The sequence below is a fragment of the Sturnira hondurensis genome, unplaced genomic scaffold (genome assembly GCF_014824575.4).
Source record: "Sturnira hondurensis isolate 20B ecotype Veracruz unplaced genomic scaffold, ASM1482457v3 Scaffold0021555, whole genome shotgun sequence".
Taxonomy (NCBI): Eukaryota; Metazoa; Chordata; class Mammalia; order Chiroptera; family Phyllostomidae; genus Sturnira; species Sturnira hondurensis.
In genome coordinates, this window is record NW_028094186.1 from 5,679,000 (window position 1) to 5,796,287 (window position 117,288).

At 52.1% G+C, this 117,288-nt stretch overlaps 2 protein-coding genes and 1 long non-coding RNA gene across 8 annotated transcripts; 2 read left to right on the forward strand and 1 right to left on the reverse strand.

The window, feature by feature from the left end:
* Positions 1-1,592: 1,592 nt before the first annotated feature.
* LOC118977725 (uncharacterized) lies at positions 1,593-39,065 on the reverse strand. The gene is made up of 3 exons (XR_005064594.1): positions 38,853-39,065; positions 7,198-7,444; positions 1,593-5,016 (listed from the first exon to the last, which is right to left on the reverse strand). It is a non-coding gene; the product is annotated as an uncharacterized LOC118977725 (long non-coding RNA).
* Positions 22,355-24,488, forward strand: RNF186 (ring finger protein 186). The gene has a single exon (XM_037032728.1). The coding sequence runs from the start codon at positions 22,903-22,905 to the stop codon at positions 23,605-23,607; it is 705 nt and encodes a 234-aa protein (XP_036888623.1). The 5' UTR covers positions 22,355-22,902; the 3' UTR covers positions 23,608-24,488.
* Positions 38,699-115,427, forward strand: TMCO4 (transmembrane and coiled-coil domains 4). Of its 6 annotated transcripts, XM_037032721.1 has the most exons (17): positions 38,737-38,754; positions 44,255-44,327; positions 48,336-48,428; positions 50,407-50,523; positions 53,711-53,888; positions 60,794-60,968; positions 61,738-61,765; positions 69,297-69,429; positions 76,517-76,614; positions 76,865-77,008; positions 77,846-77,965; positions 80,041-80,205; positions 81,038-81,174; positions 82,475-82,559; positions 103,983-104,100; positions 111,935-112,052; positions 114,283-115,427. In XM_037032721.1, exons 5-17 carry the CDS (start codon positions 53,719-53,721, stop codon positions 114,688-114,690), a joined length of 1,899 nt encoding a protein of 632 aa, XP_036888616.1. In that variant the 5' UTR covers positions 38,737-38,754; positions 44,255-44,327; positions 48,336-48,428; positions 50,407-50,523; positions 53,711-53,718; the 3' UTR covers positions 114,691-115,427. The 6 variants fall into 6 exon arrangements, with proteins under 6 accessions (XP_036888618.1, XP_036888616.1, XP_036888621.1 ...); XM_037032723.1 differs by lacking the exon at positions 44,255-44,327 and having other exon boundaries at positions 38,699-38,754; XM_037032726.1 differs by lacking the exon at positions 50,407-50,523.
* The last annotated feature ends 1,861 nt before the right edge of the window (positions 115,428-117,288 follow it).

Here is a 117,288-nt window from a genome sequence, read left to right on the forward strand (position 1 = left end):
GACATTGGGAGCTATGTCTCATCCATCACTGTTAGCTAGCGAGACACAGTGCCAAGCACATGAAATTTGCAACTGGACTCCCGAGGTTCAACTCTGGTCTCTGTCACTGACTATCAAAAATCCGTGCTTCCTCTCACACAGTGTGAAGTTGTTGCTTAAAGACAATGCCCAACCACGGATTCCATTGGCCAGTCCCTCTTACACCCAGGTGTGGCCAAGGACAGATTTTAGGCCACTGAGATGGGAACAGAAGTGACGTGTAGCCCTTCCGAGGCTGGGTCACTGAGTCTCCGTATAGAGAAAAACCACCCCTTTACCAGGAATGCCCCCATTGGACTGTTCAGTAAGGGGAGGGGCAAACTTTGATCATGTTCAACTTCTGAAATTTTTAGGGTATATTTGTTATAACATCTAGCCTTATTGCATGAACTAATAGAAACTTAGTGTGAAAATTGAATGTATCAGACATTGCCTACTCAAAGTGCTGCTGGCTGTACATGACTGAGTACAGAGATTTGAATCCTACAAAATCAGCCTCACATGATTTTAACCCCATTCCCCTTCTTGCCTCTCCAGAAGGAGATGTTTTTGACTACACTAGTTATTTATTTCTTGGAAGGTTAGTGACCACAGGATGAGGACAATCAGTTCCCCTAGGACCTTGCAGACTTGTGTTACCAAATTTTGTTTAACTGCCTGGGGATATAAGAGGAGAGAATCTTGCTCAACTCAGCAATCTCCCTCCTCCTTGGGCTCAGAGTTTGCCGTGGAGCTTGAAGATCAAGACTTTGCAAAACATCTTTTCTCTTTCTCCCTCTTCCTCCAGGACAGTTCTTCTATAAGGAAAACCCCTGCAAGGCTTTTAGTTCTCAGGCTTCCAAGAGGGAAGGAGAGAACTGCATGCCTCGTGCTTTCATCTTCTTTAAAAACAAGACAATGAGTACAAAACTCCCGCACAGCAAACGGCCCAGAGCAGGAACTAGACCAGGGGGCCTGGCCGGCTTCTGCTCATCAGCTCCTGTTAGCTCACTGGCCACTCCAACACGATTGATAGCTTGTCTCCATTCTGGTTTTCCACCTGGGACTGGAATTAACCCTCAATTAGACATTCTAAGGTGCCCACCTTCGGTAGCTCGCAGCTTCCTGACCCCCTGTCCTTTTTTCTGGAGATTTTTCTGTGGACGCGTCTTAGAGTTCACTGCTGTTAATTCTTTCGTTCGCTCTATCTAATCTGATGTATTACATTCTCCATTTTATCTCTTATATTTTTCAGTTCTAGCGTTTCTGTCTGGCGTTTTTTTCGAATCTGCTGTGTCATTTTTAGCCCTTCCTGTTTTCTGACGCAATTTTTCAGCTTACTTTGTATCTCCTGAAACACAGTGAGTGCAATTGTTTCGTTGTGCGGTCTCTGGTCAGCCTAACCACAGTGGTTCCCAGGGGCCGGTTTCTGCTGTCTCATACTCACGGCACCTCGTCCTTCCTTCGGTGTGCGGCTTATCTTTCATCACTTATTGGATACTGTATTTTTAAACCTATTTGTTACAATCACTCGAGGCCTAAGAAGATGTCAGGTTCTTCCAAAGAGGATTTTCATTAGTGTCAATCAGACACCTGCAGGGACTATCTTTCTGGGACGATTTACTCGAATTAAACAGATCGACGTTAGAAGGCCACCCTGATGATTCGAAGACTGGCCACAGTCTGCGCCACAGCCAGTTCACTTCCACTAGACCCTCTTCCCTAGGGCAGAACCCTTCTGAGTCTCAGCTAAATATGGAAACAGTTTACCAAGATCTCTACCCTTGATGGAATTCAAACTCCTGCTTCAGGTCCCCCATCTCTGAGAGGCTGGCAAAAGTTTAGTTCAACCTTTCAGCTGCCCATTTGATGTCAACAAATGCTCCTGAGCACATGGATCTGGGCACAGGTACCTTTGCTTGGACCCCTGGTTCTCCAAGATTCAGTTTCCCACTCTGTCCACCTATAGCTGCCTGAGTCAGACAGAACCGAGTCTTCGGTTCCGGAAGTCGGGAAGAGTTGCTTTGAAAACAAATCTTCGTACCTGTAAATTGCAGCTGTCCTTAACACTTCTGTCAGAGAATATTTGCCAAGAAAGACCAGAGAGTTTGCAAGCTAATCATTGCTCCTACCAACCTCATAAATTGGGAGATAGGAGCCGGGCAGTAAAAGGGGAAAATGCTTTATTGTCTCCATTTTCACAGGCAGTTTCCAAGTCAAAGCAGGTGAGTCACAGCAGAGATCAGACTCCAGCACCCAGTCTGTTCCATTCCTCTGAATGCCGTCCTCCGGTGGGGGACTTGGCCCCACAAGGACAGCCCCTTCTCATCTGAGAAATATGCAAAGCAGACTCTGGGCCACCAGGGAGAGGACAGTGGGAGAGAGGTGCGTGCCAGGTCCGGGAGTCTCCCTAAGGTTTGAATGATTTCATATCTTGAATGTTCAGGTCATGAACAGCCATCCAAGTTACTATTGATTGAACATTCACCACTGTGCTAAAGCGTGATCGTGCATTATTTTGTATGATCCTTGCACAGCCCTCTGACGACAATTCTATCATTTGTCTCACTTTCTGAGGCCTGGGGAGGCTGAGACACTCACTTGCCACGGCCACCCAGCCAGGAAGCAACAGGCCTACGGTTTGACACTCAAGTCAGTGATCTTTTGCTGCCTTTCCTTCCCTGCCCGCGGATGTGTTTCTAGATATAGAGAGACAGGGAGGGAAGCGAGGGCTTCCTTCCCTGGGGCCCAGACTCACCCAAAGTTGGCTGAGGAAGCTGAACCCCAGAACAAAGGGCAGCAGGAAGAGGAGAGGGTTTCCCCCACAATAGCAGGGTGGGTGCTGAATGACGTGCCTGTTGACATGGCAACCAAGACACACCTGGAAACACCTGCTCTACCACCTAGATGGTTATGAATGGGGCAGATGTCATGTTCTTTCAGTTATTTTCTTCTCACTTCTCCAGCGTTGTACAAAGGTCAAGCCCCACCAATGGGGCTCCCAACATCTTTCTTCATCTTGCCTTACAATGAAGCTTAAAGAATGTTTCATCACTGAGGCCCACCCCCGGGAGGGTCTCTGCCAGGACAAGAAAGTGTGGCCAGTGGCATGAGGCTGAGTAGCTTTGCAAGGGTACCCCTGACCCCAAAGAGATCTCCCATACTGATATGTCCCTCTGGCTGAAATCCCACCAACAGAGCTGTCCTTCTGGGGAAAAAAGAAGTGAACCGTCTTTCAAAATACAAATATTCCCAGGAAGGGTCCCGGATTTTTATCAGTGTTAATTTTTTTCTCACATGCCAATGTCACTTCCCAGACTTTGGTGACTCTACCATTTGTCTGCTAGGTGTCTGACCCCAATAAACATAGTGTCTGTCTACCATCTGATGAGTGATCAAAATGCATAAACCAATAAGCCGCAGCCCAACATTGGAGCAGAAGCTCCAAGACAGCCAAGCTTCTTCCACTCTCTCTAGCCCACTTTAACAGCGTGGAACATATGACGTAGTTGCATGAACCTGTTCTTTGGGGGCAGGCGTTAGACATGTAAGTTTTATAAAGTCACACACGGAGCATTATGACTAAAGGCTCTTTTTCGCCTGAATAGTGTTTAAAATCACCTTCCCAAAGGCCCCACCTCCAAAAACCTTCACATTAGGGATTAGGCCCCAACCCATGCGTTCCAGAGGGATGCAAACATTTAGTCCACGGCCCCACCCAGACGGGATGTGGGTTCTGTGAAATACTCAGAAGCGTGGAAAGGGCATTTGGCAGGTGTCACACCAGGTTTACCGAAGAGCTACCGAAGCTGAAGCTTCAGGGTATCTCGTTTGTCAGTCCCTCCGGGTGCTCTGTACCTAGTTTTACATACTTAGTTCTATGTTCTTTTCCTTCACACCCTGCCACCGCCAAACAGCAAAAACTTCTGATTCCACAAAACCTGGGTCTGCCCCTGCTGGGCACCTAGCCGTGCCTGCCACACGTGCCAAAGTCCGCATACTGCTTATGGCTCTGGATTTTTCTGGATGTAGTGGGTGACGTGAGTGCTCAGGTTGCCCAGACCAAGTACACCTTCCCAATTAATTCCCTCCAAATCCGTATTTATGCTTTTTTGACCAGGACAAGGGCTTAAGAAAGGAGCATTCTTTTAAGCAAGCAATAATGATTAAAACTGCTATCTTTGAGGGCCAACTACATGCTGGGCACTGTACTAGGAGCTTTCACCTATGTTGTCTTTATTTATTTGTTACTACCACTCTGCAGCCCAGAGGGGTTAAGTGACTTGTCCAAGGTCACAGAATCTGTAAGTGGCCAGATTGGGATGTGAACCTAATATCAAAACCTTTCCATGCACTATGGCTAAAAGTTCCCCCAAGGGCTTTGGACTCATGCAAGATTGTGAGACTTAGCAAATAAAAATGCCGGTAAGCAATGAACAGTTGTTCGGTAGAAGTGCTCATTGTTGTTTATCTGAAGTTCAAGCTCAACTGGCTGACCCGAACTTGGCCTGGCAACCCTACCTTAATAGACAATTACTCTGAAGAGTGTGTAAGTTATGTACACCACCATTCTTAAAAGTTCAACAAGGTCAAGTGTGTAAGGTGTCCAGCACTCGGAGAGGTTTGGCCCCTGGGTGTTGAGCACGAGGACTGTGGTCTTGCCCAGGTGACCTAGGACAAGTTGGCTTCTCTCCCTGCGCTCACTTTCCCCTTCTGGAGGATGAGGCGTTGCTCTGCTCATCGTTCAGGACCCCGAAACCGCAGTGTCCAGGGGTGGCCTGTCGACCCCACCATCTTTACACACGAAGAAAAGGACTTTTCCTGCCAGGAACAACACATCCCTCAGTCTTCCCATTGGCCGTTTGCAAAGACCAGGATCATTTTGGTGGCTATCAGGGCCCATGTGTGGAAGAGCTGGAATATCCTCAGCAGAAAGTAGCTACAGCCGGGCTTCCGAACCCCTGCTCCGCTGAGTCCCAGTCCTGGCAGGAGTTCTGTCTAAAAGGGGAAGAAGGGGTCCCATGAACCAAGAAATGTGGGAAACTCTGTGGTATATATCCCCCGCATCCTCCCTTGGCAATGCAAACACACGTGTTTGTATAAGAACTTCTGCAGAGTCAAATCCTGTTTAACATTACTTAGCACCCCATTTCCCAAGCTTGTCTGCCAATGGAATCTCTTGTTTGCAAAATACCCCATCCTACAGTTGTTCCATGGGACTCGCTTTGGGACCCGGAGCTGTGAGAGCCGGGGCTGTCATTGTAGTGTCTGCCATCACAGTCAAAACCGAGTTCCTGCTCCTGGGGCGGCTTTCCATCGGGGCAGGTACGAATGTTCAATTGGAATTCAGAGAAATGCAGTGTAGACTTCCTCGGAACACGTATCTTAGTTTCTATCTGGAAATGGACGGAGGACCGGGCACTGTGTCAGCCCACCATGTGGGGTTCAACACCAAACAGAGACTCAGACTCGGAGAAGGAAGAGCGCGTCCATGTTCTACCACTTCTTAGCGGGGTGGCCTTGGGCACGCTCCTCCCTGTTTCTGAACCTTAGATGCCACTCCCATGAAGAGTGAATGAAGCACCCTATGAGACTGCTTTGCACCATGCCTGACACCTAGGAGGCGCTTGTGACGTGTCTGTTAGATCTGAACCGGTTGTTGAAGCCAAGAAACAGAAACGCCCCCACATTGACAAGACTATAATTGATGGGGATTCGGAGAAATGCCCAGGCGTGCAGTATTGGTAGGGGACAGAAATAGGCCATGGGGCAGTCTTGTATGCACAGGTCAAAGCAGATCAAAGGAATAAGAATTAGAGAAGAAAAATGTTAGCAAATTGTAAGGCCTGTGGAACCAGAGACTGGAAGTGCTGATAGCCAATCTCAAGGTTGAATGAAACAGTGTGGGGCCAACCTAGGCCTCCCAGGACACAGGAAAGAGTCGGGAAGGACTCATTTATGAATCAGGTTCCTCTCTGGGTTTCGGCAAATTAGGCAATACCTATCTATTCACCATCAAAGTGTACCGTGAAGATAAAATGAAATTTTATATGTGATAGGGCTTTATTGGAATCTGGTAAAGTAGTTAATGAGATACACCTATATAGATAAAAACTGAAGGTAAAAGAAGTATAAAAATTCTTTGGATCAAAGTCGGCGTTTATTGAACGCGTGTGCATTAACTCCCTAACAATCTGGTGTAAGAAAATGTTTATTCTTTAAACCTAATACTTCCTGACTCCAAGAAAATTCCATCTTGGTCACATTTTCTGAAGTCCCTCTCTCTCTAGGATAGTGCCACAGTCCTTGGGTCTTGCACTATCTAGAACACTCCAGGAGAGACCCACCAATCACCGGCCCACACAGGACTCGCTAGGTCCACCATCCCGGCCTCCTGGAAGGTTGGGTTGGTGGACCTAGCTCCTGCAAGCTACGTGTGAGCACAGGAGGTCCTTGCCTGGTCCTTGCCCAGGCCAGGCGTATCTGGGCCTGGGGCCAGAACTAGCTCTGCTCAGCCATAGGTATTTCCGTCAGAGGGCCTGCCTGCTCCGCTTCTCTGGAATTCATAGAACTTCTCTGTCCCACCCTTCTTGTTCTCTGGGGAAGCTCTCTCAAATTCCCCTTCTCTCCAACCCGTGATGGTTGCCTCTCCCAACCCTTGGCGCCCCAACCTCTCTCAGACAATCCCACTGTGGTCACCCAGAGGAGCTCAAGGCCTGGGGCTGGGGGGACTCTGCTGTAAGGGGACCTGGAAACTTCTGTTTCTGACTACCTCTTTGGGATGGAGGAGGAGAAACTATCCACCATGTTGATCATGGAAATACAGATTTATCTCAATAAATGATCACATACGCACAAGTAGTATGTTCTTCACACTCCTTTAAAAAAAAAGTCTAATTTAAGGTGAACGGCTTGGCTTGAGTTCCATTTTATGTTTAATAAGAGATCCATTGGTTTTGCCAGCCAACGTACCCTGCTAACCATGTGCTCTGACCTCAGTTCCAACACCAACTGGAGTAAGGTCTCCCGAGTTGCTGGCTCAGTTGTTTTAAGAGGCAGATACATTTCTTGATGATAAATGGGCAATGCTGACTCTGTAGGGTGAAGACAGTCCCCACAGAAGGTGAACAAAGAAAGGAAAATATTCCCAGCCCACCCTTCACCCCTGTATGACCTTACCCCCACACTCCTACGTTTGAAAAATATTCTGTCTCTCCTTCCTCCTCTCTCCAGGTCATAGCTGTTTATTTTAGAGTGCGAGGTCATTGCCAAGGAACAGCCAAACGACCCTGGGTATCTCTCCTGTGACATAGGAACAAGGTGGCGCAAGGCTACAAACCAGGACTTCGCGGTAAGATGGAAATAAATCTTCTTGAGGCTTCTGTACAGAGGAAGGAGGCTCAACTGCTGGGGAGATTGCTTCATGCTATTTTTATAAAAGAGAGAAGGAAAGTCAAGGTCAACGGAGAAAAGAGGGAGAAGGCAGGTAGAGCTCTTTTCCAGAGAAAACACTAATGCTCCAGGATTGCCAGGGGTGGCCACAAACGTGCCGTCCAGGGTGATTCAGAGCAAAACACAAACACACAGCAAGAGGCCTGAGGGAGAACGTCAAAGTGACAACAGGGGCGCCCTTGTGGAGGGGACAGAGTTGGGGCAGAGGAGGGGACAGAGTTGGGGCAGAGGAGGGGGCTCATGGTGAAAGAAGTTTAATCACACGTACCGGTATTGCATTCAACTTGAGGATAGATACCTACTCATGCCACATTTGTGTAACTGAAATTAATGTTTTAAAGTTTAATTTCATAGGGAAAATACTTGAGATACGAAGTCCCAAGTTCTGGATTTGAGACTTGCCTTTTTTACCTGGAGATCTTCCTTCATCACTTACAGAGCAATTATGCCCAAGGGTAGCTCAGGCGACACAGGGGCAGAGATGAATAAAAAGAAGCCACTGGTCCTAAAATTTAAGATGATAACTTGTGTGAGTCTCAATTTACTTGTCTCTACAATGGGTATGATCATTTCTACTTCACAGGGTCGCGAAGAACATTAAGTGAACGTTATACTTCTGTTGACTAGAAAGCACTATACAAATGCTCTTCACATATTTATTGCAAGACTTGTTCCCAGGAGAGTTTGAAACACTAACTTGTTGCTAAACCTTTTCTTTTTTTAATTTAATAATTTTTTCAAAGAATCAGAAAAAGCTGGAAAGATGATACAGAGAATGGTGTGCGAGTAACTATTTAGGGATCGGCTCTCCAGAGCCAAAAAGGCCTGAGTGGTACCATTTGCAAATTTCCATGGTGTAAATAAACAATCCCACCCAGCCGTTTCCATCCACCAATGTGGTGCTACTGAACGCGAGTTGGAGAGGTGGACGCAGCGTGCGCTCCAGCACACCACGGACACGGAGCTTTTCCTGAGTTGTTTGAGAATGAGCTGCCAGTAGGAAGTACCATCCCCCAACACTATAGCACGTGTTTCCCGCAAACACAGGCACCCTCCCCCGCAACAGCCAGCCACATTAAAACTATTTTTAAAAAATCAGGCAATCAACACCAACTAATCCAGAGACCCTACTCGAGTTTCCCCGATTGTCCCGACCATGTCCTTGATGTCAAAAAGATCCAGTTCAGAATCACCTGTTGCATTTAGCTGTCAAGCCACCTTAGGCTCCCGAAATCCGAAACAGCGGTTCCCTGGCTTACGTGACCTAGACATCATTGGAGAGTACAGGCTGGTCACTGTGTAGGATGTCCCTTGGTGCGGGTTCGCCTGTTTCCTCGTGACTCTGCTTAGGTTTTGCTTCGTTGGCAGTAATGCGAAAGAAACAGGGCTGAGTTCTCACGGTGTCCCACCACGCGCAGCTTTGTTTAGATCTCTCCCTTTCGGGACGATGCTCATTATTCACCTCTTCGTCCAGCGGGTGTCTGCCAGGCTTTTCTGCTAGGAGGCCGTTCTCTTTCTTTTTGTAACTAGTAAGTATTGTGTGAGGAAGTACTCTGTGTAAATATTCTGTTTATGGCATTTTTTATTTACTTCATCGTTGATTTATACCTATATGGACTCACGGTTTCCCAGCTTATTTCATGAGTTTGAATCAATTACTATCACTACTTATTTTGATACCCAAATGGCCCCGATTTGGACAGTGTTCTCTGAACACTGCCTTACTCTCTACACAATGTGGTATTCCAGACTCGCCTTGCAGCGTCTCCACTCCAACCTGGGGATCAGCCCTTCCTCCAAGGCGACCTGCTTCCTCGGACTCCTGATGGAGTCCTCAAGTGGAGAATGGTAGTTAGAAACCCAAATCTGGGTTGTTCGTTGTATTCATTGCGTGAGGATGTCACTTCTCCCAGGTATTTTCAGTGGACAAGGAAAAGGAATGCACACACACACACACACATTTAACACACTCTCTCTCTCTGTTTAAAGCCATGAACTCACACCTGGCCTCAAATTCCACTTTAAAACCTCAGAATGTATTCTAGTTTTCTCCCTTCCTATACTTGTATCTTCCTTCTCCAACAGTGAAAAATTAGGTCCTATTTTGAAATTGAGCTCTCATTCACAGACCATAAAATTCACCAGTTTAATATGCTGTCATTGATTTTTAAGATATTCACAATGCTGGGCAACCATCAGTGTGATCTAACTCCGGGGCATTTCCATCATTCTGAAATGAAACTCTCAACCAGTCACTTCCCGGACCCCTCATGCCTCTATCCCTGTCTCACCGCTGATCTACTTCCAACTCCACACTGTTCCTTATTTTGGATATTATAAATGGGATCAAACAAAATGGGACCTTTCCCATCCACCTCCTCAATTCAGCACGGTGTTTTCAAGGTTTATTGGTATTGCAGCATGCGTCATTATTTCATTTGTTTTTTTTTATTTTTATTTATTTTTAGAGAGAGGGGAAGGAAGGTAGAAAGAGAGGGAGAGAAACATAAACATGAGAAATATTGATTGGTTGCTTCTTGCACAACCCCTACTGGGGACTTGGCCCGCAGCCTTGGCATGTGCCCTCACTGGGAATCGAACCAGCAACCTTGAAGTCCATACACTACCATTCAGTCCACTGAGACACACCAACCAGGGCTCATTCATTTTTATAGCTGAATAATATGCCAGTGTATGAATGTACCACATTGTGTCTATCTGTCCATCACTTAATGGCCATCTGGCTTCTTTCACTTTTTTGGCTGTTACGAGTAATACTGCTGTCAGCATTCATTGACAAGTTTTTATGGGAACAGGTTTTCAATTCTGTTGAGTATACACTTTAGAGTGCAACTACTATCGAGTGGTTATTCTGTTTTACTTGTTGACGAGCTGCCAAAAAAAAATTCCAAAGCATCTGCATAGTTTTACCTTCTTGGCAGCGATGCCTGAGGGCTCTGAGGACACCCAGCAGGTCCCGCCTCACAGAGACGCCCTCCTCCCAGCGGGCCTCCGATTCTTTGTGCCAGGCTGTGAAGGCTGTGAGCATCTTCCTGTCCCGCTGCAGCTCACTGCAGCCCCCCAGGCCACCCATCCGGCCTGCGACCGGTGCAGACGCCTGCCTTGCTCTTCCCTACGAGTCGTTTTAGGACTCAACCATTTAGGAAGAGAAGGACGGGCCATTTTCTTTTTAAAACGAAGAATCAGAGCAGCTAAGTGACTTTGTCAAGGACACAGAACAAATGAGGGTAGGGCCAGGCCCAGGCCCAGGAAGGGACTCCAGGCAATTGTTTCTTTTCCGTTAAAATAGCTAAAAATAACGGCTACTATTTGATTGAACACTTTGAGGTCATTCGGCTCTCAGATTAACTGTAGCTTCCTGACCACCCAATTGAAATACCTAGCGCTCCGGTCACTTCTGACCCTGTCACTCTGTTCGAATTCTCCTTATTGCCGATTTGTTTGTTGACTCGAAGAGCAGAGACTGTGTCTGTATTGCTCACCGCTGTATCCTCAATACCTGTCCCATGAGCTGCGTCCTAGTTGGTGCTCAATGCACATTTGTGGGACAGATGAATAAACCGTACGTCCAACACAGACTGGTTTCTCCTATAAGAGAGGCTCAAAAGGGGGAAGTAACTTTCCTAAGGTTACATGCTAGCCAAGGCTTTATTAGTTAGATCACGTTTGTGCAGATGACGGTAAAAGAACCCTGACTCTTAACTGGGCACACGGCTGCCCAAGTGAAGACTGCATGCTCTCCCCTCCTTTGGACCTGGGAGTGACCCCATGATTAACTCTGGCCAATAAGGTAATAAGAGGCATTGATCCATGCAACTTCTGGAAAGTGTCAGTGGAGAGGAAGCCATTTCTCCTTTCTGCTAGCCGGAAGGTAGACCTGGGTAGCCATGGAGTAGTAGGGGCGAACTTGGGGATGGGGACCACTTGAGGCAGAGAAAGAGGACAGCCCCCCCCCCCCCAGCCTTGGTGGTGTGCCACACCAGCCCCAGATCACCAACCAAGACTCCTTGGGGTAGAAAAATAAATGTATGTTACGGACTCAACTGTGTTCCCTTGAAATTCATATGTTGAAGCGCTGACCCCCAGTGTGAGTGTATTTAGAGGTAGGACCTTTAGGTGGGTAATTAAGGTTAAATGAAGTCATGGCCGANGGAGCTGGGAGTGACCCCATGATTAACTCTGGCCAATAAGGTAATAAGAGGCATTGATCCACGCAACTTCTGGGAAGTGTCAGTGGAGAGGAAGCCAAGGATCTCCGCTGTCCTTTTTCTCCTTCCTGCTAGCCGGAAGGTAGACCTGAGTAGCCATGGAGTAGTAGGGGCGAACTTGGGGATGGGGACCACTTGAGGCAGAGAAAGAGGACAGCCCCCCCCCCAGCCTTGGTGGTGTGCCACACCAGCCCCAGATCACCAACCAAGACTCCTTGGGGTAGAAAAATAAATGTATGTTACGGACTCAACTGTGTTCCCTTGAAATTCATATGTTGAAGCGCTGACCCCCAGTGTGAGTGTATTTAGAGGTAGGACCTTTAGGTGGGTAATTAAGGTTAAATGAAGTCATGGCCGAGCCCCTAGTCCAATAGGACTGTGTCCCCATGAGCAGAGGAAAAGACGTCAGAGACCTCTCCCCACATGGGCACAGAGGAAATGAGACATGAAGACACAGTGAAAGCGTGGCCTCTGCGAGCCAAGAAGAGAAGCCGCACCAGAAACTACTTTCAATGGTACATCAATTTGGGCCCTCTGGCCTCCAGCACTCCGAGAAATCCCTGCTGTTCAGGGCTCCAGTGTGCGGTTTTCTGCTATGGCAGTCCTAGCAGCCTGGTACAACCTCTGCCTTGTTTTATCCCTCATAATTCAGCCTTTTGTCAGCAAGGAAAAAGGGCAGGGAGGGTAATGGTTATCCAACACCCAAAATATGACTTAACACAGAAGCACATAGAGCTACGTCACAGGGGGGCGCAGGTAACCAGGTTCTTGGTGATCGGGACACAGAATGGAACTGAATACGCAGGGTTTACAGCAGAGAACACGGGAGCCGGCCAACTCCAAGCAGGCATTGACCTCATGGGCTGGAGGAATTCTATTTTCTATTTATTTTTTATTTTTAGAGGGGAAGGGAAGGAGGGAAGGAGAGAAATATCAATGTATGGTCACCTCTTGTGCATCCCCTGCTAGGAACTGGCCTGACTGGGAATCGAACCTTGATCCTTTGGTTCACAGGCCCGCGTTCAATCCACTGAGCTACACCAGCCAGGGTGGAATTCTATTCTTGTAGGACGGATCCTTCCTGGATAGTTTCGGCAGGCTTTTACTGCGCATGGACAAGTACTTATATTACTTTAAAGCTACTGCGCATGTGGTCTCCCACGGTTTTCCTGAATTGTCCACTAGAGAAGGGGTCACACAATGTTACCAAATGGACCCTGCCTTCTCCTGGGGTTCCCCTGTACTAGGTTTGCCTTGCCCAGCGCCAGGGAATTATAGCTCTCCATGTCAGAGATTGGTGGAAAGGAAAGGAATTATTTATTCAAAAGTTATACAGACTTAAGAGTGATGACTTAATGTCTTCATTAAACTACCAAAGTCCCTTAAAACACCCACAAACACACACAGTCCTTCCTTTCTCCCCTTTGCCCAGTCCAAGGCACCATATCTCAGGAAAAGAAATAGAAGTCAGTGGCTCAGGCAGCCCCCGGTTCTTCTCAGGAATCTGTGCTTGGCTGGCAGGCCTCCCTCGGTTCCCAGTACCATCAGCTGTGTCCCTGGGATCTCCAGCTCTTATTCCAAAACCACATGGCACCTTCTCATGACCCACCAGCAAGAGTTCTTTTACCCCTTTCTTCTGGCAGCATCTCTCCAGCATTCTTCCAAACCGCTAAGAGAGAGAGCTCCACATCGCTTCTACGTCTTGCTTCCTGGCTTCCTAAGCCCATGGTTCTCCCCTGCTACAGCCATGTAGTCGTTCTCTGCCAAAGCTGAGTGGTAATTCTTGTCATGGCTACTGCGCCTGGGTTTAAATCCCAGCACCAATCTTCCTCTGCAGCCCCATTTCCGACTCCTTCACAATCGACTATACCTGCCAGCATTCCCGTATCCTTCCAGCTCTACTGGGCTGCCATAGTAAGTCCGGGCAGGCGTGGCCCTGTGGTGTGGAGCCAATCATCTCCAAGCTCTTACGCAGGCAATGTTACCAGGGGGAGTTGCCTCCCAGTTACATCCTGGGTGGAAGTCACTCCCATCTCCCTGGCTCAAAGCATGGCCACAGCTATTTAACATATCTGTGAAACCAGTTAAAGGTTATAGGTATGTTAACTGACCATGCCAGAGGTTAGCTGCAAAGCTGTTGCTATGCAAAACGACTCTCAATGGCCCTGCTCCATGTGTCCCATGCACCAGCTCAGACTTGTGAGGGTGAGGACATCCCATACTTTTAATATTTTCTGGACACCTCAAGTTCTGCACCCATCACAAATCCTTCTTTGTCAGCCCCTTGTCTGCACCGTCTTACAGCTACAGACAGTTATTCATCAGTTATGCCTCCCAGTTGCCTGGGAGGCAACTCCCCCCGGTAACATTGCCTGCGTAAGAGCTTGGAGATGATTGGCTCCACACCACAGGGCCACGCCTGCCCGGACTTACTATGGCAGCCCAGTAAACCTGGAAAAATACGGGAATGCTGGCAGGTGTAGTCGATTGTGCGAGGAGTTGGAAATGGGGCTGCAGAGGAAGATTGGTGCTAGGATTTAAGGCACAGTAGCCATGCCAAGAATCAACAAATATTTATTAAGGGCTATTAGGTGCCTAGGTTTGTCCTGGGCATTTGGGATACATGAGTGAGCCAGAAACAAAGATACCTGCCCTCTGGGAAAGCTAAAGATAGAGCAGGTTTTGTGGTGGTTGAAGGAGGGGAACCAGAGTTTAGTGGGGAGACACTGAGTGTGAGATGTCAAGAAGACATCCAAGTGGGGCAAGGAATAGACAATCAATAGTCAGCACAATAAACACAAATTATATATTATAATATGTTCAAAAGCAGAACGAGAAGAGTGAGGAGTAGAGGTGGAGGAGAGGTCTGTTGTGATAAATAGGAGAGTCGGGACAGACAGGCTCCATTGAGTAGACAACATTTCAGTGAAGACTTAAAGGGCCAGTGGATATCTGAGGGGAGAGAATTCCAGGCAGGGGAAATGGCTAGAGCAAAGGCCCTGGATTCGAGTCGCAGTGCAGTGAGCTGCAGTTTAGTGAGGAGGAAGAGAGAAGTAGAAGGTCGGAGAGATGACAAGGCCAGCTCATGGAGAGCCTTGAAGGCCACTGTAAGGGCTTTGGCTTGTTTTCAGAGGGAGCTGGGAGTCCTGAAGGGTTTTGAGTAAAGACATGACGTGAGATGACTTCCATGTTTAAAGGGTCACTGTGGCTGGTGTGTTGAGAGTATGTAGGGCAAGGGTGGGGGCAGGAGGACCTATGGAGGCTACTGCCAAGCACCCAGGGGAGGGTCAGTGACAGCTCAGACAAGGGGGCAGAGAAGCGAAGTGGTTAGATTTGGGATGCAGTTTGAAGATGGAGCTAATTAGATTCTGACTGACTGGATATGAAGTGTGAAATAAAGGAGAACCCAGGACAAACTCTCCTGAGTAACTTGGAATTCTTATCAACTGAAAAAAAATGGAGGAAAGTTGCAGGTAGATTGGGTATTGGAGGATGGGGGAAAACAGCAGCTCAGGTTTAGATGTGCAAAGTTGGAGATGTCAATGAGGCATCCAAAGAGTGGTGTAGGCGGTTGAATATTTAAATGTGCGGTTCAAAGCTAGAGATAAATTTGGGAGTTGTCGGCATCTGGGTGATGTAAACCATGAGATGGCTGAGATTCCCAAGGACGTGAGTGTGGATGCGGAAGGGAAGAGGACAAAGGCCTGAGCCCTGGGGCCCTCCAACAGGAATGGATCGGGGAGATACGGAAGATCAACAAAGACTGAGAATTGACTAACAAGATAAAAAAAAAAAGATAGTGTCTAGGAGTCAAATAAAGGAGGAAGTGATCAGCCAGGCCTAAGTTGCTTGTGTTAAGTAAGTGAATTAAAAACTAAGGATTGCCCATTGGATTTAGCAAAACAGAAGTCATTGGCAGAATGCAATTTTTTCTACAAAAGAAAAAATTCTAAACCAGTATTATAAAGTAATAATATCCATACTAAAGTATTTACAGAGAACCATAGTGATAATTGCAATTAACTCTGAAATGCATAAAAAATTAGATGGATTGATGAATGAACAGAGCAATGGACAAATGGTTAGATATGTGTTAAACCAAGTATAGTGGAATATTGACGGTAGAATCTAGGTGATGGATATACAGGTTTTCACCATAAACTTCTTCCACGTGTATATTATTTTTTTTTAAATTGGATAACAAAATGTTGGGAAGGAAGAGAAAAAGAACGAGGGACAGAGACTGCAGATGACTCTTTCAAGGGAGAGTCACCCAAGAAGACCAAACAAACAGGATGGCAGCTGGCTGGGGAAGTAGAATCAAGATAAGTTTGGTTTTTTTAAGACAAGAAAAACAATAGATGGTTTCATGCTACTGGGCATAATCCACAACAGAGCAAAAGAAGTGATGTTGTAGGAAAGAGAGGAGAGAATACCTGTGCAGTGTCCTTGACCAGACCCAAGGGGTTGGATCTGGCTCACAAGTCGGGGAGCTGGCTGTAGCTGGAAGCAGAGAAATTCACCTACGGAAACACAAGGGGAGGCAGAGAAGGCGGAGGCTGATGCTGGTGGGTGGGCAGAGGGGAGGGGGCATTAGGGACGTTCTCTTGGATGGTTCTAATGTCTGAATAAATGGGCAGCAAGGTCGACAGTTGAACGAAAGAATAGGGAGAAGGCGAGGGTTTGAGGGGAGAGCAGAGGGTCTCAACTGGCCATTCTAGAGAGGAGAGGATGAATAGTCTAAGGACAAAGCAGGTCCATGCCTGGCAGTGTGAAAGCTCCATTGGAAGATCAAGGTCAGCATGGTTGTGTGTTTTTCTCCAGCCTTGTGTAGCTTTACTGGCACAGGCAGAGAACAGGTGTAGAATTAGATTTCAGCAAGGAGTCAAGTGATTGCAATAATTGACCACGGAATTGGAGCTGGGGAAAGAGAGGGGTGAAGACATGAAGGGACGAGGGGCTGTGAAACGCTGATAGGAGCGCTGGAGGTTCCAATGTCCGGAGACTGTCAGAGTTTGGCTACTAAAGGGAGTGACCTAGAAAGACAGGGGGTGGTGGGTAGAGACTTGAATGCATGAAAGTGACATTCTGACTCATTGGTAAAAATAAAATGTGGTCAAAGGAGTGAGAGACTGAGGTTGGGTGGAGGTCAAGATCACAGGAAGAGGACTGATCAGGGAACTGAAGCCTCAGGCTTGGAAAGAACACCTACACATGTGTTGCATCATCACAAATTCTACCTGAAGTCAGGGAAAAAAATGCAACCGTGAACCAGGAGCCCAGATGACCAGGAAATGAGGAGGGATGATTCAGAGGTCAGCAGAAAACAGGTCGGTGGAACCTACAATGCGATGACATGAAGTTCAAAGTTAAGGGGTTTGGGGATGAAGGAGAGAGAGAAGTTTCTACAGCAGGGAAGATACCTGCCCCACCTCAAGGCCCAGCAATACCAGGTTGTGGGAGGAAAAACAGCCACCGCTCAAGAGAGGGCAGTAAAGGCAAGGGGGGACCAGGTTCCTGAGCGTTTGGGTAAAGGGAACTTCCAGGGGAGAAGTCAGGACCAGGGGATTTTGCTGATCACCGACCATGACATCCAGAGGAAACAGCAGAAATTTTTTGGAGTCCGGGAGGGATGCAAGGGGACAGAATAGAGCACGAGAGAGCCCTTGGAGACGAGCCCAAGACAGCAGGTGACCTGAGAGTCTGGGGTCCCCGTGGGTATTGGTGACACTGGGATAAAGGACCTCATGAGCTGAGAACTGGGACTCAAGGCACACCCGGTGGTGAGGCGGGAGCGTTGTGCGTAGGGGGGACTGGGTGGTTGGGACTCCCTTGCGGTCCCTGAGGGCACATGTTCGTGCTCACACTGTGCCAGCAGAGGAGGGGCAGAGGTGGGGTCTCACTCCGTGTGGTGTAGCAGTTGGGGTGCTGGTTCAGGGGCCAGATATCCTCGGGCGGCGTCCAGGCTACCACATACTCGACGTGTGACGGCACCTAAACTCCCTGTGACCTAGTTTTCTCATCACAGAGCAGAAAGGGTATCTATCTCCCAGGTGTGTTGGGGACACTAAGTGGGTAATCCATGACAGCATTCAACAAATGCTAACTCTTGTGCGAGGCACATGGGCAAGACATAATGAACCCTAACAACCTCTGGACTTCTCAGTCACGTGAGCGAGGACCCCCCTCCCCCGCCTTTACGTGTGAGCTATGGAAGCTTGAGTTGAGTTGCCCAGCTCTTAAAGACCCAGAGATTCCTGGTGCAGACCCTCTTTTGATCTCCATTAGTCAGATGAGGAAACCGAGAATCAGAGACGTTAAGTTGGCTGCTCAAGGCCGCACAGCTAAGATTGGAACACAGGTCTGTTGGGCCAGCCAGTTTACTCAAACACAGCCTTCCCACCCACGTGCCCAGGACTTCCATTTTTTCTGGTCCCATGTCCTCCTCCAGGGGGCTCTGCAAAGGCCAGGACTGGGCATTGTGAGAGAAAAGTGAGGCTGGTCTGACAGCCTCCTGATCTTGGGCTAACCGCCCGGCAGAGTAGTTTAACGGGTCACAGCCCGCGCTTGGGAGGATTAATTTTCACATGGTCCAGTGATCCAGGCCCCAGGTCTGTGCTTCCTGGGGTGTGGTGAGCAGTGGACAGTGGAGAGGTGTTCTGAGACAGGCACACGTCGTCTCCAAGCCACCAGTACCCAGGACAGCATGAGTTGGAGGACGCAGGAGTCCACGGGTTTAATCTCAGCAGAGGGATGCCAGCCTCCAGGCCCACACTCTGCACCCCCACCCCTGCCTTCTGTCCTGTATTTACAATTCTTCCTCTATCATTTTTCCTTCATTTTATGTCTTTTTTTTTGTACATCTCCTCTTTCCACAAAACTGTTTTAGAATAACTTACAGAAAAGATATACAAGAACTAGCTAGGTAAGCCACACACTAGAATAAGAAGTGTAGGCTAAGAGGATAGGGATGTACTACAGCGCCACAAAGCAAATGTGATACTTCACGGTCACTAACACTGAGCTTCCTGGTGGCCAAAGCAAAAATGGGAGAGTCAATTAGGTAGCGTCATAAGCTTCTTTCTTAGAGTATCCTTTGAAGAAAGCCAACAAAGTAAACTCAAAAGACCATCCTTGAGGACCTCTGGAAAGTAGAGTCAAGTGTGAGTCTCTAATGGTTTAGCCTGATTCGAGAGCGTTTCCCGAACTCTCAGAACCCCAGAGTCACTCTTGCTCACAGCGTTAATAACTGTTCCGAAGGAAACAAAGGGTTGCACAGGGAGATAAGTTTGAGATAAAATCAGAATTCACAAAATCAAGCTGGTTTTTTAATTTCAAAATGTCCAAGAGCTTTTAATACTCTGATGTCTACGGGACTCTCCAGTTTGATGGCACCCACCCCGTTTTTCCAGGAGGTTCTGTGGGAAGCTCACAGGGCTAGAAACCGTGTTTCAGATGCGTGGGTCGCAGTCTGACCTAGAGGTGAGCAGGACACCAGCCAGCCTCCAGGGAAAAGAGGGGGTCGGAGGCAGGTGGGCGTTTGGCTAGGACAGGACTCTCTGCAGCCATTGGAGTGTGGTGTGAGGGTGGGCCGGCCTGGATCAGAGAGAGGCCAGGCATGGGTCCAAAGGTTTGACCTTAGGGCATCACTGTGCCCTCATTCCTTTCCCCGGGAACTTGATGCAGGACCTAATCTCAGATCTAAAGCAGGTTTGTAGGGCTTGGATCTGTGGCTACCAGCCCAGGCCGAGGTGGTCCATCTCGAGAGAACTGGCTCCAGTTTCCCCACTTGCAGCTGGGTGTGAAATTCTAACTCCTCTCCAGGCTGTGCTCCTCACACTGCTTATAACCCCTGTGGTGTCTGAAGTCTCAGGATAAAGGAAACTGCATTTCCAAGGAAAAGAATTTTACTGGGAATTAATGCGTTTGTATTTGTACAGAGATTAAAAAACAAACCTGTTTTATTTGGAGATTTGGAAGGACTCTAAGTTCCTGAATTCTTACAGCAAGCACAAATATACCCCAGACCAGAATGAGCCAGCAAACTGAATAAGTCTCCAGAGACATTTTGCACTCCCCCGGGATGGACCTGCTTCAGGCTGTGCCCCAGGCCCACAGTCACTTTTCTTTAAGACGCACTGGATGCACAATCACAAAAGTGTCTTATCTCCCTGTTCCTGGAAGGGATGGATTACATCAAGGTCACTTACAAAGCAAGGTGCATAAATTACGGAGCCTCACCTAAACAGGTTTGGATGAGATGGGGAGTTAAGTCATCTCCCATAATTTCCTATAGTGTTAGGTTTCTATTTTATCCAATGTTCAAACTGAGCCTCAGTGAGATGGAAATGACTCACCTCAGGTCACCCAGCTAGCAAAGTGACAGGAGCCAGATATCCACCTACAAGGCCAGTGTAGATCCTAGTTGAGCCAAGGCACCTTTAAGACACAAAGTGGTTCCCAAGCCAAGGTGGTAGGATGGCAGCCACGTGAAGGGCCACGCTGTCAAAAGCCATCATTTCTCAGGGAATGAAACTTTCTCATAGAAACAATTACACTTACTAAATATTTTTCCATAATATTTGGACGGTCCTAATCAATGTATTTTCTTAATTGTGTTTTTCTGAAAGTTTCAAATGGTTATTCTTTAGACACAAAGCCCAAATAACAACCCTTGGTCTGAGTTCAACCTCACCCAACTACCTGCCGGATTAGTTGGCTTCCAATAAAGCCGGCTACTGGAAGAGGGGTCAACTTAGCATTGTCCACCTGAATTTCTACTTTTCAGTATAAGTGAATGCAGCTCAATAAATGGTTTCTGCTCCTCTCCCCAATCCTTCCTAGGACTTAGCAAACAAAAAGGAGCATTATGTAGTGCAAGTCAAAGCAGAGAAAAGAAGCAGAGTCTATTTTAGCATAGGGACATACAGGCATTAGTTCACCCTTAACCATGCACAGGCTGGCTGGTCAGTGTTTGGCCTGTGGCAGACAGCTAGTTAAGGCGTCTTCATTTATTGCTGTTACTGTGTCCTTTGCAAGGGACAGAAATCCAACTTCCACTGGCTTAAGAATCAAAATTGGGGTGCGTTTTCAGATTAACAGAATTTAGAAAAACAAAGGTACAGGTTTGCTGGCTTCAGGCATGGCTGAATCTAGGTGTTCAAACAATGTCATTAGGCCTTTTCTGACTGTTCTCATTGTTTTTGTATGTGTGTATGTATGCTGACCCTATTCTTGGGCAGCGTCTTTGCGTGCAGTGGTCCCGGCAGCTCCAGATTTCTCTCCTCTAGTTTGGAAATCAAGCAGAGAAATTTCTCAGTAGTTCCAACATAAGTTCCAGAATTGAATCTCATTGGCTTGGCTTAGATCACATGTTTATGTCTGAACCAATCGCTGCAGCCACAGGGTGGAATATGCTGATTACTCTGCCCTGGGTCACATCAGTGCCCCCCTCCCCACCACAGAGCTGGGAACTACACAGAATGACAGAGGGGAACATTGGTTGCCCAAAGGGAATGCACAGGCCACTATAGAAGGAAAAATGGATGCTTGGCATGGGGACAAAACAGGGGCCCACCACTCGATCTGAGGTCCGCTTCAGCCAGATCTGGGGGGAAACAGAATGGAAAGAAACAACTGAAGGTTAAACTGAAGGCTAAGGACAAGAGATGCCATGTGGGGGTGGAGTGGGAGATTAGCTTTCAGAGCCCCAGGGCCCAGCAAGAGGGTACTGCCTGCTCCTGGCGTGTGGAAGGAGCTGGATGGGAAGAGCTAGACTCTGTGGATCTCAGCGCGTGGCCTGAACGGCAAGGGACCATTCGGCATTTCCCAGACTTAGCATGGCCTGGGGGAGGCAGTTGTTTGAGGGAGTGGGTTTTGCCACCCCACCCACCTCCGATGTGTAGGGCAAGGTAACAGGAAGAAGAGACGGGGAGAGAAAGAGAGAATATTGGTTTGTTGTTCCACTCATTTATATACTCACTGGCTGATCCTTGTGTGTGCCCCACTGGGTTCAATACCTCAAGGTATCAGGACGGCGCTTTATCCACCCAGGACAGGGACTGTGTTTTCTCACCTGTCGTGCTGCTCATACCCGTCAGTCCCATGTTAGTCCTGTTAGCTTGTGTCACCTCCCTGGCAACTAATTGCCTCCACACAAACTGGTGAGATTAAACTGGACCCATGGGGCTGGCAATCTGACCTTGGACGCTGGTAGATTCCTGCTTCGTGGAAGCCCCTTGGCAGGCAGCCAGCAGGCTTGCCTGACCCCAGCCTGCTTTTTGCTTCCAAGCCCCCAGTGCCTCCTTATAGCACTGCCCCAGGATTCCAGGGGACCGCAGACAGAGCCGCCAGTGCAGGGCTCCCTCAGAGTAGGCCAAGTAAGTGGCAGCTGTCCTCATTACTTATGCGATGTGCCTAGCACGGGACTAATGGTAGCTGTTAGCACGTATGTGAAGGGCACAGCAGATACCAATGAGAAGCTCGGGAATCGGTAACTGCAAACAGGCTGTTCAGCTGGGCTTCCCCACCCCTGCTACTCAGAATACTTTCCCATCTCTTTTTCACGGGCCACCTGCTTACAAGTGTGTTCAAAGCACAAAGTTTTCCCCCACCGATCCTGACGTCCAAAAGCTTTCGTCCGAGACCGCCTGTGGTAGTGTTTCTCAAAGTGTGGTCCACAGGTCCGCCTGTGTTAGAATGCCAATGTTTGTTCACCGTGCAGGTTCTCAGATCCTCTCCAGCCTGCTGGGTTGGCCTCTGGGTCCAGGGGCTAGAGATCTTCATGTGCAAAGGCCCCAGTGGTGGGCTGGTGGTGGTGGCAGAATTGCTAAGGCCTCCCAAACTCACAAGTCACGTCCGTCGAAGGCACCGCCGAGGCCCCTGGCTCCAGAAGGAAAGTTCTGATTCGCTCTCTGGCCCCGCCCACTTTGGCCCTTCTATCAGGTAATTCAAAGTCTCCAGACCTGCTCGTTACTGATTAACTCCAGAAAAGAAATAATAATGACCGAAGGGACGACACAAGCCCAGGGACAAGCTGAGCCACCCTGGGAGAGTGGTGCCAGGCAGCTGCTGTGACCAGGCACCTACCAAGAAGGACAAGGAGGCTTCACGCGCCCCACCTCGCTAAGGTCAGACTACATCCGTGCCCCAGCAGCACCTTGTCCATGCCCGGGCCCTAACCTTCCAGATCCCGCTGGCTCCCATGCCCAGAATGGCCTGCACTGAGGTCCCGCAGCAGCCAGCCCCGCATCGGCCCCAGCCCTTCTCCACCAGAGCCACCGACACCGACACCGAGGGCCCTGCCGAGGGTCACTGCGGCTTCGAGGATCACGACCTGGAGTGCCTGGTGTGCCGGGAGCCCTACAGCTCTGCCCGACCGCCCAAGCTGCTGGGCTGCCAACACTCCTTCTGTGCTGTCTGCCTGAAGCTCCTGCTGTGTGTGCGGGACAACACCTGGTCCATCCCCTGCCCCGTGTGCCGCAGGGCCACTGCCGTCCCCGGGGGCCTCATCTGCAGCCTGCGTGACCAGGAGGCCGTGGCAGGGCAGCTAGCCTGGCCATGCCCAGAGATGCAGCTCTGTCCCCAGGAGCTGGCGAATCCTGTCGCCTTGATGGCAGGGCACCCCAGCTTGGTGGGAGAGGATGAGCAGGATGTGGAGAGTGTCAACCACATGGCAGCACGGCGCCTGGTGGCACACGTGCTCCTACTGGCCTTGCTCACCGTCCTCATCCTGCCCTTCATCTACCCCAGTGTCATGCAGTGGGTGCTCACCTTCATCATCGCCCTGGCCCTGCTGATGTCCACCCTCTTCTGCTGTCACCTCGGCAGCCAGGGCAGCTGCTGGCCCTCCCCCAGGACTCTTGTCGGCAACGAGCAGAAACACAGTGAGATCTCTTCCATTGCCTGACCAGCCACCCACGGCACCTTCTGCCTCTGCAGCCCCGTTACTCCCACAGTGGACAGGGTAAGGGGCTTCGAAGTAAGACTGGCTTCTGTAGGAGAAAAGGCCAATCAGACCTGTAAGAAAAGGCAGCATGGCTGTCCTGGGTCTTGAACTATGTGCTTGGGCGATAGACTTATGTCTGCCCCAGGTACGGCACAGCTGAACTGTTTGGGGGGTGAGAAGGCCCAAATGACTTGGATGCCGCCAGGGAGGACCCCCTGTTCATCCTATTCCGATGCTCCGGGTTGTTCTTTCTATGTCTTTATATGAAAGCATTGCAATAGTAATGTTACTGAAAAGTGAATAGAACCAGAAACTCCTCTTCATTTATTTCCAATTTATGCAGCTGGTTTTATTGTCTTGCTTGGTTTTGGATTGGGTTTTTGTGTTTGGCGGAGTTTGTTCATATTTCTGGCTGCTACACATTTTCCCTCCTGGGAAGGCAGAGCCCACGGGAAGCCCTCCTGTGGGGGTGGCTTCTCCCTCCCACCCCCCACCAATGCTGCCCATCTCGTGCCCACCCCACCTTGCCAAAAGTCCTGGCCATTCCGAGGGTCTTCCACTGAGTTGCCCGGCCCTCCTTTTCTCTAAGAATGGAGGGAGAGAGAACCTGTGTGAGGAAATGGTACTTCTGATGGCAATGGGGAAGTCCCAGGTTTAGTTGGCAGAGCTGGGGAGGGTGGAGGGGACGCAGGTGAGTCTTGGAATCTCCTCCAGCATCCCCACCAGGATTTCCCAGCTCCATGCCATCAGGAGCTGACTCAGCAGAGAATCTCAGAATTACAAGGGCTTCCCCCAGCGTGGCCCAGCTGCCCACCTGCTGCACAGTCCCACACCCCAGAACCAAGTCTTGTGGGTTGCCTTGCCTCCCCCTCTTCCTACTGCAGACTCGTTATGGTGACTGTCCCTTTGTCAGGGAGAGAGGTGAGAGCTCTGCCACTGGAGCACATGGTCGGCCCTGCGTTCTGAACAAGAGCTCACTTCTCAGAGCCTCCCTTTCCCCAAAATGAGCTGGTAGAACTGGACTGTTCCTAACACCCCTGCAGCCCAGAGCTGAGGGCACGCTGGGACCCCAAACAATGGACATGCACACATGCACAGGTCACATGCCCTGTGACCTCACACAAAGAAAAGTCAAAATGTTAAGAATGGATGCAATGAGCTGTCCTTGACATCTGGAGGCTTCCTCTTTTTGTTACCAGGTCTCCCAGGGCTGCTCTGCAACCTCACGCTGTGGGCCGTGTTGACCGCCGGTGCTGAGAGAGAACGCGTGAGCGGACGTGGGTTTGTGTCACGTACATGGTCAGGCCAAGGCCAAGTGGGCCTGAAGAATGCCTCGTCCCCCAGGATGAGTAGATGGCAAGAACAGCTTGGCACTTCCTGAGCTGGCCTTGGGCGTGTGGCTTTGGGGTGGGAGTCAAAAGGAAAGGGAAAGAATGTTCTCTCCCCACTTACGACCAATCCCGTTTCATCTAGTTCTTGGACCCTCCACCAACAGGAAAACCTTTACCAAGATGAATGACAATCCTGTTTCTGCCTTAATAATGGTGGCTGCGCGTTTATTGAGTTTTTACTTTGTGCCAAGCCCTGCGAAATGGCCTTAAATACCAACCTATGCAGTAGAGACCATTTGCTGATCAAGAGACTGAGGATCAGAGAGGTAAATTCATCTGCCTCAGGTTGCACAGCCGGCCACTTTCAGAGCTCATTGGGGCATATTCATCCGGGGCTTTCTCTGCTCCATCAGGCTGCCTCCTTTTTGTGCAGTTGCAAACCACTAGGAAGCTGGTTGCCACCTGGGGGCTTGTGAAGGAGAACAGAGAACTAAGCTCAGGAGCCCCCAAAGCCCAGTGGTCAGATGCTCGAAGAGGCTAGAGAATTCCAGAACCTGTTGTCTGTGCTAAAGAGAAAGAAAAGACAATGATACAAACGAGGTGGTTCTTCTGCAGACTTTTACCACCCAGGCCCAGCCTCTCCTGCAGAGAGCTCTAGCGTCACATGGTCCCCAACCGGTGGGCCCCTGTCCTCCTGAGTAAAAATGTCCTGACACTGCTGTCACCACAACCCTCAAAGTGCAGCTGGTCCCAAAGACCTCCTGGCCCCTTGCAGCGTGGGAACAGAGAGCACCAGAAGCCAATACCAGCTCAGGCTGCCCAGCAGGCAAGCATAGGAAACAGGCCGTGTGAAAACGGGCATGAGTAGAAGCAACCAGAGAGGCAGGCCAAGGTGCAAAGCTCAGTTCCCACCCAGTGCGTGACCAGTTACAGAACTTCCCTGAGCCTTAATCTGCTCACGGTAAAGTTGAGGAGGACATCACACGCCTCTCGGGGTCTCCCTGACCATTCAAAGTGCTTCTGGCCGAGAAGCCTGTCTCTTAACGGGTTGCCTTTATCATCCATCATTGACCCCCTTGGGGCATGGCCGTCTTGGGGCCTGTTCAGTGTGAGAGTCAGAGGGGAGCTGGCCTTCATGATGGGGTGGACACGCCATCCAAAGCGGAGCATTGTCCAGGACAGGCCAGTCTTGTGTAGAACTTTGTGCTTGGGTTGTAAGGGGAGGTCCGAAGGATGAAGAAGAATTGTGGGGGTGGGGGGGTGGAGCAAATTTCATCCCCATCAGACCTGTCTCCCTAATCTGTGCCCTTGGAGTGAGACACGTCTGGCTCCCAGTCTAGCTTCACTACTTACACGTCACTTTACCTCTCCGAGTCTCAGGTTCCTTCCCTGTGAGACAGAGCTTCTAATCTACGCTCCAGAGGACTGATGGGGGAGTTCATGAAACAGCCCATGACTGAGCACCTAGGCTCATCAAGAGGCAAAGCAGAGCCCTGGCTGGTGTAGCTCAGTGGATTGAGTGCGGACCTGCAAACCACACGATCGCGGTTCGATTCCCAATCAGGGCACATGCCTGGGTTGCAGGCCAGTTCCCGGCAGGGGACACACCAGAGGCAACCATACATTGATATTTCTCTCCCGCTCTCCTTTCCTTCCCCTCTAAAGATAAATAAATAAAATCTTTAAAAAAATAAAAATAGAAAAAAAGAGGCAAAGCAGAAAAATTTAAAAAAAAGGAGAGGGAGCTGGGTTGAGTTTTATTTATTTATTTATTTATTTGAGTACAAAAATAGTTTATTCTTGCATTTTTATTATTATATTATAGTTCATATGAACAATTGTAAACCTTTTTTCCCACCCTGTACTTTATTTTTTTAAAAAATATATTTTATTGATTATGCCATTACAGTTGTCCTATTCCCCCCTTCATTCCCCTCCACCCTGTACACCCCCTCCCCCACCATTCCCCCCCTTTAGTTTATGTCCACATGTCACAAGTTCTTTAGATTCTCTATTTCCCATACTATTCTTGCCCTCCCTATCTATTTTCTACCTACCATCTATGCTACTTTTTCTCTGTACCTTCTCTCCTCTTCTCCTCCTCCCACTCCCCTGTTGCTAACCCTCCATGTGTTCTTCATTTCTATGGTTCCACTCCTGATCCAGCTGTCCTCTTAGTTTGCTTTTGTTTTAGGTGTGGTTAATAACTATGAGTTTGCTGTCCTTTCACTGTTCATATTTTTTTATCTTCCTTTTCTTAGATAAGTCCCTTTATCATTTCATACAATAAGGGCTTGGTGATGATGAACTCCTTGAACTTGACCTTATCTGAGAAGCACTTTATCTGCCCTTCCATTCTAAATGAAAGCCTTGCTGGATAGAGCAATATTGGCTGTAGGTCTTTGGATTTCATGACTTGGAATACTTCTTTCCAGCCCCTTCTTGCCTGTAAGGTCTCTTTTGAGAAATCCTCTGACAGTCTGATGGGAACTCCTTTGTAGGTAACTATCCCCATATCTCTTGCTGCTTCTAGGACTCTCTCCTTCATTTTAATCTTGGCTAATGTAATTATGATGTGCCTTGGTGTGTTCCTTCTTGGGTCCAACTTCTTTGGGACTCTCTGAGCTTCCTGGACTTCCTGGAAGTCCATTTCCTTTGCCAGACTGGGGAAGTTCTCCTTTATTATTTGTTCAAGTAAGTTTTATACTTGTCATCTTTCTCTTCCCCCTCTGGTACCCCTATAATTTGGATGTTGGAACGTTTAAAGATGTCCTAGAGGTTCCTAAGCCTCTCCTCATTTTTTTGAATTCTTGTTTCTTCATTCTTTTCTGTTTGGTCATTTTTCCTTCCTTCTGGTCCACTTCCTTGATTTGAGTCCCAGTTTCCTTTCCATCACTATTGGTTTCCTGTGCATTTCCCTTCATTTCAATTAGTTTAGCCTTCATTTGTTCCTCTAATTTGTGACTAAAATCAACCAGTTCTGTGAGCATCCTGATCACCAGTATTTTGAACTGTGCATCTGATAGGTTGGCTATCTCTTGGTCACTTAGAATTATTGGCTCTGAGGCTTTGAGCTGTTCTTGAGCCATAATGTTTTGGCCTGTTATGTATGAGGGGCAGAGCCTTAGGTGTTCACCAGGGCGGGGGAAACCCAGTCGCTCGGTTGTGATGCTGTATGTGGAGGCGGGGTCAGAGAGGGGCAATGATGGGCCCCTCTGCTGCTTCCCACAAGCCACTGGGGCCTGCACAGTCTGTCTCACTGCTCACTCCTTCACCTGGTTTATCTGTGTGCAAATGTGTGACCACAGTCAGCCAGCCACCTTGCACCCCCACTGCGTCTGCCTGTTGCCATCCCACGCCTGGGATCTGCCAACCACTGCATGTGCACCTGGGTTGGTCTGGCCGATTTTTCCTGCGTGACCCCACTCTGCCAGCCACTGGCTTCGCCCCTCTTACCAGTCTGGCTGAACGGTTCGTTGTTGTCAGACTTCTGTACAGTTCAATTTTCTGTGTTTTGGTTGCATTTTTGTTACTAAAACTTTGTTGTCTTTAAACTTGGTTGTGCGAGGAGGCACAGTGTTTCCACCTATGCCTCCATCTTGGCCGGAAGTCCGAGCTGGGTTGAGTTTTAGAACGCCCTGACAAGAATGATGAAAACAGACTCCCCTTATTTTATTCAATCTTATTGATAAGGAAGTTTATTAAAACCTGGCCACTAGCATTCACCTCTCCCAAGACCAGCCTCAGCATCAGCAGTGTCATCAGCAAACTATAATAAAACAGTAATGACTAACATGATTGGAACGTACTGTGCAAAGTATATTACATGTTATCACCTATGCTCTAAGATACACACTATTATTACCCCCAAATTGCAAACAGGAACGCTGAGGCACAGCGAGGTTCAGTAACTCGCTGGAGATCCCACGGTGAGGCAGTGGTGGGGTCAAGGGTAGACCACAGAAGTCCAAATCCAGAATGTGGACTTTGAGTTACTTTGCTTCGTCAGAAGGAACATCTCTGGTCCATCATAAGCGCTTGAGGTATGTGGTCTACCTGGCCAGAAGGGTGAAGAATTAAGAAGAAATATCATTCCTCCGTGTGGTTATAGCTTCCTGACTTAGTGGGTGTGTGGGACAGAGGGCTGTGGGGGCCTGTCTGCCCCATTACCTACCTCCATGTTCTTATCTTCCAGCCCCTGTTCACTGTTGAAACTTCCTTGCAGACGACTACAGGAAGTCTGTCAGCCTTCGCTAGAACAATGAATTCTTTGTCCGTGGCAAAGGAAAGCCTGTCTGGGAATGAAAAACGTTCCTACAATGTCTCAAAAACAGCACAGAGCACAGTCAAAGAGAAATCAGATACCTGCTCTTGAAACTATGTAGAGCTACTTTTATGAACTTTATATTCTTGTTGGAAGATCTTGGGATCTCTGTTCAAAAAGGGGCCATGTTTCCTGAGTCAGCAGAGAACTCTGAGGAACCCAGAACACCACAGAGCCTAGGATCCATCCGTGCATTTATTTATTCAACAAGAACTGGTTGAGCATCTGCTCTGTTTCAAGTCCTGAGTAGGGTGTTTAATTTATTCAATAAGGAATTTTGATGAGGAAAGAAAACTAATATGTGCAAAGCACCTGTTATGGGTTAAATTGTATCCCCCTGCCCAAAAGAAGACAGGTATCCCAAACCTCGGGATGCGATCTCATTTGGAAATTGGGTTTTTACAGAGACAAGTAAAAATGAAGTCATTAGGGAGGGCCCTGAAACAGTATGTCCTTGTAAAAAGGGGAAACTGATGTCCTTATAAAAAGAGGAAACTGATGTCCTTACAAAAAGGGGAAATTTGGACCCAGAGACAGACACACACAGAAGGAAGATGACATGAAGACGCACAGAGAGGATGTCACATGACAACAAAGAGACCAGATTGATGCAACAGCAGCCAAGGGAAGCCAGCAGTGGCCAGCAAGCTTCCAGAAGCTAGGGGAAAGGCATAAAATAGATGCTCCCAGAGTTCTCAGCAGAAACCAACCCTGCTGACACCTTGATCTTGGACTTCCAGCCTCCATACTGCGTGAGTCCATACATTCCTATTGTTTAATCAACAAGGTGTGTGGCACCTGGCAGGGCAGCCCTAGGAAGCCAACAGGGTAGCACCCCTGTGTCTGTGTGGGCACCATGCCCCTTAGCTGGTCTACTTCAAGTTCAGATAAAGAACTTGCTCAGAGTCTTGTAGCACATAAGTGGCCATGTTGAGCTCAAAATCGAGTCTGATGGACCCCCAAGATTAGATCTTGCTGTTCCCATTTTGTAGATGGGAAACGGAAGTTCAGAGAAACCCTGATATTCTCCCTGCAAAAAGTGCCCAACTATCAAAGATGGTGTCGGAATCTGAACCCACCATTCCTAAACTATCTTTAGTCTTTGCAACGACCATATAAGAATTACTGATTCATAACCCCCATCTTGCAGATCAAAGAATTAAAACCCTGGGCATTGAGGCACTCACTTGACCAAGGTCACAAGCGAGTGAATGAGGGACCAGAATTTGAACCAGCTCACTCCAAACCATATCTGCATATCCCACTGCCACGTGCTGCTTCCGTCCGTGGCCTATCTGCATTCAGGGGCAGGCCAGAGTGGCTTTTGGGGTGCTTGACTATCCATCGGAAGAGCTTGTTTGCTCAAAGAGAACAAAACTGTGGTAGACATGTATCTTCTTTTCTTTCTTTTGACTGCCTTATATTCAGCTGCTCCCCCGGCCCAAACCCCACCCCATTGGCCCCTCATCTCCCTTTCTAAGAAAACTGCCCTGTGGCTAATCTTGTCCAGGGCAAATTCCACCAGCACCAACTACACCAACTGGGGCACTCGGTCCTTCCTCTGCCCACCTCCTGGTTCACCGAAGGTGGTCACATGATACAGGTCACGTGACCTTGCTCAGCACTTGAGGCTAGTGATGCATCTGGGGCTGGAGGTGGAGGCCTGCAGGTCTGTTAGTGGCAGCAGTAGCAGCAGATGAGGTGGGGTCCAGAGCTCTGAGCCACTGGTAGGTTCAGTGAACACTCAGCTTTCTTCTCTGCAATTAATTAATTTTTTCCTTTATGGAGAGCCAGAATCAGTTGCTGTTACTGGCAATCAACACTCCTGAACAGGAGCTGTCCAGGCCTCCGGTTGCTGAAAAATGCCACGGTAACCCACAGCCCTTAGAAAGCCCAAGCAAGCGACCCCCAAACCAGGGAACTACCTCCACCCCCACCCACAACCCTCCCAAGAGCCAGCCTGACCTTGTGGTGAGGCTTCTCTGATGTCAGGCCCAGAAAAGAGATGCCCAGGTCATCTCTGCCCAGAGGTGGGGTCCCGTGGGAACACATGGTATTGGACCTGAGGCCAGCCATATTCCATAGGAGGCTGGACTCCATTCTATTGACGTCATGACCCCCAGAAGGAACAAGCTCCAGCTGTCCAAAGGCATCCACCCAGAGGTCCTTCCCTGGGGCCAAACTGAAAATGAACAGCCTACAGCGTAGCCGTGGATACAGCAGTTTCAACATAACGGCAGCGGCCATGGTGGCTAATGTTTACCCAGTGCAGGTTAAGTTTCCACCCTGGAGGTAAGGACTCTTAACTGCATTGTGCTAGACACTTTACATGGCACGTCACCGAGTCAACATAAAACCCCAATCAGGTGAGAGACTAAAGCTTGGAGAAAGTAAGTAACTCGCCCGAGTGGCAGAGCCAGGGTTTGAAAGCAGGCAGTCCAGTCCAGTCCAGCTCTGAGCCCCCGTCTGAATCAGGGCACCAGCACACCTCTCCTACCCCACCGCCCTCCCTTCCTCACCTACCCCACCCCCACCCCAGATCATTGGAGGTGAACTTCCCACCTAACTGGGGTTCTCTGTGAGGGCCTGCCTCCTCTTCACCCAGTCTCAGTCCAAGTAGCTTCTGATAGCAATAACACTGTATTTGTTTTCTGGGGGGAAGCGTGTGTCCCGAACCTGCAGAGCCTAAGTCCCCCCGCCACGGGGTTTGGTTCAAGGCTAAGCCAATGACAGTTCTGCCTAGGAGTCTCTCTGAAGCTGTCTGGAAGAAGTGTTTTCCCCCCTGGAGTTGCTAAGCTGAGAGACTGTCTGTCTGGACTCTCTGGTGACTATCTTGCCATCGCAAGGAGAGGATTTTTCTACTGATGAAGCCAACCCAGAGGCAAGCTGAGCCCGGTGACAGAAAGAGGTCCCTAGTTATGTCATCTGAGTACCTAGATCTTGCTATGCCTAAGAGCTGACTGTCCTCTGGACCTTTCAATAGTTACATGAGACAGTAAATTCCCTTTCTTTGCTTAAACCATTTTGACTGTGTTGTTCCACTTGCAAGCAAAAGAGTCCTGACCGGGTGGCGCGTGCTTGAGTTACTAGGCCACGTGCATGGAGTGAATGTGCATGTCAAAGGCAGGAAGCTGGACGTGAATGACGAATGAAACTGTTACTCACAGAGAAGTGGACTAGAGGGAGGCCAGGTGGCCCCCAAGAGGCAAACAGAGTGGTCTCAGGTCCTGACTTCCCAAATCGTCCCCCTCGGTGAGGCCTGTGTGCCATGCCCATTCTGTCTGTCCCTGAGACCACCTGTCATATCCTTTACCACCCCCCTTTTAAATAAATTGGCCACCCAGAGAATTCCAATACCTCGCCGCCCCTGGATCTCAGGGTAACACAGTGAAGGACACAACCAGCACGCTGAGGATAATGAAAGGTGGGAAGGATGTAGGTCTTCACTGAGATGGCTGAGCTATTAGGCCAACTCTGGAACCACATACCTCTGTATTTTACGTCCCATAAATCGTCAGAGTCATTCTGATTTCAGCCACTTCACTGGTCAGTGTTAGGGGCTCATAGCAGGGGCTGGCCGTCCCAGCAGAAACAGGCAGCCTAAGGAAAACAAGTAATGCCAAGTGCGATGTCATATCCTGGGTTGGGTTCTGGGGTGGTAAAAAAAACATTAGTAGAAAAGCCAGCAAACAAAGTCTGTATTTAGTTAATAGAAATGTGCCTTAGTGGTTTCTTAGTCCTGACAAATGCAACATCATTATGGAAGATGTTAACACTGGGGAAACAGGGTGAAAGATCTATGGTTCTTAATTAAGAATTCTTGGGGTTCCAGTTAGGATGACAGCATAAGTAAACGCACACATTAATTCTCCCACAATCACATCAAAATTACAACTGAGCTACAGACCAGCCGCCATGCAGAGCCACCTGGAATCTAGTTGAACAGAAGACTCGCAACTAAGGATATAAAGAAGACTGGGAATCAGCACTGGAGCTGATGAAGCAGCGGGTCTAAACAGCAATTTGGAAGAAAACACACAATCATAACAGCAAAAAAAATCCAAAAAAATGAGGATAATATAAGGAGCCTCCGGGACAACTCAAGCATACCAACTTTCAGATGATGGGGGTGCAGGAAGGGGAAGAGAGAGAGCAAGGAAATGAAAACCTATGTTAAACAATGATAGCAAGCTTTTCTTTTTGTTTTACTTTAAAATGTTTTATTTATTTATTTTTACAGAGGGGAAGGGAAGGAGAAAGTGGGAGAGAAACATCAATGTGTGGTTGCCTCTCATGTGTCCCCTACTGGGGATCTGGCCTGCAACCCACACATGTGCCCTGACTGGGAATTGAACATACGACCCTCTGCCTCACAGGCCCGTGTTCAATCCACTGAGCTACACCAGCCAGGGCCAATAGCAAGCTTTTCTAACCTGGTAAAGGAACTAAACATACAAGTCCAGGAAGAACAGAGAGTCCCAAAAAACATGAACCCAAAGAGGCCCACACCAAGACACACCATATTTAAAATGCCAAAAGTTAAAGATAAAGAGAGATCTTAAAAGCAGCAAGAGAAAAGTGGTTAGTTTCCTACAAGGAAACTCCTGTAAGATTGTCAGTTGGTTTCTCAACAGAAACTTTGCAGTTCAGGAGGGACTGGCAAGAAATATTCAAAGTGATGAAAAAGCAAGGACCTACAACCAAGACTATTCTACCAAGCAAAGCAATCATTTAGAATCAAAGGACAAGAAAAAGCTCCCAGACCAAAAAAAGAGAAAAAACCTAGAGGAATTCATCACCACCAAACCAGTATTACAAGAAATGTTAAAGGGTCTTCTTTAAGAAGAAGAAGAAAAAGATTAAAAATATAAATAATAAGCCCTGGCTGGTGTAGCTCAGTGGATTGAGCACGGGCCTGCGAACCACACGATCACAGTTCGATTCCCAGTCAGGGCACATGCCTGGGTTGCAGGCCAGTTCCCGGTTCCCGGCAGAGGACGCATGAGAGGCAACCATACATTGATATTTCTCTCTCTCTCTCTCTCCTTCCCTTCCCCCCTAAGATAAATAAATAAACTTTAAAAATATATATATATGAATAATAAATTGGTAATAAGTACATCTCTATCAACAACTACTTTAAATGCACATGGATAAAGTACTCCAACTAAAAGACATAAGGAGGCAGAATATATAACAAAACAACACCCCTACACATGCTGTCTTCAGGAGACTCACTTCAAATCAAAAACACACACAGACTGAAAGTAAATGGATGGGAAAAGATACTTCATGAAAATGGAAACAAACAAATGAACAAAAGCTGGGGTAGCAATACTTGTATCGGACAAAAGAGACTTTAAAACAAAGGCTATAACAAGAGACAAAGAAGGACCCAACAATTCCACTTCTGGGTATTAATCCAAAAAACCCCCAAACACCAAATTGAAAAAAACACATGCATCCTTATGTCCATCGCAGCATTATTTACCATAGCCAATATATGGAACAGTGGCTTTCAGCCTTTTTCACCTAATAGCACACAAATACTAATTACTAAACTTCTGTGGCACACCAAAAATATTTCTTGCCAATCCAACAAAAAAAAATAGGTACAATTTCAATTCATTCACACCAGCTATTACTGTGTCGGCTGTGGACATTTTTTATGTGACAATCTAAGGGAAAAGACATCAGTGCCCCTGACTCAGCAGTCAGGCATCGCATGTTTTAAAAATTCTTGCAGTGCACCAGTGTGCTGTGGCGCCCAGCTGAAAGTCACTGGTACAAAGCAACCTAACTGTGTATTGATATATGAATAGATAAAGAAAAAGTAGTACATATATATACAATGGAACATGACTCAGCCATAAAAAAGAATGAAATCTTGCCATCTGCAATAATGTGGATGGACCCAGAGGGTGTTGTGCTGAGTGAAATACATCAGACAGAGAAAACAAATGCCATATAATTCCACTTATATGTGGAATCTAAAAAACAAAATAAATGAGCAAGCAGAACAGAAACAGACTCTTAGATACAGAGAATATTTTGACAATTGCCAAATGGGAGGCAGGTTGAAGGGAGAGATGAAGTTATTAAGAAGCACAAATTGGCAGATACAGAATAGTCATGGGGACGTAAAGTACAGCATGGGGAATATAGTCACTAATATTGTCATAACTATAGTACCAGATGAGTACTAGATTAATCAAAGTGGTCACTTAGCAAGTTATATAATGTCTAATCACTGGGTTGTACAACCGAAACTAGTATAAAATTGTATGTTAAGTGTAATTGAAAAATAAAAAATTATTTAAGGTTAAAAAAAAAGAACTCTGTAAAATCTGTGTAACTTTTTGGTCAACCTAAAATCCTGACAAAAGAAAAAGTGTATTAAATAAATGAATGACAGAATAATTAAACCCAACTGAGTATTTTAGACAGCCAAAGCCTCTGAGCTGGAGACTGGCCTTCCTTCATTAAAAAGAATTATTGGCAAATTTTAGAGTGCAATGGAGTATTATTATGCAGCCTTCAAAAAGAAGGAACTCCTCCCATTGTGACAACATGGATGAACCTGGAGGACACTGTAGTAAAAGGAGTGAACCAGACGCAGAAGGACAAATGCTACACCATCTCACGCATGCGTGGCATCTAAATTGGTCAAAAATAGTCAAGCTCATAGAACTAGAGTGTAGAGTGGTGGCTTCTGGGAGCTAAGGAGGGAGGAGAGGGAGATATTGGCCAAAGGGTACAAAGTTTTAGTTATGCAAGGTGAATGAAGGCCTGGCTGGTGTAGCTCAGTGGATTGAGCTTGGGCCTGTGAACCACAGGATCGCAGTTCGATTCCCAGTCAGGGCACATGCCTGGGTTGCAGGCTAGTTCCAAGCAGGGGATGCATGAGAGGCAACCATACATTGATATTTCTCTCCTTCTCCCCTTCCCCTCTAAAGATAAATAAAAATAAATAAATAAAGTGTCAAGGTGAATGGATTCTGGGCCCTGGCCCTGGTTGGTATTGCTCAGTGGATTGAGCTAGGGCCTGTAAATCAAAGGGTCACTGGGTCACTGGTTCAATTCCTGGTCAGGGCACAGGCCTGGGCTGTGGGCCATGTCCCCAGTGGGGGACATGTGAGAGGCAAACAGACACTGATGTTTCTCTCTTTCTCTTTCCCTCTCTAAAAATAAATAAATAAATAAAACCTTGTTAAAAAGATGAATGAGTTCTGGAGATCTAATGTACATACAGCACGTGGGTACAGGTAACAATACGGTCTCAGGTAACAATACTGTCTCATATATTTGAAATTCGCTAAGATGATTGATCTTAAAGTAAATCTACACACACACACACACACACAACTGCTAACCACATGGGGGGGGTAAATTATTCAGCTTGATTGCAGTGATCTTCACGAGGTGTACGTACGTCAAAACATCAACTTGTGTGCCTTAAATAAACATAATTTTATATGCTAAAATATCACAATAAAATTGTTTTTAAAAGAAATATTTATATATACACTTTTTGTTTGCTTGTGTGTGAACCTGTAAGCCACAAAGAAAAAGAGTTTAAATATTAGTTAAGCAACGACCTTGATTATCAGTGGTTTACAAGAAACAAATAAAAAGTATACCTTAAAAAATAAGAGATTCAATAGCATCAAACTGTTCTCAACAGAATAAGGACTGAAGGGAATAACTTTCTCATGTGGGATCCAAAGTGATCTAATGCAAGTTCATGTACCAGCTAAAGGTACTTTGGATGCCAGCAGTGATATGGGTCTCTGCATTAGAACATACCAGACCAGGGGCAAGCGCAAAGCATTCTTAGGTAAGAAGCAGGTGGAGGTCGTCACCGAAGTCTCTGTGTAAGAGATAAGGTAGAGGACCACAAAATCATTGCCCAGCACACAAGAACAGCGGGGAGGAAAATATTAACCCCAGTGGCTTTGACCCCCAACCTCTGCCACATGGCATAGCCAATTCCAGTTGATGGTCCAATTAGCAAAAAGAGGTTAAGTCTGTGGGTCAAAGATGCCTTAGGGACCCAAGAGATTGCTCAGCAATGTAACAATATCCATGATAATCACCTGCAACACCCTCTACCCTGTCATTCCTCTAAGGTGTGTCCGGTACCTTCCCACCAGAGCACTGTTTATTTCTGAGCATCATTAGGAAAGAAGTGACTATAATCCATCTTCCAAGTCCTTCAGTCTCAAGTTCATCATAACCGCATCATAAAGATGCTCTATGGGAAGAGATGTAGGGCCACCTTCAGTGAAATCATCTCCAAATTCAATTCCACTCAACAACAATCCATGCCAGGCCACGCCCCACCTACATCCCAGAAAGATGGACATCTGTGGGACATAGCAAAGGAGCCATCCTCTGCTGGGAATCCATTATCTGCAACTCATACAAAAATCTTTAAAATAGTATTGACATTTAAACCTATGAGAGATCAGGATAGCAGAATCAGCCAGATCTGGGATCAAATCCTGGCTCTAATGTTGTAGCTTGGTGACCCTGGCCAAGGTATTTAACCTCTCGGAGCTGCGGTTCCTTCTTCTGTGAAATGGGCTAATAATAGTATAAACTGCACAGGATTAAATGATATAAAACATGTATGAAAAGCACACAGAGCCAGCCACAAAGATAATGCTCCCTAAACAGTATTCACGGTTAGTTCTATAATACTAGACCCATAGTAGGTGCTCAGTAAACACTTGTTCAATGACTGAGTCTGCTGGGTAGTTAGAGAAGACTCGCAGATGCCAGCCGCTGGGAACATACGCAGGAAGCGGAAGTTCTGGTGGCAGAGTGCCAGGCACAGGCACCTCAAATGGGAAGGTCCTGAGACTGAACCAAAGTTAGCGTTAGAGAAACCGAAAGAAAAATCAGGGGGCGCTAGGATATCTCAACACTCTGTAAACTTCAACAGGGTGCACGCGGCAAGGGTGTTTCTGTGGCTAGTTCTTTGATTTTTCCTAATTTACTTTGGAAGATTCCCATTCAAGTCGCTGTTCGTCCTTCCACTCCCGCCCCAGACTCCTCGGACGCATCGCGGGCACTTTCTTGCAGAGCCAACCCTGCCTGCAGGGGCTTCCCTCGCGCCCTGCCCTGCGCTGCTTCCTGCAGGGTAGATACACCCACAGCCCGGGACAGGCTCGTCACTTCCAGAGTCTGCACCCCTGCCGTGGACTGGCGGCAGGACCAGCCGGATGGGGACTCGCAGCTCGCGAGCTGGAGCCCGGAAGGCCCCGCTGTCCCTACGCGCGTCCCCGGGGCGGGCAGCCCATGGCAGGCAGCGGCACCGGCCCGAGCTAGCGCGGGCCGGCGGGGCCCGGCCCAGCCAGGCCAGGCCCGGGCGGGGGAGGAGCCGGGCGGGAGGAGCCAACTTCGTCTTCGCGCCGCTGCCGCTGCCGCTGCCGCTGCCTTAGCGTCCAGGTAAGGGGCCTGCTCCCGCCAGAGCCACTCCCCGCCCCCAACCCATGAGCCCTTTGCCCCCCACCCCATGCCCCGCTGCTCGTAGGCGCGGGGCCCACCAGGAGTGGCCGCGCGCTTCCCCAGTGCTGACGGCCGCGGAGACAAGGCGGCGTGGTTGTTGCTTGTTTTCTTTCCGAGCCGGAAGAGCCGTTAGAAATCACGTGGCGCGGTGGCTGGGGAAACTGAGGCTGGGCAGGGCACAGGGTCTATCTCCTGCTTCCCAGCTCAGAGCTGGGAGCCCTTAGAGATCACCCAGCACCTCGCTTGATAAATGAGCCCGNCGGCCGGAGCTAGCGCGGGCCGGCGGGGCCCGGCCCGGCCAGGCCAGGCCAGGGCGGGGGAGGAGCCGGGCGGGAGGAGCCAACTTCGCCTTCGCGCCGCTGCCGCTGCCGCTGCCGCTGCCTTAGCGTCCAGGTAAGGGGCCTGCTCCCGCCGGAGCCACTCCCCGCCCCCAACCCATGAGCCCTTTGCCCCCCACCCCATGCCCCGCTGCTCGTAGGCGCGGGGCCCACCAGGAGTGGCCGCGCGCTTCCCCAGTGCTGACGGCCGGCCGCGGAGACAAGGCGGTGTGGTTGTTGCTTGTTTTCTTTCCGAGCCGGAAGAGCCGTTAGAAATCACGTGGCGCGGTGGCTGGGGAAACTGAGGCTGGGCAGGGCACAGGGTCTATCTCCTGCTTCCCAGCTCAGAGCTGGGAGCCCTTAGAGATCACCCAGCACCTCGCTTGATAAATGAGCCCGCTGCTCTGGTCCCAGCTGGAAAAGGGACTTGCTCAAGGTCACACACACGGGTTCACTGGGCTTCACCTGGCCCCTCCACGCACCACACCAGCTACTGGTGAGGAAGGCCTCGGGCAGCCGTCACCCCTTCTTTCCTTGCCGCTGTGGCCTGTGAGCTCACAGCAGACACTGAAACTGAGGCGGTTTGGGAGAAACCTCTGGAGAAGAGCCCAGGCCCCCAGTGCTACAGGCTGGCCATGGCTCCTCGCCCAGCTGCTGTTGTTAGAGGGAGGAATTGCTGCTACTAAGTTTAGAGTGGGTTGTACAGCTAAGAAAACAGGTTCAGAAAGACGAAAGATTTCCTCAGGACCACACAGCAAGGAAGGAGAACAGGGTAGGGACCTGGGTACCACACCCCACAGCCTGACCCAGTGCCTGGTGCAGAGTAGGCTGTCACAGTGTCCTTCTCTGCCCTGCCCTGAGGTCACCCAGGGAGTCGGGGCACAGCCAGGCTAGAGCCAAGGTCTTGGCCTGGACACTAGTAACACAAAGTAGGAGTACACAGGCCCCTTTTGCTTTCCCTAACCCACCTAGTGTTCATGTCACTGCAGAAACAGGAAACCCCTGTAAGCTTTAGGGGCATCCATTTGTTCCTTCAACAAATACTTATTGAGCACCTACTATGTGCTGGCGTGTGCATTGTTTAGGCACTGAGGATAGAGCGGTGAACAAGCACTGCCCTCCAGGAGTACACTCCAGAGAGTGGAACAGAACCCACCCTGTTCCGTGGGGCGGCTGGGGGTAGGGAGGGCTGGGCAGGGAGGAGAGACCATTGGAATCTCCCGAACCTGGGACGTGTGTCAAGAGGACAAACAGAGACTGAACCTCACAGCCTCCAGCCCTCTGAGCCTTTGGCCCTTGCTTGTTGGATTTGCTCTGCCAGCCTGAGCTTTCACCCCACTCCCCAGGGATTTGAGGGGGGGGGGTGCTAGGTGGATAGGGAGTGGTCCAGAGGAAGTCCTAAACTAACCTCAGAGCCTGGAAACCTGCCACTGCCACTTCCTAGCTGTGTGATCTCGTCACCGTCACCGCACCTCTCTGGGCCTCTGTTTTCTTATACATTGGGGTTAGGATACTTCACAGAGTTGATGAAACTTGTGTGAAAATGCTCCACAAATGGTAAAGAACAATCCCAAGTGTAGCAGCTGTCAGAAGCCTTGTAAAAGCCGGTATGAGCTCGAGTGGGTAGCTTTGGAGCCGCTAGGAACCGAGTTGATAACCTGTTACTGCTCTCGGTAAAGAAAGGAAAGAGGCAGCGCTGGGGGACCTGAGCTCCAGGCGCTGAGACGGAGGCCCCCTGCCCGGCTCCACAAACAGAACGCTCTCCTATCGCCATCAGCATTTTAGCCTTTCCAGCCCGGGCAGCACAGGTGCAGCCCCAGACAGGTGTGGGCTCAGGTCCTGACTTTGCAGCCTCCTCAAATGTCCTCAACTGTAAACGACCTGTGTCTGAGGTTGTCATGAGGATGGAAGGAGCTGAAGCCACAGAGTCCTATGCGGTGCCTGCCACTCCAGGGGCCCTTTTGCTTTTTTTGCCTAAGGCCCAGGAGCGGTTGGAGGAGCAGAGCCGACTGACTCGGTGCCATAGCTCAGCCTGGGGCTTATCAAGGTCAGAGCCCACAGAATTTCTCATTGGCCCAAAACCCTCTCTCCCTGCCCTGGGACCACCAAGCTGCAGCGGCTGCATCAGCCACCCTGGCCTGCACACGTGGTACCTGAGGAGACTGCTGTATGTTTTAAACGGGGGCTGCCAATGAGGTGGGGGTCCCACTACCTTGGATGTACACAGCGAGCAGAACAGGGCCGGAAGGGAGTAATCCATCCCACTTTCCACCTAGCTACCCTCCAATTTGATTGTACCCCTTCTGTGTAAACCCTGCTGTGGCTTTTCATTTTCTTGGGATAAAGAACAAAAACCTTAACATGGACCACAAGGCCGCACAGTCTGGGCCCCACCCCTGCCAGGCCTACCCCTTCAGCCTACCTCAGACCAATCTGCCCACAGCCCTCTGTGCCTGAGGTACTCGGCCCCTCCCTCCCCAGGGCCTTTGCACCTGCTCTTCCAGGCCACTGCTCCTCCCTCCTCTCACTTTTCCTAGGTTTACACCTCCTCATCCTTCAGATCCGAGCTCAAACTAGACTAGTTCCCCAGGACACAAGGCATCCCGGGTATGTGGGAAGTTTAGCTCAGGTGGAATTATACACTCACCACTGGGAATAATTTCTGCCTGTGCTCTGTACACCACCTGGACGGTAAGGCCCAGGCCCTCAGGGACTGGTCCAAGTTCGCTTGGAGGGGTGCTCATTCATGAAATCTACTTGTGGGGGTAGCTTTTGAGCAAATATGGGGACCCCACTTTATATAAAACTGTATGGTCCTTCATCAAAAAAATAATGCCGAAGTCATTTCTTAGCTGTGGGGGTCTGTGTTCATTCGTTCATTCTTTCACCTGCTCTGCCAGGCCCTGTTCTAGCATACGTCCAAGAACACGATACAAAAGCCAACGCCCTCGCAGAGCTTTCCCTAGTGGGGGAGACAGACCACCAACAAGCCCGTAACCCATCATCTGGCAGGAGCAAATTCCGGAGAGTGGTCCCCAGTCTCTGGTGTGGGGGAGAGTGGTGGTGCCTGCTGTTTCAGAGCCAAAGGGGTCCCGAGGGAGCTCTGCTGGGGAGTCGGGGGGTGGGTGCACTGACATCTGAGTATCATCCATTCCCACCCTGACCTACCAGGTCAAGGGCACAGGTACAAGAGTAACCAGTTGTAAAACCGAGAGGAGGTGGGGTGGCCCAGATGAAGCCTAGGGGGGCTTCAGAGGTGGCAGGCCCCACGTTAGCTGGGCAAATGCAGGAAGGCTCATGGCCATCCCTGAGCCCCTGTAGTGAAGTGGGAAAGAGCCTGGGCTTGAAGTCACATGGTCTTGTTGTCAACAGCATGGATAAGGGCTGGCATAACAACAGGAGTCTTCAGCTATCCATGATGGTGGGCAGAGATGCCCATGGTTCCAACTCTGTAAATGGTCCTGTCACATGGGCTGGGCCCCAAACTGTTCCAGCTGCAGAGGGTGGTGGCAGCTGTGGGCAAAGGGCATGTGCCACCTGAACTGTGTATGTCAGGCGCCTCCACCCCTTGGTCTGACCAGGGATCAGGACCCAGTCCAAAGCTGAACTGGGTTCTCGGGTGCGTCTGAGGGGAGCCAGGCTGATGCCAGGAGAGGGTGCTGGGTTCCCGAGGAGAGTAAAGACCCTGCTGGTCCCGGCCACTGGGGCTCTGCCCTCGGGGCCCCACCTGTGCACAGAGCTGGTCCAGCAGCACCCGGGACTCAGGAGGTCACTGGGGGGTGGCAGCCCCCAGCTCCCAGGGGTCTCCTGAGGGTCTTGTTCCTGCCCAGGCACTATAAGGATGCCAAGGCCTGCACCTGATCCAGAAGGGCCCCGACTCTCAGGGACACAACATGGACACAGTGAGGAGAGTGGGGGGAGCACTGACCCGTGGGTGGCGAGACTGCAATGACCAACCATGGGCTGGACAGGGATTGTTCTCTGGTAGGACCTCGGTTGGATGCTCTGCGATGACGACTCTTGTCCAGCCAGTCACATGACCCGTCACCAGAGAGAATGCTGGTTGTGTTATTTTTGTCAGGGGCAGGGGTAGGGGGCAGACAGTCATTCTGCACACATCTGTCCTCAGCCTGCAAGCGCCCACGGTAGGTGCTCAGCCAGGATTTGCCGACTCACAGCATAGACAGCACGTGGGGGTTCTTCTCGGGGGGAGGGGGGGTGAGAAACTCCAGAGGCAGCGCCAGGGAGAAAATCGAATATGGTCACCGTGGTCCTTGAAAACCCTTTAAATCACCCTTAGAACTCCACACCTGGGCCCTTAGGCCATCACACACAAGGATAAATTTCTTTTGTTTTTCATACATGGCGGCCAGTGGTGGCCTTTACAAATCAACACAAAACAAAACAAAAAACAAACAAACGAAAAACTTGAGCAGCCAGTGAAGGCCAAGGTCAACTTTGATGTGCCTGTGTGTGTGTGTGTGTGTGTGTGTGGTGTTCTCTTTCTCTTCCTCTTTTCCAGTTACCTAGTCACTGACGCACTCGGTCAAAATCACAGGAACAGGAAGTAGAGTGGCGGTCACCAGGGCTGAGGGAGGGGGACGGGGAGTTCCACTTTGGGTATGGTGTTCCCGACTGCAAGTTGGAAAGGTCCGAAGACCAGCTGCCCAACAGTGCGAATGCGCCTTGCACTACTGAACTGCACACACTTAAACAGTGGAGACAGTGAACTGTATGTTCTGTGTATTCTGTCAATTAAAAATTTTAAATTGAACGTCCTAACAGCAGACACCTGGGAAATGGTAGTCATGTGCCGCCACTTGAATCATCGTCACCTCATTTTCTCCCTGCAGTCCCATGACATGGGACTACTGTCTCCACTAGGCAGACGGGGACGGAGACAGAGAGGCCCTGAGAAAGGAAGGGCAAGGTCCCCGGACAAGTGCTGGGCCATTCGAACCTGTGCCTGGGTGTTGGCGCCGAGGCTCACACTGCTTTTCTCTGCACTGGGGTGGATCCTGCAGTGGCCAGAAAGAGTTCAAACACAATTTGAAAACCGCCCAGTCTGGTGGATCTCACTAGCTCCCACCCGTCCGCAGACTAACATCTCGTTTTTCCGCCAGCCCCAAGCATGCGCGGGACAGACCCACCCTGCCTTTTCACCAAGACCTGAGGCTGGAGCGCAGACCCCAAGAGGTAAGGGAGCTGGCCATGTGGTTACCCCGGTGGGGGGGGACTCCCAGCAGAGGGAACAGCCAGGCAGAGGCCTTGAGGTGCAGCATGCCTGGAGGGACCCAGGGTGGTGGGGCTGGATGGAATGGGTGAAGGAGGAGGAGGGCAGGTGGCACCCGGCGAGCTGCCATTGTAAGGACTGTGACTGGTGAGGAGGGAGCCCTTGGGGGTTTGGAGCAGAGGAGGGACATGATCTGACTTCAGTGTAGAATGGAGCGGCCTGGGGCTGCAGGGTGGCTAGGGAGGGGCAAGGGCGGAACAGAAGTCGGAGACCCGTGATAAGGCCCCTGCCAGAGCGATGATGGCAGCTGGAACTAGGGTGTGAGTTGGGGAGGCAGGCACAACAGTAAATGCCGTAAATGCGAGCAAAACATTACAGAGCCTGCGTGTCCGCCCTGACGGCGCCCTGTCACCCGCACCCACCTGGCCCCTCCTCCAAGCTGCTGAGGGCGGGTTGGAGTGGGAACTTTCTATGCCAACCTTCCTGATACCTTCCAGTTTATCGTGGGAGTGTCCCAAACTCCCCGGGTCCTTCTCTGTTGGATCTGTTGCCATGGAGACCTACGGAGATGCTGCATTTACCACAGGCTTCCAACTTAACCTCCAGATAGAGATAGGGAATGAATGGGTTGCTCTCCCAAATCGCCAGAGAGGGGAAGGGGGCAATAAATTGGGCCTGCTGGAATCCTCCCTTCCGGGACTTCTCGAGATTGTGTGTGTGTGTGTGTGTGTGTGTGTGTGTGTGTGTGTGAACTTTGATCTACAGTCTTCAGAGTTTCTGGCCTGAAAACAGTGCTGAGCTCTATTATTATAAAGGATTCCTTCAGCCAGATGCTTTTCATTCTTGGCTCAAGCACAGTTGGACGGTTAGTTCTTAGCCTTCCTACAACACTATAGCCATCTGTCTAGTAGTAGCTCTCATTTTACTGGACTGCGGGCTTATTTAAACGTGCACCTGGGACTAGTTAACCAGAAAAGAGGAAAGGGGAGAGAAAGAGAACAAACACCACACTTGTACACACAGGCGCATCAGATTTGACCTTGGCCTTCACTAGCTGCTCCAAGCTTTTTGTTTGTTTTGTTTTTTGTTTTGTTTTGTGCTGATTTGTAAAGGCCACCACTGGCTGCCATGTATGAAAAACAAAAGAAATTTATCCTTGCATGTGATGGCCTAAGGGCCCAGGTGTGGAGTTCTAAGGGTGATTTAAAGGGTTTTCAAGGACCACGGTGACCATATTCGATTTTCTCCCTGGCGCTGCCTTTGGAGTTTCTCACCCCCCCTCCCCCCGAGAAGAACCCCCACGTGCTGTCTATGCTGTGGGTGGGCAAATCCTGGCTGAGCACCTACTGTGGGCGCTTGCAGGCTGAGGACAGATGTGTGCAGAATGACTGTCTGCCCCCCACCCCTGCCCCTGACAAAAATAACACAGCCAGCGTTCTCTCTGGTGACGGGTTATGTGGCTGGCTGGACAAGAGTCGTCATCGCAGAGCATCCAACCGAGGTCCTACCAAAGAACAATCCCTGTCCAGCCCATAGTTGGTCATTGCAGTCTCGCCACCCACGGGTCAGTGCTCCCCCCACTCTCCTCACTGTGTCCATATTGTGTCCCTGAGAGTCGGGGCCCTTCTGGATCAGGTGCAGGCCTTGGCGTCCTTACAGTGCCTGGGCAGGAACAAGACCCTCAGGAGACCCCTGGGAGCTGGGGGCTGCCACCCCCCAGTGACCTCCTGAGTCCCGGGTGCTGCTGGACCAGCTCTGTGCACAGGTGGGGCCCCGAGGGCAGAGCCTCAGTGGCCGGGACCAGCAGGGTCTTTACTCTCCTCGGGAACCCAGCACCCTCTCCTGGCATCAGCCTGGCTCCCCTCAGACGCACCCGAGAACCCAGTTCAGCTTTGGACTGGGTCCTGATCCCTGGTCAGACCAAGGGGTGGAGGCGCCTGACATACACAGTTCAGGTGGCACATGCCCTTTGCCCACAGCTGCCACCGCCCTCTGCAGCTGGAACAGTTTGGGGCCTAGCCCATGTGACAGGACCATTTACAGAGTTGGAACCATGGGCACCTCCATCCCACCATCACAGATAGCTGAAGACTCCTGTCTGTCACGCCAGCCCTTATCCATGCTGTTGACAACAAGACCTATTGGTCAAAGAAATGGGACTTTCTGTGACCTCCTCCCTGTGAGGCTTGGCTGGTCTGCACAGAGCCAGGACTTCCTGAGATAAAACACTCCCCCTATAGGGTTCTAAAACAGAATTGTTGTTTCTAATTAAAATTATTTTTATATTATAAGAGCACCAAAAATCTTATGACAGAAAATATTTAAAAACATAGAAAATTAGAAAGAACAAAAACCAGGTACACACCCTGGCTGGTGTGGCTCAGTGGACTGAGCCCTGGCCTGTGAACCAAAGGGTCACAGGTTCGATTCCCAGTCAGGGCATATGCCTGGGTTGCAGGCCAGGTCCCCAGTACGGGGCACACGAGAGGCAACCACCCATTGATGTTTCTCTCCCTCTCTCTCCCTCCCTCTGTCTAAAAATAAAGAAAATCTTTTTAAAAAATGGGGAAAACGCCAACCAGTTACTTCTAGTCCTGCGGCCCCACCACTGAGAGACATCGATCATTAACATTTTAATGTGCCTCCTTGTGATCATCTGGAACATTTTTCAAAAACATAACTGGAATCATATTGTGTATCCAGTGGCGTGCTATGAGCCAACTCTCTGGAAAATAAAATCTCTCATTTGTAGCACTTGCCCATTTCTGTGGTGTAAATACCCTGGCTGTGGCCCATTCCAGGCCACCAGCAACCCTGGAATACGGACTTGGAAAGAAAGGCATAGAGCTCCTTCTCACCAGCCAGCACAAGCCTGGAGCAGCACATTATATGATCATTTAAAATCGCGCCTATTTTTTTCTAATCTTAACATCAAGACACACTCATGATTAAAAAACCATAAAACAGAAATGTGAAAGAAAAAAGTTAAAATCACCCTATCATCTTCCCTTCCCCCTGCCTTTAAAGACAGCCACTGCCACCAACCTGAGGCAAGTCCCAACAGTCCCCTTGCTATGAGCAGGGACATAAACAAAATCACTTGCTCCCAAGTTCAAAAGCAGTACACAGCGATGGCAGAACACTTGGGGAATGCAGAAAAGTTTCTGGCCTCTCATCTTTCAGAAAGAATTGTGGGGGCTATTCTTCGGCCATTTTGCTTCTGTGCAGTTTTTTAATGTGGTTGGACTCAGAGCTGGACTCTGTCGGGTTGGAGGCGTGGTACGGGCACGTTCTCACGCCCTGTGGAAGGCGGACAGCCAGGGGAAGGGTGTAAATGATCAGTGATAATTAAAAACCCTACAGAGGCTTAAAGAGGCAGAAAATAATATTCTAGGTCCTTGGCTTGGAAAAAGACCATGAGGATGAAGTTCAGGTTACTTGAAGCTTGGGGGGGTCCTGGGGTTGGGGCTCTGGGACACCCTGGGTGATTCCAGACACTTGGCCCTTGTTCTGTCTCTGTTCTTCATTCACTGCCCAAATGGGAGGGTAAGAACAGGAGCAAAATAACCAGGAGAGTCTAGCTTTTGCTTAAGCCTCCACACTAGTTCATTGATTTATTCATTCGAGGAACATTTCTGAGCGCTCAGTCTGTGGCAGGCAAGGGGTGCACACCGGGGTGGAGGAGATCGGGTCCCTGCCCTCCTCGGCCAGGCTGACCAAGGAGCAGGCGCAGCAACCACAGCTCAGGGTTCGAGGAGTTACAACAGGCAGTTCAGGTAGAGTCCAGGGCTGTGCTCAGTGACGGGTGTGCTCAGCTGCCTGCCGCCCCGCTGAGAAAGGATCCCAGGTTCAGGGACCTGTGGGGCGAGGTTTCCAGAGCCTGGGCATCCAGATCCCTGCCTCCCACGGGCCTCCTCCAGATCCCACACCCTGTGGACCCACGAGCTGGTTTTTCTGGTTTGCTCCTCCAGGGCAATTTGCATATTTCCCCAGGAACCATCCAGATGCTGGCAGGCTGTTTTCAGACCCAGACCAGAGTTCCGCAGTTGTTTCCGGAAATCTGGGTAAGTATTATTTAAGGTTTCTTTTCCTTCAGAACCCTCACCACTATCTAAGATGGTCTTATTTTATCTATTTTTTTAAGATTTTATTTATTTATCCTTAGATGGGAAGGGAAGGAGAGAAGGAGAGAAATATCAATGAATGGTTGCCTCTCTGAGTCCCCTGCTGGGAACTGGCCTGCAACCCAGGCATGTGCCCTGACTGGGAATCGAACTGTGATCGTGTGGTTCACAGGCCCGTGCTCAATCCACTGAGCTACACCAGCCAGGGCTAAGATGGTCTTATTTTAGATATTACAAGTTTACATATTGTCTGTCTGTCCCACCAGAACTTAGCTCCAAGATGGGGGGTTGTTGTCTGTCTTAGTCACCATGTGTCCCCAGCAGAGATGTCGGACAGTGCCTGGCACATAGTAGGTGCCAATACGGGTTTATTAAATTAACTAACTGCTGAGTTTGGGGAGGAGGTGAATTTGTGTTTTTAGTTTGCTCAGACCTTAAGGAAAGGTCCTTCAAATCCCATAGAGACATCACAGTGTTTTTTCTTTTTCTTTTTTCTTTTTTAGTTTTTATTTTTAAATAATTATAGACTACAGGCAGTTGTAAAAATAGTAGTATGGAGAGGTCCCACATGACCTCATAACTCCTTGCACAGCTGTGGCCTTGCAGCTAAGTCTCAGTCCTTAGCGGGGAGAACGCGGTCTGCGGTGCGTGGCGCCTGGCGGCAGCATCCCCTCCCACCTCGTCTCTTCCCTCCCACTGTCCAAAGCCTGGCTGCACTGGGCATCTGTCTGGTTCTTAAAAAGCATCTTCTCTTACCCTGGTTGGTGTGACTGGGTTGGTTGGAGCATCGTCCCATAGACCCAAAGGTCTCAGGTTCAATTCCTGGTCAGGGTACATACCTAGGTTGCAGGTTCGATCCCTTGTCAGGGTGTGTAGAAGGCAACAAAGGATGTTCTCGCACAGGTAGATGTCTTGAGTGCTCTCTCTAACAGGAATGAAAAAAACGTCCTTGGTGAGGATAAAAAAGAATTGAAAACCATTCTCTCTGTTCCACCTCAGAGTCTTGACATGTACCGTCCCCTCCGCCCAGAGCCTGTTCTCCCCCCCGACCCCACCCCTGACTGACGTCAACTTCTCCAGGAAGCCAGGCCCCGTCGTGCTACCCCTCTGTCTGTGTTTCCTCCATCACAGCGTTCATTCTACTGGCTTGTCGTCATCTGTTTACTCGTCTGCCTCTGCCACAGTCCTGCTTCTTCTACTGGAACGCCCTCCCATCCATCCGCAGTGCTGTCCCCTTTATTTCCTGCAGGCCTCTGCTGGGACGGCACCTTTACCTTTCACTGCATGCCTTGGTGACTTCCCACCTGCCCATCACTTCATACCCCCCTCACCCTGCCTAGCTGTTCTTCCCTGGTGATCATATGGTAAACCATATGGTNGTTTCCTCCATCACAGCATTCATTCTACTGGCTTGTCTTCGTCTGTTTACTCGTCTGCCTCTGCCACAGTCCTGCTTCTTCTACTGGAACGCCCTCCCATCCATCCGCAGTGCTGTCCCCTTTATTTCCTGCAGGCCTCTGCTGGGACGGCACCTTTACCTTTCACTGCATGCCTTGGTGACTTCCCACCTGCCCATCACTTCATACCCCCCTCACCCTGCCTAGCTGTTCTTCCCTGGTGATCATATGGTAAACCATATGGTAAACCATATGTTTACTGTGTATTGGGTGGACTGCTGAGGGCATAGACCCGACAAGCAGACCACCCAAGTGCAAATCTTGGGTTCCACCACTTACCGGCTATGCAATCTTGGGCAAGTTACTTAAGTCATTATCATTACGCATTGGTGTATTATTGCCTGTGTCCCACCAGAACATAAGCCCCTTGAGAGCAGGGAGTTTGTCAGTATTGTCCCCTGATCTGCCCCAAGGCCCAGAACAGGACATCACACATTGTATACCCTTCCTCATTCATTCAGCGAGTGGTTACGGAATGCCTGTAATACCCAGGGCCACCTTAGAGAGCTCCGGGTGTGGCAGTGAAGAAGCAGCCAGGGGCCTGCCTTGAGAAGCTTACGTTCTATGGGTATCTGTAGGTAAGTGAATAATGTAAAAATATATTATTGAAGATGGGACTAAGTGTTGTAAACCAGACGGGATGCTGGGGTAGAGGGGCAGAAGTACTTTAGCCTGGTGACATTCGGGCTGAGGCCAGACTGATGTCAAGGTCAGGGGATGGGTGTCCCAAGCAGGGGGGATGGCAAGTGCAAAGGCCCAGAGGGGAGGCCAGCTTGGGTGTTTGAAAAGCAGGAAGACGGCCAGTGTGGCTATAGTGTAGTGAGCAAGTCGAGTGTGGGGGCGTGAGAAGCTTAGAGGCAGGCAGGCTGATCACACAGGGTGTTGTGGCCCATCCTCAGGGGACTGGGATTCATCCTGGTGCAGTGGGAAGCCTTCCGAGGCTTTTAAGCAGGCAAGTGACAGGACTGGTGTATGTGAAACAAAGACCATGAGGGTGACTGTGGAGAGAACAGATTATAGGGCGTCAAAAATATATTTGTCAATCTGGCTGGTGTAGCTCAGTGGATTGAGCGTGGGCCTGTGAACCACACGATCACAGTTCGATTCCCAGTCAGGGCACATGCCTGGGTTGCAGGCCAGTTCCCAGCAGGGGACGCGCAAGAGGCAACCACACATTGATATTTCTCTCCCTCTCTCCTTCCCTTCCCCTCTAAAGATAAATAAATAAATCTTTAAAAAAATAATATATTTTTGAACAAATGAGTGAATTTGGCCGGAGCTGCGCTGTTTGTGCACTAGCTACTGGACGGGGCAAAGGGAGGTTTACTATTGTTTGTATGGAAGATAATAACAATAGTTAAGAAAAAATGCAAGAATAAACTGCGTAGCGCATATTCATAACTGTGCACCTACTTTTGCCCCACCTGGTATGTCCCCCTCTCCTCTGTGGTTAGAGGCAGGCTAGCTTATGCTTCTCTGATGGAGGGCTGTTTATTCTTGAACTAAAAACCACTGTGGGTCTCCCTAGAGACCAGCCCAATAAAATACCATCCTGGGCCCCTCCAGGTAATGGGCACAATTGCCACAGCCTCCAAAGGGCACGTGGAGTTGATTACGTGCAGTGGAGATTGCTAAGCCTGCTGGCATGGCTGGCTGCTGCCCCCAGCGCCATCCTCGGTTCCTGGCTTACCGCTGTCCCCTTAGTCCACCACCATGGTCCGGGATGATCCTCCGAGCCAGGGAAATCTGCGAATCTCAAACTTGGGCTCGTGGAGCAATCGCTGGAGGCCAGTCGTGCTGGGTGACTTTGGGCAAAGTCTTTTCCTCTCTGTGCCTCAATTTCTCCATCCAAAACAAGGAAGAAGGATCCCTGTGCTGGTGTAGAGGAGAGAGCACAGGGTTTAGATCCAACAATCCAGTTTGACTTTCATCACATACTTGCTGTATAACCTGGGGGAGGTTATTTGGCCTCTCTGAGCCTGAAAATCATAATGGCTCACAGCCTGTTTAACCTTACAGGGCAGTTGTGAGAGTTAAATAGATTGGAAAGTGCTTTGTAAACCAGAGGTGCCAATACAGATGTTGATTTGTTGCTTCTAATGAAACTCAGGGTTCTTCTGAAAAGCTAATGAAGTACTAGTTGTGGACAGACTTTTAAATGACCCCTTCATGGACGTTATCTTTTGAGAACAGAAACTTTATAGCAGGATGAGAATGGATCTCTGTCCCCTTGTCCCTCTGGGAAGGAAGGAAAGAATAAAGGGAAGGAGAGAGGAAGGACCTCCCTCCCTCCTTCCTTGGTCTTTCCTCTTCCTTTCTTCTCTCCCTCCTTCCTTTCATTGAAACAGAACGTACCTAGAGTGCACAAATCTTAGGTGTTCAGCCGAATGGCTTTTTAATACACTTACACCCATGTAATCACCACTTAGGTCAAGATAGAGGGCATCACCGTCACCAGGAGCTTTCCTGTGCCCCTTCTGAGCCGGTATTCCCTCCCACGGGTAACCTCCCCTCTGACCGCGACCACCTCAGGTCGGTTTGATCTGCTCTTCACATTCATATAAACATAACCCTACAGAATGTATCCTCGTGAGTGGCTGTCAGCTTACCATTGTGTCTCTGAGATTCGCTCTTGTTGCTGTTATTAGCCAGCCTTCGTTCTTTTTCATCGTTGTGTAATAGTCCACTGTTTGAATATGGCACAGCCCATCCATTCGGCCGCGAGCGTGTGGGTTGTTTGCAGTTTGGGACTGTTATGAATGAAGCTTTAATGAGCATTCATGCATGTGTCTCTTGATGGGCAGAGCCCTCATTTATCAGGAGTGGAATTACTGGAGCAGAGAGAACATATGTTTAGCCTAGTGAATAATGTCAAACCCCTTTCCAAAGGTGGTTAACGCTTTCATGAACAGTGTATGAGAGTTTCCTTTGCTCCATATTCTCACCAGCACTTGGTATTGTCGGTCTTTTTAGTTTTAACAATTCAGACAGTGAGTGGTAGTATCCCGTTGAGTTCTTTCTATCCTTACCGAAGGACATGCTTACTGATTTTAGGGAGAGGGGAAGGGAAGGAGAAAGGAGGGGAAATATCAATGCAATATTCTATTTGTCTCTTACCCTCATCAACACTTGGTGTTGTCGGTCTATTATTTTAGCCATTCTGATAGATGAGTAGCAGTGTCTCATTGGGTTGAAATTTCTATTTCTCCAATAACTAATGATGTTGAACAACTTTGCACATGTTTATTGGCCACTGGTTATCTTTTATGAAGTACTTATTTGGCCTATTCTTTTTAGGATTTTTTTTTTTTGGAAAGAGGGAGAGAGAGAAACATCTATGTGAAGGAAAAACATCAATCAGTTGCCTCCTGTTCACACCCCAGTGGGAACTTGAACCCACAACATAGGTATGTGCGCTGACCAGGAATCAAACCAGTGACCTTTCAATGTATGGGACAATGCTCCGGCCAACTGAGCTACACCAGTCTATTTTAAAAGTTGCCTCTTTTCTCCTTCTTTCTAACTTAAGGGGTTGCTTGTATACTCTGGATACAAATTCTTTCTTGAAATACATGTTGAAAATATCTCCTACTAGTGTTTGGCTTGTGTTTTTACTCTCTTAAAGGTGATGAATAGAAGTTCTTAATTCTAATGAAAGCTAGTTTATCAATCTTTTCTTTTATGCTCAAATTTTTGTGTCCCATTTAAGTGACCTCTGCCTTCCCCCGGACACATTTCTCACTCATTGGGCTTTTTTTCCTGCAGGACTGGCAATGGCCACACGAGACAGGTCAAGCCTCAGGCCGCATCCAGGGGCCAAGCCAGCCACGGAGGGGGAGCCACGTCAGCCCATGGGCCGGGAGTTGTCCGAGGCTAACCGCTTTGCCTATGCGGCCCTCTGTGGCCTATCCCTGTCCCAGCTGTTTCCAGAACCTGAGCAAAGGTGAGTGCTTTTGTCTCACAGCGGGAAGGTCACACTTCTTCAGGGAGACCATTAGGGACATCCCAAGTGGCCTGCCAGGTGTTTGGGGCACTACAAAAAGAAGGAAGTCACTGTGCTTGCCTTTAAGGAGCTCACAGCCTGCCAGGGGAATAGGACATCTCATTCAGCACCCACCAGCATTTTCTGAGCACCTACTGTGCGCCAGGCACCATTTGAAGTACATGGAAGATATCCATGAGTAAGGTGAATAAGGCAGACTGTACCCCTGCCCTCAGGGAGGACACAGTCTAATACAGAGATACTTATTCATTCATGTGAGATGCATTTGTTGAACTACTACTATATTCTGGGTGTACTACAAGACCCTGTAGGTAAAACAAAGAAGAGCAAGGTCTGGTGGGGGTGGGGTGCTACCTAAATGACTAAATATAATAGTAACAGATGGGGTATCACAGGAGCAAAAGAATGTCAAGTCTGATGAACATGTTAATATCTGCTATTGCCACTATCAAACAGGTGCATTTAAATGTCTATTTAAAGTTCTAATAGAGAGTTGTTCAGAGCTAGGGCTTTGGCCCATAAGGGCTTCGGCCCATAAGGGCTTCAAGGATTCTATGGGGAAAGAGTTTAGAGGCAGGAGGAGGCCAGTAAGGAGGCTGATGGAGTCACTGGGGAGACCAGGACAGTGACCAAGAGGTGGAGAGAGGGCACGGGTGAGACACAGCTTTCTCGGGGAGAATGGGGTTGACTTGGGAATGGGCTGGATGTTGTACGGGAAAGGGAGGAGCTAACTATCCCCAAAGGTCCAGGCAGGGAGGGCGCCTAGGAGGGGAGAGATATCATTACTGAGATGAGGAGCAGCAGGTTGGGGGACAGGAGATGACAAGAAGTGTTTACATCAGCAGGGTTTTCAAGATCCTACCCCCCAAGCCTCCCCCGTGAGTAAATTTCCCCGTGCCTTGGGTCTCCACTGGGTGTTTCTGTTCGACTGTATTGTTTTGTCTTTTATTTCTGTCTCTCCCACGGGACCCAACACTTGAGTATATTCATCTCTTTGGGGGTCACCTCCGGGAAGCATTCCCTGACCTTCCCCACTGTCAGAGCAGGGTGTTTCTCTACCTGTTTGCCCAGTGACCCATCACCGTGACCCCAGGCTGCACTGTACCTCTTCCCATACCTGCCACCCTGGCAGTTTGAGCTCCCGGAGAGCAGAAGCTGCCTCATTCACCTCTGAGTCCCAGTGCCTTACGCCCAGCTTAGCGCAGCAGAGACAGGGGGTGAGGTTCACAGCAAGAAGGGGTAGATCCGCGCTGGCTTTATTAGCACAGGAGACATTCCCTGGGCTTTGGACTCAGATCTGGGTTCAAATCCCCAGCCCCTTTCCAGGTACATGTGACCATGTGCAGGGCACTTAATTTCCCTAAGCATCAGTCTCTTCCTCTGCGGGTGGGCTGACAAGACCCACCCTTGCAGGGGGATGACAAGAATTAAATGATTGGAGAAAGGTGGTCAAAAGGTACAAGGTTTTGTACAAGATAAGTAAGCACCGGGAGGTAAGGTGCAGCGTGAGTGTAATTAACGCTGCTGTGTGATAGACACGAAAGTGGTTGAAAGAGTCCTATGCATTCTCATCCCAAGGAAAACAATTTTTGCTTTCTCCTTTTAGTGTATTTATATGAGATGCTGGATGCTAACTAAGCTTACTATGGTAATCACTTCACAATATATGTAAATTAAACCGTTATGCTGGTTGGTGTATATTAATATATGTAAGTTAAACTTACACAGTGACACATATATATATATATATATATATGTATGTATATATAAATTATATCTCAATAAAATGCAGGGAGAAGTAAATGAGATCATGTAGGTAAAGCCCACAGCACCATGCCTGGCACATAGTAGGTGCTCAGTAAATGGCACCGGTTACTTGCTAGCTCTGTGACTTGTTTTATTTGCTCCAGTTTCCTCATCTGTAAAATGGAGACGATACTGAGCTTACTCCTGCTAGCAGGGCATTTGGAGCGGCACGTCACAGTAGATTCCTTTTTTCTCACTTAACAGGAAATCAAAAGGTAGGGAGTTGCAGGCCTGATTCTGTGCCTCAAAAAACCTTTGGGTTGGTTTCTCTGCGGTTCCCTGGGCCTTTGCCTCCTAATCACATTATGGCTGCTGCAGTGCCACAAATCACATCCTCACAGGAAAAGGCCCAAGGCACAGGAGGAGGGCAGGAACTCCCCTGAAGTCTCTCTCCTCAGGGAGGAAGGCTTTCCCAGACTAGGCCAGGAAGACTTCCCCTTTTGGTCACTTGCCCAAGCCTCATCCATAAAGGGGGCTGGGGAAAAAAAATAAAGGCACTTGCCATTGTTAACCTCTATCGTGAGAGGTAGGTTCCGCTGGCCCAGGGGGAGGAGCTGGGGAATTACTGGTGCAGAGAAACAGCATCCACCAGAGAGGGTGCATGTGAGGAGGGAATGTGCTGACCGCCCTGCAGAGCCTGCCAGAGAGCTGCTGCCAAACAAATATTAGATAGTCTCATTATTAATAATGAAGTTGCACACTCTACACAGAGGTTGGGATATATCTCATTGGATGTTCTGTTCCCGAGCAAGCCAGAGTCCTATCTCCCGCAAGGGTTCGACTCTCTCCCTCTTCTGGCCAATCCCAGTGCCCTGTCTAGGAAGACTCCATCTTTCTGGAAGCTTCCCCTGACCTGGTAAACCCCTACCTGATAAGCTGATACACAGGTGGGAAAGAGCTTTGTGAACCTGGGCACTGTGCCAGCCTGTGCTGGGCACCACCTGTGCGGGGCACGGAGGGAAGTGAGTTACTGTCCTCTGTGCCCCTCTCAAGCACACATCCAAGTATTGTCCTAAGCACGCTGACCCGGAAGCATTTGCCCTGAGGCATTCCTTCTGGGAAGTTTCTGATTCCGTGTGCCAACTCTTTCCACGTGGTTGGTCTTGGTTTTCCTTGGCCCCAAACACATTTTATGCACAGCCCCAATTTTTTTTACAGCCCACATCTGCTCTTGGTTTCAGTCGTCATAAGAAAACACTCTGTGGCCCTGGCCAGTGTGGCTCAGTTGGTTGGAGCATCATCCTGTGTACCAAAAGGTTCTGGGTTCGATTCCTGGTCAGGGCGCGTACCTAGGTTGCAGTTTCGGCCCCCCGTTGGGGTGTGGGCAGGAGGCAACCGATTGATGTTTCTCTCTCTCCCCTACTCTCTCTCTAGAATCAATAAATGTATCCTCAGGCAAGGATTTAAAAAATAAAAAAGCGAAGCAAACACTCTGTCGCCACTGTTGTCCACATGGGACATAAAAGCAACCCTTTTAGGCACAGTCATACCTCAGTACTCGTCAGCTTCAGAACTTGTCAGGCCCTGTACTCGTCACGTTTTGATGAGAAAAAAAAATGTTTCAGCACTCGACGCTTGCTCAGGACTCATCCCACTTGCTAGAGCTTGTATGAATAAAGACACCATGCCACACCATGCCACAATAGAAAATGTTTCATCATTTGGTGCTCAGAGGTTTCGGCACTCATCATGAGTTCCGGAATGAATTAAGGATGAGTACCGAGGTACCACTGTATTTCTTTTTTTTTAAGAGTATTTTTTCAGTGTTTTTTAAAAGGTTTTATTTATTAATCTTTAGAGGGGAAGGGAAGGAGAGAGGGAGAGAAATATCAATGGATGGTTGCCTCTCGTGCATCCCCTGCTGGGAACTGGCCTGCAACCCAGGCATGTGCCCTGACTGGGAATCGAACCGGGATCCTCTGGTTCCACTGTACTTATTTCTTACCCATGCCATTTTCTACAATTAATTCTATTCATAAACATGGAGATAGGCGTGAGTAGAGCAGGGCCCTATGTTTTTCTTAGAGGACGGGGTATTTTAGCTTGCGGGCCATGTGGTCTCTGTCCCAGCCCCTCAGCTTTGCTGTTACAGCCTAAAGCAGCCCGAGCGCACATGTAAAGGACCGGCTGTGACTGTGTGCCAGGGAAACTTAGTCTACGAGAGCAGGCTGCAGGCCAGATGTGGCCGCCTGCGAAGTCTGCAGGCGCCAGGAGAGCAGGGAGAGCTCTGGACTCAGGGTCTCCGGCTCCAGGTGGAGCTCAGCCCTTCCCAGACCCATGAGGAGACATTTAACCTGTGCAGCCCCGGGGGCTCCACCTGCAAGGTCGGGTAAGGATGAAAGAGGGTGTTCAATGCACCTGCCTAGCCAGTGCCCGCCACGTGCTGAGTGCCCAGGAATGCAATCTCTGGGGAAGGGCGATCTCCGTGGGTAAGCATGGCCTCTGGAGTCAGACTTGCAGCCTTGAACCCCGGAGCTGCCCCTTAACCGCTCCAGGTCCAGGTGTCCTTATACCTAGAAGGGGTAAAAATTGTACACCCCTCCCTCATGGGGGTGTGATGGGAAGTGAACAGGTGGTGTGTACAAAGCACTTAGCGCGGGGACCAAGGGATAGTTGCTCCGTGGTTGTCATTTTTTGTCACTGTCGCTGTTGACTTTCATGGATCTCGACTAGACCTCCCACCACTTTAGAAGGGGTTACCGAGGCCCTGTCCCTCAAAAATGCCTTTTGTTATTTGATAGATTGCTGTACGGCCACTTTACATATATATGAAATATTTATTAATTTACTCGTTCATTTAAAGAAACACACATCTAGTGCTTTGTATGTGCCAGGTATTACGCTAAGCACATGACAGATATTAACTTACTTAATCTTTTCAACACCCCTATGAAATAGGTTTCATCAGTATCGCCTCTTTTACAGATAAAGAAACTGAGGCACAGAGAGGTTGGGTAACTTGTCCAAGATCCCACAGCTAGAAGCTGAGCTGGGATTTGAACCAGAGTGTGTGCTCCTGACCCCTCCCCTCTTGGTATGAGCTGCTTCTCTGCCTCCCGGACCTACTTCACAGACGCAGGGCCAGGCCTGCTGGCCTCAGCCCTGCACCCTCTCGGCAGGGAAGTTTGTTCCTAAGGAACGTTCGGTCCACGTGGTCCTCCCCCACCCCCTGCATACCCCTAACACCATCCCGGGGCGACCCCAGAAATGGCGGCGAAGGAAGCTGTCATAGCTGGAGGAGCAGCAGCTAACATTCATTGAGGGTTATCGGATGCCAGGCTCTGTGACTGTGTCACCGTGTCATCTCATCTCTCCAGCCAACCCGAGGCAGGTCCCGGTGTCAACCGCAGTTTGCGGCAGAGAAAAATGAAGCTGAGAGAGATGAAGAAAAGACACGAGGGGGACACCACAGGGGACTCGGGGGCCTCACTCTGCATGCACCTCGTTCCCCACTGCCCCCCTCGGCCATCTCATAAGTGAAAATTATGGCACCAGCTCACACAGGGTGAACAACTACTACGTGCCGAGCCCGCTCTGGGTGCTTCCTGTGTCTCGTTTCATTTAACCCCCAACAGCCTCCTGATGTTGATCTCTTAAACCCCCTTGCAGACAGGGAAACTGAGGCACAGGGAGGTCAACTTGGCAACATGCTGCATCGCTCACATGCCCCTTTAAGAATAAAAGACTTCCCCCCAGCTGCTGAGAGGGCTGTGACGGGCTGATGGGGTGGCATAAAGGCCCACCGAACCTGCCTCATGAGGGCAACTTTGAAGGGTCACCTGCCTTCAGCACCGCCTGCAGGGTTGCCTGAGGCCTCAGTAGAGCCGGCATGTACCTGGACTGCTCCCCCTACACAGTCCTGCGTCCTCTCTGCCCCCCCCACAAACACTGATCCCAGGAGGGTCCTGATAATCATTTCAGAGCCGCCTCCTGGGGACCCAGACCCTAACAGTGGGGCCAGGATTTGAGTTCCCCCCGCCCCACCCCTGCTCCTGTCAGGATCCCAGCTCTCAGGACCCGGGTGGGCGGGCTGCCTGGGATCCCTGGGGGCGGGACCGGGTAGTGCAAGCAGGGAGCTTCCTGATGTTGCCGCCACCCCCAGGGAGCTCTGCTTGTTTCTGGGAGGCCTAGTCCCACCCTGGTCTGGCCAGAACTGGGGGTGCAGAACCCAGGACAGGGAGCGCCAGGGCGGTGGGGTGGAAGCTGGCGGGGTGCTGGGTTGGGAGGTAGCCTGGCCCCCCCCCCTCCGTCTCAGCCTTTGCTTGGGCTCCTCACTGACTCCCCTGCCCACCTCCCACTCTGCTCACTGCCCTCGCTGCCACCAGTGGTGACTTCGAGTCAACGCCTAATGTGGGTGCTGCCACTGTCCCCCAAATGCCATGTGCTTGCTGCAGCGTCCCAGCCACCACCCACCCGGGGACTCCTGTGGGGCTCAGGTGCCCCCTGTGGAGAGAGACCCCACGGTGGCAGTGGCCATGGAGAGGACAGACTCCACCGCCCTTTATCTGCTGCATGTGGCCGACTTTCCCCGAGAAAACGCCCTCAGTGACTTCCAATGGCAGCAAACCTCCTTCCGGGGGAAGCCTTCTCTAGTCGCTGCTCCCCGCCTCCGCAGGCCCGTCTGGGGCTCCCTCTCTGCACTCACCAGGGCTCGGTCCCTGCCCCTGTCCTAGCGCGTCACGTGCCACCAGGATCTGTTAGTCACGTCCCTGTGTCCACTCGCTGGGAGCCCGTCTCACTCCTCCTGAGCCCGCAGACCAGGCACAGCCCTGGCTCAGGCCAGACCCAGGGCACGTGGTCAGGGGCTGCTCACTGACCTCTGGTTTATCAGCCTCTTCGGCCAAAGTTTCTCTGGGGGAAGAAGCTAAAATCCCCACCACCCGAAATTGGATTTCGGCTCCTTTGGATTCCACACGCCGTGGTCACCATGGTTTTTGATGTGTTGGCTGTTCACGTGCGTGAACACGTCCACGCTGAATTTCCCGATGGCCTTGTGACAGTCTGGAAGCTTTGGGGTCTCAGCTGTGTCTGCCTTTCAGCTCGTTCTGCACGGAGTTCGTGGCAGGCCTGGTGAAGTGGCTGGAGCTGTCCGAAGCCGTCTTGCCAACCATGAACGCCTTTGCCAGCGGCGTGGGAGGCGAAGGAGCTGACATGTTTGCTCAGATTTTGATGAAGGATCCCATCGTGAAGGAGGACCCGTTGGTGATCACTCAGGTACCCCTCCCCCCCAGGCCGCAGCTGCCGGGGAAGCCAGAACAAATCATTTCCTTAGTCAGTCTGGACATTGCTTCTGGGTCAGGTGGTGGAAAGATAACATATTTCATCCGAATATTACCTGGTGATGATGATCAGAGCTAATGTTACATCATCATTATTGAATATTCACTATTGATTTAATTTAGTACTTAAGCAGTACTTAGTACATGCGAACACCTTTGCAAATATCAACGCATTTAATCCTCAAAGCAACTTTATGAGGTTGGTCGTGGGAGCATTCCATTTCGTCCAGGAGAACACCCAGGCCCAGCGAGGTTAAGTAACTCATGAAATTACTCATAAAGTCAAGGTCCTGCAGCCGACAAGGGGCTGAGCCCGGATTCGAACCTGGGCGGTCTGACTCCAGAGCCCCTGCTCCTGAGTGCCGTGCTGTGGTGCCTTTTCTCAGGAGCAGCAGTTTTGCTGTGTGCCCTCAGGCTTGTCACACACCTGCTCTGTGCACGGTGCAACAAACAGGGAGCTGTGACTCGGTCGTGGCGGGTCAAGTGAACAGATTTAAACAGCCCTTCCCCTCCTCCATTTCACTCCCGGAAACCCTCACACATTCATTCATTCGCTTGTTTATTTGTCTGACTCACCAGTAGAGTAGGAGGCAGAGAGGTTGTCTGTCTGGCTCTCCCACTTAGTAAGAGTCAATAAATGGTTGTCCAGTGAGCCGGCTGCTTACATAGCGACTTATTGCCAATTCCTGTTACTTTTCCCCCAGGACCTGCTGAGCTTCTCTCTCAAGGATGGTGAGTTGATTTCTAAGTTCTGTGAACTGTGGGCGTTCGTCTTCACCTGGAGCCTGGTTGCCCCTGGTCTTTTTGCTTCAAGGAAGGAACGGGAGCCCCACGTCGTCGGGTGGCGGCGCGCACTTCCTTCGTGCCAAGCGCTGTGTGGTGCTTCTCGGTGATCGCCTCATTTTATTCCTCGTCATGCCCTGAGGTTTTGACCTTCTAAGCAGCTCTTGATCTGGCCCTTCCCCGTCCCCACCCCCCACCCTGGTCTGAGCCACCCCAAGCCCCCTCCTGGATGACAGCAGGGGTCTCCTCCGAGGTCTTCCTGCCACCACTCTGACCAGCAGTGTCCTCCACCCTGCAGCTCGAACGACCCTTCCCAGACACATGTGTGACAATACTGCCTCCTGGCCCGGTACCCATGACCACTCCCGCTGCACTCGGGAGAAAGATGGCCCTTCCTGGTGGGCGGGCCCCTCCCTGTCCTCCCCTCTCCCGTGTGGAGCGGGCCCTGCTTCTGGCACCAGCCTGTCTGCGAGGGCCCCTCCCCTGGCAGGAGTCCTGCCCCAGCCCCTCTCCGCCTCTCCCTCAACCCTCCGCTCAGTCGTCGCTCCCCAGGGGCAGCCGTCCGGCCTCCCGCCTGTGGCAGTGGAGCACCTAGCCACGCGCTTCTTGGTGTAGTGACTGGCTTCCCCTCCAGACTGTGGGCTGCACGGGGGCGGAACCGTGCGGGTTTCTTCACCACGTACGTCCAGCACCTGCACATAGTAAACACTCAGTAAACGTCCGTTGGTGGGTTAATGAGGCGGATCCTGGTGGCACATTTTGTGGACGAAGAAGTCCGCTCCGAGAGGTTAAGCAGTTTGCCCACGATGGCTCAGTAAGGGCAGTACAGGGTTTCACTACGTTCGTTTCCCAGGGCTGTCGGAACGAGTTATGGGGGGCTTAAAGCAGCAGAAACTTCTTCTCTCACAGTTCTGGAGGCCAGACGCCTGAAAGCACAGTGTCAGCAGGGTCTCGCTCCCTCCGCAGGCTGCGTGCGGGAAGAATCCTTCATGCCTGTTGTGGCAGCCGAGGGCTCCAAGTGTCCTTGGCTTGTGGCTGTGTCGCTCCTTCGTCCTCCATGCTTTTTCCTCCTCCCTTCCCTCCCCTCCGCACAGTTCCTGTGAGGACATTGTACAGGCTGACCTCACCTTGGGGTCTTTAACTTAGCTATGGTAGCTCCCCCGCTTATCTGCAGTCTAGCTTTCCGTGGTGTCAGTTACGCATGGCCCGCCACAGTTTGAGGATATCAAATGGAAAATTCCAGAAATCAACAATACATAAGTTTTAAATTGCAGGCAGTTCTAAGGAGCGTCATGAAATCTCGAAGGCCTGCTCTGTCTGGCCTGAGATATGAATCATCTTTTCGTCCAGCGTATCCCTGCCCCGTCCCGTTAGTCACATAATAGTCATCTCAGCCATCGGGTCATTGGTCAGAGAGACCGCACTCACCTAACTGTTATTACAGTATGTTGTTGTCGTTGTCTGTTTTACTATTAGTTATTGGTCATCTCTAACTCCGCTTACTTTATGCATTAGCCTTTATCACAGGTATCTGTGTAAAGGAAAAAGCATCGCATTTATAGGCTGCGGTACGATCCACAGTTTGAGGCATCCACTTGGAATGGTGCAGAGAAGGTCAGGGTCAGAGTGGGGCTGTTTGTTTGGTTCCTTCCCCACAAGCGCCGTGAGGGCGGGGCCCTTGTCTGGATGGTTCACCGCCGTCTCTCAGCGTCTGCAGCAGTGATGGGCGCGTGGTGGGCCTGTAGTGTTGGATGGGTGGATGGAAGGAAGAGTGAATGGACAGAAGGGTGGGTGGGTGGCCTTCCTTTAGAGCGCGAGTTTAGATACTAACAGCGTGGTTTGTCTGAACTTGAGGGTTAAACTGTGCAGCGGAGGCGGAGTCTGTCTGTGCTGCTGGATTCCTCTGGGTGTGAGGCGAGGCAATTAGATGTGAAATTAGCCGAGGAAATCAACACAAAAAGCTGCATTTCTCAGAACTTCCTGGAGGGCTGACCTTTACCAACAGCATTAGGATGTTGGTCCCAAAACAATGCCCTTTGGGCAGCTGGGTGGGATTTCTTGTATGTCTATGTAATTATTTTCTTCTCATCCTGTGACAACCCACAAAGCTCTGCCCACACAACTGGAAAAGTACATCTCTTGTGTGTGGAGGGTTAACCTGCACCTGAGCTAGCCCTGCACCGGGCTTTGCCACCTTGGCGTGACTGACGTTTGGGGCTGGGTCATTCTTTGTCATGGGGCCACCCTGTGCATTGTTGGGTGTTTGGGGGCACCCCTGACCTCTGTTCACCAGATACCAGAAGCACCTCCTGAGTTGTGACAACCAAAAATGTCTCCACACGCTTTCAAATGTCCTCTGGATGGTGGGGGGGCCGGGCGGGGGAGGATGGGCGTGTGGCTGTTGCAAAAACAGCCCTGGATTGAGAAGCAGTGCTCCGGGACTCAAAACATGGCCCTCTCAGGTGGGGCTGGTTTATTGGTACTTGGTCATCTTTACAGTTACTCTAGTTGCTCTCCTAGGTCCCGCACAGAGCTTGTGAATTACTGCAAAGTGTACAGTCCTCAGATCAACTGCTAAGTAGGTCCTGTTGTTCCCCACCTACAGGAGAAGGAAACTGGGCTCAGAAGGCTCAGTAGCCCAGGACTACATTTCAAAGTTTAAAACTTCCATTTAAGACAAAGCGAGTCTCACTGGGAACTCTGCGTTGGTGCCCAGGAAACTTAAACTGAGTCGTGGACTTTGCCCCCTGTCCTCTGAAGCCAAAGACGGCCTCAGTCTAGGCCGTGGGACCCGAGGCGGGTGTGCCGCACGGGGCCAGCCATCTCTGCCGCAAACTTGGCTCTACTTCCCGACCTGGCCTTTATTCCTGAATTGTGAGCCCTGCCTCCCCGATGGAGCCAAAGGGTTTGAGATATTGGGCTTTGGTTGTGGTGAGATGCCAACTTTGTCACTGGTTGCCGGGGTCTCCACCAGCATCCTAGAGAGCCACACAGCTTGGGATCAGTGTTTAAAATGGCTGCTTCATTCACTCAGCAGAGAACTGATCACCCACTGTGTGCACCAGGCCCTGTGCTGGGCTCCAGGTGTTATATTCACCACAGCTGCTATTCATTGTGTGCCTACTACATGCGGGCGCTGAGCTCACTACTTTATTCTAATTCTTTCAAACCCCTTGGCAACCCTGGGAGGTGGATACTGTTACTGTCCCCATTATACAAAACAGGAAAATACAGCACAGGAAGTAACCTGCCCCCGGCCATAAAGCCAGAACGTAAGGGGGTCGAGATTCAAACCCAGGCAGTGTGATTCCAGAGTCCACTCTCAGCTGCTGTTGTGCCTCCCACGTGGGGGGAAATGGATAAAGCCCTTGTCCTCACAGCTGCCCTAGAGAGGGAGTCGGGAGACCGAAGGCAGAGTGGGTGCCCCACGTGGCTGGGGCCAGAGGCGCCGCTGATTTGCCGGCATCCTAGAGGGTGGAGCTGAAGGGAGGCCTCAGAAGCAGTCCCTCTGCTCCCATGACATTGATCATGACATTGTCCCCCCAAAATAAGCTATGATGAGAAAAGGCAGGACCAGACCAGAAACTATCTGAGTTTGACTTCTTGCCCGTGAGGGGGCCCATCCTAAAGTTCCTGGCCCTCCAGCCACACTGTCCCTCACAAGTAAAGACCCTGAACGTCTGCAAAGGGGCTAAAACTCCAGCGGGGGGGCTAGGCCAATGCAGCCAGACCCTAGCTCACTTGGAGGGCCCTAGTGGCAGGAAGGGACCAATTTATTTTGCAGAAGCTGAAGCATCAAACTTCAGAACTTGGGGGGGGGCGGTGGGTACTGCGTCATGCTGAAGGCCAGCTACCACTGCTGTAGTATAATGTCATTGCCCAGCACTGCAGACACCCAGCAGAGGAGACCAGCCTGTGACATTCACTAGAATGTCACATCATAGGGGCCCATCATGGACCAGGAGCCCTCTCCTCCACACTCTGTGACATGACTTCATGTTTTCACTTTTCACCTGAGCAAGGACGAACTCTGCACTCGAGGATCAGTGCACAAGTAGAGTCCCTACCCAGCTTTGTCACGTCATCGGGATGTTTATCCTTTGGGCCGGGCCCTGTTCTGGGGACCAGGGGACAGGGCAGAGGAAACAACTACCCTCATAAAGTTTGTATTTCGGAAGGAGAGAGGAACAAATGTGAGTGCGATAGCGAGAGCTCTGTGAGAAATAAAATGCAGCGGGAAGGGTAGAGAGTGCTGGGGGTAGCTGGGAAGGCCCCTCCGGGTGGGAGTCTTGGGAGCAGAGACCTGAGTTAGGGGGAGGAGCCCCGGGTGAGGATCTGGAAAATGAGCCTTCCAGGAAGTGGAAACATCAAGTGCAAAGGCTCTGCAGAAGGAACATTCTAGGAGGGAAGGTCAGAAATTTGGCCGGCAGCCTTCTGCAACATGGCAGGGTTTGAACTTGGTTCTAATGGTGACAGATTTCAGGTCTACATTATCTCCCAGGAAAGAAGAGAACAAAGTGCCGGGAGGCCTGAGTGGAGTTCCTGGGGCTGGGGACACTGGAACCAAGGAGGGAGAGGACCCAAGGAGAATCAGAGTGACAGTGGTCTGTCCCTCCAGACCGGTGGTGATTCTCAGACGTGGCTGTGTGTGCTTGGAGATGGGTCCCAGGTCCCCTGCCAGAATCTACTGGGTCGGAATCTCCCAGAGGTGGCACTTGTTGGATGAGAGAAGTCCCATGGGCAACACCCCTTTTCTCCGCCAGTTTGGAGCCAGTTGAGAGATTTCACAGGAGGCAGACGGAGCTGCAATGTCAGTGGGTGACGGGAGAATGTGGCGGCAGTTTGGTTGATTGAGTGGTGTGACATGTCCCACCTGAGGGAACCTGCTGGAGTGGGCAGCCAGGCGGGTCCCAGAGAGAAGAGGGTGTCAGACCGGACCTAGCCGGACACGTCCCTCCCACGCAGAAGGGCAGCGGGGGAGGGAGAGGAGGCAAGTGGGAAGACGGTGGGATGCCTGAGGCCGGGCAGGGAGCCTCCCATACACCCTCCAGCATCAGAAAAGGGAGCCCTTCTCAGAGTCCCATCGGATTTGGGAGTTTGTATTCTAGACAACGCGCATCGTCACACGGCCTATTCGAAGACTAGCTGGATACTAAGTCCTCAGGCCTGTCCCTCTTTGTCAAAAAGGTCCCATTTGGAAGCCTGTCATTGTGCTGGAATCATAAAGAAGTTGACCTAAAGATTTGAAGAGTTCCTTCCTTCCTTCCTTCCTTCCTTGAATAAGTGTTTGAGATCTTACCGTGTGTTGGGCTCAGAAATGCTGATGAGTGACTTGGACCTAGAACACAGACAGGTGCATAAGATGGAGAGAGAGGGGCCCGTGCAAGGGACAGTGGGCCCCACCCAAGGGGTGCCCTGGAGACGGCTCAGAGGAGGTGATGGCTGAGCCACATCCTGGGGGGGGAATAGAAGTTTAAGATTTAAGTAGTGGACAGAATAATGCTCCCCCAAAGAGGTCCATGTCCTAATCCCTGGAGCCTGTGACTTGTCACCTGTGTGGCAGTGGGACTTTACAGGTGTGAGGAAGTTGGGGATTTTGAGATGGGGAGGTCTGGATTATCTGGGCGGGCCCAACCTAATCACCGGGTCTTTAAGAGGGAGGCAGGAGGCTCTAAGTCAGAGTAGGAGACGGGATGAAGGAAGCAGAGGGCGGAGGGGTTGCAGGGGAAACTGGGAAAGATGAGAAAGCAGATTCTCTCCCAGGCCCTCCAGAAGGAGTCGGCCGGCCCTGCTCACACCTCAAGTTTAGGATATTGGGCCTCCAGATCTGTGAAATAATAAATTTGCATTTCTTAAGACACTAAGTCTAGGAATGTGTTACAGCAGCCGTAAGAAATGCATACATTGTACTTTGTATGATGCACCACTGTGGTGACTTACACTTATTACCAGAGAACTTTTCACCAGAGGGGCAAAGGGATCGAAGGCCCCTTCAATGGGAAAGTGAAATGGATACCACAGAGATGTTTTCAGATAGAGGCCATACGACTGGGGAGACTTGGGACGTAAGGGGTGAGGGAGGAGGGCGGTGGGCGTCCCTGGTCTCTGGCTCGGGTGCTGGGCCACACAGTGCCCTGAGGCTGGGCACCCGAGAGGTGAGCCAGAAGGGTCCTTTATGCCACACAGGGTACATCATCTGGCGGATGGGATGGGGCACAGCTCAGGCTGGCAATGGCATCAGTCGCGGGAGAATAGGGGCACTTTGCACAGGGCCCTGCCCCCCGTGCCACCTGAAGACAAACCCCTGACATGGAGCTGGTTTGCCTGACCCCCTTCGGGTGCCCTCTCCTCGTGAACCATTCTTGCAGGCTTCTGGGCTTGGGCACAACACCTCCAGTCAGATTCTGACAGATTCGTTTGTCCAGTTGTAAATTAACCCAAGGTGATGATGGGTAACTTTTCAAAGGCCAAAAAAAAAAATCCTTTTTAACATATTTCCTTCTCCTTTTGTTCCATGCAGTGTTTTTCTCCCCCTTACTTGGGAACCTGTGATATAGCACGTGAATTTTCTGTCCATTTTTTTAATCTGTTTCATTGCATAAGCATTTTTCTCAGTGACTACGCACTTTTAGGGCTCATTCTTGATGGCTTTGTAGATGGCTTTGTAGTTTTCCACTGGGCGATGGGCTGTAGTCACTCACATAACCCCCAATGGCAGAACCCTCCTGTTGTGTCCGCCTTCATGTTACAGATGCAACGGTGAGGCCTTTATTGACTAAGCATTCCCTACATTTAAGATTGTTGTCTTAAGATTAGAATTCGGGAAGTAGAGTTCCTGGGCCAAAGGAGCTGTGCGTCTTTTCCCTGGGTTTTTGTGTACGTGTGTGGGGCAAAATAGTGACATAAACTTTAGCCCCTTGTCCGCATTTAAGCGCACAGTTCAGTGACATCAGGTATATCCACGCTGCTGTGCGACCGTCACCACCATCCGTCTCCAGAGCCCTTCACCTCGCAAACTGAAAGACCACCCCATGACACCCTAACTCCCCATTCCCCGCCTCCCGTACCCCCCTGTAGCCCCCATTCTACCTGCCGGCCCTATGACTTGGGGGGTGCACACTGTTTAAACTTTTTGATATAAATATGGTGTGCATGACATGAAGCTTCCTCTAGGGAGTTGATGTCACTGACACTCCCACCTGGGCATTGGTGGCCACTGTCTCCCTGAGAGCTTGGGGGTTACATTGTTTTAAAAACCTGGCCCTGGCTAATTTGGTGAAAATAACACTACCTCGCTGCCGGTTCCTGTTTTTAACGGTTGCCTGGGACTCCATCCAGGAAGCTGCGCCCTTGTCTGAGTGACCGGTTCGTGCGGCTGTGCGTTTCGGGCGTTTGCAGGGTTTGTTGGTTACTCCACTGGTAACCTCTCCGTTCTCCAGAGCCACGCTGACTCTCTGCTCGTGTTTCTGTCTCTCTCAAGGGCAGTACGACGCGCGGGCCCGAGTCCTCATTAGCCACTTGACCTCCGTCCTCCGAGTGCCCTTGGGGGAGCTGGAGCTCCTGGAAGAGACGTTCCTCGAGAGCCTGAAGGAAACCAAGGAGGAGGAATCTGAGTAAGGGAGCCCTGTGACCCCAGCCCCACCTGCCGGGAATTGAGAGCTTTTCAAGTAACGGTCCCCTCTTTCCTTTCCCACCATTAAGAGACCGTGCCCAGGGTGTCCCTTGGGCAGCAAGGGACACTGAGGGGCCTCAGCAAAGTCACTCAAAGTCGCTTCCCCCTCTGGGGCCCCGTTCCTCAGTCCTAGGAAGAAGGAGTTGAATGGATGGTGGCTAAGGGCTGGTGACTAACACTCTGTGGCCCCGATCCCCTGCTTCCTACCAGGTTCTCGTCCGTGGGCTGGAGTGGCCTGAGTTTAAATCCCACCTCTGACATCCATCAGCTTTTTTTGACCTTGGGCAGGTGCCCCCACCTTCTCTGAGCCACAGGATTCTTACCTGTGTAGCGGGAGTAAGGATAGAGTCCCCCCAGGGTGGTCGTGAAAAATGAACTCAACCATATCATAAGGTGCTTGAGCCGGGGCTGGCACGAAGGTATGGAAGGTATGAGTCCTTCCCTTCCCCCGTGCGCCCCTGCACCTGCCAGCTGTGGAGTGGCTTTGCTACCTACGTCTGAGTGCGTAGAGGGCAGTTCTCCTGGCACCGTGTCCAGTGCTCAGCTCTTTGCTAAACACCTTGCACAGGCTCAGAGCGACCTATCGATCCAGTCGCAGCCTAATCACCGCCTGCTCTCACCAGGCACGTCTCACAGCCTTGAGTCATGACGGACACAATGACTGGCTCTGAACAGCCAAGTTGTGCCAGCCCAGCCCACCTGGGAATCTAGCCCCGAGGCCAAGTTCAGAACTGGAGCCGGCCCCCTGCCAGGGTTTGGAGAGGGAGGAGGCAGTTTCCCTGAGACACTCGGGAACTCAGTCTGTGGAAATAGAAAACAGACTGGTTTTGACTCCCAGAGCTGTGTCAATAAAGAAACACCTGGACCCAGGTCAGTCACCACCATCACAGGGCTGCCCAGATTCCGGGGCTGGATCGAACACTGATAGTATCTCATGTGCCTTGAAATGCAGAAAACTCTCGGCTCTTGTTTGCAAAGCCTGTTGTCAGAAAGAAACACATCACCCAGAGGACTTGTTCTGATTGTAGTCAGATCAGGGAATACCCTGGGCCAATAACATGGCCCAGTTCTGCTATGTTAGACCTTGGACAAGTTAGTTAGCATCTCTGGGCCTCAGTTTCCTCACCTGCAAAATGGGGATAATAATAGCACCCTGTTTATACGGTTCTTGGAGGTTTCAAATGAACCATCCGTACGTGTGAAGTGCTTCGAGCAGGCCTTGTACAGAATCACTAGTTGATGAGCATCACTGTTTGCTAGAGTCTCTGCTATCAGAGCCGTAATTACCCTGTATGAGTCCTTTCCTAGAAGAGCACTCCACATGTGGAATTTGTAAATTCGGTGTTAGGGACTTTGGAGGCCTCCCAGCTTCTGTCTGTGGTCTGCGGGAAGACTCTGAGACCCAGGAAAAGGGTAGTGAGTGTTCAGCCTCGTTCTCAGTTGGATTCTGCTGCAGGTCTCGGTGTGGCCCTGGGCACGCTGCCTTCCCTCTCTGGGCAGCAGGGCTGGCGCCGTCACCAATGCACACAGGGGATCGCATTCTCTGTCGGCTTCTTTTAACTCCAAGGTTTTGTGTTTCTGCAAGGTGAGCTTGTCACTCGGCACCCCAGGGCGATCCTTTGCAGCTGGGGCTCGGGGTCTGATGTGCCTCCTTTCTGCTCTTGGGTCCCAAGGTCATCCAGGCTTCCCCCACTTGTTGGATGACTTCACTCCTCCACACCTCGCTTTCTTCATCTCTGACCCGGGCATCATGGAGGTGACTCCCTCATTAGGCGGTTACGAGGATTAAATTAATGAATGCACATCAAAAGCTTGGACAAGTGCCTGGGACACAGCAGGCCTTGGGAAACGTGAGGGAGCGCACTGCTGGAGGCTGACTCAGGTCACGTCACAGTGACATCGTCAATATCTAACTTTTATTGAGTGTTGACTGGGTGCAGGCCCAAGCCGTCGCCTCATTCCGTGGTCAGAACAATCTCCTGAGGGTTTTGCGGGTAAAGGAACAGAAAGAGAGGCGACATGACTCGCCTAAGGCCGTGCAGCCGATCAAGGCACCGTCTGATTTTACCACCACGTCCAGTCTGATGGGCATCCCTCCAGGCCCAGCTGGACATCCCAGGTTCCCCCCTTAATCTGAAGAAAGCAGTAAAGATAGTTCTTGTACTAGGGAAGTGTCTCTAAACTTCCCCGAGATAAGCTCTCCCTCTCTATCAAGGGAGAAAGTGATTAAAACAAAGAAGAGGGTGGTGGTGAGGACCGAAGGGTAAGGAGCACCCTCTCGGGGGAGGTAAGCTAACAGGGAAGGCCCCGGCTTGTGGGACAGTGGGATGGGCAACAGGGCCTCTTCTGGGGGCCCCTTCCCTGGGCGTCTGTGGCTTTGGCCGGGGATCTGCGTTTAGGCTTCAGCCTCTGTCTTTGGAAGGCTGACACAGGACACCAGCTCAGGGTCATTTCTGGCTTTCCAGAACCTCAGTGTGGCCATGGCATGTAACCAACAAGCACCATCAGTAACAGGAACAGGGCTTTAAATCGAAAGCCGTGCCCTGCATTCTCACTTCCACATACAGGGCATGTGGTCGATGTGACTCGGAGCACATGGCTCCTCTTGTGCCTTAGATGCGGAAATTCAGACAGCGGAAGGAATAGCAGGACTAAAAGGCTGTGGTAATTAATGATGGCTGGGAAAGCTCTTTATTTTACGTACAAAACAGTTCTTAAGAACTTTCAAGTAATTACACACACAAGGAAATAGACTGGCGATTCCGGTGAACGTTACGAGACAGTGCCTTTAGCTAAATAACGTAAGGGAATCGATTATATTCTTTCTGACTCGGCAAATGTTTAGAAACATTTAAAGAATAACACAAAGCAGGATACTAGAGATTAGAGTATATGGTCCGTCTTTGTAAAATGGATTTGATGTACGAGCATTCATATCTTTGAATCAAACAGCCTCAGAACGATTGCAATATATTTACTTTTCAATGACTTTGTTCCCTGGAGGCTGTGGTCTCTCCGGCCACAAGCCCAGCTACCCGAGCTGACTGTCCAGCAGCCTGGCCATGCAGATGCCACTGTGGGAGGGGTCTAGAGGCAGACAGTTGTGAGAAATGTCAAGTGCACCCGCTCAGAAGTTCCACTATGTTCTTAAAAATAGGTCTCTAGTAATCATTAAAGTTTTATACATTCCAGCTTTGTGCTGCTAATGCAGGACTTGGGGTTTTTTAAAAATAACTTTTTAAAATTACAGTTTACATGCAGTATTATGTCGTCTTGATTTCAGGCGTACATCACAGCGGCTAGGCAATCACATACTTTACAGAGCGGGTCCCTCAATATTTCCAGGACCCGTCTGGCACCGTACATAGCTGTGACAACCAGGATTTCCTTCTCAATGGTGACTGGCCTGCACTCAGTCCCGTGTCCCCCCTGATTTGCCTAGATGTGGGCAGTGAGTGGGAGACAGATCTCTGCAGCAAGGGGTTCCTGGCTGATCCTGGCCAGGAGGACTCGGTTCTGCTGGAGAAACGTTGTCTGCGCACCCCTTGGGTCCTGTGCCCAGGGCTGGCAGCAGAGGGTAGAGAGCGGGAAGGGTTCGGCCTGCTCCCTGGAGGTCTGGCCCTGCTGTTCTCAGATTTGAGACACAGCAGGTCCCTGGAGAGCTTGTGACAGGCGGCTTCCTCACCCTCAGGCCCACAGCTTGTGGCCCAGGAAGCTGAGCTTTGAATCCCTGAGGCTTCTCATGCAACTGATGCAAAGCCCACTCTGCAAAAGTTGAAGGTCTAGAAGTGCAGGCTACTTCCACCTGGAGGCTTAGAGGACCCAGAGTCAGGACCTTTAAGGAACCTTGGGGCTTGAGCAGGCTTCCTGGAGGGAGTGACTATCCCAATGTTCTCTGAGAAGTTCCTTGGCCACAGGGGGCCTGCGGGAACACAGTACTGAGGTGTAGAGACCGTGGCCTGTGGGAGGTCCATGTGCCTGGAGGGCAAAGGGTAAATTAGGAAGAGATGGGCAACGCAACAACCCCAAACCAACTCACAGAAACAGAGAACAAAGGGACAGTTACCACAGCGAGGGGTGGGGGGCAGGTGAAAGGGAGGAGGGGAACACAGTCAGTAATATTGTGACAAGTCTGCATAGTGGGCCAGTCGTGTGGTAAGCTATAAAAATGTCAATCAGCCCTGGCTGCTGTAGCTCAGTGGATTGAGTGCAGGCTGTGAACCCAAGGGTCACTGGTTCGATTCCCAGTCAAGACACATGCCTGGGTTGCGGGCCAGGTCCCTAGTGGGGGGGTGCGTGAGAGGCAACCACACATCGATGTTTCTCTCCATCTCTTTCTCTCTCCCTTCCCCTCTCTAGAAATCAATAGATGAAATCTTTTTTAAAAATGTCAAATCACTGTATGGTATATCTAAAACTAATATAACCAATGTAACGTTGTATACCAACTATACTTAAGTTAAATTACTGTTATTTTTACAGTGATGAGCAGTGAGTCTGTGAAGTTGTGGGGGGCATGGGACGGAAACGGTATTCTCAGGGAAGAGAGAGGGCCAGGAGGGGGGAGAGGGAGGCAGACAGGGGTGGCCATACTTCCTGCCTGACCTTAGTCACTGTGGTGGTACTGTCACATGCTTCCATTTCCAGTCCCCAAGTGAGAAAACAGACTCAGAAAGAGCTGGGTGAGCCGGCGGGGTCATGGCAGAGCTGGGCTCCAATCTCTGCCCCAAACGACCAGCCCTTCCTGGGTGGTGCGTATTGAATGAGACGATGCTGACTCCCAGGGCCCCTGCTTGTCCCCTTGTGTGTTCCCATTGTATGTCCTTGACAACTTGAATTTTTGCTCCGGCCTTGACCTCTGCCAAAAGCAACTTGTTTACAGCCTTCCTATCTTTGCCCTGATTAGCGCTAGCAGTTAAGGGCCAAAGTATACCTCTTATGTTAAGGAGGAAACTATAGTTAATAACAAACGCAATGATAATAGCAACAAGCATATCAGACGATTACAACGCTCCAGTGCTGTATATGGATTCCTGCCTACAGCTCCCACAATACCCCTGGGAATTCGTGCTGTTATTGTCCCCAGGTGTTGGATGAGGATGGGGCTCTCTCCATCAGGATGGTCATTGGCCGCATTAACAAATGACCTCCAAATCTCAGTGACTTAGAGCCACACAGGTGCATTTCTTGTCCGTACGACATGGCCACTGCCGACCGGCTGTGGCTTTGGTCTACACCGTCTTGGTGCTGGGTCCCAGGCTGACGGCGTGACCTCTCTCTCTGGAACATGGCTGTTCTCAGAGCAGAACAGGAGCAGAATCAGTCTCCTGCACTGACTCTTAAAGATTTTGCCAGCAGCCACACATTCTTCCCACCTACGTTTCATTGTGGTTCAATGGGGAGGGGTGTGCACTCTTCCCCTGGGGAGGCTGGGGCAGGGAGGGCTAACGGGGACTCGGTGAGCTGTAGGTGACACGTCAGCACCCCTGTGGGGGCTGGAGTCCTGACCTCCCAGGTGCTTCCTTGCCCTCCGCCTTCCACTTGGCCAGAAGTGTGCGGCTCCGAACGCCTCACCCTGCATGCCCGAGGCATCGCAGGCGGGGAGATCGGGCGCCTGTGACCTGTGCAGAGACTGTCATCCCTCGTTTCCACTTCTCTGTAGCAAAGCATCCGAGCAGGGCCGGTCTGCCCAGGGCCGGTCTGCCCGACGAAAGTCGGCTGAGCTGAGCTAGCAGAACCCCGAAAGCAGAGCAGATCCCCGAATACCCAAGTCGGGTCCTGGTCCTTTTTGACGACTGGAGGGTGGGCTCTATGTCCCACCCTCAGGTGTGGCTCGAGAGGGAAGGGATGGGAAGGAGACGGGTATTGGTTCAAACCGCCTTGCTCTGCTCTCCGGCACGTGGCGCCCAGAGGGGCCCACATGTCGTCCACTCTCAGACCAGGAGTGTGGATTGAATGGAGGAAGAAGGAAGGAATTTAATCCTCACCAACCAGCTACCTTAAGAGGTAGATGTTATTGTCCCCTTTGTACACAGGAGGAAACAGGGGCTCCAGAGGTGCAGGAACCCCTGTTTGTCGGCACTCACGCGGTGCCATTGTGCCTCAGGCTTGGCGGATGTTCTCTTCCCTGACCCCCGGAGGTGGTTCTATTGGCCCTTCCTCCGAACATGGGGACAAAAATAATGCTGCCTCTGGGAGAAGCTCTCCCACGTGAGACACACAGCGTGGCAGCTGGCATGCAGGAGCCCCTCAGTAAACATTAACCCCGCCTTTTTCGTCGTCCTGGTCTGCTCTCGGTCGACACACCAAGTCGTCCAGACTCCAACTGCAGGTCAGAGTTTGCGCTCATAGTGACCTCCCTAACCTGCCCTCGGTCCTGCCCCGAGTTGTCCCAAAGCACGGAGGACCAGGTGTCCCACAGGAACGCAGGGCTTAGCGATGCTCCCGAGCCCTCGAGGTGGTTGCAGTCAGGGCTCCCCCGGCCCCAGTTCACCCCAAATGCTTCCCTCCTGCTGCATGTGCGGCTTTTGCGGTTCATCTCTGAATGGCCCTGGCTGCTGTCCCAAGGCCAAGGTCTCCAGGGCAGGCGTTTCTCTAGTAACCCCCCTTTGAAATGCTTATTCTGGAGGATATTGGTGTTTAAATATCCCAGAAGGAGACCAAGCTCAGATGTTGAGGGGAAGGGAAGGAAGGAGGGAGACGATGGAGTCTGTGATGCTACCTGGTCCTCATCTGGGTCCATCTGTTGAAAGATCATTTTTGTGCTTCTTTTACTATTATCGTCATTTTCTTGTCTTTTCGTTATTCAAATTGCAACCCTGTTAGGATGGATCCTTTGGGTAAGTAGCGCATCCCACGCACTGGCATTCCCCAGGTTTTTAAAAGCATCCATGGGTCCAGGGTGACGTGGTACCTTGCTCTGATGACAGCGTACCCGGCATTGCTCCCAGCTAGGGGTTGGTGAGACGGGGAGGCCTCAGGGGGTCCCAGGCACAGCTGACCCTAAAGACCAACCTCTCTTCCCCCAGAACGGCCGAGGCATCCAGGAAGAAGAAAGAAAATCGGAGGAAATGGAAGCGCTATCTCCTGATAGGCCTGGCTACTGTCGGAGGCGGGACGGTGATCGGTAAGACCAGCTCAAGGGGAGGTGGGGGCGCGTAGGTCCACACAGTGCAGAGTGAGGGACGGTGTCAGTCTGGAAGTGGAGAGGGCAGGAGACGAGTGGGACGGTGCTCCTGGGCACATAGTAGGTGCTCCTTCGGCAGTGTATTCGCTAGTGTTGTTAGAAGCCTTCGTAGAAGATGGTGGACAGCTGATGGGGGAAGAACCCAGCAGGGCACGTCCGCACTCCTGCCTTGACCGCGCTTTCCTTGCAGGTGTGACCGGGGGTCTAGCTGCCCCTCTTGTTGCCGCCGGGGCCGCGACGATCATCGGCAGCGCCGGGGCAGCAGCTCTGGGCTCAGTGGCCGGCATAGCTGTCATGACCTCGCTGTTCGGTGCCGCCGGAGCTGGCCTGACAGGTAAGTTCGAGAGCAGTGGGGAGCTGTGAGGGGTTTTCAGCCAGGGCGGCCCAGCCTCTGAAGGACACACCCAGATTCTTCCCGGTGACACTGATGGCTCCCCAGGAGACGAAGGAGGAGCACATGGCTTTTCTCATGCCAGTTCCGGCCTTACCAGAACTTGGCAGCAGGCTTCACCGAGAACTGGGCGAGCGCTTGGCATGGGTCGGCGTGAGGGTTGAGTCTGAGAAACGGCACCTCATGCAGACTTCCTGAGAAGGGGCTCGGTGCACCTGCTTGCCTCCGTTTGGGAAGTTTCCAGACGGGCCTCCTTGTAGACCTTTGAGCCCCCTCATGTAAGAGAGCACGTGACCCCCCTTCACGTACCAACATCTTCTGGGGGCGTCTCCCCAAATCATGCGTCAGCAGCCCCCAACTCCACAGAGGTTGCTGTTCCACTCTTCCAGAGGCGTGTCACTCTCTGCGCTGAGGATCTTGGTCAGTCTGATCCCCTTTTACTGAAAGGAGCGCAGTGGGCCTCCGAAGCCTGCGGACAGGAAAAATGACCTGGAACCAGCTGAGTCAGGACAGAGTGGCAGTTACACGCCTGGGTCCTCTGTTCCACCCTGGCGCCGCACTTGGGGGCCGGCCGGCCTATGGAAGCCTCTTACTCCCTTCCATAATTGGGGGCAATAATGCCACCTGCCTTAATGAGTTGAAAAATGAGACATTTGTCCTAGGACAGGGCACACGGTCGGGGCTCACTGTGCACAGGGCGAGCCCAGGGAGCCCCCCTCTGACGAACGTTCCCGGGGTCCGCAGTCACCTCCGTTCCCATTTGGGTGTCTGGGTCTGTAGGATACAAGATGAAGAAGCGTGTCGGGGCCATCGAGGAGTTCACGTTTCTGCCTCTGACGGAAGGCAGGCAGCTGCGCATCACCATCGCCATCACGGGGTGGCTGGCGTCCGGCAGATACCGTGAGGACCGGGGCGGAGGGGAAAAGGATGGCAAGGGGGGTGGGCAGACGTCGGCCGAGCTGGGCCTGCTGCTGTGGCCAGACCCTGGCCTAGGCTCTTGCCTGTGTATGTTTTTAGAGGGTGGGGAGGGAAGTCCCACTTTGCTGAGGAGGAAACGGGCTCAGAGCAGTGAGGGGACTTCATCCCACGTCCATCTACTCACCCATCCACCTGTCATCCCTCCCTCCATGGTCCCCTCATCCAACTATCTGTTCACCCGCCCACACATCTAGCCACACATCCATCCATCATCCATCCATCCAGGCGTCTGTGCATCCTGCTACTCTCCCATCCATCTACCCTTCCATCTGTCCACCCACCCTTCCGCCTCTCCATCTGTCCGTCCAGCAGTATGTGTAGGACACGACACACACCGTGTGCCAGACCCGGAGCCAGCCCCCAGGCATTTAGTGGCGAGTGACACAGTTGCGGCTTCCGCTCCTGTGGAACACCTGGTCTGAGGCAGCAGACAGACCCGCTAATCAAATGACTATCACAAGGAGCTTTGTGGGCGGCACAATAGGGGGAAGCACCAGGCATCTCTTTGGAACTCGGGAAAGGCTCCTAGAGAAAGTGACCTTCAGGCTGAGGGTTGGCTGGGGGTCAGCTGGGTGAAGAAGGAGCAAGAAATGCACCCCAGGCCAAGAGGCAGCATGTACAAAGGCCCGGGGGCACCAAAGAACCAAAAGGAGCACAGGCTGCTGGAGCAGGGAGCTAGGAGGCAGCAGTGTGGGCAGGGCCAGAGCGGATCACGCAGGAGCAGGTGAGGCAAGGAGTTTGAATTTGTCCTGAGAGCAGGTGGAAGGTAGCAAAGGACTACGGACGCAGGTGAGAGAGATCAGTATGCCTTGGCTGTGTGACCTCAAGTAAATTACTGAACCTCTCTGTGCCTCAGCTGCTCATTTAGAACGTGAACAGCTTACTTGTTCCTGCCTCTCAAGGCAATTACAAAGATTACGTTAAACAAGATAACGTATCGAGGGCCCCTGATTTCTAACTGGCATTCCACCAGCATAGTTCCCTTTCCTGCTCTAACCTGAACAGGTGTGTCCTCCACCTGGTGGCACCAAGGACTGACAGCATGACCCGCTCCCTGCCTGGCCCACCTGTGCCCAGCGTGAGGCCCAGCACAGAGCTATCACTCAGAGGGAGGTGAGGGTGGGCCGGGGAATCCTGGGCACGCAGCCAGGCACGCACACTCGGAGCCCCACCCCACTCCCGGTTCCCAGATCTCAGGGACCCGAGGGCGGAAGCCACGGTCTTCTAAATGACCCAAAAGAAAGCAAGTGAGAAAGGCAGGTCACAGAGGGCCTGCATGTCGACTGGAGAGGTGACACCATCCTCAGGGCAGGGAGGGGGCCAGGAGCAGGGAGAGGGAGGCGGACAGTGGTGGCCATACTTCCTGCCTGACCTTGGTCACTGTGGTGGTGCTGTCACCAACCTTCCATTTCCAGTCCCCAAGTGAGAAAACAGGTTCAGAAAGAACTGGGTGAGCCCTCGGGGTCACGGCAGAGCTGGGCTCCAGTACCTCTGCCCCAAAGGACCAGCCTTTCCCAGGCAGTGCACGTTGAATGAGACGATGCTGACTCCCAGGGCCCCTGCTTGTCCCCTGTGTGTTCCCACTGTATGTCCTCGACAGCTTGATGCCAGCTTTAATGCAGGACATCAGAAGAATGCCACTTTCCTATGTAGTCGTTCATACTTAACTCTTTTAACTACTCTGTGAAGGGAGAGAAGTATTAATCCCCCCACTTCACAGACAAGTAAAGTGAGGCTCAGGGTGGCAGAGTGATGTGCCAAGGTCACCCATCTAGTAATGAATGGAGGAGCTGGGACTCGAACCCCAGCCGGCTGACTCTTAGGGCGGCACCACACTCCGTCTGGGTGCTCCATCCGCTCTGCCCACGGCTGCCACTCATCGGCAGGGGTGGGGCTCTTGTCTGCCCCCGAGGGTGAGTGGTCCCCGGTCTGAGAAAGTGGGGTGGGGCATCCTGTGGCACAGACAGGCGAGACCCCACCTACCCATGTCCTCCCAGGCACCTTCAGCGCCCCGTGGGCCACCCTGGCACACAGCCGTGAGCAGTACTGCCTGGCCTGGGAGGCCAAGTACCTGATGGAGCTCGGCAACGCCCTGGAGACCATCCTCAGTGGCCTCGCAAACATGGTGGCCCAGGAGGCCCTAAAGTACACCATGTTGTCTAGTAAGTCTCCCCGTCCCCACCGCCAGCAACGTGCCCACGGCTCCCAGCCCACGCTGGTACCATACGTTTGCATCCCAGGGGCCCCGCTGAGCCAGGCGCTCTGCCAGATGCTCGGAACGCAGAGGTTAAGGCTGCATTCTGTCTGAGAAGCACAGCGGGGGCTGAGAAGTTTGTGGGAGGAGGAGGGGACAGCCAGTCACATTATCACACAATGTATCAGCCACCCCAAAACTCAGCAACTTAAAATAGCACTCATTTATCCTAATAGCTCAGGAGCCCTGAGGCCTCACGGGGCTGACCTCTGCCGGGCTTGTTCATGCATCTGTGGGTCAGCTGGCTGTCCACTGACCGAGGCTGGCCTCATCTGGGACAGCCAGGGTGACGTGGCTCCACTCCACTTGTCTCTCGCCCTCCTGGGATCAGCAGGCCAGCCCACACCGGTGGTGGAGCACGTGAGAGGCCAGCCTCCATGCACAAGTCCGTCTGAGGTCTCACATCTCGTAACATCTCACTGGCCGAGCCCACCCTGGATGGGCAGGGCCTGGCAGAGTGACGAGGCCGAATGGGAGGGTGCCAGGTGGAGTGACTATTTGGGACCGTCTTTGGAAGCTCACGCATGTCAGACACCCGAACAGCAGGGATCTGGTCCATGGGTCCGACACGCGTGAGCTTCCACTTTCTCCTGTGGCACTGAGCGGTTTGACGGCCCCTGGAGAACCCACAGGTCCCAAGGGAGAGACACTGTATGCACTCACCTGGCAGCCATTAGCCAGCCAGCCACTTCCCAACAAGGACCCCCACCACCTACATCACTCCCCTGTCACCTTCCCAGGCATCGTGGCTGCCCTGACCTGGCCAGCCTCGCTCCTCAGTGTCGCTAGCGTCATCGACAACCCCTGGGGGGTGTGTCTCCATCGATCGGCAGAGGTTGGCAAGCACCTGGCCCACATCTTGCTCTCCCGGCAGCAGGTACCTGGGAATGGCTGCGGGCAGGGGCCCAGCAGGGGAGGGAGGGGGCTGCCTCGTGTGTGGATGTCGGCCCTAAAGACATCTGTGTGGAGGTGGCCCAGTGGCTTTGGGGGGTGGGGGATCTTCACTGCTCCTCCAGTTCAAGTCATGGAAGCATTCTGGGATAGACCAGTGAGAGTCATAGGCTGTGCATCCCTAGCAGGTGACTAGGTGAGGACTGAATAACTGAGACACCTGCAGGGATAGACGAGGCCAGGTGTTTCTTCCTGGAAGTACAGAGCGACCCTCTGAGCCCATTGTCAGTGGTCCAAATGCCAGGGAACGTGGTCCGGGTTACATCCGCATTCCAGACAGTCGGAGGCAGGAAAGGGGTGAAGGGCACGCCAGGAAGTCACATCTGTTGCTTCCCTTCGCATCCCTGGCCAGCATCAGCCCTGTGGCACCTTCCCTAGCTACCGGGGAGTTAGAGAAACTCAGTCTTTGGCTGGGTAGCCCGAGAAAGCTCAGGGGTTCTGTCACCAAGGCCGCGGGGGGTGCATGGGCGTCAGGAGATGGAGCGCAGCCTTGGCCACCAGTCTCCTGCAGAACCGGAGTGCACTTCAGTGGTTTTCTATGGTGGTAAGGTGGGGTGCGGGTGGTGTGCGGGTGGGGAGGGTGGGCACATTTACTGGCACAAAAACAAGGAGAAGGAATAGGCTGGTGAGACCAGACAACCTTTGGACTCATCTTCGCCTTCCCTCTCCTTCCAAGGAGAACTGCTACCCAGACACCCCAAATAACTTCCTTTTTCTTATGAGTTGCCTTTTCTACAAATTCTTTAGTCAGGAAGTTCCTCCTTACATCTAACTCACTACCTACCTTATAATGCAAGACCAACATTTCAGGTCCCACCTGCCTTTCTAGAAACAGAACAGCTGACCCTACCATGTCACTCTTGGCCTTTTTTTCCTGTTGCACCCGGGGTACCTTGCACTCCCTTCCCTGGCTCCAGGAGGGCCCCACGTCACTGCAGTCTTTTGCCATGAGGTGGGTGAGTCCTGTTTCTGGGGGCAGAAGAGACCGGCACCTGGATAACCCTGTGAGATGGAAGGGAATTAACCCGGCTGCCTCTTGGCCCCAAGGCAGCCAGATCCAGAGTCAGCTGTGCCCTGCATAAATGAGGGTCGGGAGTGACACACGCACCATTCATTAAGGTCAGGGCAGGCACTGGGGAATGTGCAAGGGCCGCCCTCGTCAGGGCTAATGTTTTGCCAGAAGTGGCTGTGTCCCATCTCAGACACCTGTGTCCTTTCTCCCTCAGGGCCGGCGACCTGTCACTTTGATCGGCTTTAGCCTGGGAGCCAGAGTCATCTACTTCTGCCTGCAAGAGATGGCTCAGGAGAAAGGTGAGTCTGGCTTACTGTCACAGGCGAGAACCCTTCCCAAGTTCACCCCCTAGTCCAGAGGTTCAGGAGAGGAGCCGTGAGTCTTGTGAAAGTGTTCTCAGTTTTTAGAATAGTTCACTGTTTCAAATAGCTTGAAGACAGACAAAATCATTAAGTCATTTGGAAAACTGTGTGTGTTTTTTGTATCTAAATTAGAGTGGATGCAAGATAGTCCTATAATAATGACGTTGGCCTTGGTGTTCCGATGCATGCTCTTGAATGGGAAGGCAAGGAGATGAAAAGTTCGAAATTGAGGTGTCGGCAGAGGCATGTGCACTCTGCAGGCTCTCAGGGCGTCTCGGGTGTGTCTCCTCCCGCTGCTGGCAGCTGCCGGCCTCCTTGGCACCCCTAGGCTCATAGACACATCACCCCAACCTCTGCCTCCATCTTCATACTGCCTTCTCCTTTCTGTCTTCTCTTATAAAGACAGTGCCATGGGTTTATTTCAGGCCCCCCAAATCCAGCATGGTCTCATCTCAGGATCATTAACTAATTACATTTGCACAATTTAATGATAGCTGCTCAGACACCTTTTCCATAAAAGGTCTTGCTCACAGATTCCAGGTGGACATGTCTTTTGGGGGTGGGGCACCATGCAACCCACTGCAGGTACCTCTGGGCGTGTGTCGGGCCCTCCAGGGGCATACTTCCCATGCCCGGGCATTGGAAAGCCTTGAGTGGGTGAGGTCTTCAGGGCAAAACGCCAGCTGGGGGCAGGTCTGTCAGCAGAGGCTGCCGTAGGAGGGGCTGGGGACTGAGATGCAGAGCTTGGAGCTAGTGGTCCCCTGTTTGCCTGACCCAGACTAGCCTCTCTCCTGGTGAAGCGCCGCAGCAGCAGCAGGGCCTGACGGCAAGAAAAGGAACTGAGACAGAGCATCCTTGTCCTGAGAGCAGAGGGCAGACGAGAGAGAGGCTGGAGTGATGCCCAGCAGTGTTACTCAGGGGGATTTCAAATGCATCTCAGAGCCTCAGCTTCCTCACTTATAAAATAGAGTTAATAATTCCCACCCCACGCACTTCCTTTGAGGAGCAAGCGAGGAACCCCACATACAGTATTTTTGCAAATCGTAAAGCCCATCATTGACCACATTCAGCTCAAGGATGTCCATTGGCAGCTTCTGGTCTTCAGACTGTCGCCAACCTAAGGCTACCCCTGAATATGTCGCTGGCCACTCCCCTTGGTTGGCCCCAGTGTGTGACCTGATTGCTGACCAACTGCTAACAAACAGGAGGGGTGGGAATGTCCGCCGTTGGCTGGACCTGAGAAACAACGTGATGAATTGGGGCTGACTGGCATTATTTTCAGTGTTGGGGTCACCAATGGACATTGGAGAGACCCTGGAGCTCAGGAGCATGATTCCTTCCCGTTCTTTATCTTTTGCTTAAGTGACTTGAGGATCAGAGCTCTTTTCTTGGTTGCAAAGGCAAGGTGGACGTGCCGTCCTTAGCAGTCACTATGGAGGGTGCTGAGCCCTGTATGTGAGCCCTGCAGTGGGCCTTCGGCTCCTCTGTGACATTTTGGAGGACCCTGAAGCCCCCAGTAGCTTCCAGTCACCTCCTTTGCACATCAGTAAGCAGTGGTGAGGCACCGCTATCCTATTTCCAATAGCCTTGGGTAACTTGGGACCGCCGTGCAGAAGGGCCTGGGGAGCCGCTCTGAGCTGTTTTCAGCGGGAGTTCCAGCCTGGGATCAGAGGTCAGGCAGCGACCACTGGGGAGACGGGGCTAAATCTAGAGTTCTGGTAAAGGTGAGCTTCCATTTTTACTGTGGACAGCACTGTGCCTTCTCTTTCTAAGTACATGCTCCCTCCTCCCCAGCATCAGCAGAGACAGAGCAAGTCAAAAAGCCATCCCTTACCTGCCTCTCCTGCTCTACCTGCCACAGATAATCCACATGGGACCTTATGGCACACTGGGAGGAGCCCCTGGGTACCCACACCATGTCTCCATCCTCAGCCCTTTGTTCCCTCCAGAAAATGGCTGTGTTGAGCCACAGCAACACCACTGACTCCTACTGCACAAAGCCACGTTCTCTGTCCCTGCAGCTTTGTGCAAATAACTATACTGTCCTAATCTCTGCTGAGAAAAATAGGGACATGGAACCCAGTCTCTGCTGTAAAAGTATGTGGGTTATAGAGAGGCAAGATGAGTGTATCAGTCAGCTATTGCTGCAGTGATGCTGCATAACAAACCACCCCCAAACTCAGAGGGTTATGACACCAAATAGTTGCATGCCCAGGATCTACAACTTGTCTGTGGTTTGGTTACTCTAGAATAGCCTGTTTCTGGCTATGAATTGCATAAGCATGGCCCCAGGCTGCAGGCTGGGCCCAGATCTGCTCCATGTGCCTTTGTCCTGTTCTTGTGTGGCTGAAGAGGCCGCAGCCACCAGGGCTTGCTTTTCTGCTCATCCATCACTAGAGTGCCAGAGCCACGCCAAACCACACATGCGCATTTAAGACCTCTGCTCCTGCAATATTTACTAACATTCTGCATCAGTTACTTATTACTGCAAACAACCTATCCACCCACAGTGGCTAAAAACATCCTGCATCAGTTTTTATTACTGCAAGCAACTTATTCAAACACAGTGGCTTAAAGCACCAATAACTGATTATTTGTCACAATTCTATGAGCGGACTAGGCAGTCCCTCCCCTCGTCTCCCTTATGCAGTTGCAGACAGAGCTGGAATGCCTGGGAGGTCTAAGGCGACCTCACTGCCTGCCCAGCCATTGGTGCTGGCCATCACCCAGCGTGCCTCAGTCCTTCCCCAGACCTCTCACACCCTCCAGTAGCCCCACCTGACCTCCTTCAAGATGGCAAGAGTGAAACCTGCATGGCCTCGTAAGGCCAAGATTCCAGAACGTATCACTTCTGCCACAGTCTCGGTTAAGACAAGCTGCAGGCCTGATCAGATTCAAGGATTCAAGGGGACGAAGTGAGGAATAGACTCCTCTTCTGGGTGGGAGAAGGGGCAAAGAATTTTCTGCGATTTTTAATCTTCCTCGTGTTCTGCTTGCCAGAGCAAGTGATGACCAAGCCCTGGGTCAGCAGTGTGAGGCAGAGTGCTCCGCCCACAGCGGGGCTGGCGGTGGGGTGGGGGAGGCGGTGGGGGGCGGGGTGGAGTGAGTGCTTGCCAGGTAGTAATCCAGACGCTAAGACTAACCCAGACTCTCTTGCTGGGGGAAAGGAAAGTGTGGGCTTTGCAGTCACCTGAGACCCGGTTCTGAGTCCTGCCTCTGCTCAGCTAGGTGGCCTGGGTGAGGCAAGGAGGCGGCCTCGCTGGACATGCATCTCTCCATTTGCAACAAAGATTCGTGTCGCATCTGGGCAGTGGCAAATGCCGGAGAGCATGGAGCCAACCCCATGCTGGGTCCTGGTCAGCACATCCTCCAGCTGCATCCTTCAGGTGGAGGTCGCTGCAGGTCCAGCGGGCGGCTGCAGACTCCCCTTGCTCTCTAAAGCTGCTCCCCCCAGGAGGGCCTCTTGAAAAGCTGTCATCCTCCGTGCTGTCATCCTTTTGCCCCTTTCCTAGTCACCTTTCCCCCAGCCCATGCAGCAGGCCATCTGCCAGGCTCCTCATTACTGAGAGCGATGTGATCTTATTAATAGGACCGAGTCTCAATTTAGAGGAGAAAGGCACATCTTTGGCTGCAGTTAGCATAAATTACATGGTAACTTCAGATCACTGATACAAGCCAAATCTTCAGCTCCCTTACGGATCCAACTGAATTAATTACCATTTTCTCTTTGGCTGTGGCAGTCGGAAATGAGTTCACCCATGAGCTGCCTCCAGAATGTGAGGCTGGAAACCGGAGGGAGGGAGCGATGGAGAGAGGGAGGGAGGCAGGCAGGTGGCCTCTGGGTGGCGGGGCTGGTTAGTGAGACACCGAGGCGTTCCTGCACCTCCACCTTTGGGGAGTTCCTGCACCTCCGCCTTTTGGGGGACGGCTCCCCAAGCAGCTGCCTTCTTGCCTCTTCCCTGGTCTCTGCTCCTTCCCCTGGATCTTTGTGGCCCATTGGTAAGAACTGGGGCTTTGGTATCAGGTGGACTTGGATTTGGGTCCTCACTTTGTCACTGACTGGCTGTGGGACCTCGAGCTGGTCACTTAATCTCTCAGAGCCTCAGCTTCATCACCTGAACGTGGGGCTGAGAACATTTACCTCGAAGGCAGGTCAGCAGACTAAAATGAGCTGATGAATAAGGAAAGTACCTGCCCTGAGTAGGGTGAATGTTTCTCCCTCTAACTCTAATCTGAGGACCTACTATGCACAGAGAACTGTGGTGAGTGTCACGTAGAAAGAGGAGCTTGTCATTTTTGTTCCCTTTCCAGCCCGTGTTGGTCTATGAACTCCACATAGGTGGGGTCTGCCTGTGCCCCACTATCTGCCTGGTGCCTGGCACATGTGGAGTGAGTGCTCGGGAAGATAGAGGAACTTGACTTTGGGTGAGGGATTCACACATGTGCTGCTGTGCTCCTGAGCCAGGTTCTAATTCACCATGTACCGAGCCAGGTACTGAGCATGTCCATGCAGGGTCTCAGTCAACCACACGGCAGCCCTAGGGGCATGTTCTCCTGGCTTCACAACTCAGAAAATGTGGCCTCGTGGGTATGACATGCAAGTCCTAAGTGCCAGAGTGGGAACTTGTGCACAGGGCGGTGCTCCAATTTGCAGAGGACCTCAGCCTTGAACAATGGTCTGGGGTCAGGAGCTAGAGGGAAAGGACTGACCAGAGGGTGAGTCAGCAGGGCTGAGACGGGCTTCTCTGGGGGGCCTGAGGACATTAGGTCCAGTGTTTCTGTAGCTGGTGAAAAGGGACTGAGGTGGAACAATGGGAAATGGCTGGCAGGAGCCTGGCACACGGCCTCCCTCGCCTGGTGAAGGAGTCTGAAGGTGCGGCCCCTGAATCAAGGAGTAAATGAGTAGTCGAGCGGGTCCTGTGGGCAGAGGAGCTAGGGGAAGGTCGGCCCCAGGCCGCATGTAGTTCGTCCCCGTAGGCGCACTCACACACACACTCAGATACACAGGGCAGCGACTCACCCACCCGGGGGCCTCCAACAGCCCCACTAGTCTCTAGATCAAGTGCAATTTCTCAGGCTGACTTACAGCCCCGCCCATGAGCCACCTTCCCCTCCCACCCCTGGGCTCCGGCGGACCGAGCTCCGTGTCCAGACAGACCACGTTCTCTCTCCACCTTTTCCAGATAACTCCTGCTCATTTTTCAGGTCTCACTTTATCTGGAAGCTTTCCCTCCCATAACAATACTAGATTCCAACAGTCGATTATTAATAATAGGTTCCAATAGCAATATTAATCATCATAGCAGCAGCAGTAATGGCAGCAGCTCTGGAGTTAGGGCAGCTGGTTTGAAGCCCAGACCCACACCAGGCGAGTAACCCAACCTCTCTGAAAACTCCAGGTGATTGGGCGAAGCACGGTCCGTGAGTGATAACGGTATCAGCCCAGACGTTGCTGTGAGGCCGAGGCGCAGCAGTGCCTACAAGTTCTGGCAAATAGTGAGAGCCCAGTAATTTTTAGTGAGCATTTATATTATGCTAGGAACTGTCATGCTTTCTGAACAAGAGCTGGCCTGTGGCATTAGAGCGCCCCACAGACCAGTGACATGGGCCAGGGGATGGAGTTCCCCAACTCCCCTGCCCCAGGACTGGGGCCTGCGGTTCCCTCCAGAGCCACCTACTGCCTTCCTCCCTGACAGCCCCTCCTACATCCTGGCCTCATGCAACCAGTGGGGCATCTGCAAGTCTCCACCTGGCCGTGGTTGCGAATGAATTATTCACCGTTTGCCCAGATGTCTGCTGTTTTGCCTCTAATTCATCCCAGCTCCCCCTGTCTGGTTTCAGGCAGGCCTGCTCGTTTAACACCCAATTAATCTGCACACTGGGGAGACCCTCTCCTAATTGCAGGAAGGCTGTCATTATCTGGGTTAGGGGATGTGACAGAGGAGTTACTGTAATGCATTTGAATCCACTAATTGTTTTCTGGGGGCCCTGGAGACCTAGTGGTGAGATGCGGTGACAAATCCGAATCCCACTGGTGACCGGGAACACACAGCCCTGCCCTCCCCTCCCCTCCCTACTCCCTCCCAGCTGTGGCTCATCCTCCCCTCTTCCCCAAGAACCGCCGCCTGTAGAATTAACCGTTTTCACCACTCCGTCTTCCTTTTCGGAGTGATGTTTCAAAGATCGGGGGTTACTGCTGTGCAGATAGATGTCCACCACTCACAAGGTGCTCCTGGCAGCCACCCTGCCCCTCCCTCTAGCTTTCAAACAAGTTCAAGTCTTGCAGAATGGCTGTTGGGGTCAGCAGTGACATGTGTCCATCATCTGAAAAGCACCTGGCACATAGCAGGTGCTCACTGAGGGAGCCCTTGCTGTTTTTCCATAGCCAGTTCTAGGGTAGCCACTTGGTTGGGGCTGACGCCCTTAACCTGTGTGTCCTGTGCTTAGGTGGACACCACTGTGTCCACCTCTTCAAGCCCATAAGGACTTGGCCTAGGAAAGAGAAGGAGTCACAAGAAGCCAGCCCTGCAGGACATGGTCAGATGCTCAGTAAGGCTGCCAGGCCAGCCGGCTCTGCTCCACTCGTGTCTCCAGGCAGGTGGCTGGGTTAGCAGAGGCACGGCGGGGGCTGGACCACACTCCACCGTGCGTCGTCCTACAGATGTGCATAGCATCTGCGCAGCTTTCTCCATCTGTTCCTGGGGTTCTCAGAGCGGACTGGCCTCCAGTTCAGATGCACCCAGGCTGGGTGGGAAGGACTGACACCCAGCAGGAAATCTCTTGCTTTCTGGATGAGTATTTAAATGCTTGGTGTGGCTGAGGAATCTTCAGACAGAAATAGACCCAGATTCAACGGAAGCTTCCCGAGACCCTTGCCAGCTACTTGCCTGATTGATTCGTTCTATCATCGTCTTGCCAGCTAACAATTATGGGGCCCTCACTATGTGCCAGGCACAGCTAAATACTTTACATGCCTTATATGATTTAATCCTTGCAATCATCCTATGAGGTTCTGGCTGCCCCCATTTTACAGATGAGGAAACTGAGGCTTACAGAGGCGTGGTTACAGGACTAGTTATGATGAAGCTGAAATCTGGATCCACAGTGGCTAACTCAGGCTTGTATTAGTGACCTGACCCCTAATCCTCGGAGCAACCTATGGCTAGGATAATTATCTCCATTTCTCACCTGAGGCTCCGTGTGCGGCAAAGTGATGTGCAAATGGAGCCGCAGGGGTTTTTTGGTTGCAAGTCCTGAGATGTCCATCAGCTGCACTTCCTACAGCCCTACCCAGAGCTTCTCTCTGCCCAACAAGGAAAACTGGGGGTTCGGGGTAACCCCTGTCTGCCTAGGCCCAGCATCCTGTGCCTTCATACCTGTCCTCGCCCTCCAGAATGCTGTCCCCCCCTTCCCGACCTGCAGCCTGGAGCCAGATCAGATGCCCCCTTCAACATATGGCTCAAAAATCCCATGGAAGGAAGACTCAGATTCGGAAGCATTTTTTTTAAACCCTCATCTGAGGATGTGCTCATTGATTTTCGAAAGAGGGGCAGGGAGAGAGAGCGGGAGAAAAACATGGACACAAGACAGAAACATCGATCAGCTGCCTCTTGAATGCCCCACAACTGGGGGCCAAACCCACAACCCAGGCATGTGACCTGACCAGGAATCGAACCCATGACCTTCCCGTCTGTGGGATGACGCTCCAATCAACTGGCCAGGGCGGATTTGGAAGCATTTTGAAAAGAAAAGTTGTTTCTTGCAAAAAAAATGTAAATTGGTAAGACTTCAGAAGGCCTGGCTTGCCAAATTACACACCCTCACCAGGCTCTGAAAGGGAAAACATGTTCACAACGACCAGGGTTATAGAGTTTTCATCAGTTTGTTCCTGGTGGAAAAGCAGCCCTTTTCTCCCAAGGTTATTTCCCATGAAGCCACACAGGGCATGCAGTATCTTCAGATGTCAGCCTCCCAACACCAGGGACAGAGTCGTTCCCATTAGCGAGTCAGCGGCTCGTGGGAAGTGCCCATTTCCTCCAGGAACTAGAAGCGAAGTGACCCTGTTATGTTCGCTTTGCCTTGGACAGAGGATAGAGCGTGGGGGTGGCGTTGGTGTCGGCCACCATGGGATGGAATGTCTGTGCTGATGCCGGACAGCGGTCATTTTATTAACTCTGATCCTCAGTGTCCTCGGGAGGCAGGTGTCATGCAGCCCCTGGTACAGAGGCATGGACCACTGGGACTCTGAGCCCAAGGCAGTTGCCCAAAGTCAGAGCAGGAAGACGGCAGAGCTGGGACTCCCACCCAGTGCCTGTCCCCTAAGTCTGGGTCATCCTGCCTCGTCCGGCCACCTCCTGCCCTGCCTGACCCTTGAGCTGGCTGTCTCTTTCAGCCCTCACCACACTATTGTGGGCTCCTGCTCACAGGTCTCCAGCCCCCGCCAGGGGGTGCTTGGCTTCAGGACAGGCACTGTCTTTTTGGGTCCCCTGCAGCCCATGGGAGACATCCAGTAAGCACATGTTAGTAGTTGATTCATTAACGAGGGTCAGGAGGGCAGCCACGGCACTTGCTGTGAATGCTGCCTGCCAAAGGTAGTGCCTGAGGCCTGTGGGTAATGAAGGCTTGAGCTGCCTGAGCAAAGTAGACCCCACAGCCCCCGAGACCTGGGTCAGCTGCTTGGCCTATGACACAAGCCCCCTCAGTGACCCAGGGCATCGGGCCACTGCACTTCCAGACTGCCCAGCAGGCACAACCGGGCATGTGCACACCCCATGCAATGGTGTGCCCACTCAAAACCAAGACAAAAGTGCACCTGGCATATGTTTGTGCCTTTGGGCAGGAAACGGATGTAGCCAAAATTCCCAGAGATGAACGGTCTGCTTCTGAGAATGGCCCATCTGCCAGTACACAGGGTCCATTTGCTTTGGGAGTGACTGACCCTCTGACCGAGGGTATTTCTGGCCCCAGCAGGTGGCAAGGACAGGGGTGGTGGTGCCTGATGCCAAGAAGAGCCACTATACAAGTACTCACTGGGAGTCTCTGGGCCTCAGACCCCAGCAGATTGTTCATTTTCCTGGGTATTTGCTTCACAAGGATTTCAGAAATTAAATAGTTATAAAGTGAACTCAATTCCAGCTGACGCATGGGAGGTAGCTGAGCCAGGAAATGGCCTCCCCTTCAGCTTGCTTATGCATTTGCTCGCCCCTTCATTCCCAACAGATTTGGAGGGAATTAATTAGAGGCATCACATATTGTCTCTTCCCAGTGGCCCTGTCCACACAGTTGGAAAGACATTGTGAGAGGAGCCAGCTGCCTGTCAGCGTGTTCATGTAGCAAATAGAAGCCTGCAGGGCTGCTGAACTGTAGGCACTGGGGCCCATTAATTAAGGCAACCTTGGCTCCCCCATCCCTTCTCCATCTGTAAGAAGCCTCCATTCAATCAAGCCTCCTTTTCCCCGTGTCTTCGAGGTGCAAGGGGCCATGGCAACCCGCTGAGAATGATGAGCTGAAAGAAGAAACACAGGACCTAGAATTTAGAAGCCCGAGTTCAAGGGCAGACTCTGCTAGTTACTGTCTGGGTGACCTCTGAGCTTCAAGCCAGTTAGTAAAACGGGATACTGATGCCCCTCCGGAGTGTTCCGGGACCTAATCATGACCATTTATTGAATACCTACTATGTCCCAGGCACTGCGCTACACTAAGCACTTGGCATATTTTCTCTCCTTTAATGCTCAACAAACCCTAAAATATAGGTGCCAACATTCCTGTTTTACCAAGGAAGAGGCTGAGGGTAGGGACGGTGTCCCTTTCCTCCTCCCCTGTGTCACAGCACCTGGTATGGGACTTGGCACAGTGATGTCCCTAGGGTGGACCACACAGCCAGCCTTTCAGTACAGCGGGAGTGACAACAGGGTGGGGTGGCACATGGTCGGCCCCCGGTGAGTCAGAGCTCCTTTCTTCCTGTCCCCATTGCTGTATCCAGATGGATCCACCGAAGGCTGCGGCACTCGCTGCGTCTGCACTCGCTGAAAACCGTGCTGTCCTCAGAAGGCCTGCGCTCCCAGGGAAGGAGTGAGTCAGCAGAAATTAGAATTCATTTGCTAAATGAATGGGGTCTTCCCGAGAAGCTTGGCCAGGGATTATGCCAACTCCCTTTGAAGGCATTTGCTTCTTCCTGGGCTCCACAGGTGCCCTTGGTGCCGGCCAGGGAGGCAGCGGGCACCCTGATGACGCCCTGAGGGCTGCAGTACCTGCCTGGCCCGCATGTCCCCAGGTCTGGTCCTTGGCTTTTCAGAAACACAATCTTACTACCCATTTTGCTCCCTGAGCCCGTCAGAGCCCCATTAAGCAAATGCACAAGAGTCAGCATTGGAACCTGAAAGAATCCAACAGCATTGGATTCTTTTAGGCCCCCTGGTCACTGCAGATGGAGCAGGTGCCTGTGCTCACTGCCCAGGCCCCCGGAAACAGCACATGCCAGAGTCCCAGTGACCAGCACAGGAGTAGGGAGGGAGTGGTCTCCAGGAACATTTCCTGATGACCATCCCAGTCTCAGTCTTTGGGACAGATCTTTCTCTAGTGACCACCCCTTCCCTCCTGGCACTCCCTGGCATTCAGAATTTTGTATAAGCAAGTCTGTGCCTGAGCCTTGGTCGGTAATAACTAAAGCATCCAGACTGCCTGCAGAGAAGGAGCAAGGGGGGGGCGGGGCGGGCAGGCTGGGGCATGTTCCAAACGGGAAGAAAACACCCAGTCTCACTAATTTACATATTAATGAACCACCTCAGTTCACAGCATTCTGTAATGGAAACGGTGAGGTTTCTTTTCCTTGTATCTGGGACCATCGAGCCTGCTCAGCTGGTTTTGTCACAACTATTATCTTCTGGAAAATTGCCAGGCCCGTTGTGCAGAACAGAAGATAAAAACCCGTTTCTGTCTGTGGGTCAGTGCGTACCCCACACTTTGTGTTGTAATGACAGGACCTCAGTTTGGGTGGGGGGGCCTGGCCCTGCCACCCCAGGATAGGATGTCCCTGTGTGAACTCTGACTTTTTAGGGCTCGAGAACAGTCTTCGTTATTCTTCATTTCCTCCGTCTTTTGTTCAGTCATTTGTTCACACCTCTGTGTATTTACCAATTTTTGCAAAGCCCCATCTCTGTCCTCAGAGGGTATGCAGGGGCTCTCACAGCCATGGAAGCAACAACTTATGGATAAATACAAACTGTCAGGACCAGAGAAAACACGAATCTGAACGGGGCACAAGGCAGTTGAGAGGCTCAAATGCCGGGGAGCAGGGCCTGCAGTGGGCGGAGCTTGGCCCCCTAAGCTTGGCCTCTTATTGGCTAAACAAGCAGGCACATGGACTTACTCCCTCCGCCTCTATCTCCTGGCCTGTGAAATGGGTCTAGGGACACCGTCTCCAGAGGATGGTTAAAGGGAGTGAGATACTTGTGTAATGTGCTTAGCACAATGGCTGGCTGGTCGTAGGCACTCCATAACCACCATTTTTGTCACTGTTGTGGTTCTGACAACACTTTCTCCTGACTGCCCAGTTGCTGTCACTGAGCTGCGAACCTAGCTCGTAGCTTCCTAGCAATGAAAGCCCAAATGGAAGGTGTCGACAGCCTGTTTCTCATTTCCGTGGGGGCACGTGGAAGTGCCAGCTGCACAGATGACAAGACCTTCCGTTTCAACCAGACGTCCCCCAGGAGCTGCATCCTCTTTGGGAGTGAGCGCTGTGTTTAGGCTTAATTAGCCCTCAAAGCCTCCGTCCGACATCTCTGCCTTTGGCCGCCAGAAAGGTCTCGACTGGGGCTTTGGCTTGCAGACCTGGAACCAGGAAGAGAATGTCCTGGCTGGGAATAATCTTGCCAGGAAGCTGCCCGATTGACCAGAAGCATGTAGCAGGGACTTCTTTGGAAACTAAGCCTGGAGAACCCAGTCTCTTCAGCTCTGGCCGTCACCCGGGCACTTGGAAGACTGTTAATGAGGCGATGGGCCCCAAGGTGGATCTTCATTGTGGTGACTTTCTGTTTTGTGATTTGTCAGCCGCTAGAGATTCAGGAGGCCTCATGGGACTGTTTGAGCCTGGATCACAGACTCAGCGAGCACTGGAAAGCAGGGTTAGTCTGTCCTGCTTCATTCCACTGCAGAAGGGGGAACAGCTGCTCATCTCCACACTAGGAAACCATGTCCCGGCAAGGGAGAGGGGAGGAAGCCGGTAGCTACTGACAGCCTGCTACATGCCGGGTAGGAACAGAATCCCATCTTGACTTTTTCCCCAGGCACCTTGGAAGGTGTGGACCTGGTTACACCTGGAACCGGGCGGTGTGCTTTCCATTTGTACGGATGAGCAACCAGAAGCCCAGGGAGGCTGGGCGACTTGTCCAAGGGCCTTCATCACACGGGCCCAGACATGAAGCTGTTTGGAGGAGGGAGCCTCTCCTCCTGATGGCAGGGAGGGCTTCCAGGAGGAGGTGGCAGGCATTGAAGGACAAGTGAGTCTTGAGAGGCTATGAGGGAGGCAGGAGGCCTGAGGGCCCAGGATTGACAAGAGCAAAGGTCCAGTGGTAGGAAAGTAAATGGTTCAAGAAGGCACCACCTGATCCAAGGTTTCTGGTAGGAAGTTGGGAGAAGTAAGGTTGGAGGGGTGAACAGGTTCAGAGATAGGGGCTTGCCCTGTCGGATGAGAAGCAGAAACAGGGACGCAGCTCTGACTTGAATCTTCAGTTTCTAACTTTCACTTGATGTATTTATTGAAGCATCATCAACAGACCTCTGCTGAGGACCTACCAGGGGCCCGTGGAGGGCACAGAGGGGTCAGAGGTCAGCAGACTTCATCCCCACCTGGGAGTCCAGATAGGAGGGGACCTCCCTTCTGAACGCAGTCCCTACCCTGTCCTGCAGCTGTCCTCGCTGGGGCTGCACATACACACCGAAGTCCTTTTCTCTCATGCTCCACTGCCCCAAGGAAGGGGTCTCCAGCCCCCAGTCTGCCCACACCTTGGATCCCCAGTAACGGGTTTGTCGAACTGCACCAGATGAAGCCAGCTGACTGAGTGCCTTTCCTGTTGGGCCCTTCCCATGTGGTATCTCATTCATCGTCACAGCCAGCCAGGGAGAGAGGGACATTTGTCCCTGGTTCTCAAGAGAACAGGCCCAAGAGTCCCAGGGGGGTTGCTCACCATCACACAGCTTGTAAGCCACAGAGCTGAGGGTGGGCTGCAACCCTGTCCGACTCCCAGCCCTGCCTCTGGGGACCCTTTAATTTTACAGCCGAGCGGTGACCCGGCTTGCCCAGGCTGCATGACTCTTCAAAGGCAGGGCCAACCAGGTCTGTGGTCCCAGTCTCAGGGCTCACCTGGGAGACTCTGGGGAACAGTGGGTGTGCAGGGGGGGGTGCAGCCCACCCACTGGCAGGGCGCTTTCACCCTCTCCAGCTGGAAAGACATTCAAGGAGGCTCCAGCACCTGGCCAGAAAGGCAGCCACAGCACCACCTTGTGGTGGATTTCGGGGGCGGGGCACACACAGCCCAGAGGAGGGGGCTCCTCCAAGCCCTGGGTTTGCACCACGCTGGCTGGGGCGGGTCTGACGGCCCTCCACTGAGGGCTTGTGTAAAGCCAAGCAGCTACTGCTTCCCGAGAGAGTCCCGCGCCACCTACATATCCTTCGGATTTACACTTACTAGGCACCCAAGATACAAAGAGGGGAAGGAATTGATATCAAGTACCTGCTGTGACAGGTGTTTCTAGGACTCTGGGGCCATTTTCCAGGTGAGGAAATGGACAGGCGTGCTCCAGCTCTCAACACTCTGAGTAAAAGCTCCACCCATCTAAGCGCGGCTGGACTTCCAGGCAGCGGCTGCCCGGCATGCCCTCTCCTTTCAGTGGCCTTTCTTTGCTCAGTGCAAATCAGGAGGCAAGGATCTCACAAAAACCTTCTTATAAGAAAGGACAAAGAGATACACATTGGATCCCATTAATGACGAGTCACCTTGTTTTAAAATGATCAAAACACTAAAAACAGGGTCACGTGGCTCTTTTTTTTTTAGTTGGTTGTAACCTCAGGTGAGGTAGTTTTCTGATCATTTTACAGTGTCCCGGTGGTCACTGGGAGGCCCCTGTTGTGTGGCAGACCCCGGTGGAGAAAATCATTGGCAGAGAGGAAGAAAGTCAATGGTCAAGTTCATGGACACACATGCATGCTCCCAGGGACATCCAAAGACACAGGTGGGTCCCCAGTCAGGGCTCCAGCTTGTCAGGGCCGCTCATGCGAGGAGACTTCCTGTGGCCGGCAGCTTTATCGGCGCTCCCCGCCCTGACTGTCCCCCGCCAGCCAGCGCACCGTCTGCTCCAGGAACCAAATGAGCAGTTGTAAAGCTTAGGAGCAGGGAGGAGGAAGCAACCATGGGGAAATCTCACTTTTGTACTTAGATCCAGTCGAATTAAGCAAATTACTTGTTGAAATATGACCACCTTTTAAAATAGCTGCACTGTTAGAAAGCAGGCCTGATGTTGTAGCCCCACGAACATCAGAAGTGAACGGGACTCAGGGACGAGAGAAAGACGGGAATAGAAGGAAGTGTGTGTTCTTTGTTACACACACTATTTTGCAAGGTGTCGTGGTTGTCAAAAGACATATTTTGGTTTGAGATTATATATATATATTTTTTAAGATTTTATTTTCAGAGAGGGGAACAAAGAGAGAAAGAGAGGGAGAGAAGCATCGATGTGCAAGAGAAATATCAGTTGGTTGCCTTTCACACGCCCCCAAACAGGGACCAGACCTGGCCCACAACCCAGGCTTGTGCTCTGACTGGGAACCAAACCAGTGACCCTTCGGTTCACAGGCCGGGGCTCAGTCCACTGACCCACACCAGCCAGGGCTCAAGATCATATTTGACTGCAAAGGAAAACAGGACATGAGAGTAGGAGAGAAAATGGAGGAATAACCAACTTCCACTGCCCTACTTCCTGTGTGACCGTGGAAAAATGACTCAGGTCTGTGAGACGAGCTTTTCCCACAGTACAATGGGGGAAACTGTGCTTGCCTCCTGGGATCACGGTGAGGAGTAAATGAAATAGTAGACGTATAAAGCACTTGGCCTGTCCTGAAGCAAGCTGTGATGGTTATAACGATGATGATGGTGGTGGTGATGATACAGGGGGAAAATTCAGAAATAGAATTCCAGAGCTTTCTAAAAAGCCTTTGCAGCAAGCTCTCTCTCCAATTTTATTTCCAGCACCTGTGCATTCAGACCAGCATGACTACCCTTAAGGTTTGCAAGATAAAACCAAGGCAAAAGAGTTTGTCAATGAGCTCACACCGATACGTTCCAACACCCTGACCCTCAAGCCCTGAAACTCCCACTTGGCTGAAAACTGTCTCTGAGCCACCTCTGGACACCAGCTGAGAAGCAGAACAGGCTGTCACTGGGTCAGCCGGCCCTTTCATCCTTGCGAGAGCAGACATCACATTTGATGCGATTTAGTCCCTGCCGTGGAATCCGCCCACAAGCTGCTTTGTCCTCGGACAGACCCAGCTTTAGTCCCCACAACGGGGAGCGCAGAGGGGTCAGATGTGCAGGTTAATTCCCTAGATGCCAGGATGCTGGTGATAGCCGTACCGCGTTGCGTGGCCCAATTAAAGAGATGGGGACCAAAGAGGAAGATGGAGGCTTCCTCATCCCCTAAAGAATTCATCCTGAATCCTTACGATATATCCAAACAGCCTTCTGTAAGCAATTCTTGCCACTGTGAACCTGTTCCAGGGGTGGGGGGTGGGGGACAGCAAGGAGAGTTGGTCAAAGCTTCCCTTTCCCCTGCAGCTCTGTCTCCCTTCCTCCCCGTGGCAGCTTCTCTACGCGTTTATCATGTTTGTGAGGGTGCGTCTCTGGAAGGGATTTTGTTTGTGTCAGAGGCAGTTCCTACCATTTCTTTCAAGGTTTGTCTCCTGGACCCGCAGTCAGGAGACCGTTCCCTCCTGCGTTCGCCTCTTATCACACGCTGCACACACAACCCCCTGCCGGGAGGGAGCAAAGCTGTCTCTTCTGCTTCTCAAACCCGAGAGCCTTTGGTCTTTGCAGCCCAGGAGAATCTCATTACTGACAACGTGACAGGCATGTGGGAGTGTGTGATGTTGCCTTTCAGCTATTTGATGAGATTTCTGGGTAACTTTCTGGAGGAGGCTGTTTGGAAACACCTGGAAAGCTCCACGCGGGCCCGCCTTGCTTTAAGAGAGCCTGCTGTGTGGGAGAGGCAGAAGGGTGCAGGGGCGGTTCTTCCCAGAGGCCACGGGCCCCTCCACCGGTGTTGGTGCAAAAGGAGTCTCCAGGGCTCCTAGAAAGAGCTGGCCCTGCTTGGTCCATGTGCAGAATGTTTAGTTTTACAAGAACTCAATCTAGAGACAATTTTTAAGACCAAGGCGATAGTGTAGGTGAGAGTTTGCTCTCGTACAGACGCTCAGCTCTTAATTGTTTTCGAATAGCTAAGACAATCACTGGGCTGAGAAGGGCCACGTGGAGCTAAAAGTGTCCTGTGAGCACCCCGCGGGAGCAGCTGACACCAGAGGGGCGCCTGACGAGACAGAGGCAAGTGTGTCTGAGCTCTGATGGATACAAGTAAACGAGGACAGTTGCGCATCCCAGGCACATGCCCTGACCGGGAATTGAACTGGCAACCTTTTGCTTTGTGGGATGGCTCCTGACCAACTGAGCCACATCAGCTGGGACAAAAGGACCAGGTGTTCAACCAGTTTACAGCTCGTCAGCTGCTTCTCTCCAGGGGCTCAGCTCCAAAGGGGACTGATCCTCCTGTTCACGGCCACCACCTGCCAGTCATCACCCAGCGATGCTAAACTCCTGAAACAGTGCCTGTGACGGATGAGTGGTTGGCCAGAAACAAGCACCCCAAGGGGCCGTCCCCAAAGACAACACTTCACACATACCTCTCCGACCCGCTGCCAGACTGACAGCCTGTGTGGAAATAACAATGAAGCAGAGCGCACTGGCCAAGCCAGGTGCCAGGCACTGCCCTGAACTCACACCCCCACTCCCGCTTTGGGAAATCAGCACGATTATATTACCTCCATCTTACAAACAAGGAGGTCGAGGCTCCGGGTTGTTCAATTACTGAGCTCAGTTCTCTGGGCGGCAAAACCAGGTCCTGCACACAGCTTTGTCCTGGCGGGAGGCCACTGCTGGGCGAGCAGTTCCCGGCATCCTCGTGCACATAGGCCCCGCCTACCAGCAATGTCTTCACAGGCTGGCGCCTGACAGTGTAGTCATGCTTTGCCTCCTGGCTGAGAAAATGCGCGGTAACCGAATGCTCCCTAAATCCTGTGAGTCCCACCAGCATCCGCCGTCTTAAAATTCCGACACCTGCACTTAATTGCCTCCTGAGACCTCCCAAGTCATTCTGGATCTTTGCCCCCAGAGAGTGGGCACCCCTGAGCCATACCAAAAATCAGATGAAGGGCCTGGAGACCCTGAGCTTTCTTAGGCTCTGGGCTGGGGCCAAGGAATTCTATAAATAGGGTTTATGTCGGGCCTCCTTGAGAGAGTTGCCGTGAGACTTTGGATCACATGGTCTGGGGGCAGGGTCGGGGGAGGAGACTGAAGCAGTTCATTCTGGAAGCACGTTCATTATTCTTGCCCACTGCAGGCTGCAGTCGTCCACAGTACCCTCAGTACCCCCTCCCCCTGCCCCCAGCACAGCTCTGGAAACCAGCAACCGAAGAGCTGAGGGCAGTGGTTGAATACCCTTCCATTTACCTTTAGCAAGCACTCATTTGCTTTGATACTGCCTTTACAGATCCCCATCTGTGGCCGCTGGGGAGCGATTGTACCAGGAGAAAAAGAAAAGGAAGGGGGGGGAACAGTCTCTTTGCATTTGTTCTCAGATGAAGGGTTCACGCTGCTGGGTTTCATTGCTCGTTTCCGTTCATTGCACAAATATATATTGAGCATAGCCTCTGTGCCAGGCACTGTTCTGGGCGCTGGGGATTCACTAGTGAGAGCAGAAAAGGACAAGCTCCGCCCTTAGGGAGCCCACATGCTAGTAGGAGACAGACTGTAAGTGAAACTTTTAAAAGTGAAATAGGTGGTAAGTCAGGTGGCCTTCAATGTGATGGGGCAAAAGAAATCGGAGATGGGCACCTACCTGGTAGGGGTGGGTTGCATGCGTCTGCCCTTGGAAGGTGACATTTAAGCAGAGAGGTGAAGGGGGGGTGGGGGGCTTGTGGATGTGGGAGGGAAGAGCATTTCGGAGGAGAGAGTAGCAAGGGGAAGGTCTGGCGTGTTCTGGAACAGTGAGGCTCGTGTGGCTGGGGCAGAGTAGGTAGGGGGAGGGGGCATGGGCAGGGTCACCAAGGGCTTTGCCATCAAAGGCCATCGCACTGACTTTAACTTTTATTCCATGAGAGATGGGTGCTGTGGAGGGTTTTGAGCTCAGGAATGAAATGATGCAACTTTCCTGCAGTATAATCCACATACTACAAAGTACAATTCAGTGATTTTTGGCAAATGTACAAAGTTGTCCAAGCACCACCACACCTCAATTTTACATTTCCATCACCCGCCGCCCCCCACCCAGATAACATCGGGAATCCTGCACTACCACTTCTGGCCACAAGGGGTCCCAGCCTTCCCGGTGTTGGCACCCGCGGCCGGATTCTTCCCAAAGAGCAGGTGTCTTGAGCGACCGGCCCCCAGAGGGAGCTGCTGCGCTGGCCCTGGCCCTGGCCCTGGGTCGATAACCGTTTGGCCCTGTGGGAGCAATGATAACCGGCCTGCGGTCGCTGTGCTTTGTGCTGTTACTGCAAAGAGTAGGAAGCCTGGCCTCAGGGGCCCAGCAGCTCTCTGTGCAGCCTGGGCGCTGGTCCCGGCTTTATTCCCACCACCTGTGTGACTTCGGGCACGCTCCATCCCCTCTGAGAGACGGTTTCCTCATCATCCAAGGAAAGGGCTTGGAATAAAACCTCATTCCCCACAGCTTTGCCTGCAACAAGCCCCTGAAATAGCCCTTGCATCAAGAGGCATCTGAGTCAGCCTTGTTGTTCGGAACAAACCGCCAGCTTCCCGAGGTTTTACACCCTTCCGCCTGAGGGTCATCTCCCCCGAAGCGAGAGGAGTGAAGTCAGAATTCAGTGCCACGGCACTGTTCAGCAGCAGAGCCCGCACAGGGCTCAGAGAGCTTGGTGCCATGGGGGTTCTCAAACATCTGTCAGCCCGGAACACTGTACTCAGACACACTCTGACATGGACGCCCACACAGAAAACAGATGCGCTCTGGTGAGAAGCTGGAGCCCAGGGAGAGGAAGCCTGCTGTCTTGTGTCGCCCAGCAAGAGAGTGGCAAAGCTGAACACAGAGCATGCAGCCTCCCGAGATGTGCAGGAACTCAGAATCATGAGGAAGTGGCAGATGTGAGGGACTGGGATGTGAACCCAGGGCTTTCTAATTGCAAAGTACCTATACTGGCTTTCCTGAGGGATAGCAGTTCATTCATTCATTCAAATGTCAATTGAGTACCAAGTACGCAGCAGGCACTATTCTAAGCCCAGACACCTATGAATAAGGCAAAGCACCCGTCCTCAGTGAACCTAGATGTTAGAGAAGGAGACAGACATAAGTGATGTGTGGCAAGAAGAAAATGCAGCAGAATCAAGGAATAAAGAGTGAGGACTGGGACGGCGTGGGGGGGCGGTGCGTGTGTACAGGAGGGGGGCCTCATTGGTCAAGAGCCATGCTTCTCAAAGTGTGGTGTGCGCACCCACGTGTGAACTGTTGGTTTCCTGATGTAAGACGTAAGATGTGCCTTTTCCCTGCTTCTACGGGACAAATAGTCCGTGGAGCAGCCCTGGCCGTGAACTGCACTTTGAACAACCCCGGCCTAAAATATCCCTGAACCATGAGGTCACTGTTGCCTGTTGGCTTGCTAGGATTTCCAATCCACGTGGCTGAGTGGAGTTGTTTTGACCTAAGGATGAATTTGTTGGCACCGTTGTGAGAATTGTCGTGCTCCTGAGTGTGTATGGATACAAACGAATGGAAGTGCGACGATGACGTAATGGACATTTACACTCAAAATGCCACGAGTCTGGGACTTCCCGAGAGTGTTTGGGAAGGGGGCAGGGCTACCCTCTGCTGACCTAAAGAGCTCTCCGAAAACATCCGGACATTAGCCCCAGCCATGTGCCAGGCTGCTCTTCACCGGCAGTAGTGTAGACCAGGCAGCAGCCCGTGAAGGAGGGGACCTTGCAGGCCAGCACCGTACTGTCCTGCCGCCGGCATCACGCCCTCGCATCAAGGGACTTTGAGCACTGGCAGCCAGACATCAGCTCTTCGGTGGCTGAGCCAAGTAGAAGATTACAGCTCAGTGAAATCTAGACTTTATTTCTTTCATCTCCCCTTTGCCTGGAACAAGAGTGTAACCAACCTATCGTCGCTTGGGGGGACGCTATTTCTTTGGGGTTTTTTTAAGGCTTTATTATTAGAAAGAGGAGAAGGGAAGGCGAAAGGGAGAGAAACATGATGGCCGCCTCTCACATGGCCCCCACTGGGGGAGGGGCCGCTGGGGGACCAGGCCCGAAACCCAGGCATGTGCTCTGATTGGAAATCGAGCCAGCGACTCTTCAGTTTGCAGACCCACACTCAATCCACTGAGTCACACCAGCCAGGGCTGGAGGGTGTTGTTTCTTGATTGGCTTATTAAAAGACATTATCTTGTGTGCTATTGGCTTGTGAGGTATTATTATAAATTATAATCCTCGCAGTGAACCTGTGTTAAATAAATTATTGGCAAAGGCAATCTCAGCCTCTGAGCATAATTTTGCCACAAACAAAACAGTCAGTGTTGCTGATGAGTGCACTCCCTGCCCCAGGACTCTGTCACCTGTCCCCTCCTCACTTTCACACTGCACAGGCCCCAGGGCACGATTGCCAAGGAAGGCTGTGGTGTCTCCCACTGGGTGGTGTGATGAGCCAGGGCCTGTCAGTTTTTTCCAAGGGAAGGCGTCCCATCCAAGTCCATTGCCAGCAGTGAGCCTCATGAATGGTGGGAGTAAGTCTAGGTCCTGACTCAGGCTTTGTCACTGAGTAGCCATGTGATCTTGAAAATGTCTTTGGTTTTCCCAAACTCTAAAATTGGGATAATGGTGCTTTGCAGGAATCGCTCAGGCACGTGAGGGGCCTCACCCAGGGCCTGGAACTCAGGAAGTGGAAGCCCCGTCCCTGTGCACACATGCGCATATGCATGGGTGTGGGTGTGAGTGCATGAGTGTGTGTGCACGTGTGTGTGTGACATCCATGTCTTCCACCACTGCCTCCTGGGACACTGACGGCCTTTTCTGGGTCTCTCACCAGATTGCCAAGGGATCATCGAGGACGTCGTCCTGCTGGGTGCGCCCGTGGAAGGAGAAGCCAAGCACTGGGAGCCGTTCCGGAAGGTGGTGTCCGGGAGGATCGTCAACGGCTACTGCAGGTCTGTCCCAGCCCCAGCCAGCGGGAGGTGACCCTTACTGAACAGCACATGCCCAGGCCCCGTGCTGGGGACACAGGGACTAGGGGGCACTGGCCTGTCAGTGTTGTGAACTGGGAAGCCTCTATGCCCCTAGAATGAAGATCCTCAAAACAGTCTCTCAGTGTCAGGCCTGAGACCAGCTTATAGGAGAGACAGGCTTGTCACCGTGATCTGGGGGGAGGAGGACATTGACAAATGGGACAAAGATTAGGCCTCAGGCGGGAAGTGCTCCGATGCCCACAGGAGCTCCAGTGTGCTCACTTAGCAGGGACAGGGAAGGGGGAGGCTGCAGGGCAGGGCCGGGTGATAGAGCCCAGAGCTGACAACGATGGGGGAGCCCGCACCCGCACCCTGCGAAACACCTCCGGCCGGAGGTGGGGGCCTGCCACGGCTGACAGCTGTGAGCTCAAGGGGAGCTCAAGGGGGCCACAGCCATGGCTGTGCCCCAGACTCGGGGGAAGAAGAGAGATGACATCCACCACTGAGACCTCAGGAGATGGGCCTGAGAAGGTCCCCGGGCCCATCAGCCCCCAGATGAAGCAGGACAGGGTGACAGTTTGAGAACTCACGATTTGGGATCACATGGATCTGGGCCCCCATGCTGACTTCAGCTTCTCCATCAGTGAAGGAGGAATGCTATTCATGACTCCCCCCAGGATCTCAACGATGGATAAGCAGTTTATAGAGTCGCACGTGTTAGGTATGTGCGGATGGTGTTACTGTTCAGCAGCAGCGGCCGCCACTTGGGATATTCATTCAACAGCCTCTGAGTGAGCACCAGCCTCATGCTGGGCACCGCGCTGGGGCTGCCACAGGCCATAAACTCAGCCCCATGGAACCCAGCGTCCGGCGGGGAAAGCTGGGAGGGAAGCCAGCTCTTCCCCAGGAAAGGTGCAAATGTTTAGGGACAGACGTGCCCTGAGCTGAAGAGAGCAATGTCCACGCTTTGCGTCTTTCTGCCGCTGGGCCTGTGGGTCAAGTACCTTGGGGGCCCCACTGCAAACCCTGTGGGGATATTATGTGATACACAGGCTACAAGCCAGATTTTCTTCCCAAAATCTAGGCTATTATTCTGAATCCTGAAATCAATAGGCCCCTGAAGATTTTGGATAAGGGATCCATATTTTGAGGTCATTGTCACAAAAGTGCAGAGTACTGACTGCGTCACCAGAGAAGCTGACATTCCCAGCCCAGGTCCAAAGGACAAGTTTGATGTTTAAGAAGCAGTAAGGTTGGGTGACTAGTTGTAGGGGGAAAAAGGAAAAGAGAGGGGAAAATGACTAGAGTGTCGGTGGGAGGTGGCTGGCTCCATTAACACAACTTCTAAAATTACAATAAAAAAAAAATCAGGAGGCAGGATTTGCTGGGGAAGTTTCCAGAAGGCAGCTGGAAGCACACCTTAGACGGTGGAGGAGTTGGAACTGCAGCAAGGGCCGGTGGCCCTTCAGTTCCACCTGAGCTGGAGGGACCCGGGAGACCATTGGAAAGGCGAAGTGGGGAGAGAGAGGAGACGCTGGATTCCCGAGGCTTGGGGATCCATGTCAGGGCGGCAGGAGGAAGGGGCAACTCAGAATCGTGCTACACATGGTGCCCGAGACCTGCTGCTGGACATGGGAACACAAATGTGGACGCATGAGAGATGCTTATGTCTCATCGAAGGGACACGTGGGGACGGACACTTATTTTTAAAAACCTAAAAGTGCCATCACGAAGCAATGGAAGCAATGAGGGGGTGGGGGGTGTAACAAGGATTAGCCTCTTCGCACCCGCCAGAGCCTTCCTCTGTTATAATCACCTCCTTGAACCCTCCTGGAACCCTACGGTGTTGGTGTTACAAATCCAGCCTTAAAAGTGAGGAAACAGGCTCAGAGAGGTTACGTCAAAAGGCCAAGGAACTTTAAATTTGATGGAAGGCCAGCCACCCTAAAGTAAGATGGGACCCGAAGTTGGAATAGATTGGGAAGGCTTCATCACGCGAGTGCTCAGCCCACAGGGGCAGCCGTGCTCTGCAGAGCTGGAGGCAAAGGTTTTCAAGGCATCGACACAGGGCATCAAGAGGGGCGCAGGTGCGGCTTGTCCCCGGCGCACACACTCCTAGCCGAGCTTTGAGAATCAGGGCGTCGTAAACAGAGTGGAGAATCGGAAGACGAAGAGCCATAGCATATACGGAGCTGGNTGTCACAAAAGAGCAGAGTACTGACCGAGTCACCAGAGAAGCTGACATTCCCAGCCCAGGTCCAAAGGACAAGGTTGATGTTTAAGAAGCAGTAAGGTTGGGTGACTAGTTGTAGGGGGAAAAAGGAAAAGAGAGGGGAAAATGACTAGAGTGTCGGTGGGAGGTGGCCGGCTCCATTAACACAACTTCTAAAATTACAATAAAAAAAAATCAGGAGGCAGGACTTGCTGGGGAAGTTTCCAGAAGGCAGCTGGAAGCACACCTTAGACGGCGGAGGAGTTGGAACTGCAGCAAGGGCCGGTGGCCCTTCAGTTCCACCTGAGCTGGAGGGACCTGGGAGACCGTTGGAAAGGCGAAGTGGGGAGAGAGAGGAGACGCTGGATTCTCGAGGCTTGGGGATCCATGTCAGGGCGGCAGGAGGAAGGGGCTCCGGCCCGAGGGTGGGGCAACTCAGACTCATGCTACGCACTGTGCCCGAGACCTGCTGCTGGACATGGGAACACAAATGTGGATGCATGAGAGATGCTTATGTCTCGTCGAAGGGACACGTGGGGACGGACACTTATTTTTAAAAACCTAAAAGTGCCATCACGAAGCAATGGAAGCAATGGGGGGTGGGGGGGTGTAACAAGGATTAGCCTCTTCGCACCCGCCAGAGCCTTCCTCTGTTATAATCACCTCCTTGAACCCTCCTGGAACCCTACGGTGTTGGTGTTACAAATCCAGCCTTAAAAGTGAGGAAACAGGCTCAGAGAGGTTACGTCAAAAGGCCAAGGAACTTTAAATTTGATGGAAGGCCAGCCACCCTAAAGTAAGACGGGACCCGAAGTTGGAATAGATTGGGAAGGCTTCATCACGTGAGTGCTCAGCCCACAGGGGCAGCTGTGCTCTGCAGAGCTGGAGGCAAAGGTTTTCAAGGCATCGACACAGGGCATCAAGAGGGGCGCAGGTGCGGCTTGTCCCCGGCGCACACACTCCTAGCCAAGCTTTGAGAATCAGGGCGTCGTAAACAGAGTGGAGAATCGGAAGACGAAGAGCCATAGCATATATGGAGCTCGTGCAAATCAGCAAGAAAAATGTATACGTAAGAAAATGGCCCAAGGATACCTACATGTAAAACCACAGAATACACATGGTCAATAAACTTTTGGATGCCCAGCTGCATCATTAATGAAATAAATGAAGGTTAAATTCAGTAAGCTATGGTTGAGCCCTCACGAGGTTATCAAACATTTAGAAATGAGGGACGTTTCATGTTGGTGACGATGTGGGGAAGTGAGCGCTGTCGTTCACACACGGTTGGCGGCAGCTGAAGTTAGTAGTCCTTTTGGGGGACAATTGACAATATCTATCAAAATTCAAATTTTTTAATGTGCCAAGTTTCTGATCTCCCCCCAAATTTGACTTCTAAGATCCGGATTGTACTAGACACACATGTGCACAGAGAGAGCTGTAAAAACTGGGTAGTTGCAGCTTTATTTCCAATTTAAAAATGAAAACAACCTAGCTCTGGCTGGTGTAGGTCAGTGGATTGAGCTCAGGCCTGGGAGCCAAAGGATCGCGGTTCAATTCCCAGTCAGGGCACATGCCTGGGTTGCAGGCCAGTTCCCAGCAGGGGATGCATGAGAGACAACCATACATTGGTATTTCTCTCCCTCTCTCCTTCCCTTCCCCTCTATAGATAAATAAAGAAAATCTTTAAAAAATGAAAACAACCTAAATGACCATAAACAGGGGACTAGTTCAGGGCAGAAAAAGTGAGCACCACCGTGCGTACTGCGGGGGGGGGGGGGGGGGGGNGGGGGGGTCTGCGCATGCGTGTATGTGCCCATCCGTCTGAGGAAGCACCAGGAGGCCCAGAGACTGCCAGAGACTGATGGCGGCGCCCCCCTAAGTCACTGGAAGCAGGGCATGAAAGAGACTTTAATTTGACTTTTTAAGTAAGGACAGTTTAAAAAATAATAAAAGAAAAAGAAAGGACCAACCTTTGATGGCGGACCATCCTCAGTAAAAACTTTGGCTCCACTGCCCTGGCTGTGTGTCTCGGTTGGTTGGAGCATTGTCCCAGACACCAAAAGGTTGCGGGTTCGATTCCCAGTCGGGGCACACACCTAGATGTGGGTTTGATCCTTGGTGAGGGCGTGTATGGGAGACAACCAGTCAGTGTTTCTCTTTCCATCTCCCTTCCTCCCTCTCCCTCTCTCTCAAATCAATAAATACATGTCCTCAGATGTGGAGAAAAATTTTTGGCTCCACCGTTTTCCTACTGAGTAGTGGCTTTGGACAAACAACTCAGAATCTCAGTCTTTCTGCCTATGAAATGGGGTCATAGTCCCTTCTACACGCGGGTTCCAGGAAAATTAAGTGAGATTTTGTAGGAAGAGGGTGGCCTTGGTAGATGCCCACTAGACAACAGCAGTTAGTAGTGCTATTACCAGACATATGCACAAAGCACATGACTTTGGTCCTTTTCATCAACAGCAAGGAAGGAATTAAAATCGCATGTGTGCAGTATGAGATCAACAAAACCTTATTAAACCCATCTGTTCTATTGAGAACTTGAGGCTAATAAGCTTGCATTTCAATTATTTTGTGAAATCCTGGGCCATTTCTCTAGAGAGGAAAGGAGGAGGGGAAGGAGAGAAGAGGAAAGGAACATAACAGACCAAAACCATAATTGTAGTTTCTTGGTAAATTAAGCACCAATCAGACATTCGTATTCTTGGCTCCCGAAGGCATTGTAGTTGCCATGAGCCTACTTGACTGTGGGGTGAGGGGGTAGGGGGACCTTCGGGCCAACACTACCCCGCTATGTGCACTTACAAATTTATAATGTGCATTCACAAAGCTCTATGCCAATTCTCTTACTTGGGCTCTTGTGAACACCCTGGAAGCTAGCCAGCAAATGGTACTGCTCCGTGTTGATACCATGAAGAAATTGAAATTCAGAGTCAAGTACTTGACCAAGATCACACAGCAGAGCCAGGAAGTGGTGTCAGGCGGGCCCATCTCACTCCACGAGGAGAGCGTTTCATCCTGCGCCCCCCGAGGGGGTCTCTGCTCCAGGTCCCGTGTGGGCAGGAGGTGATGGGAGGAGGAGGAGGGAGGACCCGTGCCCACAAGTGGCTCCAGGCCTGTGAGTAGCCAAGGAGCCCTCTTCCTCACGCCACGTGAGTGCAGTTAGAGGGTTCAGCTGTGAGATTCCCGCATCAGCATCACCTGGGGGGCCACAGGCGTGGCTTGCCCCGCCCCACGGAGTTCCCAACGCAGTCCAGGATGCAGAATACAGGACTGAGGCACAGCCCTGCCTAGAAGGAGGGAAAGAGCCAGGACTAGACACACAGAGGACATGTGACAAACGTCACAAAAAGAGCATGTTCTGGGCACCTGAGGGGCAAAGGAAGAATAATATCAATGGGAGGGGCTGAGGGGCAGTTCCTGGGGAAGGCGACATCCAAGCTGAATTTTGAAAGGATGGACGGAAGCCCATCAGAGACTAGAAGATTAGGCCAAGCAGGAGGGCCACCCACATGCGAAGGCCCAGAGTGGGAGGTGGAGTGGTACCGAATGCTTCCTGAGTGCCCACGGGTGAGCCCGGGCACTGACATGGCACACCGGCTCTGTACACTCTCCCGCCAGCCCGAGAGGAGACGGAGACTCAGAGGGGTCAGGCAGCTTGCCCAGGGTCACACAGCTAGTAACTGACAAGGCGGGGCTTGGACCTGGCTCCACGTGGCCCACGCCGGCAAGGGAGGCAGGTGAAGGGTCTCGAGCGCAGGTAAAAGCCCTGTGGATCGCTCAGCACAGCTTAGAGGGTACGGAACCTTCTTGCACACATCCCTGCCCCGCCCCTAGACGTGTGTAAGTGCGATTTACGCCTTAAGTAGAGTGTGGTCATAATTGAGGCGATGTTTGCACAGGAGAGACTCTGACTTAGCTCTTTGTCACCGTCTACATCAGGAACACTCACGGACCACACACGTGCCAGCATCTGACGCACTTGCTTCCGAGGGTTAGTTCAGTGAAACAGCTTGAGTCGATCTCCCTGCCTCCTGCCTTTGTGAGAGACAGTGCTTGATACTGAGATTATCATTGATATTAAGATTGCAAGCATTGCTCTCTGGAAACAGCTGAGGAGTTTTCTAAAAGCAGAAGCCTGCAGGCAGTGGGCATCGTGGTCAAAGAGTGTTTAAAGAAGGTCGTGGTGGCTTGGGGGCGGTGAGGCCAGCGCAGGGTGAGCAGGGCAGAGACCGTGGCATTGGTCCATGGGGGGCTGGGTACCTGACCTCAGGGCTGGAGCAGAGGGCTGGGTCTGGAGAGGGATCAGCAAGACTCCGGGAAGTTGGCCACAGGGAAAAGGGTGCCTGGAATACTGCCCTGCTTGAGGGGCGGGGCTGTGACGGTGGAGGAGTCGGGGGCAGTGAGCTCAGTTGGGGCACCAGCAGGGCCGGTAGTGACCCCTCAACTCTGGGCCAGTCCTTCTAGGGGCTCCCTGTGTGGGAGCCTGGAGGGGCTCCCCACCACACCCTGGGCCCCAGACAGCTGGGGGACTCTCAGCCATCTCCCCCGACCCCGCAGTGAGGGATGGCCCTTCTTTCAAACAAGGGCACAAAAAGAGTGGACTAAGTCGCCACGCACACCAGCGTGGAATTGGTCTAAACAGAAGACAACCAGATGGGATAAGTTGGACTTAAGTCCCAGATGCAGAGGGGACGACAGGAGCACTCACATGCATGGGCTTGCTGAGTGTGAGGTCAAGTGCATGGCTCTGGGCCAGCCCAGCTTAACCCCAGGACAAAGCCCAGGGGCTCGAGAAAGACGGCTGCCTTTCAGACCTCAGACCGGGTCCTCCACCAACAGTGCTCTTGCCCCTAAAGGAACAGGCAGCAGAGGGTCCAGGGTTATTTTCTCTCGGTGGTGTAGGGGTGTGTTGGACCAGGGTGTGTGGGTGCAGGGAATAGGGTTCACAGCACCCATGAAAGTAGGGGAGCACTCCCAGGGCTGTGACCTGCCAGGCAGCCATCCTGGGACAGCCAAGGGCAGGGAGACCATAAGGCCAGGTCAGGCCAGGTTCAGGGCAGAGCGGCCCTCTCAGCTCACAAAGTGGGGACTAGACCCAGAGTTCCACCTGGAAGAACATGGTGGCCCCCAGTTCCAATGGTCCTCTGCCCCAGGAGGAGCCTGCTGCCTTTCTCTCCTTTCCGGGGAGCTCGGGACCAGCCCCCAGGGAACCAGGACCCCTCTGAGCTGACAGTAGCTCTCCTGCTCCACATGCAGACTTGTCAAGACCTTCGTCCAGCTTCCTCATCCATGCATCCGTTCCCTGGAAACCCACCTATTGCACGCCAGGCACTGTTCTTGGCTCTGGGACCCAGCAGGGAGCAGAGCAGACCCGTGCATGGAGCTCCCATGCCCCGGGCAGCACTCCCAAGGGTCCCAGCCGCTCCCACCCCACGGTGCAGTCAGGGCCCTGGTTTCCCACAGAAGCACGGGACCTGCCAGACTTCCCGGGACCAGGCGGGGCTCCCCCCCCCCCCCCCCCCCCCCGGGGGGCCGANCCCCCCCCCCCCGCCGTCCTGGGGCTCCTGAGGCTGATGTCCGCCCTCTCTGTGCCCGCAGGGGAGACTGGCTGCTGAGCTTCGTGTACCGCACGTCCTCGGTGCAGCTCCATGTCGCCGGCCTGCAGCCCGTGCTGCTGCAGGACAGGAGGGTGGAGAACGTGGACCTGTCCTCCATCGTGAGTCCCAGCGCCTGGCCCCCCCGCCCAAGGGCTCTGCATTTGCGGGGTGGGGGTGGGGTCTTCACTAACCAGCCCAGCCAGCCCCTGCCCCAGGGACACTAGCCCTGGCCCATTCCATCCTGCGGGAGGGAGATCGCAGCATTTGTTGAGAAGAGGTGACTCCTACCTTCGGCCCCATCCCCGTGCCATGGGTTTGTCGTTGGGCCCTTTACCTGAATTACCACTAACCCTCACACAGCCTCTGGGCAGTCCTTACTACCCCCGTAGCACAGATCAGGAAACTGAGGCTTAGAAAAGTCTCTATTGCACAGCCAGCGGCTCATAGCCTGCTCTTGAACCCCCAGAGCCCATGCTCTGGCCCCTACATTACTGCCCAGCCCCCTTCCCTCTCCTCCCAGTGTCCCACCCTGACCCCCCCAACCCCGACTCCCAGATGACTAGTCAGGACAGTCTGTTTCCCCAGACATCACCGGAGGACTTGGGTGGGGAAAGTCAGGCCAGACCACAGCAGAAGCACCTGAAGGCCTGGCTGTGGGGTGCAGAGCAGAGAACATGGGAGCAAGGGAAGCTGGGTAACGAGACCAGGAACCACAGGATCAGGGTGGTGCCTCCTGACACGAGTCCAGGGGTCTGTGTCCTATTTAAGGGCCCCTCGTTCTAAAGTGGGGGAGAAGAGAAGTGACTTTGTGCCTCACCACCCAAGAGTCTCTGCCAGATGGAGGAACAGCTAAAAGTTCCTTTTAAATGAAAATTCCCTTCAAATTCCACAAGCCCGAACAAGATCCAGCTTCTGCCCCAGGAGGCCTGTAAATGGGATATACTGGGAAGGGCACAGCCTTCAGCACCAGGGAAGCCTGGCCTAGAACCCTGCCTTGGCCGCTGGTATACTGGTATACTGGTATACTGGTACACTGGTATACTGGTACACTGATATACTGGTACACTGGCTGTGTGCCCTTGAGCCAGTTACTTAACCTCTCTGTGCCTGTTTTCTCATCTGCAAAATAGGGGAAATCACCTACCTTCCAGGACAGCACGTGTGAGGTGCTTGGTGCATAGTAGGCCCTCACTCAGCACTGGCTCCCTCCTCTCCTGCCACCACCTTCCCTTCTTCCCTTTGGACCAGCAGCTTCAGGGACATCTCCCTCCCCTGCCTTCCTTGATGGCAGCTTCCCAGTTCTCGCCTAATAACAGCTCTTTATCATATTAGGAGAACATCACAAAAAGCAGTGCTTTTCCCTTTGGGGTAATTAGAGTAATTAGCATTGCCTTTGTGCCTCCCTCCTGTTTTTCCCTGAAAATTCTTGCTGGAGGAGAGGTTGCTGGCAAAGGAGTTTCATTGCCGCGTTTAGGGGAAGCCCGGGCAGCCCCGCGCTGGGGCGGAGACCTGCAGCACCTGCCTTCTCCCGCAAGGACTGGGCCCTTTGTGGATTGCCTCAGAGGCCAGCCGTCCACCCCAAACGCCCCGAATGTGATCTGAGGACAAGCCAGAGCCAGGAGTGAGCAAGGGGCTGGCCCTGTCGCCAGCAGGGGCAACTTGGGGTGAGAGAAGCAGACAAAGGCCAGGCTGCCTCCTAGTGTGGGGACTGCGTTGCTGTGGGCAGGGGACTCTGCCACCCCAGGGGGCCGGCTCATGAGGCTTCACTTTGCTACAGGAGAAAAAAGTACCCAGCTGTAAGCTGAAGCTCTTATGACTAAAGAAAGGGGGAGAGTGAAGTTTGGAAGGTACTTTGCAGTCTGTGCCATAGCGCTATTTCCAGTTGAGGGCTTTGCCGCAACCTCACCGCAGCCCTCTGGTGTAGGTGCACTTATGGTCCCCATTTTGCAGCTGAGCAAGGCAAGTGGAGGTCAGAGGCTTGAGGTCAGAGGCTTGCCCAAGGCCCCCAAGCCGGTGAGCCACAGAGTCCTTCTGCTGAGACCCAAAGCTGCAGACAGAATGAGAACCTCCGCTCCCACCATCAGGAGATTCCTTTCTGCGCCCCAATAGCCCAGATTTTGTAGAGGAACGTCCTTCGTCTTTCCCTAACGAGTTCTAGAGCAGCCTTGAGCCTAGAGGCTTCCCACCCCACTCTGCATTTCAGAGTCATGGAGAGCAGGCGTCAGGGCTTTGGTGACCGAGGGAGAGAGTGAGGCCCAGAGAGTGAGTGAGAGATTAGCTTAGGGCCCTGGGGAAGGCGGGGGGGGCTCTGCCTACCCACCTTGGCCCTGACCCACTGTTCCCCTGCAGGTCAGCGGCCACTTGGACTACGCCAAGCAGATGGATGCCATCCTGAAGGCCGTAGGCATCCACACCAAGCCAGGCTGGGACGACAAGGGGCTTCTGCTGGCCCCAGGCAGCCTGCGCCAAGAGGAACCTCGCCAGGCAGCAGCTGCCTCCTCAGCAGACAAGACCACGGACCAGGATGGGCAAACCCAGGGTCCAGCACCCGGAGACACGTCCAGAGCGCCCACATCCGATGACCCCAGCCAAGCCCAGGTGCCAACGGGGCCAGACCAGTCCGAAGGGGCCACCCTTCCCGCTGCTGCCTGCCCTGCCGAGAGCCCCCAGACGTGCAGCCACGGCATGGGTCCCAACCCACTGGGCTGCCCCAACTGTGCCAGTGAGGCCGAGAGGCCCTGCCCAGAGCTGGATTGACCCCAAAAGGGGACTTGAGCCGTCTTCCCAGATTCCCATGGGCCTTGCTGCTCTCCCTCCACCAGGCTCTCCGCAGGAGCTCTGAACAACTCCCACCAGTGCCCTCCCTAGACTGAAGGCTCTGGGGTTGAAAGGCATGGAGTTGGCAGGAGGGAGACTTGTAAGGAGGTGATGGACCCTCCGGGGAAAGCGAAGCCAGAGCCCTGTGGAATCAACCAAGCACAGCTTTGAGCCCAGGACTACTGCCCGGGGGTCACAGCTTTGACGTCTGGCCATCCACCTGGAGGTCCAGGGGCTCTCCGGGGCCTGAGGCTCCCACCCGCCACTCTCCCTCGGCCTCAGTCAAGCCAGGTGACTGCCTGCTCTCCCGTCCACTCCAGGGCTGTCCACCAGCCCACAGGTTCCAGTAGGGACAGGCAGCTTCCTCTCTGCCCTGGGAGTTCCGGTCAGATCAGCCACTTACGGCCGTGGGGGCTGTGCACTGCACACCTGCAGGGGCGTCAGTCACACAGACGTGAGGTGGAGGGCGGGAGAGCACACCGCCTCAAAGGTGTGCTACACTGTGTGCTACACTGTGGCCCTGGATGTAATTGTAACGGTACGGCAAGTCAATGCCAAATCTGCCTGCAGTACAGGTGGGAGCTGGCCTCGGTAGCAAGAATGGGTCCCATGGGGGAAGGGTTTCCCATAGCAGGAACAGAGGTGGTGATGAAAATAAAAGAGAGCAATGGCTACCACTCACTGGGTATTTACCGTGGAGCTTACAGAGCACTTACAGGATCGTCGCACGGTCATCACCTTCACTTCACACCCGCAGGTACCGACGCCCAGGCAGGTCAGGTCATCTGCTCAGGACCACACAGCGGGTCTGTCTCCAACGCATCCAGCAGCCGCCAGAACCCAGCTCTCAGCCACTGAACCTGCGTCTCTGAGAACCTTTCCCTTTGTTCCTCCCTCTGTCCCCGAACGACAGGACCTGAGCTAATCCCCCGCCCATTATACAGATGGGGAAATCAAGGCCCAGGCAGGGACAGTATTGACAAGCTCTGGAGGAGGCAGCGGGGAGGAGGAGAGACGGGCAGTGAGAGTGTTGGAGCTGAACTGGTCCTCGGGGGGGTGTGTATTTGTTTATTCCACAAACACTCACAGAATTCTTGCTGCTGTTAATCCAAACAGCTAATGTCAGCCATGGAGAAACGAAGCCCCCGAGAGGGAAAATGATTTGCTGAGGTCCCAAAGCCAAGTAGGGGCAGCGTCTGAACCAGAACCCAAGACACCTGTGCCCAGGGTCACCTCCCACATCCCCAGCTGCTGCTCCAGCAGCCTGAGTGGCCCCCCAGGCGGACCCAGTCCCCACTGCAGTGGCCGCCCTCAGCCGGTGTTTACTGGGCGTCCACTCGAGCAGGCCCCCAGGCAGAGGGCAAACCCCAGCAAGCACCCCGGTCCCTCTGCGGCCCGCAGCCAGGGCCTGAGTTGAGTCTCATCAGCACCAAGGAGGGCGCCGGGCCACCTGCGGAGGACCCCTGGGAGTTTGGGTTGATGGAACTTAATGCAAGGGGTGGGGGGTAAGGGAAACCTCAGACTGACAAGGAACCTTGAGGGGGAAAGTGTGGGAAGTGAGTCCTCCCCCACCTAGAAAAGAGTCAGGCCCCTGTGCCAGGGTTCACCTGCCGACATGTCAGATGACCCCTGAGATAGCTCCTCTTCAGCTCCACCCGCCTGAGCGGGCACCGCTCCCCTTTCCCTCCCTGACCCAGGAAAGGGCAGAAGGAGGTAGGGCAAGGGGACAGTTCTGTCCCCATCAGCTGGCTCCCTTCTTGGTCCTAGGAAGCCCAGGGCAGAGGAACACCCATCCCAGCTGATGAGCAGGAAGTCACCAGCCACCCCTTTGCCCCAGGGGTGTCCTGGGAGCTGGTACGGGGCTGCAGAAGAGGCAGAAGATGGATAAGGACAGTGGGTACAAATGGCTCTTGTTCCCCACTGTTTCCCCGAGGCCGGGGTGCTGAATGGCCAGGAGCCGTGACAACAGCGGGTGCCACCTGCCGACCACCTGCCGGGTGCCAGGCATCCCAAGGCCCCTGCCCCGATTCTCATGAAACCCTAAGAGGCCGGTAGGCATCGTGACCCCATTTCATACGTGGAGTAACAGCTCAGCAAGGCCAAGCACCTGTGCCAGAGCTCATAAGTCATGGAGCAGAGGTTCAAATGGCCTGCCCATCTCCCAGCCTCAGGGGTTCTGGTGAGGCCACACACATCCAAGGGGCTGCTGGTCCCCCAAACTGTCCAGCAAACCATCCTCAAACTCGAATGTGCACACAGGTCCCCGGGGACCTGGTTACCCCACAGATTCTGACTCAGCAGGTCCGAGGTGGGGGCGGAGGTGTGCATTTTCAACGAACTCCCAGGGGTCACGCTGATCTGATGGCCCATGAACTACACTCAGAGGAGCGAGGGATTCAGCCCCGCACTAACCCGGCTCTGCAGACGGAGGCCTCCCTCCCATGCGAGCGGATGGAGTGTGCAGAGGAGACTGTCTCCACCCTAATCCAAACCCAGAGGTCCCTTCCCTCCCCCCTCCCCCGCCCCACAGCCCTCCAA

Excerpts from the sequence above, each read along its gene's own strand:
- RNF186 (XM_037032728.1), top strand. The coding sequence starts at position 22,903 with ATGCCCAGAATGGCCTGCACTGAGGTCCCGCAGCAGCCAGCCCCGCAT.
- TMCO4 (XM_037032723.1), top strand. The coding sequence starts at position 53,719 with ATGGCCACACGAGACAGGTCAAGCCTCAGGCCGCATCCAGGGGCCAAG. Across the intron at positions 69,430-76,516 it reads ACCAAGGAGGAGGAATCTGA|AACGGCCGAGGCATCCAGGA; the intron begins GTAAGGGAGCCC and ends CTCTTCCCCCAG. Across the intron at positions 82,560-103,982 it reads AGAGATGGCTCAGGAGAAAG|ATTGCCAAGGGATCATCGAG; the intron begins GTGAGTCTGGCT and ends GTCTCTCACCAG.